The 144,179-nt window shown below is 43.9% G+C and overlaps 1 protein-coding gene across 5 annotated transcripts; it reads left to right on the top strand.

The window, feature by feature from the left end:
• The first annotated feature begins 38,583 nt into the window (after positions 1 to 38,583).
• On the top strand, positions 38,584 to 133,699 carry LOC138755029 (oocyte zinc finger protein XlCOF6-like). Of its 5 annotated transcripts, none has more exons than XM_069920194.1 (4): positions 38,584 to 38,844; positions 44,525 to 44,593; positions 50,214 to 50,366; positions 130,447 to 133,699. In XM_069920194.1, the coding sequence occupies exon 4, from the start codon at positions 130,925 to 130,927 to the stop codon at positions 132,101 to 132,103; it is 1,179 nt and encodes a 392-aa protein (XP_069776295.1). In that variant the 5' UTR covers positions 38,584 to 38,844; positions 44,525 to 44,593; positions 50,214 to 50,366; positions 130,447 to 130,924; the 3' UTR covers positions 132,104 to 133,699. The 5 variants fall into 5 exon arrangements, 1 of the variants encoding a protein (XP_069776295.1); XR_011351998.1 differs by lacking the exon at positions 130,447 to 133,699 and adding an exon at positions 120,439 to 121,182 and having other exon boundaries at positions 38,599 to 38,844; XR_011351999.1 differs by lacking the exon at positions 130,447 to 133,699 and adding an exon at positions 88,057 to 88,150 and having other exon boundaries at positions 38,599 to 38,844.
• Positions 133,700 to 144,179: the final 10,480 nt, after the last annotated feature.

Below are 144,179 nucleotides of genomic sequence, written 5' to 3'. Positions count from 1 at the left end.
TGAGCAACAATGCTGAACAGGTGGTGAACAGGTGGGGAACAGGTGTGGAACAGTGGGGTACAGGGAGGAACCATTGGAAACTGTGGGTAGAGGTTGATGAACAGTTGTGGATCAGTGGGGAGCAAATGGGGAAGAGCAGTGAACAGTGGGAAACAGGGTTGAAGAGGTTTAAAACAGGTGGGGAACAGGTGGGAAATAGTGGAGCACATTGTGGAACAAGTGTGGAACATGCGGTGAACAAGTCGTGAATAGTGTGGAAATTGTAGAACAAGAGTGGAACAGTGGGGAATAGTTGGGGAACAGTGGTAACCAAATAAGGAAGAGCAAAGAACAGTGGGGAACAGGTAAAGTTGGAACAGTGTGGAACTCTGGAGAAATGGTGTAGATCAGGTGGGGAACAGCTGGGGAACAATAGGAAACTGTGTGGAACCGTGGGCAACAGTGCTGAACAGGTGGTGAATAGGTAGGGAACAGGTGTGGAACAGTGGGGTACAGCGGGAACCGTGGGAAACAGTGGGTACAAGTTGGGGAATAGCTGGGGAATATTAGGGAGCAAATGGGGAAGAGCAGGGATTAGGAACATTTGGGAATAGTGTGGAACTGTGGGGAAATGGTGTGGATCAGGTGTTGCACATGTATGGAACAGAGCGGTTCGGTGAGAAACCGTATGAAACAGTGGGTAAAAGTTGGTGTACAGCTCGGGAATAGTGGGGAGCAAAAGGTGATGGGCAGGTAACAGTGGGAAATAGTTTTGAACTGTGTGGAACTGTGGCGAAATTGTGTGGATCAGGTGGTGAACAGGTGTAGAACAGTGGGGTACAGGGAGGAACCGTGGGAAACTGTGGGTAGAAGTTGATGAACAGCTGGGGATCAGTGGGGAACAGGGTTGAGCATGTTTTGAACAGGTGGGGAACTGGTGGGGAACAGTGGAGAACATTGTGGAACAAGTGTGGAACATGTGGTGAACAAGTCGAGAATAGTGTGGAACATTATGGAACAGGAGTGGAACAGTGGGGAAAAGCTGTGGAACAGAGGTAACCAAATGAGGAAGAGCAAGCAAATGGCTAAGGGTAGTGGACAGTGGGGAACAGTATGGAACTCTGGGGAATAAAGGGGATCAGTGCGGAGCATCTGATAAATAATAAGGAAAAGTGGGGAACATTGGGGAAATTATGGGTAATAGTGGGGAAAATTGGGGAACAGTGAGGAACTGTGGGGAACTGCTGGAGAACATTGTGGAGCAGTGGGGAACTGCTGGAGAACAGTGTGGAGCAGTGAGGAACTGAGGGGAAATAGTGTTGAACCGTGGGTAAAATGGGGACAGTGGGAACAGATGGGGAATTGTGGGGAACAGTGCAGAACAGTGGGGAAGAGATTAAGAATAGTGGGGAAAATGGGGAACTGTGGGGAAAAGATGAGGAAAAGTGGGGAACAATGAGGAACTGTGGGAAACAGTGGAGAACAATGATGAAATGTAGAAAACACTGGTGAACAATAGAGAAAGGTAAAGAACGGTAGGAAACAGTGGGGAACAAAGTGGATATGATAAGGTATAGTGGAGAACAGTAGGGAACATTGAGGAACTGTGGGGATCCCTTGACAACAGTGGGGAACATTGGGGAACAGTGTGGAACAGGTGGGGAACAGTGGGGAAAAGTTGGGGAACAGGTGGGAAACAGATGGTAAACGTGGGGCACAGTGGGGAATACAGGGAAACTGTGGGGAAATGATGGGGATTAGTGGAGAACAGTGGGAAATGTTTGTAAAGAGATGAGTAACAGTGGGGAACAATGGGGAACGGTTGAGAAGAGATGAGAAAGAATGGGGAACAATGGGGAACCGTGGGGAAAAGATGAGGAAGATTGTGTAATGGAAGTTTCTAACCTATTTTTTAACCTGTTTCTTTCTTAATTTCCAGCTCTTCGTTCTGCAGAGCTGAGAACCTTTTTTTTTTAAACTTGCAGCTTTGGGTTCTGCAAGGCTAAGAACTTAATTGTTTTTAGACTCAGCAGACATAAGCAAAATTCCACCGAGGGGCCAGAGATGCTGTTATTGAAGAAAGGATATCTGTGTACCGAGAACATTTAATCTTCCAGCTTGTTTTGGTCACAGACTGTCAGAGCCTAGCCTTGATGTAGAATAAACCATTGTATTAAAAATCATAAGCTGAAAATTATGTTATTCATTAATTAACCTAGCATGCTAGCTTGCTTGCTTATCTTTCTTGCTGTGCTGGGAATAGATGCTTGGGTAAGCAGTTTTTGTGTAATATAAGGCAACGTCCCGCTGCTGAAGGGAGAGACTCTCCGAGAGGAGGCAACATCACTCAGCAAAAAGAAGAAGAACTTCTGGATTCCAGCCAATGTCCCGGTCAGGGGAGGTGGAGAAGCTGCTACCGGCGCTCTGTCAACCTACTACAAGTGTGCAGTCATTTCCTCGCTTTGGCAGTTGGGACCAGTCCAAGCATTGATAAGTATTGTTGGGAAGGGCTTGCATATTGTAGTGTGAAATCAGCTTTTGAATTTGGAATAAACATTTGGATAATCTGAACTGCTCTCGGTGTGTGTGTCTATTTTCTTTCGGTAGTTCAAACACTGTGACCAATCTAAAATGAACAAAGTGAGAGGTAGAAGTTTACCCAAGACAGATTGGGAAACAGTGGGGAACAATGGGAAACAATGGGGAACAGTGAGCGAACAGTGGGGAACAGTGGGGAATAGTGTTGATTAGTGGAGACAGTAGGGAACAGGAAATGTGGGAAACAGTGTGAAACTGATGAAATGGTGTGGATCAGGTGGCGAACACGTTTGGAACAGAGGGGTACAGGGAGGAAACGTGGGAAACAGTCGGTAAAGTTGGATAACAGCTGGGGAACGGTGGGGAGCAAATGGTGAAGAACAGTAACAGTGGGGAACAGTGTGGAACAGTTCGGATCTCTGGGGAAATTGTGTGGAGGAACCGTGGGAAATAGTGGGTAAAGGTTGGTGAACAGCTAGGGAACAATGGGGAGCAAAAGGTAAAGAGCAGGGAAGAGTGGGGAACAGTGTGGAACTGTGTCACACTGTGGGGAAATGGTGTGGATCTGGTGGTGAACAGGTGGGGAACAGGTGATGGAACAGTGGGGTACAGGGAGGAACCATGGGAAACTGTGGGTAGAGGTTGATGAACAGCTGGGGATCAGTGGGGAGCAAATGGGGAAGAGCAGTGAACAGTGGGGAACAGGGTTGAACAGGTTTTGAACAGGTGGGGAACAGGTGGGGAAGAGTGGAGAACATTGTGGAACAACTGTGGAACATGTGGTGAACAAGTCGAGAATAGTGTGGAAATTGTAGAACAGTAGTGGAACAGTGGGGAATAGTTGGGGAACAGTGGTAACCAAGTAAGGAAGAGCAAGGAACAGAGGGGAACAGGTAAAGTGGTAACAGTGTGGAACTCTGGGGAAATGGTGTAGATCAGGTGGGGAACAGCTGGGGAACAATGGGGAACAGTGTGGAATAGTGGGGAACAGTGGTGAACAGGTGTTTAACAGGTGGGGAACAGGTGGGCAACAGTGGAGAAAATTTGGGAACAGTGCAGAACAGTGTGGAACAGGTGCTGAAGAGGTGGGGAACTGTATAGGACAGTGTGGAACATTGTGGAACAAATCAGGAACAAGTGAGGAACAGAGTGGAACATCGTGGAGTAGGTGGGGAACAGGAGGTGCACAGTAGGGAACAGAAAATGTGGGGAAATGTGTGAAACTGTGAAGAAATGGTGTGGATCAGGTGGTGAACAGGTGGGGAACAGTGGGGTTCAGGGTGGAACCGTGGGAAAAAGTTGGTAAAAGTTGGTTAACAGCTAGAGAACAGTGGGGAGCAAATGGCGAAGATCAGGTAACAGTGGGGAACAGTGTGGAACAGTGTGGACCTGTGGGGAAATGGTGTCGATCAGGAGATGAACAGGTGGGGAACAGATGTGGAACAGTGGGGTACAGGGGGAACCATGGGAAACAGTGGTTAGAAGTTGGTAAACAGCTGGTTAACAGTGGAGAGCAAATGGGGAAGAGCTCGCAACAGTGGAAAACAGGAAAAGTGGGGAACAGTATGGAACTTTGGAGAATAGTGTGGATCAGGTGGACAACACGTGGAGAACAGTCGGGTACAGGGAGGACCCGTGGGAAACTGTGGGTGAAAGTTGGGGAATAGCTGGTGAACAGTTGGTAGCAAATGGGGAAGGGCAGGGAACAGTTGGGAACAGGAACATTTGGGAATAGTGTGGAATTGTGGAGAAATTGTGTGGATCAGGTGGCGAACACGTTTGGAACAGAGGGGTACAGGGAGGAAACGTGGGAAACAGTGGGTAAAGTTGGATAACAGCTGGGGAACACTGCAGAGCAAATGGTGAAGAACAGTAACAGTGGGAAACAGTGTGGAACAGTGCGGATCTCTGGGAAAATGGTGTGGAGGAACAGTGGGAAACAGTGGGAAAAGTTGGTGAACAGCAAGGGAACAATGTGGAGCAAAATGTAAAGAGCAGGGAACAGAGGGGAACAGTGTGGAACTGTGTCATACTGTGGGGAATGGTGTGGATCTGGTGGTGAACAGATGGGGAACAGGTGTGGAACAGTGGGGTATAGGGAGGAACCGTGGGAAACTGTGGGTAGAGTTTGACGAACAGCTGGGGATCAGTGGGGAGCAAATGGGGAAGAGCAGTGAATAATGGGGAACAGGGTTGAACAAGTTTTGAACAGGTGGGGAACAGTGGAGAACATTGTGGAACAAGTGTGGAACATGTAGTGAACAATTCGAGAAAAGTGTGGAAATTGTAGAGCAGGAGTGGAACAGTGGGGAATAGTTGGGGAACAGTGGTAACCAAGTAAGGAAGAGCAAAAAACAGTGGGGAACAGGTAAAGTGGGAAATGTGTGGAACTCTGGAGAAATAGTGTAGATCAGGTGGGGAACAATAGGAAACTGTGTGGAACCATGGGCAACAGTGCTGAACAGGTGGTGAACAGGTGGGAAACAGGTGTAGAAGAGTGAGGTACAGCAGGGAACTGTGGGAAACAGTGGGTAAAAGTTGAGGAATAGCGGGGGAACATTAGGGAGCAAATGGGGAAGAGCAGGGATCAGTGGGGATCATGTAAATTTGGGAATAGTGTGGAGCTGAGGGGATCTGGTGTGAATCAGGTGTTGCATACATATGGAACAGAGCGGTTCAGGGTGGAACCGTGGGAAACAGTGGGTAAAAGTTTGTGAACAGCTCGGGAGCACTGGCGAGCAAAAGATGAAGAGCAGGTAAGAGTGCGAAACAGTGTGGAACTGTGGGGAAATTGTGCGGATCAGATTGGGAACAGGTTGGGAAAAGGTGTTGAACAGTGGGGTACAGGGAGGAACCGTGTGAAACTGTGGTAAGAAGTTGATGAACAGCTGGGGATCAGTTGGGAGCAAATGGGGAAGAGCAGTGAACAATGGGGAACAGGGTTGAACAGGTTTTGAACAGGTGGGGAACAGTGGAGAACATTGTGGAACAAGTGTGTAACATGTGGTGAACAAGTCGAGCATAGTGTGGAACATTGCGGAACAGGACTGGAACGGTGGGGAAAAGTGGGGGAACAGAGGGAACCAAATGAGGAAGAGCAATGAACTGTGGGGAACAGGTAAAGTGGGGAATAGTGTGGAACTGTGGGGAAATAATGTGGATCACGTGGGGAACAGCTGGGGAAGAATGGGGAAATGTGTGGAACAGTGGGAAACAGTGTTGAACAGGTGTTGAACTGGGGTGGAACAGTTTAGGAACAGTGGGGAACATTGTGGAACATTGTGGAACATGTGTGGAACATGTTGTGAATAAATTGAGAATAGTGTGGAACATTGTGGATCAGGAGTGGAACAGTGGGGAAAAGTTTGGGAACAGTGGGGACCAAATGAGGAAGAGCTCGGAACAGTTGTGAACTGTGTGGAACTGTGGGGAAATAGTGTGGATCAGGTGGGGAACTGCTGGGGAACAATGGGGAACTGTGTGGAACAGTGGGAAACATAGAAATATAGAAGATAAGGAGCAGGTGTAGGTCATTCGACCCTTCAAGCCTGCTCCGCCATTCAAAGAGATCATGGCTGATCTTAAAGTTCAGTACTCCATCCCCGCCTTCTCTCCGTAACCTTTAATACCCTTCTACTTTTACACAGTGGGGAACAGTGTGGAACATTGTGGGACAAGTGATGAACGAGTGGGGAACAGAGCGGAAAATTGTGGAGCAGGTGGTGAACAGGGGTACACAGTAGGGAACAGGAAATGTGGGGAACAATGTGAATCACTGACGAAATTGTGTGGATCAGGTGGAGAACAGGTGGGCAACAGTGGGGTACAGTTAGGAACCGGGGGTACAGTGGGGATTAGTTGGGGAACAGCTAGGGAACAATGGGGAACAGTGGGGAATATTGGGGAACAGTGTAGAATAGTGTGGAACAGATGTTGAACAGGTGGGGTAATGGCGTGGAACGGTGGAGAACAGTGTCGAACATTGTGGAACAAGTGTAGAACGTGGTGAACAAGTGGGGAACAGTGTGAAACATTGTGGGACAGGTGGGGAACAGGTGGGGAACAGTAGAGAAAAGTTGGGGAAGAGTGGGGAACTTTCGGGAAATGGTGTGGATCAGGTGGATAACAGGTGGGGAACAGGTGTGGAACAGTGGGATATAGGGAGGACCCGTGGGAAACTGTGGGTAGAGTTTGACGAACAGCTGGGGATCAGTGGGGAGCAAATGGGGAAGAGCAGTGAACACTGGGGAACAGGGTAGAACAGGTTTTGAACAGGTGGGGAACAAATGGGGAACAGTGGAGAACATTGTTGAACAAGTGTGGAACATGTGGTGAACAATTCGAGAAAAGTGTGGAAATTGTAGAACAGGAGTGGAACAGTGGGGAATAGTTGGGGAACAGTGGTAACCAAGTAAGGAAGAGCAAGGAACAGTGGGGAACAGGTAAAGTGGTAACAGTGTGGAACTCTGAGGAAATGGTGTAGATCCGGTGGGGAACAATAGGAAACTGTGTGGAACCGTGGGCAACAGTGCTGAACAGGTGGTGAACAGGTGGGGAACATGTGTGGAAGAGTGGGGTACAGCGGGGAACTGTGGGAAACTGTAGGTAAAAGTTGGGGAACAGCTGGGGAACATTAGGGAGCAAATGGGGAAGAGCAGGGAACAGTGTGGATCAGGAACATTTGGGAATAGTGCGGATCTGTGGGGAAATGGTGTGGATCAGGTGTTGCACACGTATGGAACAGAGCGGTTCGGGGAGGAACTGTGGGAAACAGTGGGTAAAAGTTTCTGAACAGCTCGGGAACAGTGGGGAGCAAAAGGTGAAGAGCAGGTAACAGAGAGAAACAGTGTGTAACTGTGGGGAAATTGTGTGGATCAGGTGTAGAACAGCTGGGGAACAGGTGTGGAACAGTGGGCAACAGTGCTGAACAGGTGATGAACAAGTGGGGAACAGGTGTGGATCAGTGGGGTACAGCGGGGAACTGTGGGAAACAGTGGGTAAAAGTTGGGGAATAGATGGGGAACATTAGGGAGCAAATGGGGAAGAGCAGGGAACAGTGTGGATCAGGAACATTTGGGAATAGTGTGGATCTGTGGGGAAATGGTGTAAATCAGGTGTTGCACACATATGGAACAGAGCGGTTCGGGGAGGAACCGTGGGAAACTGTGGGTAGAAGTTGATGAACAGCTGGGGAACAGTGGGATGCAAATGGGGAAGAGCAGTGAACAGTGGGGAACAGGGTTGAACAGGTTTTGAACAGGAGGAGAACAGTGGAGAACATTGTGGATCAAGTGTGGAACATGTGGTGAACAAGTCGAGAATAGTGTGGAAAACTGTGGAACAGGCTTGTAAGAGTCGGGAAAAGTTGGGGAACAGTGGGAACCAAATGAGGAAGAACAAGGAACAGTGGGGAACTGTGTGGAACATTGTGGGACAAGTGGTGAACAAGTGGGGAACAGAGTGGAACATTGTGGAGCAGGTGTTTAATAGGGGTGCATAGTAGGGAACAGGAAAAGTGGGGCACAGTGGGGAACAGTGTTAAACAGTAAAGACATTATTTGGATCAGGTGGAGAACAGGTGGGGAATAGTGGGATTGAGGGAGGAACCGTGGGAACAGTGGGGAATAGTTGGGGAACAGCTAGGGAACAATGGGGAACAGTAGGGAATATTGGGGAACAGTGCAGAATAGTGTGTAACAGGTGTTGAACAGATGGGGTAATGGTGTGGAACGGTGGAGAACAGTGTCAAACATTGTGGAACAAGTGTATAAAATGGTGAACAAGTGGGGAACAGTGTGAAACATTGTGGGACAGGTGGTGAACAGGTGGGGAACAGTAGAGAAAAGTTGGGTAAATGTGGGGAACTTTTGGGAAATGGTGTGGATCAGGTGGATAACAGGTTGGGAACATGTGTGGAACAGTGGGGTATAGGGAGGAACCGTGGGAAACTGTGGGTAAAATTTAGGGAATAGCTGGGGAAAATTAGGGAGCAAATGGGGAAGAGCAGGGAACAGTGTGGATCAGGAGCATTTGGGAATAGTGTGGATCTGTGGGGAAATGGTGTGGATCAGGTGTTGCACACGTATGGAACAGAGCGGTTCGGGGAGGAATCGTGGGAAACAATGGGTAAAAGTGTGTGAACAGCTCGAGAACAGTGGGGAGCAAAAGGTGATGAGCAGGTAAGAGTGCGAATCAGTGTGGTACTGTGGGGAAATTGTGTGGATCAGGTGGGGAACAGGGTGGAACAGTGGGGTAAAGGGAAGAACCGTGGAAAACTGTGGGTAGAAGTTGATGAAAAGCTGGGGATCAGTGGGGAGCAAATGGGGAAGAGCAGTGAACAGTGGGGAACAGTGTTGTACAGGTTTTGAACAGGTGGAGAACAGTGGAGAACATTGTGGAACAAGTGTGGAACATGTGGTGAAGAAGTCGAGAATAGTGTGGAAAATTGTGGAACAAGTGTGGAACATCTGGTGAACAAATCGAGAACAGTGTGGAACATTGTGGAACACGAGTGGAATAGCGTGGAAAGGTTGGGGAACAGTGGGAACCAAATGAGGAAAAGGAACAGTGGGGAACAGTGTGGAACATTGTGGGACAAGTGATGAATGAGTGGGGAACAGAGAGGAACAGTGGGGAAAAATTGGAGAACAGTGGGAACCAAATGAGGAAGAGCAAGGAACAGTGGGGAAGAGGTAAAGTGGGAAACAGTGTGGAACCGTCAGGAAATGGTGTGGATCAGGTGGGGAACAGCTGGTGAACAATGGGGAACTATGTTGAACCGTGGGGAACAGTGTTGAACAGGTGGGGAACAGCTAGGGAACAATGAGGAACAGTGGGGAATATTGGGGAACAGTGGTGAACAGTGTGTAAAATCGTGGAAGAGTGTAGAACGTGGTGAACAAGTGGGGAACAGTGTGGAACATTGTGGAACAGGTGGTGAACAGATGGGGAACAGTAGATAAAAGATGGGGAAGAGTGGCGAACTTTCAGGAAATGGTGTGGATCAGGTGGATAACAGGTGGAGAACAGTCGAATACGGGGAGGAACCGTGGAAATCAGTGGGTAAAAGATGTGGAATAGCTGGGGAACATTAGGGAGCAAATGGGGAAGACCGGGGATCAGTGGGAATCAGGTAAATTTGGGAATAGTGTGGAACTGTGGGGAAATGTTGTGGATCAGGTGTTGAACTCGTATGGGAAAGAGCGGTACAGGGAGGAACCGTGGGAAACAGTGGGTAAAAGTTTGTGACCAGCTCGGGAACAGTGGGGAGCAAAAAGTAAAGAGCAGGTAACAGTGTGGAACTGTGTGGAACTGTGGGGAAATTGTATGGATCAGGTGGGGAACAGGTGTGGAACAGTGGGGTACAGGGAGGAACCGTGGGAAACTGTGGGTAGAGGTTGATGAACAGCTGGAGATCAGTGGGGAGCAAATGGGGAAGAGCAAGGATCAGTGGGGAACAGGTAAAGTGTGAACAGTGTGGAACTCTGGGGAAATGGTGTAGATCAGGTGTGGAACAGCTGGGGAACAATAGGAAACTGTGTGGAACCGTGGGCAACAGTGCTGAACAGGTGGTGAACAGGTGCGGAACAGCTGTGGAACAGTGGAGTACAGCGGGGAACCATGGGAAACAGTGGGTAAAAGTTGGGACAAGCTGGGGAAAAATAGGGAGCAAATGGGGAAGAGCAGGGAACAGTGTGGATCAGGAACATTTGGGAAGAGTGTGGAACTGTGGGGAAATGGTGTGGATCAGGTGTTGCACATGTCTGGAACAGAGCGGTTCGCGGAGGAACCGTGGGAAACAGTGGGTAAATGTTTGTGAACAGCACGTGAACAGTGGGGAGAAAAAGATGAAGAGCAGGTAACAGTGCGAAACAGTGTGGCGCTGGGGGGAAATTGTGTGGATCACGTGGGGAACAGGTAGGGAACAGGTATGGAACAGTGGGGTAAAGGGATGAACCGTGGGAAAATTTGGGTAGAAGTTGATGAACAGCTGGGGATCAGTGGGGAACAAATGGGGAAAAGCAGTGAAAAGTGTGGAACAGGGTTGAGCAGGTTTTGAACAGGTGGGGAACAGTGGAGAACATTGTGGAACAAGTGTGGAACATGTGGTGAACAAGTCGAGAAGGGTGTGGAACATTGTGGAACAGGAGTGGAACAGTGGGGAAAAGTTGGGGAACAGTGGGAACCAAATGAGGAAGACCAAGGAACAGTGGGGAAGAGGTAAAGTGGGGAACAGTGTGGAACTGTGGGGAAATGGTGTGGATCAGGTGGGGAACAGCTGGTGAACAATGGGGAACTATGTTGAAATGTGGGGAACAGTGTTGAAAAGGTCTTGAACAGGTGTGGAACAGGTTGGGAACAGTGGAGAACATTGTGGAACAGAGCATAACAGTGTGGAACAGGTGTTGAACAGATGGGGAACAGTAGGGTTCAGGGAGGAACCGTGTGAAAGAATGGGGAATAGTTGGGGAACAGCTAGGGAACAATGGGGAACAGTGGAGAACATTGTGGAACAAGTGTGGAACATGTGGTGAATAAATTAAGAATAGTGTGGAACATTGTGGAACAGGAGTGGAACAGTCGGGAAAAGTTGGGGAACAGTGGGAACTCAAAGAGGATGAGCAAGGAACAGTAGGGAACGGTGTGGAACATGGTGGGAAAAGTGATGAACAAGTGGGGAACAGAGTGGAACATTGTGGAGCAGGTATTTAACAGGGGTGCATAGTAGGGAAGAGGTAAAGAGGGGCACAGTGGGCAACAGTGCCAAACAGTAAAGACATTATGTGGATCAGGTGGAGAAAAGGTGGGGAACAGTGGGATTCAGGGAGGAACCATGGGAACAGTGGGAATAGTTGTTGAACAGCTGGGGAACAATGGGGAACAGTGGGAATATTGTGGAAGAGTGGAGAACAGTGCGGAACAGGTGTTGAATAGGTGGGGTAATGGTGGGTAACAGTGGAGAACAGTGTGGAACATTGTGGAACAAGTGTAGCACGTGGTGAATAAGTGGGGAACAGTGTGGAACGTTGAGGTACAGTTGGTGAAGAGGTTGAGAACAGTGGAGAAAAGTTGGAGAACATCTGGTGAACAGTGGGGAACTTTCGGGAAATGGTGTGGATCAGGTGGAAAACAGGTGGAGGACAGTCGAATACAGGGAGGAAACGTGGAAATCAGTGGGTAAAAGATGTGGAATAGCTGGGGAACATTAAGGAGAAAATGGGGAAGAGCAGGGATCAGTGGGGATCAGATAAATTTGGGAATAGTGTGGAACTGAGGGAAAATGGTGTGGATCAGGTGTTGAACATGTATGGAACAGAGCGGTACAGGGAGGAACCGTGGAAACAGGGAGTGAAAGTTGGTGAACAGCTCGGGAACAATGGGGAGCAAAAGATGAAGAGCAGGTAACAGTTGGGAACAGCGTGGAACTACGTGAACTGTGAGGAAATTGTGTGGATCAGGTGGTGAACAGGTGGGAAACAGGTGTGGAACACTGGGGTACAGGGAGAAACCGTGGCAAGCTGTGGGTTAGGTTGATAAACAGCTGGGGATCAGTGGGGAGCAAATGGAGAAGAGCTGTGAACAGTGGGGAACAGGGTTGAACAGGTTTTGAACAGGTGGGGAACAGGTGGAGAACAGTGGAGAAGATTCTGAAACAAATGTGGAACATGTCGTGAACAAGTCGAGAATACTGTGGAACATTGTGAAATAGGAGTGGAACAATGGGGAAAAGTTGGGGAACAGTGGGAACCAAATGAGGAAGAGCAGGGAACAGTGTGGGACTGTGGGGAACTGGTGTGGATCAAGTGGGGAACATCAGGGGAACAATGGAGAACTGTGTGGAACCGTGCGGTACAGTATTGAACAGGTGTTGAACAGGTGGGGAATAGGTGGGGAACAGTGAGAACATTGGGGAATAGAGAAGAACAGCGTGGAACAGGTTTTGGACAGATGGCGAACAGTGGGGAATAGTTGGGGAACAGCTAGGGAACAATGGGGAACAGTGGGGAATATTGGGGAACAGTGACGAACAGAGTGGAACAGGTGTTGAACAGGTGGGGTAATGATGGGGAACGGTAGAGAAAAGTGTGGAACACTGTGGAACAAGTGTAGAACATGGTGAACAGGTCGCGAATAGTGTCTAACTTTGTGGAACAGGAGTGGAACAGTGGGGAAAAGTTGGGGAACAATGGGAACTAAATGAGGAAGAATAAGGAACAGGGGGGAACAGGTAAAGTGGGGGAAAGTATGGAACTGTGGGGAACTGGTGTGGATCAGGGGGGAAACAGCTCGAGAAGAATGGGGAACTGTGTGGAACAGTGGGGATCAGTGTAGAACAGGTGTTGAACCGGTGTGGAAGAGGTTAGGAACAGTGGGGAAATGTTGGGGTACATTGTGGAACTTGTGTGGAACATGTGGTGAATAAATCGAGTATAGTGTGGAACATTGTGGAACAGGAGTGGAACAGTGGGGAAAAGTTGGGGAACAGTGAGGACCAAACGAGTAAGACCTCGGAACAGTGGCGAACTGTGTGGAACTGTGGGGAAATGGTGTGAATCAGGTGGGGAACAGCTGGGGAACAATGGGGAACTGTATGGAACAGAGGGGAACATATAAATATAGAAGATAGGAGCAGGAGTAGGTCATTCAACCATTTTAGCCAGCTCCGCCATTCAACGAGATCATGGCTGATCTTAAAGTTCAGTACCCCGTCCCCGCCTTCTCTCCGTAACCTTTAATACCCTTCTACTGTACCACAGCAGGGAACATTGTGGAACATTGTGGAACAAGTGTGGAACATCTGGTGAACAAATCGAGAACAGTGTGGAGCATTGTGGAACAGGAGGGGAACAGGGGGGAAAACTTGGGAAACAGTGGGAACCAAATGAGGAAGAGCAAGGAACAATCATAAACAGTGTGGAACATTGTGGGACAAGTGAAGAACGAGTAGAAAAGAGAGTGAAACATTGTGGAGCAGGTGGTGAACAGAGGTGCACTGTAGGGAACAGGAAAAGTAGGGAACAGTGTGAAACATTGATGAACTTCTGTGGATCAGGTGGAGAACAGGTGGGCAACAGTGGGGTTCAGGTGGGAACCAGGGGAACAGTGTGGATTAGTTGGGGAACAGCTAGGGAACAATGAGGAACAGTGGGGAATATTGGGGACAGTGGAGAATAGGGTGGAACAAGTGTTGAACAGGTGGGGTAATGGTGGGAAACAGTGGAGAACAGTGTGGAACACTGTGGAACAAGTGTAGAATTGGTGAACAAGTGGGGAACAGTGTGAAACATTGTGGAACAGGTGGTGAACAGGTGGGGAACAGTAGAGAAAAGTTGGGGAACAGTGGCGAACTTTCAGGAAATGGTGTGGATCAGGTGGATAACAGGTGGAGAACAGTCGGGTACAGGGAGAAACCGTGGGACACAGTGGGTAAAAGATGTGGAATAGCTGGGGAACATTAAGGAGCAAATGGGGAAGAGCAGGGATCAGTGGGGATCAGATAAATTTGGGAATAGTGTGGAACTGAGGGAAAATGGAGTGGATCAGGTGTTGAACATGTATGGAACAGAGCGGTACAGGGAGGAACCGTGGGAAACAGTGGGTAAAAGTTTGTGAACAGCTCGTGAGCACTGGGGAGAAAAAGGTGAAGAGCAGGTAAGAGTGGGAAACAGTGTGGACCTGTGTGGAACTGTGGGGAAATTGTGCGGATCAGGTGGGGAACAGGTTGGGAACAGGTGTTGAACAGTGGGGTACAGGGAGGAACCGTGGGAAACTGTGGGTAGAAGTTGATGAACAGCTGGGGATCAGATGGGAGTAAATGGGGAAGAGTAGTGAACAGTGGGGAACAGGGTTGAACAGGTTTTGAACAGGTGGGGAACAGTGGAGAACATTGTGGAACAAGTGTGGAACATGTGGTGAACAAGTCGAGAATAGTGTGGAACATTGTGGAACAGTAGTAGAACAATAGGGAAAAGTTGGAGAACAGTGTGAACCAAATGAGGAAGAGCAAGGAACAGTGGTTAACAGTGTGGAACTGTGTGGATCTGTGGGGAAATTGTGTGGATCAGGTGTTCAACACGTATGGAACAGAGCGGAACAGGGAGAAACCATGGAAAACAGTGGGTAAAAGTTGGTGAACAGCTCGGGAACACTGGGGAGCAAAAGGTGAAGAGCAGGTAACAGTGGGAAACAGTGTGGAACTGTGTGGAACTGTGGGGAAATTGTGTGTATCAGGTCGTGAACAGGTGGGGAACAGATGTGGAACAGTGGGGTACAGGAAGGAACTGTGGGAAACTGTGGGTAGAAGTTGATGAACAGCTGAGTATCAGTGGGGAGCAAATGGGGAAGAGCAGTGAACAGTTGGGAACAGGATTGAACAGGATTTGAACAGGTTAGGAACAGTTCAGGAACAGTGGAGAACATTGTGGAAATAGTGTGGAACATGTGGTGAACAAGTCGAGAATACTGTGGAACATTGTGGAACAGTAGGAGAACAGTAGGGAAAACTTGGAGAACAGTGTGAAACAAATGAGCAAGGAACAATGGGGAACCTGTATAGTGGGGAACATTGTGGAACTCTGGGGAGATGGTGTGGATAAGGTGGTGAACAGCTGGGGAACAATGGGAAACTTTGTGGAACAGTGGAGAACAGTGGGGAACAGTGTTTAACAGGTGGGGAACAAGTGGGGAACAGTGTCGAACATTGTGGAACAGGTGGTGAACAGGTGGGCAACAGTAGAGAAAAGTTGGGGTACAGCTGTGGAACAGTAGTGAACTTTTGGGAAATGGCGTGTATTAGGAGAATAGATGGAGAACAGTTAGGTACAGGGAGGAACAGTGGGAAACACTGGGTAAAAGTTGGGGAATAGCTGGGGAACATTAGGGAGCAAATGGGGAAGAGAAGGGATCAGTGGGAATCAGGTAAATTTGGGAATAGTGTGGAACTGTGGGGAAATTGTGCAGATCAGGTGGGGAACAAGTGGGGAACAGGTGTTGAACAGTGGGGGACAGGGAGGAACCGTGGGAAACTGTGGGTAGAAGTTGATGAACAGCTGGGGATCAGTTGGGAGCAAATGGGGAAGAGCAGTGAACAGTGGGGATCAGGGTTCAACAGGTTTTGATCAGGTGAGAAACAGGTGGGGAGCATGGAGCACATTGTTGAACAAGTGTGGAACGTGTGGTGAACAAGACGAGAATAGTGTGGAACATTGTGGAACAGGAGTGGAACAGTGGGGAAAAGTTGGGGAGAGTGGGGACCAAATGAGGAAGAGCTCGAAACAGTGGCGAACTGTGTGGAACTGTGGGGAAATAGTGTGGATCAGGAGGGGAACAGCTGGGGAACAATGGGGAACTGTGTGGAACAGTGGGGAACATAGGAATATAGAAGATAGGAGCAGGAGTAGGTCATTTGACCCTTAGAGCCTGCTCCGCCATTCAACGAGATCATGGCTGATCTTAAAGTTCAGTACCCCGTCCCCGCCTTCTCTCCGTAACCTTTAATACCCTTCTACTGATCCACAGTGGGGAACATTGTGGAACATTGTGGAACAAGTGTGGAACATCTGGTGAAAAAATCGACAACAGTGTGGAACATTGTGGAACACAAGTGGAACAGGGGGGGAAAGTTGGGGAACAGTGGGAACCAAATGAAGAAGAGCAAGGAACAGTGGGGAACAGTGTGGAACATTGTGGGACAAGATATGAATGAGTGGGGAACAGAGTGGAACATTGTGAAGCAGGTGGTGAACATGGGTACACAGTAGGGAACAGGAAAACTGTGGAACAGTGTGAAACACAGACAAAATTGTATGGATCAGGTGGAGATTAGGTGGGCAACAGTGGGGTTAAGGTAGGAACCGGGGGAACAGTGGGGATTAGTTGGGGAACAGATAGGGAACAATGGAGAATATTGGGGAACAGTGGAGAACAGTGTGTAACATTGTGGAACAAGTGTAGAATGTAGTGAAAAAGTGGGGAAAAATGTAGATCATTGTGGAACAGGTGGTGAACAGTAGAGAAAAGTTGGGAACAGCTGGGGAGCAGTGCCGAACGTTCGGGAAATGGTGTGGATCAGGTGGATAACAGGTGGAGAACAGTTGGGTACAGGGAGGAACCGTGGGTAAAAGTGGGTAAAAGTTGGAGAATGGGGGGACATTAGGGATCAAATGGGGAAAAGCAGGGAACAGTGTGGATCAGGAACATTTAGGAATAGTGTGGAAGTGAGGGGAAATGGTGTGAATCAGGTGTTGCACACGTATGGAACAGAGCGGTACAGGGAGGAACCGTGGGAAACACTGGGTAAAATTTGGTGAACAGCTCGGGAGCACTGGGGAGGAAAAGGTGAAGAGCAGGTAACAGTGTGGAACTGTGTGGAACTGTGGGGAAATTGTGCAGATCAGGTGGGGAACAGGTGGGGAACAGGTGTTGAACAGTGGGGGACAGGGAGGAATCGTGGGAAACTGTGGGTAGAAGTTGATGAACACCTGGGGATCAGTGGGAAGCAAATGGGGAAGTGCAGTGAACAGTGGGGAACAGGGTTGAACAGGTTTTGAACAGGTGGGGAACAGTGGAGAACATTGTGGAATAAGTGTGGAACATGTGGTGAACAAGTCGAGAATAGTGTGGAACATTGTGAAACAGGAGTGGAACGGTGGGGAAAAGTTGAGGAACAATGGGAACCAAATGAGAAAGAGCAAGGAACAGTGGGGAACTGGTAAAGTGGGGAACAGTGTGGAACTGTGGGGGTATAGTGTGGATCACGGGGGGAACAGCTGGGGAAGAATGGGGAACTGTGTGGAACAGTGGGGAACAGTGTTGAACAGGTGTTGAAATGGTGTGGAACAGGGTTGGAACAGTGGGGAACATTGTGGAACATTGTTTTACATGTGTGGAACATGTGGTGAATAATTCGAGAATAGTGTGGAACATTGAGGAACAGGAGTGGAACAGTGGGTAAAAGTTGGGGAACAGTGGGGACCAAATGAGGAAGAGCTCGGAAAGGTGGCGAACTGTGTCGAACTGTGGGGAAATAGTGTGGATCAGGTGGTGAACAGGTGGAGAACAGGTGGGGAACAGTGGGATTCAGGGAGGAACCGTGGGAACAGTTGGGAATAGTTGGGGAACTGCTGGGGAACAATGGGGAACAGTGGGGAATATTGTGGAAGAGTGGAGAACAGTGCAGAACAGGTGTTGAATAGCTGGGGTAAAGGTGGGTAACAGTGGAGAACAGTGTGGAACATTGTGGAACAAGTGTAGCACGTGGTGAACAAGTGGGGAACTGTGGAGAACATGTGGTGACCAAGTCGAGAAGAGTGTGGAACATTGTGGAACAGGAGTGGAACAGTGGGGAAAAGTTGGGGAACAATGGGAACCAAATGAGGAAGAGCAAGGAACAGTGGGGAAGAGGTAAAGTGGGGAACAGTGTGGAACTGTGGGGAAATGGTGTGGTGAACAGCTGGTGAACAATGGGGAACTACATTGAACCGTGGGGAACAGTGTTGAAAAGGTGTTGAACAGATGCGGAACAGGTTGGGAACAGTGGAGAACATTGAGGAACAGCTGGTGAAGAGGCTGGGAACATTAGAGAAAAGTTGGAGAACAGCTGGTGAACAGTGGGGAACTTTCGGGAAATGTTGTGGAACCGTAGGGAAGAGTGTTGAAAAAGTGTTGAACAGGTGCAGAACAGGTTGGGAACAGTGGAGAACATTGTGGAACAGAGCACAACAGTGTGGAACAGGTGTTAAACAGATGGGGAGCAGTGGGGTTCAGGGAGGAACCGTGGGGAACAGTGGGGAATAGTTGGGGAACAGCTAAGGAACAATGGGGAACAGTGGGGAATATTGGGGAACAGTGGAGAACATTGTGGAACAAGTGTGGAACAAGTGGTGAATAAATTGAGAATAGTGTGGAAGATTGTAGACCAGGAGTGGAACAGTCAGGAAAAGTTGGGGAACAGTGGGAACCAAATGAGGAAGAGCAAGGAAACAGTGGGTAAAATTTGGTGAACAGCTCAGGAGCACTGTGGAGGAAAAGGTGAAGAGCAAGTAACAGTGGGAAACTGTGTGGAACTGTGTGGAACTGTGGGGAAATTGCGTCGATCAGGTGGGGAACAGATGGGGAACAGGTATTGAACAGTGGGGGACAGGGAGGAACCATGGGAAACTGTGGGTAGGATTTGATGAACAGCTGGGGATCAGTGGGGAGCAAATAGGGAAGAGCAGTGAACAGTGGGGAACAGGGTTGAACAGGTTTTGAACAGGTTTGGAACTGGTGGGGAACAGTGGAGAACATTGTGGAACAAGTGTGGAACATGTGGTGAACAAGTCGAGAATAGTGTGGAACATTGTGGAACAGGAGTGGAGCAGTGGGGAAAAGTTGGGGAATAGTGGGAACCAAATGAGGAAGAGAATGGAACAGTGGGGAACAGTGTGGATCTGTGGGGAATTGATGTGGCACTGGTGGGGAACAGCTGGGGAACAATGGGGAACTATGTGGAACAGTGGGGAACAGTTTTGAACAGGTGTTGAACAGGTTGGGAACAGGTGGGGTACAGTGGAGAACAGTGTCAAACAGTGAAGAAATTGTGTGGATCAGGTGGTGAACAGATGGGGAGCAGTGGGGTACAGGGAGGAACCGTGGGAAGCAGTGGGTCAAAGTTGGGGAATAGCTGGGGAACAGTAGGGAGCAAATGGCGAAGAGAAGGGATCAGTGGGGATCCGGTAAATTTGGGAATAGTGTGGAACTGTGGCGAAATGGTGTGGATCAGGTGTTCAACACATATGGAACAGAGCGGACCAGGGAGGAACCGTGAGAAACAGTTGGTAAAAGTTGGTGAACAGCTTGGGAACAGTGGGGAACAAAAGGTGAAGTGCAGGTAACAGTGGAAAACAATGTTTAACTGTGTGGAACTGTGGGGAAATTGTATGTATCAGGTCGTGAACAGGTGGGGAACAGATGTGGAACAGTGGGGTACAGGAAGGAATTGTGGGAAACTGTGGGTAGAAGTTGATGAACAGCTGGGTATCAGTGGGGAGCAAATGGGGAAGAGCAGTGAACAGTGGGGAACAGAGTTGAACAGGATTTGAACAGGTTAGGAACAGGTGGGGAACAATGGAGAACCTTGTGGAACATGTGGTGAACAAGTCGAGAATACTGTGGAACATTGTGGAACAGTAGTAGAACAGTAGGGAAAAGTTGGAGAACAATGTGAACCAAATGAGGAAGAGCAAGGAACAATGGGGAACCTGTATAGTGGGGAACAGTGTGGAACTGTGGGAAGATGGTGTGGATCAGGTGGTGAATAGCTGGGGAACAATGGGAAACTTTGTGGAACAGTGGAGAACAGTGGAGAACAGTGTTTAACAGGTGGGGAACAAGTGGGGAACAGAGTCGAACATTGTGGAACAGATGGTGAACAGGTGGGCAACAGTAGAGAAAAGTTGGGGAACAGCTGGGAAACAGTAGTGAACTTTTGGGAAATGGCGTTGATCAGGAGGATAGGTGGAGAACAGTCGGGTAGAGGGAGGAACCGTGGGAAACAGTGGGTAAAACTTTGGGAATGGCTGGGGAACATTAGGGAGCAAATGGGGAAGAGAAGGGATCAGTGGGGATCGGGGTTAAAAAGGTTTTGATCAGGTGAGAAACAGCTGGGGAGCAGTGGAGCACATTGTTCAACAAGTGTGGAACGTGTGGTGAACAGGACGAGAGTAGTGTGGAACATTGTGGAACAGGCGTGGAACAGTGGGGAAAAGTTGGGGGTCAGTGGGAACTAAACGAGGAAGAGCAAGGAAAGGTTGGGAACAGGTAAAGTAGGGAACAGTGTGGAACTGAGGGGAAATGGTGTGCATCTGGTGGGGAACAGCTGGAGAAGAATGGGGAACTGTGTGGAACAGTGGGGAAGAGTGGGGAACAGTGTTGAACAGGTGGGGAACAGGTGAGGAACAGTGGAGTACATTGTGGAACATTGTGGAACAAGTGTGGAACATGTGGTGAATAAACGAGACTAGTGTGGATCGCTATGGAACAGGAATGGAGCAGTGGGGAAAAGTTGGGGAACAGTGGGGACCAAATGAGGAAGAGCTAGGAACAGTGGGGAACAGTGTGGAACTGTGGGGAAATAGTTTAGATCAGGTGGGGAACAGCTAGGGAACAATGGGAGACTGTGTGGAAAGTGGGAAACAATGGGGAACCGTGTTGAACAGGTGTTGAACAGGTGGGGAACAGGTGGGGACCAGTGAAGCATATTGTGGAACATTGTGGAACAAGTGTGGAACATCTGCTGAACAAATTGAGAATAGTGTGCAACATTGTGGAACACGACGGGAACAGTGTGTAAAAGTTGGGGAACAGTGGAACCAAATAAGGAAGATCAAAGAATAGTAGGGAAGAGTGAGGAACATTGTGCGACAAGTGATGACCAAGTGGGGAACAGGTGGAGCAGGTGTTGAACAGGGGTGCACAGTATTGAACAGAAAAAGTGGCTAACAGTGTGGAACAGTGTCAAACAGTGAAGAAATTGTGTGGATCAGGTGCTGAACAGGTGGGGAACAGTGGGGTTCAGGGAGGAACCATGGGAACAGTGTGGAATAGTTGGGGAACAGTGAGGGAACAATGGGGATCAGTGGGGAATATTGGGGAACAGTGGAGAACAGTGTGGAACAGGTGTTGAACAGGTGGGGTAATGATGGGGATAGTGGAGAACAGTGTGGAACATTATGGAACAAGTGTAGAACGTGGTGAACAAGTGTGGAACAGTGTGGAGCATTGTGGAACAGGTGGGGAACAGTAGATAAAAGTTGGGGAACAGCTGGGGAACAGTGGGGTACCTTTGGGAAATGGTGTGGATCAGGTGGACAACAGGTGGAGAACAGTTGGGTACAGGGAGGAACCGTGAGAAACAGTGGGTAAAAGTTGGGGAATAGCTGGGGAACATTAGGGAGCAAATGGCAAAGAGCAGGGATCAGTGGGGATCAGGTAAATTTGGGAATAGTGTGGAACTGTGGGAAAATGGTGTGGATCAGGTGTTGAACATGTATGGAACAGAGCAGTACAGGGAGGAACCGTGGGAAACAGTGAGTAAAAGTTGGTGAACTGCTCGGGAACAGTGGGGAGCAAAAGGTAAATAGCAGGTAACAGTGGGGAACAGTGTGGAACTGTGTGGATCTGTGGGGAAATTGTGTGGATCAGGTGGTGAACAAATGGGGAACAGGTGTGGAACAGTGGGGTATAGACAGGAAACGTTGGAAACTGTGGGTAGAAGTTGATGAACAGCTGGAGATCAGTGGGGAGCAAATGGGGAAGAGCAATGAACAGTGGGGAACAGGGTTGAACAGGTGTTGAACAGGTGTTGAACAGGTGGGGAACAGTGCAGAACATTGTGGATCAAGTGTGGAACATGTGGTGAACAAGTCGAGAATATTGTGGAACATTCTGGAACAGGAGTGGAACAGTGGGAAAAAGTTGGAGAACAGTGGGAACCAAATGAGGAACAGCATGGAACAGTGGGGAAGAGTTAAAGTGGGGAACAGTGTGGAACTGTGGGGAAATGGTGTGGATCAGGTGGGGAACAGTCGAGAACATTGGGAAACAGAGCAGAACAGTGTGGAACAGGGGTTGAACAGATGCGGAACAGTGGAGAACAGTGTGGAACATTGTGGAACAAGTGATGCACAAGTGGGGAACAGAGTGGAACTTTGTGAAGCAGGTGGTGAACAGGGGTGCACAGTAGGGAACAGGAAAAGTGGGGAACAGTGTCAAACTGTGAAGAAATTCTGCGGATGAGGTGGTGAACAGGTGGGGAACAATGGGAAGCAGTGGGGAACAGTGGGAAAGAGTTGGGGAACAGTGGGGAATACTGGGGAACAGTGGGAAAATGATGGGGGATAGTGAAGAACAGTGGTGAATGGTGGGGAGCATTTAGGAACTGTGGGGAACCTTGCAGAACAGTAAAGAACAGTTCAGAAGAGATGAGGAACACTGGGGAACAGTGGGGAAGAGATGAAGAATAGTGGGGAATAGTGGGGAATAGTAGGGAACAGAGAGCAGCAGTGGGATACAGTGGCAAACAGTGCAGAAAAGTGGGAAACAGAGGGAAACTGTGTGGAACAGTGAAGAACATTGGAAACAGTGAGGAATAGTGGAAATACTGGGGAACAGGTGTGAGACATGGGGAACAGTGGGAATCAGAGGGGAACAGTGAGGAACATTGAGGAACAGTGGGAACAGTGTCAACAGTGGGGAACAGTGGGAAACAGAGGGGGAACAGTGAGGAAATGTGGGGAACAGGTGGGCAACAATGGGGAACAGTGGAAAACAGTGGTGAACAGTGTGCAACATTGCGGAACAGTGGTGAACACTGGGGAAGAGTGGAGAACAGTGGGAAACAGTGGGGATTAGTGAGGAAAAGTGGGGAGTAGTGGGGAAATGTGGGAAACTGTGGGGAACAGAGAGGAATGGTGGGATACAGTGGGGGTACAGTCCATAAATGATGGGGAATAGTGGAGAAAAGTGGAAAACAGAGTGAATCTGTGCAGATTAGTGGGAAACAGTGGGGAACATAGGGGGGCAGTGGGGACATGATGGTGAATTGTGGAGAACAGTGGGAAACAGTGGAAAACAGTGGGGAATATTGGGAACAGTGAGGAACTGTGGGGAACATGGGAACAATGGTGAACAGTGGGGAATAGCTGGAAACAGAGGGGAACAGTGGGGAACAGAGGGGGCAGTGGGGAACTGTGTGGACATGATGGTGAATTGTGGAGAACAGTGAGAAACAGTGGGGAATCGTGGGAATAGTGAGGAATGTGGGGAACACGGGAAAAATGTCAAACAGTGGGGAACAGTTGGAAATGGAGGGGAATGGTAGGGAACTGATGGTGAAATGTGGGGAATAGTAGGAAACAGTGGGGACTAATTTTATTTATTTTTATTGCCTGGTAATCCCATTAACATCAAAACTGATAATCTTACCTGCTTTATTCATTTTAGTTATCTGTAAATTTTAAATATTTCCTTTTCATTACTCCTATCCAGTAAGAACTCACACAAATCAATTTGGTCCTGAATGCCAACATCTGCAATCCAAAAACATAAGAATAATTCAAAGTAAACACATCATAAGTAATATATATATAAAGAAAAATAAGCAAAAATCCTCTCCGAAATACTAGAGATATGGTAGAAATACTTTCAGAGTAGTTGGATAGTGCAGAACAAATCTATAACCTTTATCATATAGAACCTTCTTGACCAGATTAAAATATCTTCTTTTCTTCAGCAAAGGTTGACTCATATTCCTCTCTCTATTCTGGTAGATTAAAAATCTAATCAGGATAGAATGAGGTCTTTGGCTTGGACCTAGCTTTGATCTCAAGCCTCTACAAGCTCTCTCAATTAAAATCTTATCTTCAAAATGTTCTTATCCAAATATTTACTAAACTCGAAATTCTGTGGATACAGAGATGCTGGAGGAACTCAGTCGGTATCACAACGTCCATAGAAGGTGAAGCTTTATTGACACATTTTGCGCCTGAGCCCTTCCAGATAACTTTCTTTCTTTTTCTTTGGCTTGGCTTCATGGACAAAGATTTATGGAGGGGTATGTCCATGCCTGCTGCAGGCTCGTTGGTGACTGACAAGTTCGATGCGGGTCAGGCAGGCACGGTTGCAGCGGTTGCAAGGGAAAATTGGTTGGTTGGGGTTGGGTTTTGGGCTTTTCCTACTTTGTCTTTTGTCAGTGAGGTGGACACTGCAGTCTTTTTCAAAGGAGGTTGCTGCCCACCGAACTGTGAGGCGCCAAGATGCATGGTTGGAAGCGATATCAGCCCACTGGTGGTGGTCAATCTGGCAGGGACCAAGAGATTTCTTTAAGCAGTCCTTGTTCCTCTTCTTTGGAGCACCTCTGTCTCTGTGGCCAATGGAGAGCTCACCATAGAACATGATCTTGGGAAGGCGATGGTCCTCCATTCTGGAGATGTGACCAAGCCAGCGCAGTTGGGTCTTCAGCAGCATGGATTCGATGCTTGCGGACTCTGCCAGCTCGAGTACTTCGATGTTGGTGAAGTAATTCCAATGAATGTTGAGGATGGAGCAAAGACAGCACTGATGGAAGCATTCTAGGAGCCGTAGGTGATGCCGGTAGAGGACCCATGATTCGGAGCCGAACAGGAGTGTGGGTATGACAACGGCTCTGTACACGCTGATCTTTGTGTGTTTCTTCAGGTGATTGTTTTTCCCGACTCTTTTGTGTAGCCTTCCAAAGGTGCTATTTGCCTTGGCGAGTCTGTTGTCTATCTCTTTGTCGATCCTTGCATCAGATGAAATGGTCCAGCCGAGGTAGGTAAACTGGTTGACCGTTTTGAATTCAGTGTGCCCGATGGAGATGTGGAGGGGGCTGGTGGTCATGGTGGGGAGCTGGCTGATGGAGGACCTCAGTTTTCTTCAGGCTGACTTCCAGGCCAAACATTTTGGCAGTTTCCGCAAAACAGGCAACTAAAGTGGCATCATCTGCAAAGAGTAGTTCACGGACAAGATAACTTTAAGTTAAAGATAACTTTAACGTCTAGTTAAGTCATCTAGTTGTTTATTTATTTATAATAGAGCATAATATTATCGGTGCCAGTCCGTATAGACCTTCACTGTGATGTTATCTCGTAACGAATAAACACCATCACTGGGTCCACATTAAACATGAACGTGTGAAATATCTGCCGCCCAGAATGCCCAGTGGCAGAAGGACCCTTTAAACGCCAATGCAAAATTTGTCCTTTTGGCGAGAATGTGAATTGAATAAAGTAAGTACAGGTCGAATCACCATAATTTTTTTTATTTGTTGCTCGGGGGTGTGCACTCGGTGGTCTGGAAGTTCTGGTGCTATGCCATATCGCTCCATAACTTTATATAAATTGTTGGATATATTGGGTGTGTGTTGGACGATAAACAATTTAGAGATTAGTGAAATGTTGTATAGCATATGCAGAAAGCAATCTTGAATATTGACCGTAATTTTTCAATGGAGTCAAATACAAACCTGAAGTTGCTAAAATTTCACAGAATTTGGAGGAAGCATTACTGGCCAAGACACGAGCATATTTTTCTTGCAATCATAAATGGTATTGGATGAAACTATTATTCATGGTTTATGTTTCCTTGGCCTGTATTTCCCTATATTCGAACACATCCTGTGGGTGGTTTAGCTGTCAAACTACGTTGAATCTTAAATGTTTTTTCTTTAGTTCTTCTGATGCCCAATACATGATATGAACAGCCCGACTAGAGGGTTAGCCATTCTGGATTTAGTACTGGGCAAAGAATTTGGTCAGCTTACGGAATACTTGGTGGGGGGAGCATTTCAGAGAAAATCACAATGCCCTGACCTTCACAGAAGAACAAGAATGGGAGTAGACATAATCGGCAAGAATTCAATTGTGGTATAATTTGCAAGAATTCAATATGAGATGCGCCTGGGACCAGTGAGAATAAATTCAGAACAGATGTCAGGAAGAAGCACAACAGGTATGTGAAGGAGTTTTAGGGACCACATATGTGGGATAGGTTTGTCCCAACGAGACAGGAAAAAAAATGGAGCAGTTTGGAAAAGAAAGGAGCAAGAATCATGGATATTATAGACCAGTAAGACTCACATCAGAGACAGACAAAATTTTGGAGGATATGCTTAAGAGCAGGATTTACCAGCATTCAGAGAAGCAGTCTTCTTTGGAATAGTCATTGGAGCGGTGACAGGCAGATCGTACATTATGAGGATAATTACATTTTTGAGGAGGTGTCTAACGCAGTTAATGGAAGTGATTGTTGGATGTCGTGGACATGGATTTTGAGTAAGACATTTGACAAAGTTCATGCTGGATTCATTCTGATCGTCATGGGGCATGGAGACCAATAAACCAGTTGCGTGGATTCAGAATTAGTGTTCCTGCAGAAAACAGAAATAGAACCTGTGCTGCATTCCACAGTGATCTGGTTTGGAGCAACTGCTCTTTGTGATTTTTATACATAACTTTGATTAAAAATTGATTGCCGATGATAGAAAGGTGACAGTTTTATGAACAGTTAAGAAAGTTGCAATAGGTTCCAACACGACATAAACAAGATGTAGACGAGATGTAGATTGGGAGGAGAGATAAGAAATGAATTCACTAGAGACAAATGTGAGGAGATCTATTTCGATAGGTGGAGTAGAAATTTAGTAGACTCTTTTCAGGATTCTTTCCTTAAGAAGGAGTAGAGATATCCTGGAGATCCTGCCCTTCATCATACGGGGGACTGAATTCAAAGATTTTGTTAATATTGGAGCTCCATAGAAATCTGGTGGACAACACTTGGAGTATTGCATTCAATTCTGCTTGCCTCTTTGCAGAGTGGATTTCAATGATTTGGAGAGAGTAGAAAATTATTTCCCAGGAGGTTTACTAGATTAAACAATATGTCCCAGGAAGCAAGATTGACAGATCTCAGGTTTTTACGTTTGGAGCGATGAATTATCAGGTTTTGACTAGATTGTGATGGGATTTGATGGGGTACAATAGTAAAAACCAGAGGACATCAATATAAGGTGATTAGAGGAAAGGTTAGCGTAAAGGATAGTGCTACGGAGATATTAGAATGGTTATAGTTAAATATGTCTTTAAAAGAGATAGATTGTGGAGGTTTACAACCAACCAAAGACATCTCATTTAAAATGCAAGAGCTTTGCTGAAGCTAGACGTTGGTACTCTGTTTGGCTTTGCAGAAGATATTAGAATGCTGATATATTGTGGATGTGCAGTAAAGCTCAGGCTCAGAAGTACTGATAAGATTTTTCAAAGAATGGACTTGGAGTCTTGGGAGAGGATTTTAGTTTTTACATTCAGAGAGAGGAACAAAAGCAAGCAGGATTATTCTTTGTGTGTGTGTGTGTGTGTGTGTGTGTGTGTGTGTGTGTGTGTGTGTGTGTGTGTGTGTGTGTGTGTGTGTGTGTGTGTGTGTGTGTGTGTGTGTGTGTGTGTGTGTGTGTGTGTGGAATATTGCATGCACTTCTGATTATCATATTATAGGTAGGATGTAATGAAAATATGGTTCAGATTAGATTCACAAGGATGGTTCGGGAACTGTACATACCGAAATACAAGGAGAGAGAGAGAGAGAGAGACAATGGCTGGTGAAGTTTCCTTGGTGAGGAATGGTGATCACATAATTGTCGTTGGTGACATTCTGAGGGGCCTATCTAAGGTGAATGCTCAAAGTTTGTTCACAAGGTAGAGGAATCTAACAATTGATGGCATCAAGAATACCACCAATGTGGTTTATTTCAGTCTTATGAATCAATCGTCTATGGTTTTATCCAAAACAATGATATAAATGACACAAAATTATGGACCTTCCTGGAATACTCCATGTGTCAAAGGCATCTAATAAAATAATGCTGTCCACTGTCATCTTATGACTATGGTCACTAAACCAATGTTGTGTTAAATTGATCATATGTCCCTGGATCATCTTTCAGACAAGCATGCAGTGATAAACCCTGTCAGAATGCTTTCTTAACCCAATGTGGAAAACATTAATTGTGGCATTCTTCAGAACATAGTTTCTAAAGGGAAACAGGGTGGGAGGGTTTGTACTCAAGATATATAATGGAGTCAAATATTTGGAGTAAAATCAGTAGATAGATTGTCTCTTCAGGTGGAACAAAAGGAGAGACGTGTCAGAAATTCCAATTATTTTTGAGGACAGGGTAGACATGAATAGTAATGTAGATAAAATTTACGACATCTGAACGGTTGCAGTATGCAGGCCCAAAGCAATTATCGATGTAACGAAGGAATATTTTGAAGTTGCTCTGGAACCAAGACTGTTTCATGTCGTCAGGGAAGTTATTATTCTTAGTCGCATATTGAGAAAACCATTTGAAATTACGAATATTTCTAGCTCAATCCTTCTATTCCCCCTCTAATGATACTTGCAGGATCAGATCTGGAATCATCACCAAGGCGACGCCAGGAGCTTCCCGATTTGGAGTACATTTTGATTAATCTAAATATTATTATTTGTTGACAGGTGATTATCTCAGACTTGAGTTGACTTTACATGGCGTTTAACTGTGATATTTGCAATGCAACAAGGAGGATGTCAGTGACAATTGGTGTTTGTTTTATCAATGTGTTAAATTACAACTCGTGGCTTCAGTGCAGTGCCAAAGCTAATGAAGTGTCAATGAGTAACACCAATCTTTATGTGGTATCCTGTCAAAAAAGATGCCGAATTATAGAGTCCATGTTTGTACTCCTACTTTCCAATTCTTATTGTTCCGACATCACAGTTAATGGGGTGTCGATTGTTATCACATCCAGGGGAAAGTGCAGTCCTCTCTAATCTCGTGAGCAGAGCATTGGCTGATCGGTTGATCATTGTCATTGAACTGATATTGAATGCTGTTAATTACTTCTATTTCCCAACATTAGTCAAATCTGTTTTTTTTTTCATACAGCTCAAATTCCTGTAGTCACAGATATTGGCGTGTGATGGACTATCATGTTAATTTTGGATCAATATGTAATGAATGTCTTTACTGCTGGGTGAGCGAGTCGTGGATCAGACTGAAGACCTTCGCCCTCCAGTGCGGCAGGACCACTGGGCGTGGTGTGCCTATTGAGATGTCACAGAGCAATGTGTCCGGGCTGCTGGACACCCAGACATCCTTAAATTTTAAGCCCAAGATGGCGGTCCGCAAGGCCTGTGTCTCTGCACAATTCCTCTGTGTCTGAGCCTGTTGCTCATAATCCAGGCCGGGCATGAGTGTGTTGATGGCTGGATGGGAGAGCGCATCCGCCACTACATTGCCAGCCCTCTGTTGGATGTCGGTCGTGAAGTCAAACACGTACAAGAGGTGGCACTGCTGTCTAGCGGACCACGGATCCTTGGACATCGCCAGTGCATGAGTGAGGGGCTTGTGATCCATGAAGGCCTGCCCTTAAGGAAGAAGTAGTGGAAATGGCAGATAGTCAAATACAGCGCCAGGAGCTCCCAGTCGAAGGCACTGTAGTTGAGCTCAGGAGGGCGCAGCTGCTTGCTGAAAAAGGCCAGCAAGTGCCATTATCCATCAAGCCACTCTTCCAGAACCCCCCCCCCCCCAACTGCCGTAGCTGAGGCATCCACAGAGAGCGATGTGTGTGCCTATGGCCACGGGTGCACCAGCAGTGTGGCATTGGCTAGAGCCTCCTTTGTCGTGATGAAAGCCGTGTTCGCCTCCTCTGACCACGATAAAGTTTGATGGTAAAAGTTCACCATCCCCACGAACTCTTGGAGGCCTTTCAGTGTGGAGGGTTTGGGGTATTGTTGAACAGCCACTACCTTCTCCGGCACCGGCGTGACCCCAGCCGCTGAAATGGTGTGCCCCAGGAACTGGAGGGAACTCCTTGCCGAACTGGCATTTGGCCACAGTTCGCCAGCAGGGCAAAGAGTGTGCGGAGGTGGGATTTGTGTTCATCGCAGTTGCAACTGGCAATGAGAATATTGTCCAGGTAAATGAACACAATCTCCAAGTCTTTTCCGACTGCATTCATGAAGTGCTGGAATGTTTGGGCCACGTTGTTTAAATCGAAGGGCATTCACAGGAACTTGAAGAGGCCGAAAGGGGTGATAATGGCCATCTTACCCATGTCGTCTGGATGCACCGGGATCTGATGGTATCCCTGCACGAGGTCCACTTTGGAGAAGACCCGTGCACCGTGGAGGTTGGTGGAGAAGTCCTGTATGTGGTACCTGTCAGGGGTGGTTGTGTCATTCAACTGACAGTAGTCCCCACACAGTTTCCAGCCCCCAGATGATTTCTGGATCATATAGAGCGGCGATGCCCAGGTGCTGTACGAGTGCCAGACGATCCCCAGTTCCTGAAGCCTGGAGAATTCCTCCTTTGCCTGCTGGAGCTTCTCAGGCGGCAGCCATCTGGTACTAGCATGCAGTGGGGAGCCCTGTGTGACAGTGTGGTGGAAGTCTCCATGCTCGGCATGGCGGCATTGAACCGTGTCTCTAAGATGGCAGAGAATTCATGGAGGATCTCATCAAACTCGTCACTGGTGGTGGCTACAGTGGTGATTTCGGGCCTTTGGGCTTCTGCTGTTTCCAGTCAGGCGGAGTGGAATGTTCGAGCATTGACCAGCCTTTTGACCTTCATGGCAATCTGTAGGCCATGAGCTCTGAGGAATTCGGCCCCTAAAAGCGCAATGCCCACGGAGGCTAGGATTAACCTCCAGTGGAACTTCTCCTTCCCGATCTGGATCTGTGCCCTGCGGTCTTGATGGTGGAGCCATTGGCCGCCCACAGGGTTGGACCTCGAGATCGGGTGCGTCTTTAATGCTGTGGGGGGAAGGACTCTGAGCTCAGCCCCTGTGTCCACCAGGAATCGGCGGCCAGTAGATCTGTCCATCAGATGAATGAGGCTGTTTGTGTGGTCAGCCATTGTAGCCATCAATGGCGGCTACCCTGGTCATTTCCCTGAAACCCACAGTGCTGGCGGCACTTATGGGCTTGTGCTCCAAGGCACTGGTGGAAGAAACACCAGGTCAACTGGTCCTCCACTGTCTTGGTCTTGGAAGCGGCTTGCGGTCAGCTGGCACCTGATCGTGTCACCTGGTTGAGGGCTGCCTTGTTCTCCCTCTTCATGTGCCAGAGTGCATCCGCACAGGCTGCTGCTCTCCTCAGGTTCGAGAGGTCTTCATCTGTGAGGAGCAGCTGGATGTCCTCCGGCATCTGTTCCAGGAATATCTGGTAGAAGAGAAAATAAGGCTTGTGGTCTTCTGCCAGGGCCAGCATTTCATCTATCAGTGCCGACGGACTACGGTCCCCAAGCCCATCTAGGTAAAGGAACCTGGAAGCCCATTGCTGTGGAGTTAGCCCAAAAGTTCCAATCAGCATGTCCGTGGTCAGGGGGTAGTGAATGATGTCATCCACCCTTGCTGCCATATCTTGGTCCAGAGCGCTCACAACATGATAGAATATCATGGCATCTGAGGAGATATTGCAGAGTTGAAACTGTGCTTCCACCTGCCCAAACCACATTCTTGGTTGGTGGGTCCAAAGGAGGGAAGCTTGATGGAGTCAGCATTAACCTCTGCTGAATCCATGGTGTTTTGAGTCCAGACAAACATCTGGGCTTATCGGGGTCACAACAGTGGCAATGTGAGCAGTGGAACAAACACAGCCCCCATGTTGAGGGTCATTAATGACCCTGGAAAGGATACTGGAGTCAGAGAGGAACCTCTGACGACGCCATTTCCCCATGGCTGCCCGCATTGTGGCGATACAAGCGGGGCCGGTTCGCCATGAAGATGTGCGCTGCCACAACTTAAAAGTTGCTGTTAATTATCTTTAAACATGAAAACAGAATCACACTTTAACTTATCACTATTCACTTAACTAACCTAACTTAACCCCCTTCTAATTCTAAGCGCACGTGTATGTAATGCATGTGTAAGTTCAGAAAAGTTTTTTGATTCACAGTCCAATTTCACTTCTCATTTCTCCAAGTTCAGTGAATTCCTCGCAGAGGAATAAGAATTCTTGGCAATTCTTATACTGTGCACAGAATGTAACATTTCTAAAGTTCACCAGACTTTGGTGCTTGAAAAGTAAATGGTTACCACTCAGGAAGGTTCTTCTCTGTTTTCAGAGAGAGATTTGTTGTTCGCTGCACACCCACAACTGATTCCTTTTTAATCAGCCACTTGTAATGAAGGATTTGGACCAGCTTATGCAAGAAGGGATGCAGTTGCATCAGAAGACATATTCTAAATTCCACCATGGGGCCCAGGGAGGCAGTTGGATTTTGTTGATTGCAGACTGTCAGGAGACCTTGAAGATAATTAAATCATTTATTCAAAGAGATAAGCTATGAGTAAACAATTTTTTGGGTAATGTAAGCCATGGTCCAACTGCTGAAGTGGAAACTCTCTGAGGGGTGGAAACGTCTCTCAGCAAGAAGTAGAACTTCTAGAGTCCAACCAACGTCCCAGTTGGGGGAGGTGGAGAAGCTGCTACTGCAATGCTGTTCCATGATGAGCGTGATTGTTCGCACCAGTCAGGACCAATCCAAAGAATGGGAGGCTAAGCATGTCCAAATGATCTGCCAAAATATTAAACTCCGGCAGCAGCTGTGCAGATAAAGAAAGGCATGGAGTAGAACCCGAAACACATCGTATTCGTGCCATGATAAGGAATGGCCGATCCTGATGTAATTGATGAATGGGACGAGAATATCTGGAATGATGACCACGGTAATAATGCAGATACTCCTCAACATGTGCCTAAAATACTACACTCTCCACCCACTGTTCACACCTGCCCTGTAAGGCAGCAGATTTTCCAAACAGATGGAGAGGGAGAGGGGTGGAATGTAACTGACGAGACTGAAGAGGAAGATGATCCCCTGATCTCACTAGAGGACCTACGGGAAGGTACCCGAACCCCTGCTTATGCTCAATGGCCCACCCCCTCTACAGGAAGGCCTAGGCCTCGTCCCATTCACTGGGAAAAGGACCCTATGGGCCAAAGTGGGTACAGGGGTCAAGAGCAGTCAATGATACGTGACTTCTCTATAAAAGAGCTGGCTGCCATTGGAGATCGATTTAGGCAAAAGGCAGGAGAAACTCTGGCGGCCTAGCTCCTGCGTGTTTGGGAGCAAGTGGGGGGTAATGTATATTTAACCCTTGAGGAATTATTGGGATTAGGAACATTGACTACTGATATCCGGGTCACTGCTGAGCTGCGGGGTAGAGGAAGAGAGGTAGATTACTTACTTGCCACTCTATGGGATGCCCTGCTATGGGTATACCCATCATCAGTAGATTGGGATTTACATTTACAGAACAATTGGGGTACCCCAGAGGAGCGTATAGCAGTAATTCATCAGCAGGCCCTGTCCTCTGCCTTGTATGCAGGGCGATTGAGGCTGTGGGTACATGGGGAGAGCCCTGATGAAGAGATATTTACAGCCGGAATGCATACCCGATTGGTTCGTTCCACACAACTCACTGTATGGAGATTGGTTCTCTCCATAACCAGTCCGCTAATTGAGCACCCTGTGTGTGAGACGGTGCACGCCTTATCTGGGCTTCAAGAATTAGAGTTAGGAAGTAAAATCCACTCACCTACAAGCCAGGTTACATCAGACAAGCAGGATAAAAAGAGTGGGGCTGCTGCTAATAACGGACCAACAAGAAAGGACCTTTTTTTTTAACCTTGTTAAAGTTAGGCGTACCTAAAAGTGATATTGATGGGAAACCTACCATGGTTCTTTATGCCCTTTATAAGAGGCAGGGGAACATCATCCCCAACTGTTGAGTCTTCCTGGCCCAGCTGTGCCTTCTGCTCCCACTGCTGCTCCTATCGAGTCAGCTTCTCTTGCTCCATTTACCCGTGATGAGATACAACAATTAGTTAAAAAGGCTCATGGATAATAGTAGCATGTGGTCCTGGAAGCTCCCGAACCCAACTAAGGCATGGGGGTGCGGGCGGGGTTTCTTTGTCTACTCCATTGATACACGGGGACCCACGGCCCTACATACTGTTAACAATCCATTGGGGTGGGGGTAATGACTGCCAATATTTGGCCTTGGTCGATACCAGTGCGGAGCACTCAGTGATTTCGGGTAACCCCGGCCTCTGGACTGGACCGACATTTCGAATAGAGGGGATGAAAGGAGCAATCACCCTGGCAAAGGAAGTAAAAGTCCATGCCATGATGGGTGATGGCCCTTCCCCTATATGGTTACATCCCCTTGTGGCTGCCACTGACGAGTGTATCCTGGGTATCAATATGTTGGCCGGTAAGGCCCTTAATACTAGTCAAGGGGGATTTGCATTTGGAATTCGTACTATTACAAAAAGACTAGTGGTAGGTCAGGCTAAGTGGGATCCTGTAATGGTGCCTCCCACGCCCCCCCCACCCCGAAACCAGTATGCATTCCACAGTATCGCCTCCCTGGAGGGCAAGAAGAGATTACTGCCACCATCGATGCTTTCCAAGAGGAAGGCATAGTGAGGTCTGCAATGTCACCCTTTAATAGCCCTATTTGGCCAGTCCAGAAACCGGATGGCTCCTGGAGAATGACAGTTGATTATCGTTTCTTGAACAAACATGCCCCACCACTTGCTTCAGCAGTTCCGGACATTGTCACCCTCATTGAAAACATCGCTACTGGGAACTCAGGAACATGGTATGCTGTCATTGACCTCGCTAATGCCTTCTTCAGTATTCTTATAGCTGAGGTCTCAGAGAATCAGTTCGCCTTTACCTGGAAGGGCATCAGTATACCTTCACCCGCCTCTCTCAGGGCTATGTACACTCTCCCACTATTTGCCACAACCTAATTGCCCGTGATTTGGAGGCGGTGCCAGTATTGCCTTCTCTCTCGATTCACCATTATGTGAATATCCAAGGGGCCATGGAAGAGATGGTACAGGAAGGTATGGAGTTTGTCCAAGATACCATGATGCAAAGAGGGTGGGCCATTAACCCCGCCAAGCTATAGGGCCCGTCCCAGAAGGTTATCTTCCTGGAATTCAGTGGCATGCTGGAGAACAGGTGGTTCCCAATAAAGTTTGCAATAAGATCGCAGTCTTGGCCACTCCAACTAGTAAAAAAGAGACCCAAAGTTTCATAGGGTTATTGGGATACTGGTGACGCCATATTCTACACTGGGCATTTCTTTTACGTCCTCTATACAAGATTACCCGAAAGAAAGCAGACTTTTTATAGGGTGACGATCAGGAAAGGGCATTCCAGTCCACCAAGTAGGCTATTCTTCAGGCACTGCCCATTTCTCCCCGCATCCCAAATACCCACTACGAACTACAGGTCTCCATTACTGATGATGTGGCCTCCTGGAGTCTCTGGCAGAAACAAGAGGGCGGCCGAGTCCTGCTGGGATTTTGGTCACAAACCATGCCTGAGGCTGCCACTCGTTATTCTGCTTTTGAACAACAATTACTGGCCTGTTACTGGGCCCTGCTGGAGATGGAAAGAATGACAGGCGATGCTGATGTCCAGTTGTGACCTGCACTTCCAATAATGAACTGGGACCTGACTAATGACGCTGATCTAAAGATCGGGTGGGCTCAGTAGTCTTCTATTGTCAAATGGAAGTGGTATATTCAGAGTCGTGCGACCAGAGGGCCTGAAGGGGTGGGCCGCATACACAAACATGTGGCTGATCTTCCGTCTCGTCATGAGGACATTGAACCCGCCTTGCCCCCTCCCCTACCCCCTTCTCCATGTCAGTGGGGTAAATCATATGATTTGCTCATTCCAGCAGAACAAGAGGATGGCTGGTTTACTGATGGTAGCAGCCGGTTGGTGCAAGGAAAGCAGAAGTGGAAGGTGGTGGCTTACCATCACAGGTCAGGAACTCACTTATTGGAGGAGGGGAATGGTGGCTCCAGTCAGTATGCTGAGTTGAAGGCGATCACTTTACCACTAGACCCCCAAGATCACCCTCTTCACTTGTTTACTAATTCCTGGGCTGTGGCTAATGGACTAGTGGTATGGATGCCTGATTGGCAAAAGGATGAGTGGCTGTTACATGACCACCCAGTATGGGGCAAACAGTTGTGGCAGCTGTTGTGGGATGCTTCCCATCATTGTAAGATGACTGTACATCACGTTGACTTCCATACCAATCCGACGACGAACATGGCACAACATAATGCAGTAGCAGATCAACTTGCCACTATCAGCCACACCGATACATTAAAATTTTAGCCTTTGCTTTCTGCTTATCCTCAGATGTCTGGACAAATGCTTTTTGTGCGATCTGTAGAAGCTGGGTTATTCCCTGCTCATGCCAATTTTCTGTCTTTTGTAATTTTCTTCTAATGTCTGGGGCTGAGTTGGTAACAAAACCAGTTAGTACCAATTGTTCCCCTGCTGGGGATTCTATGTCGAGACCCCCATATTGTATATATATTTGGTCCCAAAAATTGGTCTAACTGTTCAGCACATCCCTGGGGATCTTCTATCAGGGAGGTCAGTTCTTTCTTAAAGTTACGCACTTCAGTACTGGTCAGGGGCACATTTACAAAACCGAGACCCTCTCCCACGGGAACTTCCCGCAGTGGTCTCATCCAGTTGGTTTCTGGCTTATTAGGTCTGGGTTCCTGCTCCCTGGGAAATGAATCAAAGGGTTCTGCCCTTTCTTCCTGAAGAGTCTCACACTGTTCTGAATTAAAGTTACCTCTCTCTCCTGTCAACAGAGGTGGTAATCGAGTGCTTTGTGAGCGAGTCATCATACCACTCCTACTCTCTTCTCTTTTCTCTAGCTGTGGGGGAGGAGGGGAAGGTGCAGAAGGGTAGGGCATAGGAGGGGGAGGAAAGATAGGAGCCAGCATAGGAGGAACATAAGGTGGAGGGAGGGAATGTAAGCACATCCCACCCTTGTGGTTCAGGGACAAAAGGTTCCTCCTCTCTCTTGTCCTTGTACTCTTTTTCTTTCAAAACCAATTGATCACATGATCCCCTAAGCCAGCAGGCTGCATATTCCCTGCTCTCTAGGTTATCTCTCTGGTTTTGATAGAGCCAGATGTTCAAAGCTTGACACATCCAGTCATCCTTGGATCCGAGCTTTGGCCAGTACACGGAGCTCCCTTTAATCGGGTATTTAACCCAGTCCCTACAACAATACCTGACCATGGTCAGTTTGTCCTTTCCACGGGTCCTTCCCGTGCCCCACTCAGATAACATCAACCCGGGCGGGCTGTACGTAATTATCTGATTCTCACATCCTTTACCAGGACTCTCTTCCTTGCTACCCATACTTCCCATACTGATAGGCAAGTAAAATTCCTCTTACCGGGTTCCAGTAGCAAGGCTCTAGCGCGCTTCCTTCCGTCGTTTGTTCTCAATGCCTCTTCTCGGATATCACTCGCTTCTTCCACTGACCAGCCACCCGTAATCTGTGAGTCCAGCTGAATCAGCTGGGGTGCACCTACTCTCGTCGTCGGGCACTCTGTCAGTGGAGGGAGTGTGATCCCGGACGAGCCCCCATTTGTTAGAAACAGAATTACCTTTAAAGAAATTGCTCGAGACAAAAATTGAGAACAAAGAACATTTATTATACAACAATGCAAAGTTGGGTGCTTCCCCTTACCCTGGGAATACACACATACACTGGGGCTCACCCAACTTTTATACAGTAAATTTCAGTATCAGAATACCCTCCCCCTTACATTCTTCTGCCCCCTGGATGGGTTTGGCAGAGGCAATCCTTCCTGCCTACGTGCAGTTTCAGTATACTTGGAGGACCAGGGGGTATCCTGTCGGTGTCCCTTCATGTTATTGTCCTTATTCACACCTTCCTGATTCTCGGAGCTACAGTCTCTTGGTATGTAGAGTTGGCTCATCCTGTCTAGGGTTGGCTAATTTAATATGTATAACTTTGTAAATCTGTGTAAGGTTAACTAATTAGATATGTAGAACTTGGCACTTCTGTCTATCCAGACTACCTCAACTTCCTACATTCTATTGTTCCTTACCGCTCCTTGTCTTATTCTTATGGTGGCTCATTGATCTTGTCACAAAGACTAGAAGATTCTTATGTTAATCGTGCTGACTCTGCTTTCCTGCATCCGAATTCCCAAGCTCATCCTGTTTGTACTGGTTACAGCCATTAACTGATGTATGAATTTTAGTTTCCTTCATGTTCATAATTTTAGATCAGTTTTCCCATCTCTCACAATGTGGATTTTACCAGGGGGCTCCACTTTTCTCCCACCCTTCCAAAGCTTCTTCCTCAATTCACATAAGGTTTTGATTAAACTAAATGTTCTTTCTCCTCGCTTCGCTTTTGATGAATAGGTCAGTGCCAGGAAATGTACCGAATTGACATAGATCATGTGACCCGTGTCCACCCTGAGCGGGGATCGAAACTGCAACTCTGGACTCGTTCCCCCTCCCTCACACCTGCGCCCCCTAATGGAGATTCATGGCGGGCCCGTGACGTCACTCCCCCGCTGCCTGCCAATCACCGAGCAGACCACGATGAAGGATCTCTCGCGATTTTGACGTCACACACGCGGTGAGGCGTTTCAAAGGCCGAGCGCGCTCCTGCCCCTCCAACTGAGGAGAGAGAGCATCATTGTTTCCATTGGCGGCAGTGACTGTCCATCAAACTGTTCTACTCATGAGCAATGTCGGATCCGGCAGAGTAAACGTCACTTCCGTTAGACTCCGGACAATTCAAGAGTGAATGTCCGGCTGCTCTTCTTCCGTTCTCCTCCCCCCGACCCACCGCGAGGGAAACCTGCAGTGTCCGTGACCGGTTCGCTTTTCGGCGGCCACACTCGGTGAGTTCACGCGTTTAAGTCAAGGCCCAGGAGAACGTCGGATCGGTGCCGGCCCCACCCCAGCTCGGGGGAGAGACGGGGAGGGGGTAACGAGTCGAAGGGGTTGACGGGGAGGAGGGGTTGGCGGGGAGGAGGGGTTGGCGGGGAGGAGGGGTTGGCGGGGAGGAGGGGTTGGCGGGGGTGATTGGGTTCATCGAGGGAGTTCACAAGTGGCAGAGATGGAGGCGGGCTGAGGAGTAGATGAGGTGATGGGAGGTTGACAGGGAGTGGGTGAGGATTAGATGGGGTGATGGGGATTCACAGGGGGATTTGATGGGGAGGGGGTGACAAGTAGATGGGGTGATGGGGGTTCACTGAGGGGTTGACAGGGAGGCAGAGAGATGGGGATTGGAGGTTTGATGGAGAGTGGGGGACATGGAGGAGGAGAGATGGGTTTGAGGGGGAGTGGGTGACAGGGAGGGAATGTTGGGGATGGGGTATTGAGTAGATGGAGTGATGGGGGTTCATGGGGAGGGGGAGACATTGGGGAGGTGGTGTGATGGGGATGGGTGATGAGTAGATGGAGTGATGGAGGTTTGATGGGGAGTGGCGTGAGATGGAGAGGATGTTGAAGGGTTTGATAGTTGGGGGATGATGGGGACTGGGAGTTGGGGAGGGGGTGAGGAGTAGATGGGTTGATGGAGGAGGGATTGACGAGTAGATGGGGTGGGGGAGAAACTGAGTTGGTGATGAGCAAGTGGGGTGATGGGGAGTGGAAGTTGGCGAGGGGAGAGACGTGATTTGACAGGAAGTGGGTGATGGGAAATGAGAATGGGAGGAGGTGACAAGTAGATGGCGTGATGGGGGTTCACGGTGTGTGGTTGTTGGGGAGGAGGTAGAAGGGGAGCGGGTGATGAGGTGATGGGGGTTTCATGGGGGGTTTTGATGAGTAGTGGGGGAGTTGGCGAGTCAAGAGAAGGGAGAGTTTGATGGGGTAATGGGGAGGGGATGATAGCGACAGGGGAGTTGGTGAGGGGGAGAGATAGGGAGGGGGTGAAGAGTAGATGGGATGAAGTGGGGTTCATGGGGTGGGGTTGCCAGGGTGGTGGAGACTGGGAGGGAGAGGGAGGTTGGGGATGATGATGTAGAGGTGGGAGGTGCTTGTTTGATACAGTGGAGAGGGTGGAGACAGAGTGGGAAGTGGGTGACAGGGAGGGTGTAAACAGAGTGGGAGGTGGGAGATGTGGAGGCTGGAGATTGGGTGGGATAAGGGGAGGCTGGAAATGGAGGACGGTGAGCCAATGAGGGAGAGATAGGATATGCAAAGGGAGGGAATTTGGAGATGGGGAGGGTGGTGGAAGAGATTGAAGACGCGGAGTGGAGGAGATGGGGAAGGTGAGACTGATGTGGAAGTGGGAGAGTAAGGGGCTGGTGGAGACAGTGGAACGAAGCAAAGGAACTTCCCAGAGAGCGAGAGAGAAAGACTTTGGAACAAGCTGCCAGCTAAAGTGATGAATGTGGGCTCGATTTGTAATTCTGATTAAATATTGGATAGGTACGTTTCTGAGAAAAATCGTGGGTTTTAACTGTGAGACATGTTACAAGATCAAACCAGCAACCACAAAGAAGGCATATCACACAGGGGTAAAGATGAACAATTACTTTATTAACAAAAAATTCACCTTCAAACTTTAATTCAAAACCCCCCTTTTTATAACAATGCCCACTAGTTACTATGCAAATTTCTATAACAGTGTAAAACTAATAAATTCCCCAGCTTAAATATAACCTATGTAATTAAAGTCTAAGTTATAGTTCTAACCAGCCCACAGAAAAACTTAGACACAAAACACACAGACTCCCAAAACTTCGATCTCAACTGAAGCAAAGATCATAAACAAAATTCAGTTTGTTTGGTAAACTGAAGCCAAAAGATCTTTGAGAGAGAGAGAGCACAAAATTCGAAGATGTCTTGTGTTGGTTGCAGAGAGAGGAACCACTGGCTTGGTCCGGATCCTTCTGGCTACCTTCGGAATGTTCACCCTTTTTGAAATGCCCAACATTCTAAACTGTTCTCCAGACCATGACTCATGCTCTGGGCCTCCTTCCACTCCACTTGGTTTATTGTCCAAGTCCAGAAATTTTTAGATCATTTTTCTGCACATGCTCAGTCCGTCTCCCACTCTCTCAGCAGTCCATCTTCACCTTGGCTCTCTAAGGCAAACTGTCACTTTTTAACATAAAACCACAACACATAGGCCAATACACAACACAGAAATCTGTAACAGACACCTTAAAAAATAGTTTGGTGTGAATTGGTTTACATGGGTTGGCACATTTTGTGGGCTAAAGGTGTGCAGTGTGCTGTAATCTTGTGTCCACATTGATAGCTGTTGCTGTGCTGCAGTTCTATGCTTTCCATGGGTGATCAATCCTTGTGACCCAAATCCTCCAACAGAATACATAAATGTGTGTTCAGTTCAGAGTGAACCTGCAGCTCCGGTTCCAAATAAAACCGCTTAAATGTTACACTGAACTTCACATTTGCCATATGATTCTGTTAACCTGGTCTTGGATAGATTACATTTCACATTCACATAGGGCTGCCCAATGCGGCGAGCAGAAGTGGTTCGAGGGAAATTTTGTTGGGTTGGGAAGGGCTTTCTTCCAAGAGTTTGAAATGAGATGAGTATTGTGTAGATCAGTGTATCAGCATTGAGTGGTTCACTGTGGACAGAAGGGCATTTTACAATTATACAATTCTGTGAAATAGAATGAACTTAGATCTTCACCGGACTTTGCTCTGTAAAGTTAAGTCTGTTCTTTATTTCACGGGATCACTGAGCAGTCGGGCAGCATTTCCCATTTTTAAATCAAAACCAGCATCTGCTGTTTCTACCCTGCTCCAAAACGATAATGTTCAGATGCCATCTAATGTGGTGAATGTAGGCTCGATCAAGTGACTTAAGAATAAATTGGATAGGTACATAGATCAGAGAGGCCTGGAGGGTTATAGAATGGGAGCAGATCAGTGGGACTAAGGAGATGATGGTTGGCACAGACTAGAGGGGCCAAATGGCTTGTTTTCTGTGCTGTAGTGGATATTTGTGATGCATGTGCTGCTCAGGCAGTGATTCTTCTTCAGTTGTGATGTGGTTACACTGAGGAAAGTTCAGTTCTGAAGGTGATAGAATGTATTGAAAATGATGCACTACTGGGGTAAATGTTCATTATTCACATCATGGAGCTGATAAAAGCAATGGTGTTGAGCTTTAGGGTGAGAAGATGGAGAGTTGAGATATTGTGTTTTTATACACTGAGCCTGGTTTGTAACTATTAGATACAAGCTGTACCCTTTACCGAATATTTAGAAAGACAGGTAAATGTGCAAAGCATTGAAGGATACAGGAAAACGGGATCAATTAAAATAGAACAAAAGGATCAGAGTGAACATGGTGGGTAAAAGAACCTGTTTCTGTACTGTTGGATTCTGCGACTGTACCGTCACGCCAAAACCAGCTGCTCATGTACGGTGTGTGATGCCACATTGGATCGAGCCATCGCAAACTTTGGGGGCAGAGACTACACTGTTTAACGTACAGATTGTCTCTGAGGGGAATTTGAATCTCTTGTCTGGGCTGTCAAGTTTAACGGAACCAGCTCTGAGAATAAGGGATCAGTCATTCAGTCCCGAGATGGCAAATGTTTCTTCAACTAGAGGGAAATCGTCGGGGGCGTGGCAAGATGGCGTAGAGCCTGGATGTGTAATCTCGACCTCTCTGGCCAGACTTTTAAAGAACCCGTTTTTAACTTTTTGTTTTTCAGTTTAAAATTTTTTTAAAACTTAGTTTAAAGTATTAAGGAGTTGTTATGGCCACTAATGGCAAAAAGATTAAACCTCAAGTACAGAAGAAACTACATTTTCGGAGTGTTGAAGATTTAGGGCCTGGAAAAACTGCAGCTGAAAAAAAAATGATTACTGCTCACCAGGAGAAGGATATCTCTGCAATTATTCGTTCTCAGGAGGAAAGTGCACGTTTCCAAGAAGTGGATCCTGATTCTGGCAGTCTCCCAACGGCAGAGGGATCTCGCAGAAAAATGAATCCATTGTTTGAAACCACTCAGGCAGTACTTCAATCTGAAGAGCTTGATCTTATCTGTGAGTTCTTTAAACAACAGCGAGTTGTGAGGGGAGACCAGTATCAACCCCCTGAGGAAGTCGGGGTGTCGTCGTTGGAAGTTGAAATGTGCAGTAAAACTGTTAAAATGCCTGTTGTTGAGCTGCAGCAAGAGTTGCAGTTATCTGGTTCTGACACTATGTTAAAGAAAACAGGGTCGGGTCTTTCTGAACTACAAGTTAACTTGTTGGGTACCGTTACTCAGCCGATACTGCAAGAGTTAGCTCAAATGAAAGATAGTATGAGGTCAGAATTCATTACAGTTAATACACGAATGGAAGTATTTTCTGAAGATTTTAAAAAATTTCAGTCTGCCTTTTTGGAATGTAAACAGCAAGTGGCCTCTAATACAGATAAAGTGATGGAGGTGGAAAAATCCGTTAAAGAATTGCGAGAACATGAAAAGGAGTTGGAGAGAAAAGTAGATTATTTGGAAAAATCAAAGTAGAAGGAACAATGTGAAGATTGTTGGTTTGCCGGAAGGAATGGAAAATCAAGATCCTCTTCGTTTTTTTGGATGGATCCCACAAATATTGGGTGAAGAATTTTTCTCTGGAGGCTTGGTATTGGAAAGAGCTCATAGAGCCCTAAGAAGAAGGCCTCCGCCTGATCAATCACCGAGACCCATGATAATTCGATGCTTGAATTATTTGGACAGAGAAATGATACTTCGTCTAGCAGTGCAAAATGCGAGACAACGGCCAGCTCCGTTAATGATTCAGAATAGTAGTTTTTTTTAATCCCTATTTGAGTCAAGAGGTTATTCAGCATCAGCGTCGATTTAATCCAGTTAAAGAAGTTCTGTGGCGTAAAGACTATAACTTTACTTTTCGTTATCCGGCAGTGTTGAAGGTGTTTTGTGGAGACTTTCAATCTCGGTTTTTTGAGAATGAGCGTGAAGCAATGATATTTGCTGATTCGTTGCCAGATGTACACGGACCAAGACATAGTCCACCATTGTCTCCTAAAGAAAAATCTGGTTGTTCCGGAAATGGGATAAATGGGAATGGAAAGAGTCTAATTTCTCCTGAAATGGGGTCGTCGAGTTTGGAATCTCATGGATGAATAGAAGAACTTACTTATTCTTACTTTATTTTTATGTCATTATGATATCTTGTTGTTATTTTTTGTTTGGCTGGGAAGGGAGAGATTTGCTCTATGTTCTATTAGTCATCAGCCACTGGTGGGTGATGCACACCCAAGTTTGGTTTTGGTAGTTTTTTTTTGGGGCGGGGGGTTTTACTTTATCTTTTTTTTTAATTTTTATTTTATTTAGACTTTAATTTGTGGTTTCTTTTTCTCCTAATGGAGGGCCGATTTACGTTACTTTTAGTTTTTATAAGGTATGCATAGGATTTAAATCCAGGAGCTCACTCTTTTTATCTGCTCCGAATAGATTTTTTTAAAATATTTTCTCTCTAAAAATATTTAATTTGCTCTCAATGATTTATTTGTGTGCAATGTAAAAGGCTGGATTTTCTAATGAAATTATTTTTTTTATTTCTTGCTGAATTCTTCCTCAGTCTGGCTGAGAAAAACATGACTTTTGATACTTTTAAAGGAGGACAACAAAAGAAGGAGCTGAGTTTATGGTAAGGTCCAGACAGCATGATTCTAGTCTGTTCCTTACTGCCTGAAGGCAGTATGATCATCAAAATAATCTGACAGAAAATGTTTTTTTGGGGTGAGATTGACCTGAGTATTCCCATCATGAGCCTTTTTTTGGATGCAGACATTTTTTTGTTTTTTTTTTAAATTGTATTTTATTTTTGAAGTTTTCATACATCCATAATTTTAATACAAATTAATATTCACTGCAAAACAAATATAACCTACTCCGCTTAAAAAACTAAAACCCAACCCCCAGAAAGACAATCAATCATTACATATACATGTTAACACCATATAGTAACATATTTAAGAAAAGAAAAAAGAGAAAGAGAATAATAAGATTACTGGATTATACTAAGGCAGGCCAAAAAACGCAGAGGTCTTAACTATCAAATGTTATCTGTGCTATCTGGTGAGGTCATAGGGAATAGCGATTAGAAGAGAATAAAACTAACCCACAATACTTGTGTATATATGGGCTTCATATTTGTAAGTATGTATTTATTTCTCAAATTATATGTAATTGTTTTCAGTGGAATGAACTTTTGTATTTCCGCATGCAATCTGTCTATGCCCAGATAAGAATCCAATTTCCAAGTGACTGCAGTACATTTTCTTGCCACTGCTAATGCTATTTTCACAAACTTTTATTGAGTTGGTGATGGGACCAGTTTAGGATTCATTCCCTCAACATTCCCTTAAAGTGAGGATTTTGTGGATATGAAATATTAAACATTTGTTCCAACAGTTCTCCTATTTTTAACTAAAACAGTCTTAATTTTGGACACATTCATGTGGAATGCAGAAAGGTATCATCTTCTTTACCACATCTAAAACACTTGTTTGATAAGTCTGATTTTATTTTATGCAACTTATACGGTGTGATATATGACATTAAAAACATTATAGTGTACTAATCTGATTTGCACATTAATTGTGTTCAACATGCAGTCTCTACACAAATCCATCTATAATTGCTCATCAATTGTAATATTCAGATCCTGTTCCCATTTCTGTTTAGATTTCTAGAGTCCCAGTTTACATGTTGCTCTCTAATAAAAGGTCCATTGCAGAAGTAAGTTTCTGTACTGGCCTTTGTTGAACAAGGGTTTCCACTTCACTACATGGCGGCAATACACTTTCTGGTCCCAATTTCTCTCTTAAGAATTGCTTTATTTGAAAATAACAAAAAAAGCATGTTTCTAGTTATTCCATATTTGTCCCTCAATTGAAAAAAGAACATTAACAGAACTTGTTCACAATAATCTTTATCAGTCCGCAGTTTCAAACATTTATTGTCTTGGTAAAAATATATCTGAAACAGAGGGGTATACAGTGATACACTCTTTGTCCCAATTTCCCCATCTATCTTAACCCAAATGTTTCAGTAAAGGTGTATCTTTAGTTCCTGATATCAACCTTGAATTCCATTATAAAGAAATTCCTTAGCTGACTTTTCTCCAATTCTATATTAATCAATGTTGGACTGGTTTAATCTTCAAAAAAGGATGCAATAAAATGCATTTGAGCTGCTCTATAATAATTATAGCAATGTGGGAGTTGCAGTTTTCCCCCCTCCATTCAGATTTCCATGTTAATTTCTGCAAAGTTACTCAAGACATTTTACCCTTCCATAAAAATTTCCGAATCCACTTATTTAGATCTTTAAAAAAAATTGTTGAGGTACTAAAATAGGTACTGTTTGAAAGAGAGATTGAATTTTTTGAAAAATACTCATCTTTATAAAATTAACTATTCCTATTAAAGTAATAGGTAATGTCATCCATTTCTTTAAATCATCTTCAACTTTATGAAGTAAAGGTAGATAATTCAAATTATATAAATTTTTTATTATCTGTTCTAATCCCTAAATATTTAACCCCATTTTTTGGCCATCTAAATTGGATATTTTGCTGACATTGTGCAATGAACAATGCATTTGCACAAATGGTGCAACTTCACTTTTATTCCAGTTTATCTTGTATCCTGAGACTTGTCTGTACTCTTCTAGTCGGAGATGCAGTTGTCTCAAGGAAGACTCCGGTTCGGTCAAATATTTCAATACATCGTCTGCAAATAGACTAATTTTATGTACCTCATGACTGACCCTGAATACCTTAATAAATGTATCCCATCTAATCATCTTTGCAAGTGGTTCAATAGCCAGTACAAATAATGTTGGTGGAAAGGCACATCCTTGTCTACTAGATTTCAACAAATTAAAAGATGTTGAGATTTTTCCATTAGTTACCACTTTTACCTTTGGATTAATATATAATGTTTTAATCCAATTATTAAAAGATTGTCCCAAACCAAACTTGTCCAGTACCTTCAAAAGAAAATCCTATTCTAATCTATCAAAGGCCTTTTCTGATTTAAGGCTATAGCAACACTTAAATCTCCTTTTGATTGTGCTAAATGAGTGATACTTAATAATCTCACTATATTATCAGCAGCTAGTCACTTTTTAACAAAACCTGTCTGATCAACATTAATTAACTTCGATAGTAATCTGTTTATCCTATTAGCCAAAACCTTTGCAACAATTTTATAATTTGCATTTAGAAAAGATATTGGTCCATACGAAGCAGGTTTTAAGGCAGTGGTTCTCAACCTTTTTCTTTCCACTCATATACCACTTTCAGTATTCCCAATGCCGTAGGTGCTCTGTAATTAGTAAGGGATTGCTTATGGTAGTATTTCTTTCCACAACATACTACTGTTTTCATCGTAGCCTATTGACTCATTATGTGCACGGTTTCATAACTCCAAAGGAAATAGCCAATGACAATTTTTCACAAGGAAATTAGTTCAGTAACATTTGAGTGGAGCAGTGATTCTCAACCTTCCATTCCCACTCACATCCCACGTTAAGCAATCTCTTACTGAGCACAGATGGAATAGGGATTACTTAAAGTGGTATTTGAGTGGAAAGAAAAAGGTTGAGAACCACTGCTTTAAGGGATCTTTGTCTTTTTTTGGTATTACCGTAACTATCGTAGTGGAAAAAGATTCAGTGTGTATGGGTTAATGAAGCAATAATAAATAAAGGAAGCAATTAATCCTTAAAGTCCATAGAGAATTCGGCCAGAAAACTGGCCTGTAATGTTCTGATTGCTTCTTTAATTTATAACTGATCAATGGGAGACTTTAGTTCTGACTGTTCCTCCAAAGATAACAGAGGCAAATGTATTTAAGATAAATACTTATTAATGTTGTCATTATCTTTTTGAGATTCTGAACTATATAGTTTTGAATAAAAACCCAGAAAAGAATCATTTATCTATTGAGGTTTATAGGATTAGATACTTTCCAGATAGCATTTATAGTTTTGGAGATTTGTTCTGTTTTCAATTGCCACACTAGCACTGTGATCTTTCTCCTAATTCATAGTAACTTTGTTTAGTTCTCATTATTGCTTTTTCTATTCTATAAGTTTGCATAGTATTATTGAAGTTTTAAAAAATTAATTATTAACCTCCTTCTGTTCTCTGACCTTTGAACATGCAGGTCTTTTTCCATATCGGTTATCTTCCTTTGTAATTTATCCAATTCCCTCATGTAATCTTCCTTGATTTCAGTACATCCCAAATCACAAATATCAGTTATTGAATGTAAGTTCAGATCACAAAACAATCGAATGTGCTCTCTTACAAAATCACGAAAGCAAGCTATTTAATCTCCATCTATATACTGATTTCTCTTTGTCATGCATTTCAATCTGTAACAATAAGGGTGAATGATCACGCAAAGTCGTGCTTAATAATCTACCTGAAATACTCTACCTTGAAGTTGTACTGAAAGTAATTAAAAAATCTATTCTGGAATATGAATCATGTTGATTTGAGTAAAAAGAATAATCCCCATAAGTCGGATGTAACCTCTGCCTTATATCTATTAAGTTCAAATCTTCCATTAAAGTCAGTTGTTTTTTGCTGCTCTGCTTATATTAGTTCCTCTTGAAGATCTATCTAATAACAAATCTAAACAAAAATTAAAATCTCCTCCTAGTATTATATTCTGGTGGGCATTTGCTAAATTTAGGAAAATTTCCTGTATAAACCTCATCATCTCTATTGGGCACATAAATATTCAAAAGACTCCATAGCTCAGAATAAATTTGGCAATGAACCATTGCAAACCTACCTGCTGGATCTGTCTCAACATGTTGAATGTCGATTGCAAGATTCTTATTAAATAAGAATTAATTAATTGATTTTGAATTAAATGAAGAAGATACAACATAGCCAACCCAGTCTCTTTTCAGTTTTGAATGTTCTTTTTCTGTCAAATGCATTTCATGCATTAAGGCTACATCTCCACCCATTTTCAAATGTGTGCAAGTATTTTCTTCCATTTGATGATCCCATTAATATTACAATGTAAGAGTTTTACCGATTTACTCATTATTTATTTATTTATTTCCAACACCTTGTCCCACAAACCTCCACCAATTAGTTATGTAATTCAGCATCCTCTGTGTTTGTCCTTGGCCCACCTGACAATCCACAAAAGATAAAGAGAAAAATGTAAAAATAAAATAAAAAAAGATGCACTGCTAAATATAATAGCAACTCTATCACCCTTCCTTGTGTGGGCCCTGACCGAAGTCACAGATACACGCATGAATCAGCAGTGGTCTGCACCCTCCTCCACCTCTCCCCACCCCCCTGAGATTCTTCATACATTTCTCTTTTTAGATATAAAAAGCACTTCATAATCATAGTTTAACTTCAACTCAATTATACAGAGTTAACAGAAAGAGGAAAAAACACATTGCTCTTCGTCCTCAAGGTCTTCAGCCTGATTGTTGACTTTGAAAGTTTTCAACAAATTCTTTTGCCTGGTGATGGTTTAGAAAGAACCTACTTTGTCTATTTGTGAGAAAAATTTTCAAGGTCACTTGATGTCATAGAAAAAAATGGTATCCTTTCTCCCATAAAGTCTTTTTCACAGGATTGAATACTTTTCTTCACTTTAAAAGGTCTTCACTGATATGAGTAAAATAAAATTTTGCTCTCTTAATATTCAAGTGGCCCTTGTCTTTGACGAGCTTTCTGTGCAGCTATTCTAAGTACTTTTTCTATATCCTGATACCGCAGGAATTCTATCAGTACTGAATGGATTTTGTTGGTGGGGGGGAGGGTTACGTCAGAGGGCTCTATGAACCCTTTCAATTTCAATTTCTCCCACTAAGTTCTCTTTGCCCAGTACTTCTGGAATCCATTTTTGAAAAAATTGTGGCATATCTTGTTGTACCATCTCTTCTTTCAAACCCACAATCTTAATATTATTCCTTCTACTATAATTTTCCAGAACATCAATTTTTTGGCAAATCTCCAAATCTACATTCAATTTATTAATCTCATGTTTGTTTTTATCAATATGTTGCTTCATATTTGACTGCTTTATTATGTATTTTCATACTTCTAAGCTCCTTAAATATATCCACATTATTCCCTTCACTGGGCATGGTCGATTCTGTATCTTCTGTGTCTTTATCTCCTTGATTACTGTCAAAAGAGGAACTATCCGATTCCAATGCTGATTTGGACAGACCTGCTCGACTTCCAGTTTGACTTCCAGTTTCTTCATCTTCAGTGCCATCATTCCATTTCATTGGGTGCGGCGCACTTCGATTTAGCAGCGGAGGCTGTTCGCCCATCACCGGGGCTGCTGGAGCACTAGTCCCCAGCTTCAGCGTCGGCACAGGCCTCGTCATCTGTTTCTTCTTGTCTTCTTTATGTTGCACAGGTAAGTCAGCAGCAGTTTTTTTTTCTTCTTTTTCCCCATGGTTGTGAGCAAGTGGATATATTCAAAGTCTGTTTAAAGGAAATTTTATATAAATTGCATTAATTTTTAACCAAATTTTCAGGAGGGTCAGGATTTAACATCCTGACCCCATGTCTTCACGTGGTGTCACCTGATGCAGACGTTATTGAAACTGAATGTTTTGCAAGAGGTTAAACAGCATTGATATTTCAAAATTCTTTGACTTTATAAGTGAGATGAAAGGTATCATTTCCGCTTTCTAGCATTTTCCCTACTCTAGAATTTCCATTTATACTGTATGTGGCACATCAGATCTGAAGGTGTTCAGAAATGTGTGTTAAACTTAAAAACATAAACTTTTGAAATTGTTGAGAGAAATAAATTCAAGATTCAAGGTATCTTTATTGTTATGCACATGTAATATTACATGTGACAGAGTATATAGATGTGTTTTTGGGAGATAAATTGGGAAAAGGTTTGTTAGAGTAGGTTACATACAAACACTTTAAAACAGATCTTGTTTAAAATACTGGGGCTCTGCCCCATGCGAGACATATCGGGGCCTCAGAGCTTTTGCAAGAGCTCAGGAGACTTCACTAATGGATTGTTATTTACAAAAGGCAACAGATGAAAGATCTCGCTGGAGCCACAGATTATCTGGAAAATAACTTGTTGTTATAGGAGGATCATGCGGTTTTGCAAGCAGAGAGAGTCAAACATTTTCTCTTTGTGTCATTTTATGGGGGCTCATCCATTCGGATTGAAAATTGGAGTTTCTGGGATTGATGAGTTCATTGGTTTTCTTTTTGAAGCTAATTTGAAGCTTGTGTGTGGAAAAACAGCAGCAATGGATGTTGATACATTTTTGTCACAGCCATCACCTGCAGAGCAAAAGAAAAGAGGAATTGATGGTTATTTCTAAGGCATTAAAACTGACTGGTCAAGCATTGGATGAGGAAAATACAAATACAGAGGATTATAGTGAAATATATAGGTGAGGCAAAATTTGTTGATAAAGACTTAGAAACTTTTCCAGAGGATAAATCTGTTGAGTTGGAATTGGAGAAATTGAGGGTAGAAGAAGAGAGAAACAGAGGGTGTTAGAGGCTGAAAAACAGAGGATACATGAGACGTAACATACACAACATTGCCTTCTGCCTGTCGTAAGGCAGACAAAGAGTTGCCATTAGTGTCGTCCAGTTCCCTTTTGCAAGTACAAGTAAAAGAAGCAAACGAGTATTCCACCCCTTACGCCACCCCCCACCCCCCCCCCCCCCCCGAGGCACTTTCAAGCAGGGAAAACACCCGTCTGCAAAGGCAGAGGTTCTTTGCCCTTACACCTAAGGACATACCTTTTTGAATGCACCGTGGCCAGCTCCAAGGCGCCAATTCCAACCCTTCTCAGGGAAGGATAATCAACTGAGTGCTCTGCTCCGCCGCCTGACCTGAATGTACAGCCACTGCAAGTGGCTGGTTAGGGACAGTTTGATGACACAGTCAGCCCACCACCCATCTCCCCACTGACCTCTCTCCCTCCATGACCCCCTCAAGGCAGGGATGACGGAGGTGGCTGGTGTGGGCTGCGACAGCCTCACTGGGCCGCTTCAGCTTTTGGGACCACTTTCTGCGGCTCAAAATGGGGCAGAACAATGGTCGTCTTCCCTACCCATAATTCCCCTCCCACGCAGCTGAAACTGTTCTGGGAAGCACAGGGTTCTAGTTCTAGCTGCGTGGGGGTGAATTATGGGAAAGGAAGACTGCCATTGCTGTGCTGCATATTTATGACAGGTGGCACTATGGCACCAGTTGTCCCACGTCCATCAGCTCTGGAGGCCACTACGAGGCTCAGCTCAACGTAAATGTGATGCTGGAGCAGCCGTTTGCAAGGTAAGTTTTAAGTTTTCAATTTGCTCTTGTCACTGGCCTCCAGGCAGCTGCACAGACTCTTATTTAATCCATTGGCAAACTGAGCTCCAGATCCAAATCTCCAATACGATCAAGAAGCCTTCAGTGCCCGAGCCATTTCGGACCCCTTCTTGCTCTCAGCACCCCCTCAAATTCTAGCTCTGATACCTGCAGCCCACAGGCTGTGCGGGTCCCCTGACCACAAGTCGCCAGCAACCTGAACCCCTACTTACTGCTTCACTGCCGTGGTCACATTTCCTGTAGGATTATCTTCTCTGTACCTCCTCATTGGGGTTGGGGAGGGGAGGGGGTGTTAGTGGCAGTTGTTCCTGTTTCCAGTGCCTTGCACCAGTCTGCTAATTCCAGAGTCTGCAAGCCCTGGTGGCCACTGCCAAGTACAGGTGCTGCTATCTTAAGCACAGACTTAAGATGCAGGATTTTATTTTAAAAACACCATCAGATTCTTGATCAGGCAGTATAACACCTTTGCAGTGATGCTAGCAAAGGACTGGGCTGTAGCGCCTTTCAGAGCAGTGTTGACTCTGCTCTCCTGGGTCCATGCCAACATTTTAAAATGTAGACAGCACAGTGACTGGTCCTTTCGGTCCACATTTACACCCATTTACACCCAGTTGACCTACAGCCCCTGGTACATTTTTAATGGTGGGAAGAAACCGGTGCTCCTGGGGAAAACCCATGCAGACATATGGAGAATGTAAAGGAGTTTGAGGCATTGATACCAACAAAAAAAGATGATAAAAAGAATAGGAAACGTAGATATTTTTGCAGTTTTTCATTTATAACGTTTTTATAATTTTCCTTTCTTAATTGATTAAAAAAGACACCAGATAATCTAGATGATCTAGCATAAGAACATAAAGAAAAATAGGAACAGGAGGAAGTCATCTGGTGTGTTGAGCCTGCTCCATTATTCAATAGGATTGTGGTTGAATGACGGTGATAAAGAATTCTTACTTCCCTGATCAGTCATTTTCCACTTGTACCTGTGACATACCTAATGCTCACTGACTGGGATGGGTGGGGTTATAGAAATGGAGACAGAGGGGATAACACCAACAGGGAGGCATGTAGGCGACTAGAGTAAATTTCAGAGATGGGTTGATATATAGGGGATGGGATGACTGAGGGTGAGAGTGTATAGGGACTGGAGAAGGTTATAGAGACAGGAAAGGATGGCAGGGATTGGAGAGGGGTGCAGAGGCAGGGAGGGTGGAGGGGAAAGGAGGAAGTTACTGAGAGAGGGATGGGTGTTGGGGATGTGGAGTAGGTTACAAAGATAGGGAGGGGTTTGGAAAAAAAGGGAGTAGTGTAGTGGACCAGAGAGAGTTGTAGAAACAGGGAGGGTGAGACCAGAAGTGGTGTTGGGGACCAGAGAGGGTGACAGAGAAAGGAAAGGCTAAAGGGGTTTGGAGGAGTTGATGGAGACAGGGTGGGGGATTGGAGAAGGATCATGCGACAAGGAGGGGAATTGGGGACTGGAAGGGATTACAAAGAAGAAGTGTAGAGGATTACAGAGACGGGCAGAGGTGTAGGGACTGGAGTTGGGGGGGAGGTACAGAGATGGGAGGTGGGGTGAGAACTAGTAGGGAATTGTAGAGATAAGGGAAATGCATGGATCCAGCAGGGGTTTGCAGAGAGAGGGAGAGGTGTCAGTGACCAGAAAGGGTGACAGACACAAATGATTGTAGAGGACCGGAGAGCAAAATTAAGTCGAGGAAGTGTGAAGTGTGAGGTTGACTGAGACAGCAAGTGGTGTAGGGGACCATTGGCGTTTGCTGAGTCTGGGATCGAGTGACAGGAGAAGGGGATTACAGTGACAGGCAGGAATGCAGGGGCAAGGGGGAGGGGTTTATAGTGACTCGAAAGGATGTAGTGGGTTAAAGAGAATGTGAGTGCTGTCTGCAAGGGTACCGGAGATGGTTATAGAGGCAGAGGCAAGGAGGGGTTACAGAGACAGTAAGTGTCCAGGGGACTGGAAGAGGGTGGTTTACAGAGACGGAGGGTGGAGAGTACCATAAGGAGTTACAGAGACAAGGTGTTGGGGACTGAAGGGGGTACAGAGACAGGGAGTAGTGTCAGATACTGGAGGATATTTCAGAGACAGAGAATGGTGTGGGGCAGAGGCTGGAATCAAATTTATCTGGCCTGGTGTGTGGTTGCTCCCCCCTCCACCTCTGTGTGCGGTTGCCCATCGCCGCGAGGTGACCCCCTCCCCTCTCGCCGCGCGGTGACCCCCTCCCCTCTCGCCGCGCAGTGACCACCTCCCCCCTCGCCGCGCGCTGGCCCCCTCCCCCCTCGCCGCGCGCTGGCCCCCTCCCCCCTCGGCGCGCGCTGGCCCCCTCCCCCCTCGGCGCGCGCTGGCCCCCTCCCCCCTCGGCGCGCGGTGGCCCCCTCCCCCCTCGGCGCGCGGTGGCCCCCTCCCCCCTCGGCGCGCGGTGGCCCCCTCCCCCCTCGGCGCGCGGTGGCCCCCTCGGCGCGCGGTGGCCCCCTCGGCGCGCGGTGGCCCCCTCGGCGCGCGGTGGCCCCCTCGGCGCGCGGTGGCCCCCTCGGCGCGCGGTGGCCCCCTCGGCGCGCGGTGGCCCCCTCGGCGCGCGGTGGCCCCCTCGGCGCGCGGTGGCCCCCTCGGCGCGCGGTGGCCCCCTCGGCGCGCGGTGGCCCCCTCGGCGCGCGGTGGCCCCCTCGGCGCGCGGTGGCCCCCTCGGCGCGCGGTGGCCCCCTCGGCGCGCGGTGGCCCCCTTGGCGCGCGGTGGCCCCCTCGGCGCGCGGTGGCCCCCTCGGCGCGCGGTGGCCCCCTCGGCGCGCGGTGGCCCCCTCGGCGCGCGGTGGCCCCCTCGGCGCGCGGTGGCCCCCTCGGCGCGCGGTGGCCCCCTCGGCGCGCGGTGGCCCCCTCGGCGCGCGGTGGCCCCCTCGGCGCGCGGTGGCCCCCTCGGCGCGCGGTGGCCCCCTCGGCGCGCGGTGGCCCCCTCGGCGCGCGGTGGCCCCCTCGGCGCGCGGTGGCCCCCTCGGCGCGCGGTGGCCCCCTCCCCCTTGCCATCTTCAGTGTGCGACCCCCACATCCCCTTCTGTGTGAGCTCCACCTCTGTGCATGGGCATGGCTCCCCTGCTCTACACTTGCACCTCCCATTATCTGTGTGTTGGAGACCCTCCCGCCCTCTACGTGATATTCTCTTCCCACCCACCTCCCCTCCCCCTGTGCCCAGCCCCGAATCATAGGTTACCTTTTCCTTTCTATAGATCATGGACCCTGATAAAGGTTCCAGCCACTAAACGTAGGTTACCTTTTTACTTTACTTGATTTACTGAATATCTCCAGAAATTTGGTGATTTGACTTCCTCCTTGTTTAATTCCATTCAACTTCTCCACTGCAAAGTCTCTTCTGGGGATGCCTACCATAAAGTTCTCCCATTGTTGAAGTGTGTTCTGCGAGACCATGTCTCACTGTGCCCCCTCTGTTATCCCTGCTCCTATCAGCTCTATGATGTGATCACCCAGATGTGCTTCTACAGACGTATTTTCCCTAGCTAGTTGTCTTTGCTGTCATCTTGTAAATTCCCTGCACATTTTTACTCAGGTGCCTGTCTGTTTTTTTTTGTTGTTGATTACATCTGACAGAGGGTGCAGGCCCGAAATGTTGGCTGCCTTTTACTTCCTATGTACGCTGCGTGACCTGTGTTTCTCCAGCACTTTTGTGTATTGCACTTGACCCCAGCATCTGCAGTCTTTCTTATTTAATTTTATAGTTGCTGATCACACAAAACTAATGCTCAACAAGGATCAAGTTTTGATCTCAAATGCCCCTCAAGTCATGACTGCTCCTGCTTTTTCTGGCACTCCTTTTATATCCCTTTCATCTAAACAATCCATGTTCTGGAAGAGGGAAGTTAACTCAGAATTAATCCATTTTTTCTACAATTAAGAAAATCCTAGGATTGCAGCTTGGATCATATTCAAGAGACATTTGGATATATTGTGGATAGGAAAGGTTCAGGAACATATGGGCTGAATGCTGAAAAATGGGACCAGTCCAGACCGGAAACTTGGTTGGCAAGGATGACTGACTATACCGCAAAGAGCACGTTTTTGTTGGGGAAATGTTGTGTTGAGCAGGAAAGCAGGTGTCACCACTTGCTTTGGATCAGGAAGATAGTTGACTGGAGTGGTCCTTGTGTATGTGGTGTCTCCAATGACCAATCAACACTGAGCGAGTCCCAATTCTTGGAAACTATATGACCATCAGTTTTATTTTTACCAAAGCCATTCCATATCCATAACAACCTCTGAACTCTTCGATGTTCAAGACGCTTAAATGTTTAAAATCAGATGGCTTTCTCAGCAGTTCTTGAATAATTATGATCTACTTGAAATCCATTAGCTCTGTCAGTCCAAGACAGTCGGGGCTAGAAATGAACACTCTTCTGAGTTCTTTAAATGTGATGTGACCAGTGTGTGACCCTGTACCAACTCACAGCTAACTTACTAAGAATACAGATACAATATTTTAACTTTAGCATACAATAATTTACTGACATTTTTATAAATGTCTTAGTTTAACATGAAATTAAAAGTTAACACAAATCGGTTACACCTCCTTCCCACAGAGAAAATTTTGAACTTCAAAGAGGTCAAAATTTTAAACTGCAATTGCCATTTGTTTTTAATAGATTTCACAGCCTTACCAAACAATATAATACAAATAGAGCAGAAACATAAAAATTAAACATCTAGATGGGCAATCAGCAATGACATTGTCTCATAGTGTCATTATAATATACCTAAGTCATATTCTTGCAAAATTGAATTCCAGTTCAATAATCATTATATGTGGCAGCGCACATCCTCATAGCGAACCGGTACCTCTTGTATCACCAAGTGGCGGGGCAGCCATGGGGAAATGGCGTCGTTAGAGGTTTCTCTCTGTCTCCAGCATCCCTTCCAGCGCGCACCCTGGACAGCGATTATGATGCCACAATGCACCAGGTGACTGAGCTCATGCTGCCCTTAAAGGGGCGTGCTGAATTTGAATAAAAATAGTAATTTACAACCCTCAACGTGGTGGCTGTGTTTCTTCCACTGCTCACACCACCACAGTGGTGACCCCGATGAGCCCAGACGTTTTTCTGGACTCAAAACACCATAGATTCAGCAGAGGTTAACACAGTCTCCATCAAGCTTCCCTCCTTTTGGACCCACTGACTGAGAACGTGGTTCGGCCAGGTGGAAGCACACTTTCAACTCCGCAACATCTGTTCTATGATGTTCTATCATGTCGTAAGCGTTCTGAACCAAGACACGGCAGGAAGGGTGGGCAACATCATCCACCACCCACCCCGGTCACGGGCAAGTACACCGCCCTCAAAGGCTTGCTGCTTGGAACTTTCTGCCTAACTCCCCAGCAACGGGCTTCCGGGTGCCTTCACTGAGATGGGCTTGGGGACTATAGTCCTTCGACACTGATGGAAGAAATTCTGGCCCTGGCGGAAGACCACAAGCCTGGTTTCTCTTTCGCCAAATATTCCTGGAGCAAATCCCGGAGGACATTGGCCTGCACCTTATGGATGAGGACTTCTCAGACCTGAGAAAGTCAGCAGCCTGTCTGAACACCCTCTGGCTCATGAAGAGGGAGAATGAGGCAGCCCTCAACCAGGTGGCATGACCAGGAGCCAGCCGACCGCAAGCCACTCCCAAGACCAAGCCAGAGGAGGGCCAGTTGACCTGGTGTTTCTTCCACCAGTGCTGGGGAACATTAGCGCTTAAGTGCCACCAGCCCTGTGGGTTTCTGGGAAACGACCAGGCCAGCCGCCGTTGATGGCTATGACGGCTGACCTCACAAACAGCCTCCTTCATGTGATGGACAGATCCACTGGCCGCCGATTCCTGGTGGAGCTCACCGTCCTTTCCCCCACCCCCCCCCCCCTCCTCCACAGCATTAGAGACTCGCACCCGATCTCAAGTTCCAACCCTGCGGGCAGCCAACGGCTCCATCGTCAGGACCTACGGTACCTGCAGGGCACAGATCCAGATCGGGAAGTAAAGTTCCACTGGAGGTTCATCCTAACCTCTGTGGGCACCATGCCAGGAATGAGTTCAACGAGATCCTCCACGAATTCCATGTTATCTTAAAGCCACAGTTCAACGCCGACTTGTCCCAGCATGGGGTCTTCCACCATATTGCTACACAGGGCCCCCAGCTGCACACGACCCAGATGGCTGCCGCTCGAGAACCTCCAGCAGGCAAAGGAGGAGTTCTCCAGGCTCCATGAACTGGGAATCGTCCGGCACTCAGACAGTGCCAGGGATTCGCTGCTCCATAAGGTCCAGAAATCATCCGGGGGCTGTAGACTGTGCAGGGACTACCATCGGTTGAATGACGCAACCACCCCCAACAGGTACCCAGTGCCCCAAATACAGGACTTCTCCGCCAACCTCCACGGTGCACAGGTCTTCTCCAAAGTGGACCTCATGCAGGGATACCATCAGATTCCAGTGCATCCAGATGACTTAGGTAAGATTGCTATTATCACCCCTTTCGGCCTCTTCGAGTTCCTGCATATGGCCTTCGGTCTAAAGAATGCGCTTCAAACGTTACTGCTCCTCATGGACGCAGTTGGAAAAAACTTGAACTTTGTGTTAATTTACCTGGACAATATTCTCATTGCCAGTTGCAATCGCGACGAACACAGAGCCCAGCTCCGCACACTCTTTGCCTGGGTGGCGGACTTCAGCATAACGGTCAATGCAGCCAAATGCCAGTTCAGCAAGGAGACCCTCCAGTTCCTGGGGCACACCATTTCGGTGGCTGGGGCCGCGCTGGCACCGGAGAGAGTAGCGGCTGTTCTACGATTCCCCAAACCCCCCCACCCTGAAAGGGCTCTAGGAGTTCGAGGGAAGGTGAACTTTTACCATTGTTTCATCCCTAGAGCCGTGCACCCATTGTTCGTGCTCATGGCCACCAAAGAAAAGACTTTATCGTGGTCAGAGGAGGCAGACAGGGCTTTCATCGTGACAAAGGAGGCTCCAGACAGTTGCATGCTGCTGGTGCTCTCTGTGGATGTCTCACCTAAGGCAGTGGGGGGGGGGTTTTCTGGAACAGTTGCTCAATGGACAATGGCGCCCGCTGGCCTTTTTCAGCAAGCAGCTGCACCCGCCGGAGCTCAAATACAGTGCCTTCGTTGGGGAGCTCCTGGTGCTGTATTTGACCATCCACCATTTCCATTAGTTCCTCGAGGGGAGGCCATTCACAGCCTTCACGTATCACAAGCCCCTCACTCAAACACTGGCGATGGGCAAGGATCCATGGTTCGCCAGACAGCAGCGCCACCTCGCATATGTGTCTGAGGTCATGACCGACATCTGACACAGGGCCAGCAAGGACAATGTAGTGGCAGATGCGCTCTCCCATCCAGCCATCAACACTCTTGCGCACGACCTAGATTACGAGCAACTGGCTCAGGCACAGAGAAACGATGCGAAGACGCAGGCCTTGCGGACCGCCATCTCTGCCTCACCCGCCGCTCTGGAGGGTGAAGGTCTTCAGTCTGATCCATGATCTCGCTCACCCAGCAGTAAAGACAACCTTGTGGATGGTTGCGGAGCAGTTTTTGTGGGACGGGCTGAAGAAGGAGGTGACAGAACTGGCCAGGAACTGTATCAAGTGTCAGACCTCCAAGGTCCAGCGACATACGCAAGCTCCCATCCAGAACTTCGGCCTGGCAGTTCGCATATTCCAAAACATCCATGTTGATGTTGTTGGGCCCCTGTCGGTGTCCAAGGAGGCTCATTACCTCCTCACGGTGGTGGATCGGACCACAAGGTGGCCGGAGGCTGTCCCTATTGAGGAGGCCTCTGCAGAGATGTGGGCCAGGACTTTTGTCAGTCAATGGATTGCCTCTTTCGGAGTCCTGGCGCACCTCACTAGCGACAGGGGTGCAGTTTACGCCTGCCCTGTGGACTCAGATGGCAAAACTCCTGGGTTTCAAGCTCCACCATGCCACAGCATAACATCTGCAGTCCAACGGGTTGGTGAAGAGGTTCCACAGGCACCTGAAAGCGTCGCTTATGGCAAGGCTCTCTGAACCAGGCTGGGCGGATGAACTACCCTGGGCCCTTCTCGGGATTAGGACAGCACATGAGGCTTCAGCAGCAGAGATCCTCTATGGCGCACTGCTTTCCCTGCCGGGTGAGTTTTTCGGCCCAGACCCTGACACCACAGCCATCAACAAAAACCTGCTGGCAGACCGACACTGGCCTCTCTAGCTCCCCCACTCCCAGCATGCCATGGCACCCAGCCGTTTAATCTCCCCAAAGAGCTCCACTCGGCCCAGTTAGTTTTCGTGCGGAGGGTCCACAAGGTGCAAGGACCGTACGAGAGGCCATACAAAACGGCGGAATCTTCACCTTGGACGTTGGGGGGAAGAGAGGAACTTTTTGCGGTGGACTGCCTGAAGGCGGCCCAATCTGGTCTTATCATAGCCAATGCAGAGGCCGCGCCAAGCACCGGGACCAGCCGCCCAAGTGACAGGACACGTAGCCAGTTCTGGGGGGCGTTGTGTGGCGGCACACATCCTCATGGCGAACTGGCCCCGCTTGTGTCACCACGTGGCGGGGCAGCCATCGAGAAATGGTGTTGTCAGAGGTTTCTTTCTGACTCCAGCATCCCTTCCAGCGCGCACCCTGGGCAGCGATTATAATGTCACAATGCACCAGGTCCACAGATTTCTAGATCATCTTTTGAACATGCCCAGTCCGTCTCCCATTCTCTCTAACTCCACCTTCACCTTGGCTCTCAAAGGCAAAATGTCACTTTTTAACATAAAATCACACAACACATAGGTCAATACACAACACATTAACTCTGTAACAAATGGAACTGCTCCAAATCTCCCTGAAATTCTAAGTGATTTGCAGACAAGGCAATTTGTTTAGCTCCCAATTTAAAAACTAATAGTTGATATACACCTGACATAAAATTCTTTCCCTGATCTGATTTTATTTCTTCATGCAAACCAAATGAACTGACATTTTTTTTCTAGAGACCCAGACATAATGTTCCTGAGTAGTATAGCTTCAGTTAACCTTGAAACGGCACACATAATGGACAACAGATATTTATTTCCAGCTTTTGTTTTGGGCATTGGACCAACACAGTCCACAATTACTTTAGAAAAAAGTTTTCCAAATATCAGGAATATGTTTTAAAGATGCCACTGTGGAACTTTGATTAGGTTTCCCCACAAATTGACAAGTGTGATATGTTTTACAAAATCTCAACATCTTTTGTCAAATTAGACCATGTAACATGCCACGCTATCATGAAGTGTGGAAAGAAGACATGCATACGAGGAATCTAAATCGAAGACAGTTTTATTGCACTCAGCTCTGCTTCTATTCTCTCCCCGCTGCTGACGACAGGAATGTCATCACAGCAGTGTGAATTTCTGATTGGGCGGCGTCCTCGCCATTGCTCGGTGTTTCCCGCCATGCAGGTGGTCACCTGAGACAACGGTTGTTGGCCCCTGCAGGGTCTGCGTGGTCGCCGTACTCATCGGACATTTTGTGTACAGGGTCACATCCCGGTTAGTGGGTTGCTGCACGACACCCCTCAAGAACTGGCAATCGGAGCCTCTTTCTCTGCTTTTGGTGGCCTACCTCTGCGTCCTGGGGGCTGTGAGGAGGATCGCTTGGCTAATGTCCAGGTGTGCTGGTTTTTGGTGGTTGAAAGTTAAAGTCTCTTCTTACTACCCGTATCCAGCACACATGTAAACCTTTTGTGCCTGATTACTTTATATAGCTCCTTATAATGTACATACAGTGTGCCCCCCTCCCCCGAATGAAAATGTATTCACAGGTCTCTCAGTCTTTCAGGATGTTGGCTTTGGCCTGGTCTTGCGGCAGAGGCTGTGTAGGTGCTAGAGTGCCCATTTTTTTTCCTCAGCATAGTGAATGGGGCCTTGGGGTCCTGTGGGTCCTTGGTGGCAGCCAAGAACTCCCCTGGTATCACCAAAGGTGCGCCGTACACCATCTCGGCTGCTGAGGCATTGAGGTCCTCTTTTGGTGTGGCGCAGATCCCCAGGAGGACCCAGGGTAATCAAAGCCACCTTTAGGTGCCTGTGGAACCGGTCCACCAACCCATAGGCTGAGGGTGGTAAGCAGTGGTATGGTGGAGCTGGGTTCCCAGTAACTTGGCCAGCACCGCCCAGAATCCCAAAGTGAACAGTGTACCTCTATCGGCTGTCATATGCTCCAGGTTTCTGAAACGCAACACCCAAGTGTCAATCAGTGCCCAAGACTGTCTCTGGCCACCTTATGGAGTGGTCAATGATGGTGAGGAGATATCTTTCCCCAATGTAGACCTGCAGAGGCCTACAATGTCAACATGGATGTGGCTGAACCAATGTTGTGTTGGCTCAAAAGTCTGGTGGGGGCGGGGTGTCTTGTCATGCATATGCATTTTGGCCGTCTGGGCAGAGTGTGCAAGTGTGCCCACTGACTAACCTGTTTCCAAAGGCTGTGCCAGATGAACCTACTGGCCACCATTTTAACAGAGATCCTGATGGCTTGGTGCGCCAGGTTGTGCAATGCATCAAAGACCTGCCACCTCCGCACTGCCTGCTCGATGGGGCAGAGTTTGCCGGTGGAGATATCACAGAGGAGCATCTGGTTGCCAAGACTGATGTTAACATCCTCCAGCCTGAGGCTGGAAACTTCTGTTCTCTTTACTGGGATCTCAGGGTCCTCAAGCTGTGCCCTGGCTAGGGAAGAATTGTCTATTCCCTGGAACAGACGGACTCCATCGCGGGGTGGGCCAGTGCATTGACCATCTCGTTAGTGTGATGCATGTCCATGATGAACTCCAAATGTATGAGGGGTATCGCTGCTGCCTGGCCGACCACAAGTCTGACGCTTTGTGGAAGGCAAAAGACAATGAAGATCCTGAATTGCCTGCCTTCCAAAAAATACCTGATATGCCTGACTGCCAGGTACAACGCCAATAGATTCCATTCAAAGGCACTGTATTTGAGTTTGGGCGGCTAAAGGTGCTAAAGAAGGTCAAGGACTGCCACTGCCTTTCGATGAATTATTCCAGTGTGCCCCCTACCTCTGTGCTGGAGGCATCTACTGTGAGGGTGGTTGATGCTTCTGGCCTGGGGTATACCAGCAGGGTGGCATTGGCCTGTGCGTCTTTGGCCTTCTGGAATGCTTTTGAGGCCTCATTATCCTTTACCTTTCACTGCCATGAGTGCAAAAAGGGGGTGCATGATGCGGGCCACTGCTGGGATAAATCATGATAAAAGTTAATCATACCAGTGAATTCTTGCAACCCCAATGCTATGCGGGGCTTGGCAAAATGCGAATAACCTCTACCTTTTCAGGCAGGGGTTTTGCTCTGTACCTGTTGATTTGATGCCCCAGGAAGTTGACCATTTCCAACCTGAACTGGCACTTAGCAGGATTTATAGTTAGTCAGAATTCCTGCAGCCAGGCACACATTTGCCTTAGGAGGGCCACGTGCTCCGTGTTGTTGTGGTGACGAGAATATTGTCCAAATAGGTGAACGAGAATGGGAGATCCTTGCCCACCGCATCAATCAGTCTCTGGAAAGTCGAGCTGTGTTCTCAAGTCCAAAGGGCATTCTTAGGAATTCAGAGTCCAAAGGGGTAATGATGGCAGTTTTAGGGATATCATCGGGATGGACTGGGTTCTGATGATAGCCCCTAATGAGGTCAACTTTTGAAAATACTCGCGCCCCTTGGAAGTTAACAGTAAAGTGTTGGATGTGGGGCACAGGATATCGGTTGGTTGTGATGGCCTCGTTGAGGTGGCGATAGTCACCACATGGCCTCCACCCTCCTGCTGCCTTTGGTGCCATGTGCAGGGGGAGACTCAGGGGCTGTTGGAGCGCCGCACTATCCCAAGCACTTCCAATTTTTTAAACGCCTTTGGCGAATGTGAGCTTCTCGGGGAGAGCGGGAAGGCAGCGCACACTGGTGTGGTACAGGGGCTCCTCAGTGAGGATGTGGTGCCTTACCCCTTGTAATGGAAGATGTAAACTGTCTTTTGCAGTCTTTGATTCTGTAAGGCTGAGAACCTGTAGGGAATCAGCAGACATAATCTAAATTCCACCACGAGCCCAGGATGCAATTGAATAGGAAGACATTATCTAATTTACACTTATGAGGCCCAGAGCAGTTTACATTTGTTGGTCGCAGACTGTCAGGAGACCTTGAAGATAATTAAACCATTTGTTCAAAGAGATAGGATTTGAGGTAAACAACTTTTGGGGTGATATGAGCCATGGTACCACTGCTGAAGAGAGAGACTCTGGAAGAGGTGACAACATCTCTCAGCAAGAGGAAGATAATAAACCATTTGTTCAAAGAGATACGATCTGAAGTAAACAACTTTTGGGTAATATAAGCCCTGGTCTCACTGCTGAAGAGAGAGAGACTCTGGAAGAGGTGGCTACATCTCTCAGCAAGAAGAAGAACTTCAAGAGTCCAGCTAATGTCTCGGTCGAGGGAGGTAGAGAAGCTGCTACCGGCGCCCCGACAACCAACTACAAGTGTGCAGTCATTGCCTTGCTTCGGCAGTTGGGACCAGTCCAGGCGTTGATCAAGTATAATTGGGAAGGGCTTGCATATTGTAGTGTGAATTCAGCTTTAGATTTAGTAATAAAGACTTGTATAAACTGAACTGCTCTCAGTGTGTGTGTCTATTTTCTTTCGGTAGTTCGAACACTGTGACCAATCTAAAACGAACAAAGTGAGAGGTACGTTTACCCAGGATACCACTTCAGTGTCTTGCCAAAGAAACTTGCTCCCTCAGGATTCTCCAGATATAACCTCTTTATTTCCGTGCCACGATGGGTGATGTATGGTTACATGTCCTGGTGGCTGCCACTGATGAGTGTATCCTGGGTATTAATATATTGGCAGGTACGGCCCTTAATACTAGCCAAGGGGGATTTGCATTTCGAATTCGGACTATTACTAAAAGATTTGTGGTGGGTCGGGCTAAGTGGGATCCTGTGATGGTGCCTCCCCCCCAAAACCAGTATGCATTCCACAATATCGCCTCCCTGGGGGGCAAGAAGAGATTACTGCCACCATTGATGCTCTACAAGAAGAAGGGGTAGTGAGGCCCACAATGTCGCCCTTTAATAGCCCTGTTTGGCCAGTCCAGAAGTCGGATGGCTCCTGGAGAATGACAGTTGACTATCGTTTTTTGAACAAACATGCCCCACCACTGGCTTCGGCAGTTCTGGACATTGTTACCCTTTTGAAAACATTGCTACTGGGAACTTAGGAACATGGTATGCTGTCATTGATCTCACAATGCCTTCTTCAGTATTCTTATAGACGAGGTCTCACAGGATCAGTTTGCCTTTACCTGGAAGGGGCGCCAGTATACCCTCACCCGCCTCCCTCAGGGCTATATACACTCTCCCACTATTTGCCACAGCCTAATTGCTCGTGATTTGGAGACGGTGACATTATCGCCTTCCCTCTCAATTCACCATTATATTGATAATGTGATGATCCAAGGGGCCACGGAAGAGATGGTACAGGAAGGTATGGAGAGTGTCTAAGATACCCTGATGCAAAGAGGGTGGGCCATTAACCCCGCCAAGGTACAGGGCCCGTCCCAGACAGTTGTCTTCCTTGGAATTCAGTGGCATGCTGGAGAACAGGTGGTTCCCGATTAAAGTTCACAATAAGATCGCAGTCTTGGCCACTCCTACTAACAAAAAAGAGACCCAGCGTTTCCTGGGGTTATTGGGATACTGGCGATGCCATATTTCACACTTGGCATTGCTTTTACGTCCTCTATATAAGGTTACCCGAAATAAAACAGACTTTGTATGGGGTGACGATCAGGAAAGGGCATTCCAGTCTGCCAAGCAGGCTATGCTTCAGGGCTTGCCTATTGCTCCCCGCATCCCAGATAACCCCTACGAACTACAGGTCTCCCTTACTGATGATGTGGCATCCTGGACCCTCTGGCAGAAACAAGAGGGCTCCCGAGTCCCACTGGGATTCTGGTCACGTACCATGCCCGAGGCTGCCACTCATTATTCTGCTTTTGAACAACAGTAACTAGCCTGTTACTGGGCCCTGCTGGAGACTGAAAGAATGACAGGCGATGCAAATGTTCAATTACGACCTGCACTTCCAATAATGAACTGGGTCCTGGCTAATGACGCTAATCTAAAGATCGGGCAGAGCTCAGCAGTCTTCTATTGTTAAATGGAAGTGGTACATTCAGAATCGTGCAATTAGAGGGCCTGAAGGGGCAGGCCGCATACACGAACAGGTGGCTGATCTTCCGTCTCATCATGAGGACGTTGAACCTGTCTTGCCCCCTCCCCTACCCCCTTCACCAGTTCAGTGGGGTAAACCATATGATTCGCTCACTCCAGCAGAACAAGAGGATGCCTGGTTTACTGATGGTAGCAGCCGGTGGGTGCAAGGAAAGCAGAAGTGGAAGGCAGTGGCTTACCATCCCATGTCAGGAACTCATTTATTGGAGGAGGGGGATGGTGGCTCCAGTCAGTATGCTGAGTTGAAGGCAGTCACTTTACCACTAGATCCCCATGATCATCCTCTTCACCTGTTCACTGATTCCTGAGCTGTGGCTAATGGACTAGTGGTATGGATGCCTGATTGGCAAAAGACTGAGTGGCTGGTACATGACCACCCAGTATGGGACAAACAATTGTGGCAGCTGTTGTGGGATGCTTCCCATCATCATGAGATAACCGTATATCACGTTGACGCCCATACCAATGCGACGACGAACATGGCACAACATAATGCAGTAGCAGATCATCTTGCCATTATCAGCCGCACCGATACCGACCCCTTGGCTCAATGGGCACACAAACAAAGTGGCCATTTTGTGGAGAAGGGATCAGCTATGTGGGCTCGTACACATGCCTTACCCGTCCATCAGGACGATGTCCGCATGGTCGTGCGTACATGCCCAGCATGTCAGCTTGTGAAGTCCCGCACCGTTCCTCTTGGTCTGCATGGCCGAATAAGACGGGGAGCTCGCTCAGCTGCAGTCTGGCAAATTGATTAAATAGGCCCCATGCCAGACTGTTTGGTTAAACGTTACGTCCTAGTAATGGTTGACACCTTTTCTGGCTCTTGTCACAAAGAGTAGAAGATTCTTATGTTAGTCGTGCTGACTCTGCTTTCCTGCATCCTAATCCCCAAGCTCATCCTGTTTGTAGTGGTTACAGCCATTAACTGATGTATGAATTTTAGTTTCCTTCATGTTCATAATTTTAGATCAGTTTTCCCATCTCTCACAATCCTCACTTTTCTTTTAGATCAGTAATACTGATCTTTCACCATGATCAGTGTTACTGATCTTTGGTTACTGGTCTCAGTGTGACTGATCCCCCCCTTCCTCACTTTTCTTTTAGATCAGTATTACTGATGCTGTAAAGTGTAAGGTGTTGTTTTACCCAGCTGGTCAATAACCGAATTGCAGTCTCTGTGTCGTTGGATAGTTAAGGAAACATACTTTCTTTGGGGTATAGTGTTCTGACGAGGGGTTCGATGAATTAAAAACTGCAGCCAAGTCTTTAGGCAGGGGAGCACCATAAAGGTCAGAGTAGCGAGTCCAGCTGCTATAAAGGTTGTGAGTATCAGGCTCCAGTTTTCAGTAAAAAGTCTAGTCCATCCCACATCAGTCCAAGGTTGCCAAGTCTGAACATGGGCATGGGCAGATTCTTGTCGAAGTCCTGAAGCAGTGTCTTTAACCACCCGACTGTTGTAAGCATTGTCCTGTAGAAGTCTCTGAGAAATGCTGCCTTCAGCAGCGAACGAATAGTCGAGAGTCAGGCGGTTCCGTTGAATTGTGGCTCGTATCTGCCGTTCCTCTTCAGCCCTGAATCCCAGGGCCACCGATCTCCGAAGGCTGTCTGGAGTCTGATATTGAAATGCCAAGCAGCTTTAGAGTACTGTAGCAGCTCACGTTGTTTGTAACTGGTGCTCCCCTTCACGGGGTGGTGTTTGTGATGAAAAGAGACCGAGCTGGGGGGATTGTTTCTTGTGATTTAACTGTGTGTTGCAGCTTGTCTGCTAACATTAGCATGGGTATCATTGAACTTGTGAGTTGCAGCCTGTCTGTGTACATTAGCATATGTATTAACTCTCTTTCTCTGCGACATGTACAATCCTGACTAGCATTCTGTCTGTCTTTGTCCCACCATGTCCTTTGTGCTATCACTTTAAAACTCCTGTCTTTAATACCTTCATAGTGTAGGCTAAGATACAAATTAGATGTACTCCACTAAAGCTGTTCAGTTCCCCTGGTCCGTATTGGAATCCTATGTTAACCCATACCCCACTATGACTATACATTAAATCTATGCCCTGTCTACATTCTAAAGGAAAATAATTGTGACCTCTGCTGCCCCTATCCTAGGAGGACTTAATACATTGTGAGTAATTAAGTGATGTCCCAGAAATGGAGAAGCAACAATTAAACAATACAATAAATGGTAAAAACAACATTACGGCACTTTTTCACGGTGTAGTGTCACTTTCAGGTCAGAAGGATGAGGCACTGCACGCCAGGTGGAGGGTTGAGTTTGACTGTCGTGATTCTGTGGTTCAGTAGCTGGTTTAATTCTTTGAATGTGGGTCCAGCCTTTTTCTCTTGTTTGTACTGCGGTGTCTGTAATTAAAAGTACACAGTAGGGACCATCCCAGGCAGGTTTTAGTTGATCCTCTTGCCATGCTTTTACATATAACCAATCACTAGATTTTAATAAAATGAATAACAATCTAACATTCCTTTGTGTTAGTGTAAAAATTGTAAAATGAAACACAAACCATATTTCCATGGGTTTTGAATATGTTAGACCTTATTAAAATGCAGTTGGAGCTGCTTGTCTGTATGGGGCACAACCCTCCAATTTGTTAGAGTGAGTACATTACAGACATTGCAGCACAAGAGCCCCTGCAAGAGAACTTGAAACATATTCAACCTTAGTTCTGCCTTAAGTAAAATGCCTTGTGCCACAGCTCACAGGAGCTGGCCTTATTTAAAACAGTCTGTAAAACAGGCACCAAAAAAAGTTAAAAGATGTTCTTATGAAGATTGCACACACAATCATTTAAGTACAGGCTAGTTTCTATTATATTCCACTTAAAAGTTCTGCTGCATGAATCCTGGAGCTTGTGGAGTCATTATTGAATCAAGAAATATTGGTGCCATGCCAATCTCATTCTAACATGCCAATTTCTCCAGTCCTTAAGTCAAGATGTACTGAATAGCATCTGGTACAAGATCTGTGAGTTCTTAATGATATTATTATTCTTATGCACCCAATTGTTCTGAACTATGCCACCAATTTAAATCATATTCCACCTATTGCAGTACTCACACAGCACCATAGACCAGTTCGCAGGTTTATTTCTCCATTAAGCTGAATCCAGTTGCGCAGGGTTTACCTCCGTGATTATTTACAATGTAACTTCCGCACTACCAGATTTAAATATAAACCTGATGAATGGGGGGGGGGGGGGAAAGTTATCATGAATTAAATTACAGCGGCAATACAGAGAAATTGTGCTGAGGCATTAATTTCACTCCGGAGGTAAATGCACCAGAGAAATGAATGATTACACTTATGGGAAACACCAGAGGTATCTTTATTCTCCAGAGGTGGGTGATCTTTAAACTCACGGACCTTGACTGCTGAATGTGTAGAAGAAATGTACTAAATCTGTTGATAGGGCTCCATACCTCTAACTGCAAGACAAGAGCCTGAAGCCTCAATTTCAAGTGCCACAGTGCACTTAAAGGGACATGCACACTCCCCCTTCAACTGGCTGATCCAGCCACTTTACACATCAGATCCTTTCTTTATCTTACATACACTTAAAATAAGACGTGTAGAACTCACCCTATTTGCGCAAACATTTCTCCCTGCAAATGTTATAACATCACTCAACTCTCAGGTACTCCCTGTGCAAAATCACATTTGAATACAATTTATTTCATAAATTGGAATTAACTGGTAGTTAAATTTGCTCATTCTACAGTATTGATAAACGATCATTTATGACATTTAAATTTTAGCATGAATTTTAATCAATATTTGTCAGTGACTGAAGTGGGAAATCGTGATTTATGAAATTATCTCTGGTCTCTACTCTCCCACTCCCGGCACTTCTCCCAACATTCAGGAGCTGGCACACAGTCCCTGCCTTTTTTCATGTTACTCATCTACTATTCCTTTAACTGCTTGCATCAAAATGTTAGCCTTTGCTTTCTGCTTATCCTCAGATGTCTGGACAAATGCTTTTTGTGCGATCTGTAGAAGCTGGGTTATTCCCTGCTCATGCCAATTTTCTGTCTTTTGTAATTTTCTTCAAATGTCTGGGGCTGAGTTGGTAACAAAACCAGTTAGTACCAATTGTTCCCCTGCTGGGGATTCTATGTCGAGACCCCCATATTGTATATATATTTGGTCCCAAAAATTGGTCTAACTGTTCGGCACATCCCTGGGGATCTTCTATCAGGGAGGTCAGTTCTTTCTTAAAGTTACGCACTTCAGTACTGGTCAGGGGCACATTTACGAAATCGAGACCCTCTCCCATGGGAACTTCCCACAGTGGTCTCATCCAGTTGGTTTCTCGCTTATTAGGTCTGGGTTCCTGCTCCCTGGGAAATGAATCAAAGGGTTCTGCCCTTTCTTCCTGAAGAGTCTCACGCTGTTCTGAATTAAAGTTACCTCTCTCTCCTGTCAACAGGGGTGGTAATCGAGTGCTTTGTGAGCAAGTCATCATACCACTCCTATTCTCTTCTCTCTTCTCTAGCTGTGGGGAAGGAGGGGAAGGTGCAGAAGGGTAGGGCATAGGAGGGGGAGGAAAGATAGGAGCCGGCATAGGAGGAACATAAGGTGGAGGGAGGGAATGTAACACATCCCACCCTTGTGGTTCAGGGACAAAAGGTTCCTCCTCTCTCTTGTCCTTGTACTCTTTTTCTTTCAAAACCAATTGATCAAACGATCCCCTAAGCCAGCAGGCTGCATATTCTCTGCTCTCTAGGTTATCTCTCTGGTTTTGATAGAGCTAGATGTTCAATGCTTGACACATCCGGTCATCTCGGATCCGAGTTTTGGCCAGTACACGGAGCTCCCTTTTATCGGGTATTTAACCCAGTCCCTACAACAATACCTGACCATGGTCAGTTTGTCCTTTCCACGGGTCCTTCCCGTGCCCCACTCAGATAACATCAACCCGGGCGGGCTGTATGTAGTTATCTGATCCTCACATCCTGAACCAGGACTCTCTTTCTTGCTACCCATATTTCCCATACTGAGAGGCAAGTAAAATTCCTCTTACCGGGTTCCAGTAGCAATGCTCTAGCGCGCTTCCTTCCGTCGTTTGTTCTCAATGCCTCTTCTTGGATATCACTCGCTTCTTCCACTGACCAGCCACCCGTCGTCCGTGAGTCCAGCTGAATCAGCCGGGGTGCACCTACTCTCGTCGTCGGGGTACTCTGTCAGTGGAGGGAGTGTGATCCCGGACGAGCCCCCATTTGTTAGAAATAGAAGTACCTTTAAAGAAATTGCTCGAGACAAAAATTGAGAACAAAACATTTATTTTAACAACAATGCAAAGTTGGGTGCTTTCCCTTACCCTGGGAATACACACATACACTGGGGCTCACCCAACTTTTATACAGTTGATTTCAGTATAGGAATACCCTCCCCCTTACATTCTTCTGCCTCCTGCTGGAGAGGTTTGGCATTAGGCAATCCTTCCTGCCTACGTGCAGTTTCAGTATACTTGGAGGACCAGGGGGTATCCTGTCGGTGTCCCTTCATGTTATTGTCCTTATTCACACCTTCCTGATTCTCGGGGCTACAGTCTCTTGATATGCAGAGTTGGCTCATCCTGTCTAGGGTTGGCTAATTTAATATGTATAAATCTGTGTAAGGTTAACTAATTAGATATGTAGGACTTGGTACTTCTGTCCAGGGCTAGGAGACCCTTATCTGATCCAGACTACCTCAACTTCCTACATTCTATTGTTCCTTACCACTCCTTATCTTAGTCTTATGGTGGCTCTTGTCACAAAGAGTAGAAGATTCTTATGTTAATCGTGCTGACTCTGCTTTCCTGCATCCTAATCCCCAAGCTCATCCTGTTTGTACTGGTTACAGCCATTAACTGATGTATGAATTTTAGTTTTCTTCATGTTCATAATTTTAGATCAGTTTTCCCATCTCTCACAAGAAGAAATTCAGTCTGATAATGGCTCGCACTTTTCTGGGAAGGCAATCTGTGATTGAGCAGCTGACAACAGTATTTTAATGGGTCCACTATATTCCTTATTACCCACAGGCTGCCGGGTTAGTTGAACAAATGAATGGCTTACTGAAGGAACAAATTCGTTTGTTAACATCACTGGGGACCCTGAAGGGGTGGTGCCATGTGTTGCAGCAGGCAGTTGACAATTTGAATCATCGCCCTTTTAAGGGAGGTACACCTTTCCACCGACTTCTTCACGCTTCTGAACTACAGCCTATTCCAGAGGAAAAACAGTCATTGCCCCCCCATTCCCGAGCCAGAGAATGCTGGACAAAAGGTATGGGTGGCACCATCAGGTATTTCCTCCTGTAAAAGTGGAAATAGTGACACGTGCCCAGGGTAATACTCAGTGGGTAGCTATTGAGAGACAGAATGATTTAGTTAGTTTAAATACTGAAAGCTTACGGCATCGTGAGTGACATATGTCAGGCTTCTTTGTTCCAGGTCCTCCATCATGTGCTCCTGTTGATCTGGCTTAACCGCTGCTTTGATGCCAACAATTGGATTTGTAATGTCAAGGACGTTCCGAGGGAGTTGCCCGTGAGGAACACAGCCCGATGTATCCACTAATATATCGGATATTGTTAAGCATGTTTCAAAATCTGTTCATGAGCTTCAGTGTCTGGGTATTGTGGCCCACAAGGATAGTTTGAATCCTTTTTCATGGTTAAATGGTACATTTGGGGGATTGGACCACAATATTCTCTGTTCGTTGCTCGCATTATTGTTTATTTTTGTGATTATCATAGTTTTAGTTTCTCTTTTTCGCTCCTTCTGTTCTCATGCTTGTTAAGTCTCATGTCTGACAGCCTGTGACCAAGGGGTGGAATGCAATGGAAGATTTAAACTGTCTTTTGCAGTCTTTGATTCTGTAAGGCTGAGAACCTGTTTGGTATCAGCAGACATAATCTAAATTCCACCATGAGCCCAGGATGCATATTTAGTAAACACCCACCATGGGGCCCAGGATGCAGTTGAATAGGAAGACATTATCTAATTTACACTTATGAGGCCCAGAGCAGTTTACATTTGTTGGTCGCAGACTGTCAGGAGACCTTGAAGATGATTAAACCATTTGTTCAAAGAGATAGGATCTGAAGTAAAGAACTTTTGGGTAATATAAGCCCTGGTCCCACTGCTGAAGAGAGAGACTCTGGAAGAGGTGGCTTCATCTCTCAGCAAGAAAAAGAACTTCAAGAGTCCAGCTAACGTCCCGGTCGAGGGAGGTAGAGAAGCTGCTACCGGCGCCCCGACAACCTACTACAAGTGTGCAGTCGTTGCCTCGCTTCAGCAGTTGGGACCAATCCAGGCGTTGAAAAGTATAATTGGGAAGGGGCTTCCACATTGTAGTGTGAATTCAACTTTAGATATAGTAATAAAGACTTGTATAAACTGAACTGCTCTCAGTGTGTGTGTCTATTTTCTTTTGGTAGTTCGAACACTGTGACCAATCTAAAACGAACAAAGTGAGAGGTACAAGTTTACCCAAGACACCCCGTGCTTTGGCTCAGCGATAGAAAACTGGTGCCACAATCAAAGTGAACTCCGCTAGAATCTGCGTAAATGAATTGTCGGATAGCGTAATGGAGTTGAGGTTGGGGGAATGTAACTTGGCTTCCCCGGGGGCATTGTTTGAAAGGTTCTGGCATGCACCAAACACCACCCTTTAAAGTCCACCAGCAGGCAGTGGGCTCGTAGGACATCTGTTCCCAGCAGCAGTTGCGCCACAGCTGCACTCATGAATGTCCATGTGAACCGGTTGCTGACGAAGCGGAAGGGGACGGTGTGGGTGCCAAATGTTCATTACACTGGTCCTGTTCACTGCCCTCAGTGCCAGATCCGGTTTGTCGTTCCTGGTGTTGTAGGCAGGGGGAGGGGAGGATTCTAATTTAGCGTCTTCCTGACAGTACCACACGTGGAGGAGGCTGTCACATTGGCCAACTGATACATCCATTAACGACGGTTGGCCATAACATTTCCTTGAAACGCACAGGGAGGGAGGCATCGACATGCCCCCCCACCCCATAGTGGGTGATAGTAGCAATATTGTTTGGCTCTCTGCTGTGGCCTTGTTGCCAGCTGTATGTGGGCCCTAGCGATCTGCTCCACCGAGGCGCCATTTTTTTTTCTTAGCTGTCAAGAGCATGTCTGCCAGGGCTGCGACTTGCCTGGGGTTGCTGAAGTCTTCGTCAGCGAGCAAAGATTGGATATCCTCAGGCAGCTTGTGGTGATATGACTGTATGAACTGGCTGGTTCTCCCTCAGGGTGCATCTCATACATACAAACCCACAATACGCATTTGTGAGGTACTTGGACGGCTATAAGGACACTGTGCCCATACGAGACCTGGCAAGGGCTGGAGACCTCGAGACTGCCTTATTGCCTTCTGACCACGCCACGGACCCAATGGTGCCACATCCAAGCACAGCCCTGGAGTCCTGCAGCCGGACTTCCAGGCCTCTACTCATGCAGCTGCGGAGGACCCCCCAACACTCCAGGAGTCCACCTCCAGCACCCCAACCCCCACAGTTCCTGCAGCGGATACTCCCCTGTTGGCCCCCTCTCTGGAGGAGCACCGTACGAACATGCCAGTTCCCCGGCGGTCCGGCAGACAGAGGAGGCCATCTGTGTGGCTCAACCTCTAGCCGGTCGGGGCGTCCGCTTCTCCTGTCACTTTGTATATTGAATGTTGAATTCTGCTGTATTGTTGCTTTGTTAAATTGCTGCTGTTATTGCCTCCAGGTTTTGTTGTTTTTTTTAAAAGGTGGGGTGAATGTGGTGACATGACTCAATGCATTGACTGGCCCGCCCTGGTGTCTCCCTGCCTTAGCTAATCTCTTAGTCCTGCCCATGTGACTCCAGGCCATAAAGATCAAGTCCCCTCTCCTTCCTGCTCATTTTCCTAGCCTGGACCTGGGCCAACAGTCTCTAGCTCAATAAAGCCTTTCATTCCCCTCAGTCTTCTCTCTGTATCATTATTGGGGGTACTGATAGTGCCCAACACAGCTGCTCCAGGGAAATCCGCTCGAAAAGTAGGCAAGGTTTGTCTCTCCCAGCAAGTGCGAGCATTTCTCATGAGGGCGGATGGGGCTCTGTCCCCCCAAACCATCCATATGCAATAATCGTTTGGCGCGTTCACACCGTGAGAGCCCAAAGGTGCAGGTTAATAGCTCCTTGAGGCCATCGTATTTGCCTTGCTCTTGAGGCTGCTGTAGGAAATTAGTGACCCTTGCTGCTGTGTCCTGCTCAAGTGAGCTCACCACTTAGTGGTGACATCTGTCGTTGGTGTTTATCTGTCGAAGGTGGAACTGGGCCTCAGCCCGTTTTAACATGTGGCTGCGATGCCCAGAAAGTTGACAGAATCAACAAAACCCTGTGAAGAACTGCATGGTCTGTCATCTTCGGATCCATCTGCCAGTTGGACTTGCCAGGGTTACCAATGTAGCTTGCACACTACCGTGAAATGTAGAAAGAAGACGAACACATGAGGACATGAAGTTGAAAACTGATTTATTGCACTGGCAGCTCTGCTTATATTCTCTCCTGGCTGCTGATGACAGGAGTGATGTCACGGCAGCACCGACCTCCGGTTGGGTGATGTTTCCCACTGTTGCTCATTTCCCATCGTGCAGGTGGTCAAGTGGGATGAAGGTTGTTTGTCCCTGCAGGGTCTGCGTGGTTGCATTATTTGTCAGCCACTTTGTGTAGTGGGTCGTGTCCCAGTTAGTTTCATAATTTTGTAGGTAGTTTCCTTTACCCCAAGGTGCCCACCAAAAACCATTTTATGACCCATGTTCAAAATCTCATCTCTATAGGCTTTAGGAACTACAACTTGGTGACTACAACCCATTCTTCATTAGCAATAATCTCACTTCACCAAAATTTTCTCATTAATAAACCTTTGAAATAATATCCAACTGGCATTTTCTTAACTTCTTCACCAGAGAGTGTCTTCTCTCTAAATTTAGCAAGACCACTGTTTTCATTTTGTTTTTCTATTAATTTTGAATCTGCTCTGCACTAACACAAACTTTTTAATCATTTTGGACATCACTATTTTCACTGTCACTACTTTCAAGTTTAAAATCAGAATCAGAATTCTGACTTAACCAAATAAATATTTTTAAGTGACTGTTGATTCACAGTTTCTCTTTGATCTCACAATCAATTTGCTTCTGCATCTGTCAGCTTGTTTGTTTTGAATCACTGCCTCTTTCTTTCAGGACCTGACATACTCATTCTTTATGTTCCTGTATCTTGCAAATTTCTTGAAATCAATTTGTACAGTATTTTCTTCACTGGCCAAGGACTTAGATAACTTTTAGCTTGGGTTGCACAGCTTTTTCCCCACTATTTATTTGGAGAGACAACCTTATCTCCTGTTAAAAATGAATTCCTTTTTAACTTCTCTGTATTTCACCTCTATTAACACAAGTTTCTGGTGCTAATAGTTCATGCTCTTTCTCTTCAAGAAAAAAAACATTTAGCTACCACACGTCCAGCTTTCTTACAATAATTACAAAATGAATCAAAAGGTTTACCCCATTTATTTCCTACCTTATTTTGGTGCTTCATTGAAAGGGTATTATGGGTACAAATTTCACATTGTGATAATTGTCTGCAAATGTATCAGAATTTTGTTCCTTTTGAAAAGTTTCACTTGGCTTTAACATAACCATCTGTAACTTTAACTGAATTTTTCAGAAACGCAGTTTCTCTCAAATTCCCTTTGTTTCGTGGCTTCCTCTACCTCAAATTTCCTTTGCCTTTGTCTCCTCCAATCTTAATTTTTCCATCTCTCTTTCCCTCAAATCGTTTTTTCTATCTCCTTCTCTCCCTCTAATCTCTATTTATCTTTCTTCCCCCTGTTTTTCTCTCTTCTTCCAACTTCCATTTCTCTCTCAAGTTCATGCCCCATCAGCTGTAATTGATGTTCAAGAGATCATTTCTCAAAAAAGTTTAACTCTTTCTCATCAAAAATACCCTCTTTACACTGTAGTCAGCCATAATTTTCTGAATCACTTTTTTTCCATCAACACTTTTACCTCCATAAGTTTCAACTCCTTAGCCATAAGCAACAACTCCTCCTTTCACACCTTTTTCATATCTGAAAAGTTTGGTGATTCCTTTTTAATATCCATTTGGACAATTTCAGTTTGCCCACACATAAGTTTTGTTTTCAAAACATACTCATCTATACTTTTTACTGAATCTGACAAAGTTTTGAAAGCTTCACTTGGCCCATTCTTAGTTTTGGGGTATAAAATATTCTCGTCTACAAATTCTGCAGCATCTGACCAAGTCTCTACTTTTAAATCTACACAGATTGGCATTACCAGACATTTACCAAAACCCATTGCTGTTGTTTATCCACCCACACAATAAACCTTTTAATTAGCTTCAAAAAGATTTTTAACCAAACAAATTGAATTTATAAATCAAGTAAGTGCTCATTAAGCTCAAATCTTTGGTTTTTATCCCAGGAGCTCTCACACGAGCGAAACTAGACGAGCCCCCAAATATGTTACGAATTAACATCGTTTTAATTATTTTTGGAATTAAAGAGACTTTGGTAGCACTAACACAGGAATAGCAATGGGAAATTCACCAGACAATAGTAAATTCAAAATAATAGTTTTTGATTAAAGAAGTGAGAAGTTATGTGATTAATCTCTAAACTTACTTAAACCTACTATGCGCAAATGTAAATCTGTGTGTGTATAATTAAAGTCCCACTCTGAAAAGTTATCTTTAAGAGCTCAGCATCATTTTAGTCTTGCTTGAAGGTCTTAAATTCTCAATTCAGAAATAATCATAAAGCGCTTTTAAACATTGTATCTTCAGGCCTTTTTACTCACAATGTGGTTATTTTCTTTCACGATGAATTCTCAGACCCAGACAAGGGTAAAACCAGTGGTTCTCAATGTTTTTCTTTCCATTCACATACTTTAAGTAATCCCTATGCCATCAGTGCTCTGTGATTGGTTAGGGATTGCTTAAAGTGGCATGTGAGTGGGAAGGAAGGTTGAGAATTGCTGCTCTAGACCTTATTATGAGCCCAGAGGACCCTAAAAGCCAGCAGCAATTGAAATTCACCAAGACAAATGGTTAAAGTTGCTTTTAATTATCTTTAAATATGAAAACAGGATCAAACTTTAACTTATTACTCTTAACGTAACTCTTCTAATTCTAAGTGCTCATGTATGTAATGAGTGTGTACGTTCAGAAAAGTTATTTGATTCGTAGTCCAATCTCACTTCTCACTCCTCCAAGTTCACTGGTTGCAGGCAATTCTTATACTGTGCACATAATTTAACATTTATGAATTTCACCAGGCTTTGGTTACTGCTCAGAAAGATTCTTGTTGTTGTTCAGAGAGAGATTTGTTTCTCATTGGACACCCACAACTGATTCCTTCAGATCAGCTTGCTGAAGAAACTTGCCCCATCAAGATTTTTCCAGATGATAACCTCTTTCTTTCAGGTCACCAGAATTCCTTTTTTTCCCCTTTATTTCGTGAAATATTATGCAGACAGTCTTCTCCTCTTGTATAGACGACAAGGACTTTGACCAGGGAGAACTAAACTCACAGCCAAAATGGGGTTTGTCCACAAGCTTGCCAGCTTGTCATGTTCCAGTCCCCGCTGCTGCTGAACTGTAGAATTGAATTCTTTCTCTCCCTCTCTCTGAGAAAACCACATGACCCTCTTAGAACAGCAAACTGCACTCAGACTGTGGCACCAGACCTAATCTTCAGAGTTCCTTCATCTGTTGCTTTCCAAAATAATAATATTTTACTCCACAGCATGTCCAATTCTTTCTTTGGCTTGGCTTCGCGGACGAAGATTTATGGAGGGGGTAAAAAGTCCACGTCAGCTGCAGGCTCGTTTGTGGCTGACAAGTCCGATGCGTGACAGGCAGACACGATTGCAGCGGTTGCAGGGGAAAATTGGTTGGTTGGGGTTGGGTGTTGGGTTTTTCCTCCTTTGCCTTTTGTCAGTGAGGTGGACTCTGCGGTCTTCTTCAAAGGAGGTTGCTGCCCGCCAAACTGTGAGGCGCCAAGATGCACGGTTTGAGGCGTTATCAGCCCACTGGCGGTGGTCAATGTGGCAGGCACCAAGAGATGCTGGCCCGATCTCCACAATTGCAGGCCGCCACATGACCCCTCCCAGAACCGGTGTTACAGTCTATAGTGTCCGTAGGTATAGTCCCCAAAGATTTTTCTGGTCTGCCTCTATGTTGGGGTGTTGGTGTCTCCAGGGCTTCAGCTGGGTCTGTGTGGGCAGGCTTGATTGAGTCTATCTGTAGTGAAGACCTCTGGTTTACCATCGGATGTTCCAGATGACTTGAAAGGGACCTTTGTATGGCTTCTGCAGTGGTGAACAGTGGGGTACTCTGTGTTCAAACACGTACTCATAGTCCTTGAGTTCTTTGGGGATGTTAGACTTGGCTTGTCTGTGTCTGGAGGGTGGGTTCAGAGCCAGGTTACCGACCTTTTCGCGCAGCCTGTCCAGGAAGGTGGTTGTCTCCCCCTGCTGTACTCTGGCCTGTGGAACAAAATCCCCAGGAACTGTGAGTGTGGGTCCATAGATGAGTTCAGCGGAGGATGCGTGGAGGTCTTCTTTCTGCGCTGTTTTGATGCCCAGTAGTGCCCATGGTAGCTCATCCACCCAGTTGGGGCCCTTGAGTCTGATCATGAGGGCAGTCTTGAGGTGCCTGTGGAAATGCGCTACCATGTCGTTGGGTTGTGGGTGGTATGCCGTCGTATGGTGTAGCTGAGCGCCCCACAGGTTGGCAATGTTGTTCCACAAACTGGAGGTGAACTGTGTGCCTCAATCAGACGTGATGTGCTGTGGCAGTCCGAATCTTGCAATCCAGGACAAGAGGAGTGCTTGGAACAGGACCTGATGGATGTATCAGCCAGGGGAATTGCTTCTGGCCACCAGGTGAAGCCGTCGACCACTGTGAACAGGTATGTGGTCAAACCTGCATTCTGTTGGCTCGAAAGGCTGTGGTGGGACCTTGGTGTGTCACTGCACTTTGGCTGTTTGACACTGCATACAGGCCTCGGCCCACCCCCGGACTTGTTTCTGCAATCCATGCCACACATACTTGCTGGCCACCAGCCAGACCGTAGTCCTCATGGATGGGTGTACCAGCCAGTGAATGGAGTCAAAAACTTGTCCATGCCGTTGGGACAATAGGTCGAACCTGCGCGGTGGCCACGTCACAAAGGAGGGTAGTAGTACCTGTGCCAATTGGAATGTCCTGAAGCCGAAGGCCTGTACTGCAGGATCTCGCTGCTGCTGTGCCTCTGCCAGTGCTGCGAAGTCCAGACCGTTGACCAGGGTGTGGATGCTGTGTCTTGACAAGGCATCCGCAACCACGTTGTATTTGCCCGAGATATGCCTGACATCGGTAGTATACTCCGAGATGTAAGACAAGTGTCTCTGTTGCAGGCTGACCAGTGATCGAAGATTTTAGCCAGGGCAAAAGTCAGTGGTTTGTGGTCTGTGAAAGCCCTTCCCTCAAGGAAGTACCGGAAGTGGCAGATGGCTAAGTACAGCGCCAGCAGCTCTCTATCGAAAGCATTGCACTTTAGTTCAGGGGGGGCACAGATGTTTGCTGAAGAAAGCTAGTGGGTACCAACTTTCTTCTATCTGCTGCCCCAGAACTCCACCAATCGCTGTTCCTGAAGCATCGACTGTGAGGGCTGTGGGTGCATCTGGTCTGGGGTGGGTCAGGAGTGCAGCTTTGGCCAGGGCTTCCTTGGTTTCCACAAACGCACATGCGGATTCGTCGTCCCAGGTCAGGTCCTTTTCCAGGAACGCCTGCTCGAACATGATGCCAGGCTGCTCATCTCCCAGGAGGGCCAGCATCTCAGTGATGAGTGCCGACAGGGATCTGTCTCCCAGCCTATTCAGGTGGAGCAAACATGCGAATGTCTTGGTTAATAGCTCTTTGAAGGCTATATAAGTGCCTTCCGATGGTGGCCTGTGGATAAAGTTGGCCACTCTATCTGCAGTCTGCAGATCCAGGGCGCTGACCACATGGTAGTACCAGGTGGTCTCTGCTGCGATGCCCCGGATCTGGAACCTCCGCCTGGTCGAACCACATGCCGGGTCGAACTGTCCAGAAGGTCGGGAGTTTCAGGCTGACTGTGCTGATTGCTGCTTCATTCTCCATCGCTAGGTTTAGATTCCTTCTAAACCGTCAGGGTCACCAATTGTAGCCGACTGCTACAAAAGAAACACACACATTCGCAGTGTGGGAGGTTAAGCTCTGAGATTTATTGAGGCTGGAAAGGCTTCTTTTATACTGCTGTTTGTTTGATTGGCTGACATCAGCTGCATGATTAACAATACCGGGTGGGAACGTTCTTGTATTTGAATACCCTTCTTCCCCAGCCTGTATTGATGTTAGCTGGGCAGCTTGGTCAGATCCATTTTAGGGCTGCTGGTCTTGTACTGCTCCAGCTTTTACCCTGTGTTGTCCTGGGAGTCGCTTTTGTGATCTCCGTCCTTGTCCGCGCGATGTGCCGGCCCGATCTCCGCAATTGTGGGCCGCCATAAGTGTTCTTAGAGATGGAATATATAATTATTTGTATAGACAGGGGCTGATTAGGAGTAGTAAACGTAATCTTGTGCATGGTAGATCACATTTAACAAATCTTTTAGAATTTTTTGAGGAGGTTACTAAGAAGGTTGATGAAGGGAAGGGTGAGGATGTTTTCTATGTGAACTTTACTAAGGTCTTTGACAAGGTTCTGCATAAGTGGTTACTTAATCATTAGGTGTTAATGTTGAACTAGTGAAATTCATTCAACAGTGGTTGGATGGGAGATGCCAGAGAGTAGTGGTGGAAAATTGTTTTTTAGGCCAGAAGAGTGGGCTGAAAGATGGCAGATGGAGTTTAATACTGAGAAATGTGAGGTGCTACATTTTGGTAGGAATAACCAGCAAAGGTCATACACGTTAAATGGTAAATAATTGAGGAGTGCAGTGGAACAAAGGGATTTAGGAATTCTGGTATATAATGCCCTGAAAGTGGAGTCACATATAGATAGGGTTGTGAGGACAGCTTTTGATCTGTTGGCCTTCATAAATCAGAGTATTGAGTACTGGAGTTGAGATGTAATGTTGAAATTGGTAAGTCCAAATTTGGAATATTGTGTGCAGTTTTGTTCGCCAAATTATTATAGGAAGGATATCAACAAAATAGATAGTGTGCAGAGAAGATTTACAAGAATGTTGCCTGGTTTTCAATGTTTGAGTTACAGGGAAAGGTTAAACAGGCAACAGACCGACAGATCAGTTCTGCAGCAGCAGCTGGGACTGGAACAGGAATCCTATAATAGGATTTTATTTTCTGGAGTGTAGAAGATTAAGGGGTGATTTGATAGGGGAATTCAAAATGATGAGGGGGACAGATAGAGTAAATGTGAATAGGGTTTTTCCATTGAGAGTGGGGGCGATTCATACAAGAGGATATGGATTGAGATTGAATGGGGAGAAGTATTGGGGAAACATGAGGGGGATTTTCTTCACTCAGAGGGTGGTGGGCATGTGGAATGAGCTTCTGGCCAAAGTGGTAGATGCAGGCTCAATTTTAATATTTAAGGAAAAGTTTGAAATATATGTGGACGAGAGAGATGTGGAAGGTTATGGGATGGGTGCGGGTTAATGGAACAAGGTGGGAGAAGGTGTTTGGCTTGGACTGGCCTGTTTCTGTGCTGTAGTTGTTACATGGATAGCAATTGGCCACATACATCTCAGATGGGTGGACATTTCCTTTCCAAATTGATTGTTAATCCCCAGAGGAGTTGGTTAATCACCCATTGAATCAGAAGATATGGTAATAAGGTGGAAGACTCTGAGCTGCGAGATCAACCAGGAGCTTTGTGAAAGGCTGAATGGACTGTGCTGACTATGATTGTTTCTATTTTGCATGTCTTTTGTGATCACATGGGTTGATTCCTCTCCTCCCCTACCCCCTGTAATTGCCCCTTCTTTCCATAATTTCCCCCAGCTCTTGACCCTTTATGTTTTGCAGAGTTTTGTTTCTGACCCTTTTCCATCATTAGAATCAGGTTTATTGTCATGAATGTGTCACAAAATTTGTTTCACAGCAGCTGTATTGTGCATCACAGGTGCAAAATTGCTATAAATTACAATTCCAAAATACAAGATTTAAAAATAATAATTAGTGCAAAAACAACAATAGTTAGGAAGTGTTCATAGTTTCATTGTCCACACAGAAATCTGATGGCGGAGCTGAGGAGCTGTTTTTGTTACCTTGAGGGTGTGTCTTTAGGCACCTGTACCTACTTTCCAATGGTAGCAGTGAGAAAAGGGCAGGGCCTTGGTGGTGAGAGTCCTTTTGGATAGAGGCTGCTTTCTCGAAATTCTGCCTCTTGCAGAGGCCCTTAATGGAGTGGAGACTGAAAGCCATGGTGGCACTGGCTAATTTTACAGATTCCCATAGCCTTTTCTGTACATTGGCACATCTGTAAAAATCCGCTGTTTTGACAGACACAAGCTACAAATTAGTTACAAAAGGGTTTTGCAACTTAGATGTAATCAACTTACATCTAGATGGAAGTGGCAGAACAGATTGCATAGTGTTCTGCTTACACTATGTCCATCCTGAACACCCACTCAATTCACAATTGGAATTTCACATCTTTTATACTGTTTTTGTCACTACAAGCCCAGAGGACCCCATAACCCAGCAGCAACGGTTATTCACCAAGACAAATGGTTACTTAAACAAAAGTTGCTTTTAATTATCTTTAAACATGAAAACAGAATCATACTTTAATTTATCACTATTGACTTAAGTAACCTAATTTAACCCCCTTCTAATTCTAAGGGTACATGTATGTAATGAACTTTCAGAAAAGTTCTTTGATTCACAGTCCAATCTTACTTCTCATTCCTCCAAGTTCACTGGTTGCGGGCATTTCTTATGCTGTGCGCAGAATTTAACATTTATAAAGTTCACCAAGCTTTGGTGTTTGAAAGGGAAATGGTTACCGCTCAGGAAAGTTCTTTTCAGTTTTCAGAGAGAGATTTGTTGCTGATTCCTTTTTAATCAGCATCTTCATTGTCTTGCCGAAGAAACTTGCCCCCTCAGGGTTCTCCAGATGATAACCTCTTTCTTTCAGGTCATCCCAGAGTTCCTTTTTGTTTTCCTTATTTCAAGCGAAACATTAGACAGCCAGTCCTCTCCTCTTGCACGAACTACAAGGGCTTTGACCAGGCTGAACTAAGAACTCACAACCCGTCTTCCAAATGGGCTTTTCTACAAGCTTGCCAGCTTGTCCTGTTCCAGTCCCACCTGGTGCTGCAGAACTGATCTGTTTGTCTGTCTCTCTCATACTCTATCTGCTTGTAAAACCAAATGATCCCCTTAGAACAGCAAGTTCCACTCCAGACAGTCTGCAACTCCGACAACTTCTTTCATTTGTTACCTTTTTGTAAACAACAGTCTATTAGTGAAGTCTCTTGGGCACTCTCCAAAGCTTTTGCAAAGACTTACCTTGAGCAGAGCTCCAGTATTTTAAATAAAATCTGTTTTAAAGTGTTTGTATGTTACTTACACAAAAAACCTGCCACAATTTATCTCCCAAAAACATGTATATATAAAACAAACACAACATAATCTGTCACAGTCACACACCATGCATGGATTTCTTTTTCACATTTTAAGAGAAATTCAGTGTTCAGCAGAAGGATGTAAGAATGTAGGTACAATTACAGCATGCAGATACTGGCCACATCTCATTCCTTATCTATATGGCTTCAGGCTACTGGCACAATTGTTTGTAGTCTTTTCATTTCCCTTCATCCCTTGACATCAGCATCATCAGCAATGTCTACTGCAACACATTTTTAAAGACTCTTTCATTCCCTCCTTTTTATCATGTGAAAGATAATTATAAGGCACAATTGGATCAGAAGTCCCTACATATGGGCAGCAAACAATGTAGCAAGAGCAAAACTACAATAATAATCAGGAGTATGTTGCCATAGTGAACAATGCTTCCCCAGATACCACCATCCTGACAAATTTTCATTGAGACCATTAACATATTATTTATGTGCTCTATGATGTTCTGGGAATGGTCCTGTATCCCAGTAATGCACTTGTCACCTACAATGGTGCAGACTCTCCCTTCTCCCTGAAGGGCTAGAAGGTAATCAAGGGTATATCTATTCTGTTGGGCAAATCCTTTCTGTTAGGCATAAAGGTGGTGCTTGAAGAGTTCCTGATTTATTTCGTCCATTGCTTTGGATGTTTCAGAAACGTTAAGCCACACATAAGATTAATTATGGTTGTTCATTACTATCACACCAGCAGTACCACCAAAGGTCAGGGACCCAAGATTCTGTATCCAACTGGCAATCTCAGCATCACTGGGTTCTTCCAATCCTCCAAAGCTCAGCACATAGAGCAGGCAACTATTTGAATTTTAACATGGGCATTAACAGGGCATGGTACGGAAACAGGACCAATCATTCCAACAGCACATACATTGGCAGTTGCTTTAGGGCGAAAGAAGAAACACATAACCTTTGTCATCTCTTGGGAATTTGTGGACAAACTGGATAATTGGGTCCTTATGCTGATGTACAAGTAGCTTTTCCCCTAGTCAGATGTTTTCCATTACTAAACAAGCTGATGCTTTTGAGTCATGGATAGGCAGCTTTCCTTTCAACACTTACAGTGTAACCTGCCTTATTGGACCTTACACTCTCTAGCCTGGCAAGTCTTTTCTATGTAAGGATAAGTGTGAGTTACATTTATCCTCAAGTAGGCACAGCCCATACCATCATGGCGAGCAGGGTAACTCATGCCCTGATCTTGTTTTCTTTTAACTGGTTTCCCAAAATTACATTCCCATACCATGCTTTACTGCTCAATACCCAATAACCTTTTTCACATGTTCCTGGCAAGCAATTAGAGTAGGGCTGACCAAAAGCCCAACAATGCTCCCTGCCTCCCACCAAGAGGAACCCCTCATGTTCCTTGCAGCTTCCTTCGGTTCCTTCTTTGACTACATCTAGAAAATGCTTGTCTGTGTGGGTAACCGCAAACAGAGATCTTACTGATATTGAAACTGGATAATTGTTACCATGCAACAAATTATGCATTTGAATAAACAAATTGAGATCCAAGAAAATATCAAGCAAGCCAGTCCACGTTGGATAAGCATCTTCATCCTTGAAGGGATCGAGGGGGCACTGTGGCGTTGACTCTTTTAGAGTTTGTCATGTGTATCCAGCGGGGGTGCCCTTCTACTTTCACTGGTGTAGGTGTAGTAAGCAGTACTTGGAATGGTCTTTTCCATCGATTGCCCAACCTTTTCCTTCTGGGGCCTTTGGGTCTCCTTTACTTGTGAATGCAAAACTGACTGCAGCAGTAAGTCTTTGAACCTAGGTTACAATTTCATCATTTAGAGCATGTAGGTTCAAGGTTACTTGGCTCTCCTTACTTGGTTCTTATTGACTTGCCATGTTACCCTAATTTTAAATAGCGCTAAGGGCAGCACCTTGATTCAACTTTGACCCATTTCTCCCATTAACTTTGTTATTTTATTTTTCAATACTCACCATTCACTTTTTCCATTTTACCTGATGCTTGGGGGTGGTGAACACAGTTAAATTGTTGTATCTTAAAATAATCACAATGTTAATAGCAGCAATAAAATGTGGACCATTGTCTGAACTAATAGTTGTGGTGAGGCCAGACCTTCGAATTACCTCCCATAATAGTAATGTAACCATTGTTTTAGCGGCATAATTCATGGTCGGCAAGACCAATTCACCTACTAAACAAATCTAACATTACCAAGCAATATATACAGCAATGGACCTTGCAGCATTTCAAATCTACCTGAATGTATTCAAACGTTTCTGATGGCATAGTTCCAACTGGTGCTTGGATGGGTTTACCAGGGATTATCTCTCTGACAACTTCTACACTCAGAAGCCTGTCGTCATGCTTCCTGGTGAATTTTAGGGTGGCCCCATGTCTCTTTTATCATTCTCACCATTCCCTCCTTTCAAGCATGGGTGAGGGAATGCAGTTATGTCAAAAGTCTAGGTAAGAATGCATCAGGTACACAAACTTGACCCAGAGGGTCAAGACTCATTGATGAGTCCTGACGACTGCCCTCTTGGTCCCATTGTTGTATTTCAGCAGCAGAGGCGTCCCTCTGCAATTGTTTTCCCTTTTCCATGTCTGGCATGACCAGTTGGGAATTGGTATCCCCAAGGGAAACTCTTATTTAATTTCACATGTGCATTAAAACTTGTACATAAATTTCTTGTTCAAAAATATTAAAAATTAATACATAGTGATTTTTGAAAGTTTTTCCCTCTCATCCTCCCCCTCACCCCAACAGCCTGATAGAAAAGAAGGAAAAAAAGGAAGAAAAAGAGAACATCTGGATATTATTTAACTTATTAAAACTATCATATAAAATCTAACATATCTTAATTTTTAGGAGTTGGAGATTCAGGTTGGGTGATTACAACCCAATTCCTACAATATGAAAATATGATTTCCAAATCTTTTGAAAAATTTCAAATTTATTACATAAATTCTATGTAATCTTTTCAAGTGGTATACAACTACCTATTTCAGTATGCCATCTATTCACTCCCAAATATGCATCTGACTTCTAAGTGTTACGAGCCCAGAGGACCACAAAACCCAGCAGCAATAGATATTCACCAAGACAAATGGTTACTTAAACAAAAGTTGATTTTAATTATCTTTAAACATGAAAACAGAATTACACTTTAAATGATCACTATTAACTTATTTTACCTAACTTAACCCCTTCTAATTTAAAGTGCACATGTGTGTAATGTGTGTGTAAGTTCAGAAAAGTTCTTTGGTTCACATTCCAAACTCCCTTTTCATTCCTCCAAGTTCACTGGTTGCAGGCAATTCTTATACTGTTCACCAGGCTTTGGTGCTCAAAGGTTCTTGTTGGTTTTCAGAAAGAGATGTGTTGTACCAGGACATCACAACTGATGTCCTTCCATCAGTCATCTCAATGTTTTGCTGATGAAACTTGCCCCATCTGAGTTCTCCAGATGATAACCTCTTTCTTTCAGGTCATCACAGAGTTCACACACAGTCAAAGACTCCCTTCTCTCTCTCTCTCTCTCTCTCTCTCTCTCTCTCTCTCTGAGACTCTGAGACTCAAACTGGCAGGAAGCCTGTGTGACTCTCTCCCTCTCTCTCTTGTAAAAAACACCTGAACTTCTCCAGCAAACAATAGAAGTCAGTCTTTTGGTTAATCTGTTGTTTTTTGGTAAACAAGAACCCAGTAGTGAACTTCCTGCAAATAGGTATCAAGAGACAGCCTGTCTCTTGCTGTGGTTTTAAAGACAATAGTCCATTCATTCATTTCAATTAACAGCCACTTGTGAAATCATAGCCATTGTGCGCAAAGTACTGTGGATATGAAATCTCCAGTATTTCAAATAAGACCTGTTTTAAAGTATGTGCATACTCTAATTTTCCCAGTTTATCTCCCAAGAACATTCCCAAATATTCCATCACATTGATATTTATTTAATTTCAATTCTGTGTCTAAAATATTTCCGTTAAAAAATATTTGGATCTTGAGGAAACTTAACTTTTATAATTCTTTCCAAAAATAAATAAACCCAATTTTATCCAAAATGGTCTTGAACATTCCCACATAAAATGTAAAGAAAAAGTACCTATTACATTTTAAAATTTATCTGAAAAATTGGAATTTAATCCATTTGATTTCTGTGGAGTAAGATATAGGTGATGGAAGAAAAAAATGTACCATTCTATTACCAGACATTAATTGTATTAGAGTATCCTGACAAAGTTTTAACTGTTTCCTCTTGAATATCTATTTTTAAATCTTGCTCACATCTTTGTCTTGACTTATGAACTCCTAGCTTATACATTTATTTTTGCAAAATTGTATACATAATTGAAATAAACATTTTAATATTTATATCTGCGATTAATTGTTCCAAATAACTTTGTTCAGGTAATATCAAATCTGGACTAAATTATCTCTTAAATATGCCTTTCACTGATAATAAGAAAATATTGTATTGTTTTATATTCTATACTTACTTTTCAATTGTTCAAATACCAATAAAGTTGAACCTGTAAACAATCTTTTAATGTCTTTATTCCTTTGTTAAACCAAATATCCAAAAATTTATTATTTATTGCAAAAGGAATAAATTCATTCTGATTCAAAATCATTCCTGGTATCTGAAAATTACTTATTCCCATTTCCAAATGTATTTTTAAAAATATGTTTAAACCAAGGAATATCTCTATCTCCAATAAACAACTTATCATTCCATTAATATATAAAATTCTCTTATTAATCTTCTCCTATTTTATTCATTTCTATACGAATCCATGCTGGCTTCTCTCGAAAAAAAAAGAAACCTCAATTGTGCTGCTCCGTCATTTGTAAAATTTGGTAATTGTAATCCTCCTAATTCAGTTTCAAATTAATTTTTCTAATGCAACTCTTTCCATTTTTCCTTTCCATATAAATTTCCTTACATTCTTATTTAGTTCTTGAAATAATTTTGATGGTATAAATAACATTTGAAATAAGTTCTATACTAATGGATATATATTCATTTTTATACAATTAACCATTCCTATTCCATTTCCGTAAATCTTAAATGATGTATAATTCAATTTAAATAAGTTATGTAAATTACTGTCGATTTTAATAGCTAAATATTTAATTGGATCTCTCTACCATTTAAACTGACTTTCCCTTTTACATTGCTCAAAATCTGCCATTACTTTTAGCATTATTTCACTTTTATCACAATTTCTTTTGTAAACGGATACTACACCATATTCTTTTAATCTTAAATACAATTTAAATAATGACCTTTCTTGTTCAGTCAAATATTTTATAACATCATCTGCAAATAAACTGATCTTATGTTCTTTCCTGTCTACTTTAAAATCTTTAATATCATTAATGTTTAATTAACTCTGCCAAAATATTGCTAAAATAAACAATGAAGATGACAATGGACAACATTGTCTAATTGATGTAATCATTAAAAGAAATTTTGATATTTGCCCATTTGTTACCACTTTCGCTTTAGGTTTATTCTATAGAGATCTGACCCAATATATAAATGTGTGTGCTATTCTAAATTTTCCTAAGACTTTAAATAAAAAATCCTATTCCTGTCTATCAAATGCCTTTTCAGCCTCTAAAGTAACTACTACCCAGGTTCTTCTCTTAACCGTGTTAAATGTATTATACTCATTAACTTTGTTACATTATCTGCCAATTTCCTTTTTTTTAACAATCCAGTTTGATCTATATTTTATAATCTGAATTTAACAATAAAATAGATCTATATGATTATGGTTTCAAAGGATCTTTTTTTGAAATCACTATTTTAAATGATTCTGGGAACTCATTCATCTCTACCACCTGTTCTTTGGCTTGGCTTCGCGGACGAAGATTTATGGAGATTTATGTCCACGTCAGCTGCAGGCTCGTTTGTGGCTGACAAGTCCGATGCGGGACAGGCAGACACGGTTGCAGCGGTTGCAGGGGAAAATTGGTTGGTTGGGGTTGGGTGTTGGGTTTTTCCTCCTTTGCCTTTTGTCAGTGAGGTGGGCTCTGCGGTCTTCTTCAAAGGAGGTTGATGCCCACCGAACTGTAAGGCGCCAAGATGCACGGTTTGAGGCGATATCAGCCCACTGGCAGTGGTCAATGTGGCAGGCACCAAGAGATTTCTTTAGGCAGTCCTTGTACCTTTTCTTTGGTGCACCTCTGTCATGGTGGCCAGTGGAGAGCTCGCCATATAACACGATCTTGGGAAGGCGATGGTCCTCCATTCTGGAGACGTGACCCACCCAGCGCAGCTGGATCTTCAGCAGCGTGGACTCGATGCTGTCGACCTCTGCCATCTCGAGTACTTCGACGTTAGGGATGAAAGCGCTCCAATGAATTTTGAGGATGGAATGGAGACAACGCTGGTGTAAGCGTTCTAGGAGCCGTAGGTGATGCCGGTAGAGGAACCATGATTCGGAGCCGAACAGGAGTGTGGGTATGACAACGGCTCTGTATACGCTTATCTTTGTGAGGTTTTTCAGTTGGTTGTTTTTCCAGACTCTTTTGTGTAGTCTTCCAAAGGCGCTATTTGCCTTGGCGAGTCTGTTGTCTATCTCGTTGTCGATCCTTGCATCTGATGAAATGGTGCAGCCGAGATAGGTAAACTGGTTGACTGTTTTGAGTTTTGTGTGCCCAATGTAGATGTGGGGGGGTGGTAGTCATGGTGGGGAGCTGGCTGATGGAGGACCTCTGTTTTCTTCAGGCTGACTTCCAGGCCAAACATTTTGGCAGTTTCCGCAAAACAGGACGTCAAGCGCTGAAGAGCTGGCTCTGAATGGGCAACTAAAGCGGCATCGTCTGCAAAGAGTAGTTCACGGACAAGTTTCTCTTGTGCCTTGGTGTGAGCTTGCAGGCGCCTCAGATTGAAGAGACTGCCATCCGTGCGGTACCGGATGTAAACAGCGTCTTCATTGTTGAGGTCTTTCATGGCTTGGTTCAGCATCATGCTGAAAAAGATTGAAAAGAGGGTTTGTGCGAGAACACAGCCTTGCTTCATGCCATTGTTAATGGAGAAGGGTACAGAGAGCTCATTGCTGTATCTGACCCGACCTTGTTGGTTTTTGTGCAGTTGGATAACCATGTTGAGGAACTTTGGGGGGCATCCGAGGCGCTCTAGTATTTGCTAAACCCCTTTCCTGCTCATGGTGTTGAAGGCTTTGGTGAGGTCAACAAAGGTGATGTAGAGTCCTTTGTTTTGTTCTCTGCACTTTTCTTGGAGCTGTCTGAGGGCAAAGACCATGTCAGTAGTTCCTCTGTTTGCGCGAAAGCCGCACTGTGATTCTGGGAGAATATTCTCGGCGACACTAGGTATTATTCTATTTAGTAGAATCGTAGCGAAGATTTTGCCTGCAATGGAGAGCAACGTGATTCCCCTGTAGTTTGAGCAGTCTGATTTCTCGCCTAGTTTTTGTACAGGGTGATGATGGTGGCATCACGAAGATCCTGAGGCAGTTTACCTTGGTCCCAACAAAGCTTGAAAAACTCATGCAGTTTGGCATGCAGAGTTTTGCCGCCAGCCTTCCAGACTTCTGGGGGGATTCCATCCATACCTGCTGCTTTGCCACTTTTCAGTTGTTCGATTGCCTTATATGTCTCATCCTGGGTGAGGACTTCATCCAGCTCTAGCCTTAGGGGCTGTTGAGGGAGCTGGAGCAGGGCGGATTCTTGGACTGAGCGGTTGGCATTGAAAAGAAATTGGAAGTGTTCTGACCATCGGTTGAGGATGGAGATCTTGTCGCTGAGGAGGACTTTGCTGTCTGAGCTGCGCAGCAGGCTTTGGACTTGGGGTGAGGGGCCGTACACAGCCTTTAGAGCCTCGTAGAAACCCCTGAAGTCGCCAATGTCCGCACTGAGCTGGGTTCGCTTGGCGAGGCTAGTCCACCACTCATTTTGGAGCTCCCGGAGTTTGCGCTGAAGATGGCTGCATGCGCGACGGAAGGCTTGTTTCTTCTCTGGACAGGACAACTTTGTAAGGTGAGCCTGGTGGGCAACTCGCTTCTTTGCCAGCAGCTCCTGGATTTCCTGGCTGTTTTCGTCGAACCAGTCCTTGTTTTTCCTGGAGGAGAAGCCCAGTACCTCTTCAGTGGATTGCAGTATGGTAGTCTTCAACTGATCCCAGAGGGTTTCAGGGGACGAATCCGTGAGGCGGATTGCATCGTCGAGCTTTGCTGTGAGGTTTGCCTGGAAGTTTCCTCTCACTTTGTCTGACTGCAGGTTTACAACATTGAACCTCTTTCTGGGGGCTTTACTGTTCCTGGGCTTTGGCTTGAAGTGAAGGTTGAGCTTGCAGCGAACCAGCCGGTGGTCAGTGTGACATTCCGCACTGGGCATGACCCTGGTGTGGAGCACATCTCGTTTGTCTCTTTCTTGCATCAGGACGTAGTCCAGGAGGTGCCAGTGTTTGGATCGGGGATGCATCCAGGTAGTCTTCAGGCTGTCCCTCTGCTGAAAAAGGGTGTTGTAATGACAAGCCGTTGTTCTGCGCAGAGCTCCAACAGGAGGCACCCATTGTCGTTGCACTTGCCGACGCCATGCTTGCCCAGAATTCCTGGCCAGGTTTCTGAGTCTTTGCCGACGCGAGCGTTGAAGTCGCCAAGGATAACAACCTTGTCAGCTGTAGGGGTGCGTTGGATGAGGTTGCGCAGGTCAGTGTAGAACTTGTCCTTTTCTGCTGGTTCTGCCTGGAGGGTTGGAGCATAGACACTGATGAGGGTGATGCGACGCTTGTTTTGAAGGGGGAGTCGCATGGAGATGATTCGGTCCGAGTGGCCTGTCGGAAGATTTTCGAGTTTGGAGGCAATGGAGTTCTTGACCATGAACCTACACCAGATAGGCATCGTTCATCCAAAGGCTTGCCAGACCAGTAGAGTGTGTAGCCCGCGCCGCGTTCTTGGAGGCTGCCTACATCTGCCAGGCGGACTTCACTGAGAGCGGCTTTGTCGATGTCAAGTCTGAGGATTTCATGTGCAATCAGGGCAGACCGGCGTTCAGGTCGGTGGCTGTCAGCCTTGTCTAGCATGGTTTTGATGTTCCAGCATGCTAGCTTGAGTTTGTGAGCATCTTTTGAGTGGGAGGACGTGGAGGGGGAGGACGTGGACCTGTCCACTGGCCTGCGCAAAGGAGCATTTAGGTGGAGTGCAGTGTGCGCAGTACTGGCCCCACCCTTTACACCCATGGTTCGTGTGCCGTGGCCAAGCAAGCTGGGACGTGGCAGCGAGGTCCTTGGGTCGTAGGTTTTATATCGGAGTGGCCTTCTCCTATGCAGGTTTCTTGCCCGTGCTGGAGGGGTCTGCCTCCCCTCCTAGGCCGGGGCTGAGGCCGCCGCTGCTCTCCCTGTGCCCTGACTTGGGCCACCGCCTCCAACTCTCTGCCCAGACCGGGGCCTCCGCCTGCCTCACTCGACCGAGGCCGGGGCCGCCGCCTCCCCCTTGCTCCTGCCCGGATCGGGGCCGCCGCCTGTTCTAATACTTCCATAAATGGAGGAATTAATAAATCTTTAAATGCTTTATAAAATTCATGGGGAGAGCAATCTTCTCCTAGAGACTTATTATTTTGTAATGAACCCAATGTTTCTTTAACCTCCTTTTGAGAAAATAGAGTGGCCAATACTTTGATCTTCCATTATTTAATTTTGGTAAATCTATTTTATTGTCATCTGTCTTGGGTAAACTTGTACCTCTCACTTTGTTCGTTTTAGATTGGTCACAGTGTTTGAGCTACCGAAAGAAAATAGACACACACACACCAAGAGCAGTTCAGTTTATACAAATGTTTATTACTAATTCAAAAGCTGATTTCACAATGCAAGCCCTTCCCAACTATACTTATCAAGGCTTGGACTGGTCCCAACTGCCGAAGCGAGGCAACGACTCCACACTTGTAGTATGTTGTCAGGGCGCCGGTAGCAGCTTCTCCACCTCCCCTGACCGGGACGTTGGCTGGACTCGAGAAGTTCTTCTTCTTGCTGAGAGATGTTGCCACCTCTCGGAGAGTCTCTTTAACTTCAGCAGCAGGACCTTGACTTATATTACCCAAAAACTGCTTACCCAAGCATCTATTCCCAGCACAGCAAGAAAGATAAGCAAGCTAGTATACTAGGTTTCTAACTAGTAACATAATTTTCAGCTTATCACTTTTGCATCAAGGCTAGGCATCTGACAGTCTGTGACCAAAACAAGCAGGAAGATTAAATGTTTTTGGTGTACCAATGTCCTTTCTTCAGATAACAGCATCTCTGGCCCCTCGATGGAATTTAGCTTATGTCTGCTGATTCTAAAAACAAGCAAGCTCTCAGCCCTGCAAGAGCAAGAGCTGAAAAAAACACAGAATCTTCTATTACATCATCTTTTAACAATTCTGACTGAAATAATTTTTTATAAAACTCTTCAAAATTTTCATTTATTTCTTGTAATTTATAAGTAATCTAATTTGGACCGAGAGCAGCAGCGAGGGAGAGCAGCAGCGGCCCCGGCCCCGGTCCGGGCGAAGGGTAGACGGCGGCGGCCCCGATACGGGCAGGAGCAAGGGGGAGACGGCGGCCCCGGCCTCGGTCGAGTGAGGCAGGCGGAGGCCCCGGTCCGGGCAGGGAGTGGGAGGCGGCAGCCCCAGTCCGGGCACAGGGAGAGCAGCAGCGGCCCCGGCCCCGGTCCGGGCGAAGGGTAGACGGCGGCGGCCCCGATACGGGCAGGAGCAAGGGGGAGACGGCGGCCCCGGCCTCGGTCGTGTGAGGCAGGCGGAGGCCCCGATCCGGGCAGAGAGTGGGAGGCGGCGGCCCCAGTCCAGGCACAGGGTGAGCTGCGGCGGCCTCGGCCCCGGTCCGGGCAGTATGGACCGACCTAGGAGGGGAGGCAGGCCCCTCCAGCCTGGGTAAGAAACCTGCATAGGAGAAGGCCACTCCGATATAAAACCTACGACCCAAGGACCTCGCTGCCACGTCCCAGCTTGCTTGGCCACGGCACACAAACCATGGGTGTAAAGGGTGGGGCCAATACTGCGCGCACTGCACTCCACCTAAAAGCTCCTTTGCGCAGGCCCGAGGACAGGTCCACGTCCTCCCCCTCCACGTCCTCCCCCTCCACGTCCTCCCCCTCCACATCCTCCCCCTCAAAAGATGCTCACAAACTCAAGCTAGCATGCTGGAACATCAGAACCATGCTAGACAAGACTGACAGCCACCGACCTGAACGTCGGTCTGCCCTCATTGCACATGAACTCCTCAGACTTGACATCGACATAGCCGCTCTCAGTGAAGTCCACCTGGCAGATGTAGGCAGCCTCCAAGAACGCGGCGCGGGCTACACACTCTACTGGTCTGGCAAGCCTTCGGATGAACGACGCCTACCTGGTGTAGGCTTCATGGTCAAGAGCTTCGTTGCCTCCAAACTCGAAAACCTTCCGACAGGCCTCTCGTACCGAATCATGTCCATGCGACTCCCCCTTCAAAACAAGCGTCACATCACCCTCATCAGTGTCTATGCTCCAACCCTCCAGGCGGAACCAGCAGAAAAGGACAAGTTCTACACTGACCTGCGCAACCTCATCCAACGCACCCCTACAGCCGACAAGGTTGTCATCCTGGGCGACTTCAACGCTCGTGTCGGCAAAGACTCAGAAACCTGGCCAGGAATCCTGGGCAAGCATGGCGTCGGCAAGTGCAACGACAATGGGCGCCTCCTGTTGGAGCTCTGCGCAGAACAGCGGCTTGTCATTACAAACACCCTTTTTCAGCAGAGGGACAGCCTTAAGACCACCTGGATGCATCCCCGATCCAAACACTGGCACCTCCTGGACTACATCCTGGTGCGAGAAAGTGACAAACGAGATGTGCTCCACACCAGGGTCATGCCTAGTGTGGAATGCCACACTGACCACCGGCTGGTTCGCTGCAAGCTCAACCTTCACTTCAAGCCAAAGCCCAGGAACAATAAAGCCCCCAGAAAGAGGTTCAATGTTGGAAACCTGCAGTCAGACGAAGCGAGAGGAAACTTCCAGGCAATCCTCACAGCAAAGCTCGACGATGCAAACCGCCTCACGGACCCGTCCCCTGAAACCCTCTGGGATCAGTTGAAGACTACCATACTGCAATCCACTGAAGAGGTACTGGGCTTCTCCTCCAGGAAAAACAAGGACTGGTTTGACGAAAACAGCCAGGAAATCCAGGAGCTGCTGGCAAAGAAGCGAGCTGCCCACCAGGCTCACCTTACAAAGCCGTCCTGTCCAGAGAAGAAACAAGCCGTCCTGTCCAGAGAAGAAACAAGCCTTCCGTCGCGCATGCAGCCATCTTCAGCGCAAACTCCGGGAGATCCAAAATGAGTGGTGGACTAGCCTCAACAAACGAACCCAGCTCAGCGCGGACATTGGCGACTTCAGGGGTTTCTACGAGGCTCTAAAGGCTGTGTACGGCCCCTCACCCCAAGTCCAAAGCCCGCTGCGCAGCTCAGACGGCAAAGTCCTCCTCAGCGACAAGATCTCCATCCTCAACCGATGGTCAGAACACTTCCAATCTCTTTTCAGTACCAACCGCTCAGTCCAAGATTCCGCCCTGCTCCAGCTCCCTCAACAGCCCCTAAGGCTAGAGCTGGATGAGGTTCCCACCCTGGATGAGACATATAAGGCAATCGAACAACTGAAAAGTGGCAAAGCAGCAGGTATGGATGGAATCCCCCCAGAAGTCTGGAAGGCTGGCGGCAAAACTCTGCATGCCAAACTGCATGAGTTTTTCAATCTTTGTTGGGACCAAGGTAAACTGCCTCAGGATCTTCGTGATGCCACCATCATCACCCTGTACAAAAACAAAGGCGAGAAATCAGACTGCTCAAACTACAGGGGAATCACGTTGCTCTCCATTGCAGGCAAAATCTTCGCTAGGATTCTACTAAATAGAATAATACCTAGTGTCGCTGAGAATATTCTCCCAGAATCACAGTGCGGCTTTCGCGCAAACAGAGGAACCACTGACATGGTCTTTGCCCTCAGACAGCTCCAAGAAAAGTGCAGAGAACAAAACAAAGGACTCTACATCACCTTTGTTGACCTCACCAAAGCCTTCGACACCGTGAGCAGGAAAGGGCTTTGGCAAATACTAGAGCGCATCGGATGTCCCCCAAAGTTCCTCAACATGATTATCCAACTGCACGAAAACCAACAAGGTCGGGTCAGATACAGCAATGAGCTCTCAGAACCCTTCTCCATTAACAATGGCGTGAAGCAAGGCTGTGTTCTCGCACCAACCCTCTTTTCAATCTTCTTCAGCATGATGCTGAACCAAGCCATGAAAGACCCCAACAATGAAGACGCTGTTTACATCCGGTACCGCACGGATGGCAGTCTCTTCAATCTGAGGCGCCTGCAAGCTCACACCAAGACACAAGAGAAACTTGTCCGTGAACTACTCTTTGCAGACGATGCCGCTTTAGTTGCCCATTCAGAGCCAGCTCTTCAGCGCTTGACGTCCTGTTTTGCGGAAACTGCCAAAATGTTTGGCCTGGAAGTCAGCCTGAAGAAAACTGAGGTCCTCCATCAGCCAGCTCCCCACCATGACTACCAGCCCCCCCACATCTCCATCGGGCACACAAAACTCAAAACGGTCAACCAGTTTACCTATCTCGGCTGCACTATTTCATCAGATGCAAGGATCGACAATGAGATAGACAACAGACTCGCCAAGGCAAATAGCGCCTTTGGAAGACTACACAAAAGAGTCTGGAAAAACAACCAACTGAAAAACCTCACAAAGATAAGCGTATACAGAGCCATTGTCATACCCACACTCCTGTTCGGCTCCGAATCATGGGTCCTCTACCGGCACCACCTACGGCTCCTAGAACGCTTCCACCAGCGTTGTCTCCGCTCCATCCTCAACATCCATTGGAGCGCTTACATCCCTAACGTCGAAGTACTCGAGATGGCAGAGGTCGACAGCATCGAGTCCACGCTGCTGAAGATCCAGCTGCGCTGGATGGGTCACGTCTCCAGAATGGAGGAGCATCGCCTTCCCAAGATCGTGTTATATGGCGAGCTCTCCACTGGCCACTGTGACAGAGGTGCACCAAAGAAAAGGTACAAGGACTGCCTAAAGAAATCTCTTGGTGCCTGCCACATTGACCACCGCCAGTGGGCTGATAGCGCCTCAAACCGTGCATCTTGGCACCTCACAGTTTGGCGGGCATCAACCTCCTTTGAAGAAGACCGCAGAGCCCACCTCACTGACAAAAGGCAAAGGAGGAAAAACCCAACACCCAACCCCAACCAACCAATTTTCCCCTGCAACCGCTGCAATCGTGTCTGCCTGTCCCGCATCGGACTTGTTAGCCACAAACGAGCCTGCAGCTGACGTGGACTTTTTACCCCCTTCATAAATCTTCGTCCGCGAAGCCAAGCCAAAGAAGAATTTGGACCGTGTTAGGGAACTAGAGCTGCAGCTCGATGACCTCAGGCTGGTTAGGGAAACAGAAAAAGTCATAGACAGGAGTTACAGCCAGGTGGTCACGCCAGGGCCACGGGAGGAGGAAAGGTGGGTAACAGTTAGGAGAGGGACAGAAAAACGTAAGGTGCCAGAGAGGAGCCCTATTTCTGTAACCCTCAGCAATAAGTATGCCTCTTTGAGTACTGTTGAGGAGGACATCAAAGTTGGGGGGAGCAGCAGTAGCTGTGCCTCTGGCACGGGGTCAGCCCCTGTAGCTCAGAAAGGTAGGGAAAGGAAGAGGTAGGGGACTCCATAATTGGGTAAATGTGGAGAATATAGTGATTACGAAAGATGTAGTATTAGGGCTTTTGAGGAATATAAAGGTGGATAAGTCTCCGGGACCAGACGGGATCTTCCCCAGGACATTGAGAGAAAGGTAGGGAAAGGAAGTGGTAGGGGACTCCATAGTTAAGAGGACAGATAGGAGATTCTGTGGACGCAGCAAGGAGAACCGGATGGTGGTTTGCCACCCTGGTGCCAGGGTCCGGGATGTTGCTGCTCGTGTCCCGGATATCCTAAAGTGGGAGGGACAGGAGCCAGAGGTCGTGGTACATGTAGGTACCAATGACATAGGGGGGAATAGAGAAGAAGTCCTAAAAAGTGAGTACAGGCAGTTAGGTAGGGAGTTAAAAAGAAGGACCGCAAAGGGGGTAATCTCTGGATTACTCCCTGTGCCACGTGACAATGAGAGTAGAAATAGAATGAGGTGGAGGATTAACACATGGCTGAAGGGGTGGAGTAAAGGGCAGGGTTTCAAGTTTCTGGATCACTGGGACCTTTTTTGGGGAAGATGTGACCTGTACAGTAAGGACGGGTTACACTTAAATCCCAGGGGGACCAGAATCCTGGCAGGGGTATTTGCTAGGGCTACTCAGGATCCTTTAAACTAGAATGTTTGGGGGGAGGGAGCAAAATAGTACAGAGCAGTAAGGAGAAGGTTAGAATGCAAACAAAGAAAGTTTGTAGTAAGTATTTGAATTTGGATGGGCAGGTGATAGAGAAAGGAAATGCTCTGGAAGAAGATGAAGGGCAATTGGCAGGAAAAGGAAATAATGTTGTTATTAAAGATGAGGGAAAACAGGGATTAAGAATTGGGAAATCTCTGAAATTCATATATTTTAATGCCAGGAGTATTGTAAAAAAGGTGGATGAGCTGAAGGTGTGGATTGATACTTGGAAGTATGATGTGGTAGCGATTAGTGAGACTTGGTTGCAGGAGGGATGTGATTGGCAGCTGAATATCCCTGGGTTTCGTTGCTTTAGGTGTGATAGTCGGAGGGGCAAGAGGAGGTGGTGTTGCATTGCTTGTCCTGCGGTGCTTAGGCAGGATAGATTAGAGAGCTCCTCCACAGAGGTTATTTGGGTGGAACTGAGGAGTGGGAAAGGAGAGGTTACACTTGTAGGGGTGTATTGTAGTCCACCCAGAGGGGACCGAGACCTAGAGGAGCAAATCTGTTGGGAGATAGTGGATATTTGTGATAAGCACAGGGTTGTAATTATGGGAGATTTTAATTTTCCACATATAGATTAGGAAACACATTCTGTGAAAGGGCTGGATGGGTTAGAGTTTGTGAAATGTGTGCAAGATAGTTTTTTACAACAATATGTAGAGGTGCAGACCAGAGAAGGAGCAGTGTTAGATCTACTGTTGGCAAATGGGATGGGTCAAGTGACGGAGGTTAGTGTTGGCGAGCACTTCGGGTCCAGTGATCATAATGCCATCAGCTTCAATGTCATTATGGAAAGAGATAAGTCAGGGCCAAGGGTTGAGGTTTTTGATTGGGGAAAAGCTAGATTTGAGGAGATGCGAAAGGACTTACAGGGTGTGCATTGGGACAATTTGTTTTATAGGCAGGATGTAGTAGAGAGATGGAAGTCTTTTAAAGATCAGATTTTGAGAGTGCAAAAGCTTTATGTTCCTGTTAGGTTAAAAGGAGGGGCAAAAGGTTTGAGAGAGCCGTGGTTTTCAAAGAATATTGGAAACTTGGTTCGAAGAAAAAGGGAGGCGTACATTAGGTATAAGAAGCATGGAATTAAGGAGATGTTTGAAAAATACATTGAATGTAAGAGGAATCTTAAGAGAGAAATTAGGAAAGCTAAAAGAAGGTACGAGGAGACTATAGCAAGCAGGGTGAAAATGAATCCAAAAGGGTTCTACAAATATGTTAATGGTAAAAGGAAAGCGAGAGACAAAATTGGTCCCTTAGAGAATCAGAGCGGAAAACTGTGTGTGGAGCCTAGAGAAATGGGGGAGATATTGAACAGTTTCTTTTCTTAGGTATTCACCAAGGAGAAGGGTATTGGGATATGTGAGATAAAAAAAGCAAATTGGGTAAATATGGAGAATATAGTGATTACGAAAGATGTAGTGTTAGGGCTTTTGAGGAATATAAAGGTGGATAAGTCTCCGGGACAAGACGGGATCTTCCCCAGGACATTGAGAGAAGTGAAGGAGGAAATAGCAGAGGCTCTGGCGGTAATTTTCCAAATGTCATTAGATATGGAGATAGTGCCGGAGGATTGGCGCATTGCGCATGTGGTTCCGTTATTTAAAAAGGGTTCAAGGAGGAAGCCTGGCAACTATCGGCCTGTAAGTTTGACGTCTGTGGTAGGTAAATTAATGGAGAAAATTCTTAGAGATAGTACTTATAAATATCTGGATAGACAGGGTCTGATCAGGAGCACTCAACACGGATTTGTGGGCGGAAGGTCCTGTTTGACCAATCTGATTGAATTTTTTGAAGAGGTGACTAGGAATGTGGATGAGGGTAGCGCGGTGGATGTTGTCTATATGGACTTCAGTATGGCCTTCGATAAGGTACCACATGGAAGGTTAGTTAGGAAGGTGCAGTCTTTAGGTATAAATTTTGAGATAGTCATTGGCTGAAGGAGAGAGGCCAGAGAGTGGTAGTGGATAATTGTCTGTCAGGTTGGAAGCCAGTGACCAGTGGTGTGCCTCAGGGATCTGTATTGGGCCCATTGTTGTTCGTTATATACATTAATGATCTAGATGATGGGGTGGTGAATTGGATTAGTAAATATGCAGACGATACTAAGATAGGTGGAATAGTGGATAATGAAGAAGGTTTTCAAGGATTGCAGCGGGATTTGGGCTGCTTAGAAAAGTGAGCTGAAAAATGATAGATGGAATTTAATGCTGATAAGTGTGAGGTGCTTCATTTTGGTAAGAAGAATCAGAACAGGACATACGTAGTAAATGGGAGAGCATTGATGAATACAGAAGAGCAGAAAGATTTAGGAGTAACGGTACATCATTCCCTGAAGGTAGAAACTCATGTGAATAGGGTGGTGAAGAAGGCTTTTAGTATGCTGGCCTTTATCATGGAATATAGGAGTTGGGAAGTGATGTTGAGATTGTATAAGGTGTTGGTGCGGCCTAATTTAGAGTTCTGTGTGCAGTTCTGGTCGCCTAATTATAGGAAGGATATAAACAGAGTGGAGAGAGTGCAGAGAAGATTTACCAGAATGTTACCTGGGTTTAAGCATCTAGAGTACAGGGAGAGATTGGGCAGATTTGGTCTTTATTCTTTGGGGCGTAGAAGGTTGAGAGGGGATTTGATAGAGGTATTTAAGATTATGAAAGGGATAGACAGAGTGGCTGTGGATAGACTATTTCCGTTAAGAGTAGGAGAAATTGAAACAAGAGGACATGAGTTAAGAGTTAAGGGGCGGAGGTTTAGAGGTAACATGAGGGGGAACTTCTTTACTCAGAGAGTGGTAGCGGTGTGGAATGAGCTTCCAGGAGAAATAGTGGCGGCAGAGTCAATTTTATTATTTAAGAAAAAGTTGGACAGGTATATGGATGAGAAGAAGGTGGCGGGTTATGGTCATTGTGCAGGTAGGTGGGACTAGAGAGGAGTGTTTGGTTCGGTGCGAACTAGAAGGGCCTAATGGCCTGTTTCTGTGCTGTAATTGTTATATATGTTATTCTTTCTTGGTTGCTATAACTGTTCTAGATACTTGTTCTGTTTTTAATTGCCATGCAAGAACCTTATGTGCCCTCTTTCTTAATTCATAGTTCTCATTATATCTCTTTCTATTTTATGTTTGCAAAATTTATACTTTAATTTTTTATTTATCAACATTCTTTTTTTCTTCATTTGATTTTATATGTAATTTTTTTATTATTTCTTTCTCAAGTTGTTCTGATGTTTGCATATAATTTTTTTAAATCTTAGATGTATAACTTATTAACTGACCTCTTAATTATGCTTTCATTGCATCCCATAAAACAAACTCATTTATTACTGAATTAGAATTGTTATGAGCCCAGAGAACCCCAAAACCCAGCAGCAATTTAAATTCACCAAGACAAATAGTTACTTAAACAAATGTTGCTTTTAATTATCTTTAAATATGAAAACAGGATTAAACTTTAACTTATTACTATTAACTTAACAATCTAACTTAACCCCCTTCTCATTCTAAGCGCATGTGTATGCAATGTATGTTTAAGTTCAGAAAGGTTATTTGATTCACAGTCACTTCCCACTCCTCCAAGTTTACTGGTTGCAGGCAATTCTTATACTGTGCACAGAATTTAACATTTATGAATCTTCACCAGGTGCTTCAAAGGTAAATGGTTACCTCTCAGAAAGGTTCTTGTTTTCAGAGAGATTTGTTGCTCGTTCACTGAACAGCCAGTTCAGTGTCTGGTCAAAGAAACTTGCCCCATCAGGGTTTTCCAGTTTTAACCTCTTTCTTTCAGATCACCACTTTTTGTTTCACTTATTTCAAGTGAAACATTATGCAGTCAGTCCTCTCCTCTTGTATGGACCACAAGGACTATGACCAAACTGAAATAAGAACTCACAACCAGTCTTCAAAATGGGGTTTCTTTTTTTTTTAAACTTTATTTAAGATTTTATAACATGAATAAAATAGAAAGTTACAGTAAAAAGATTAAACGTAAGATAATAAAAATTACAGTACTACATCGGCAGACTAAATAAACTAAACCCCCCCCCAATAATTAGTACATAACATTAATGACCTAGCTTAAATTTAGTCTAACCCCCCCCCAGATAAAGAGTGAAGAGTTAATAAAATGAACAATATTATATAAAAAAAGGCCCACTTACACAAAAAAAGATAAAACATAACAAATAAAGATACTAACAACAAAAAAAGTTATCAATACTAAAATATCAGACTTAAAAACATACTTAAATCAAACTTAAATGCATATATTTAGCAAACAGAGTCCACTTCAACCTATAAAAAGACATCCTATCCTGAATTGAAAAAGATATCCTTTCCATAGTCAAACAGGACTTCATCTCCAAATACCACCTATCTAAAGTTAATATATTTCTATCTTTCCAAGTAAGAGCTATACATTTCTTGGCCACAGCTAAAGCTAAATAGATAAAGGAAATCTGATAATCCTGTAAGCCTAAATCAATTAATGATTGCATATTCCCTAATAAAAATAGTTTATTATATAAACTATTAAACTATTAAATATAGATTGAATACCCTTCCAAAACTGTTGCAATCAATCACAAAGCCAGACAGTGTGCAAAAAAGTATTAGCCGTCTGGTCACAGCGAAAACAGCAATCCGACTTACTAAGGCCAAACTTTTTTAGTTTCTCCGGTGTTAAATATAACTGATGTATAAAATTATAATTAATCATCGCTAATCTAGCATTAACCAATTTCCGAATACTATTCTGGCAAATTTCCAACCAGGCTTCTTCAGCTATTGTAAAACCTAAATCTTTTTCCCATTTCAACTTACCTTTATCCCAATCTTTTTTACTATCAGTTTCTTGTAAAATACAATACAAAAAAAAGGGGGTTTCCACAAGCTTGCCAGCTTGTCCTGTTCCAGTCCCAGCTGCTGCTACTGAACTGAAGAACTGAATTCTCTCTCTCTCACTCAGATAAAACCACATGACCCTCTTAGAACAGCGAACTGCACTCAGACAGGCTGCAGCTCCGGACCTAATCTTCAGAGTTCGTTCATCTGTTGCTTTCCAAAACAATAATCCATTACTCCACAGCATGTCCAATTGATCCCTACTTGTGAAGTCCTTATAGCCATTCTTCAAAGTATTTGCAAAGGCACCCGGAGCCTGGACTGTCTGACTTGAGCAGAGCTCTGGCATTTTAAATGAGATCTGTTTTGAAGTGTTTGCATGTGACCTACACTATAAATAACCTGCCACAATTTATCTCCTATAAAATATATCTATATACAATATAAAATATAACATAATCTGTCACACTTTCCCCTACAAATAAATTTTAACTCTTGAGTAAATATTCAGTTATAATTAAACTGACTTTAAAATCACTAAAATAAAAACAATACACAATAATATAACATGTTATAACAATGTAACCCAATATTGTTAGTATATATTTCTATACATGATTCATTTGAACATCTTGACAAACAATCTGCTATCACATTATTTGTCTCTGATATGACTGTTCTCCACTACCCTTATCCTCATAATAAGGTTTCAACATATTTATGTGACAAACCTGAGTTTTATTCCTACGATCTGGAGTGTTAACAACATAGTTAACATAATTCAGTTTTGATTTAACTATATATGGTCCAGAAAATATTGTTCTCAAAGGATTGTCATGTGTTGGGAACAATATTAACACTTTACTTCCTGTCCTAAACTTCCTCACTTGCACTTTCCTGTTAAATAAACGGTTTAATTTACCCTGAGCCATTTCTAAATTTCTTGAGCCGAAGTCCACACTTTTTGTAACCTATCTTTAAATTTAGAAACATAATCCAGCAAGTCCAACTGTACATCATTATTAACCCGCTGTTCTTTAACCTGATGTACAAACACAATTTCAAAAGGGCTGAAACCTAATGACTCCTGCACAGCCTCCCTTGCTGCAAATAACAATAAATTAATACCTTCGTCCCAATCTTTCCCATTCTCCAGACAATAAATCATCATATTTTTAAGAGTAGAATGAAATCTTTTCAAAACTCCCTGAGTTTCAGGATGGTACGCAGATGAAGTGATCTGTTTTATTCCCAACTCATAAACCAACTGCGGAAACAACCCAGACATAAAGTTAGATCCTTGATCACTCTGGAGATCTTTAGGTAATCCAAAAACTGTGAAAAATTTTTCCAAAGCCTGTTTTTGCTTTAATATTCCTTAATGGTATAGCTTCTGGAAATCTCAGCGCTGTACATATAATTGTTATCAAATACTGATTCCCAGACTTAGTTTTAGGCAGGGGACCCACACAATCCACAATAACCCTAGTGAAAGATTCCCCAACAACAGAAATATGTTGCAATGGAGCTACTGGAGGACCCTGGTTAGGTTTCCCCACAACCTGACAAAAGTGACATGTCTGGCACCAATTAACTTTTTTTTTAACTTTATTTATTTGTTCAAAATACAGATAATAAGTAACATATATAACAATAAACAAAGCATGAACATTATATTTTATATATATAAAAAAAAGGAAAGAAACCCCCCCCCCCCACCTCTTTCAGCCAACTCTCCTAAGGAGAGCCATAAGGAAAAGAGAAAAAAAATAAAGAAAAGTAAAGCATACAGATTAAAATCTAGTCAATATAAATCAAAATGTAAACATTCTGAATATAACAACCACCTATTAATAAAAAAAATTATAGTTATCTGCAAAACATATGTAATTTTTTCCATTATTAAACAATATTTCATCTCATTATGCCAAAAGTCTCAAATGTAATCATTTCAGGTAAAATCATATCTCTACCGAACATGTTTTACCAAAGATCGAACTTGATAAAAATACGCTTATGCTTAATCGGACTGTTTAAACCCCGAACATTAAAAGTAGCAAACTTCAACTTTGACATATCCACTAATATTACTAAAAACTAATAATATCAATATATAAAAACTCAGATCAACGTAAATAGGCCCTCCAATAGGAGAAAAAGAAACCACAAATTAAAGTCTAAATAAAATGAAAATAAAAAAAGATAAAAAGAAGAAAAAAAACCTCAAAAAAACTACCAAAAGGTAGTAATCCCTAAACAAAAGTTGGGTGTGGATCACCCAGCAGTGGCTGATGACTAGTAGAACATAGAGCAAATTTCTCCCTCCCCAGCCAAACAAAGAATAACAAGATAACATAATGACATAAAAAGAAAGTAAAAATGAAAAAGCTCTTCTATTCATCCAAGAAATTCCAGACTCGGCAACCCCATTTCAAGGAAACAGACTCTTTCCATTTCCATTTCTCCCATTTCTGCCGTTTCTTCCATTTCCAGAATAACCAGATTTTTCTTTAGGAGACTATGGTGGGCTACATCTTTGTCCTCTTACAATCTGGCAACAAGTCAGCAAAACTCATTGCTTCACGCTCATTCTCAAACAACCGAGATTGAAAGTCTCCACAAAACACCTTCAACACTGCCGGATAGCAAAAATTAGACTTATAACCTTTACGCCACAAAACTTCTTTAACTGGATTAAATCAACGCTAATGCTGAATAACCTCTTGACTCAAATCAGGATAGAAAAAAACTCTACTATTCTGAATCATTAACGGGGCTTGTCGTTGTCTCGCGTTTTGCACTGCTAAACAAAGTATCGTTTCTCTCTCCAAATAATTCAAACATCGAATTATCACGGGTCTCCGTGATTGACCAGGCAGAGGTCTTCTTAAAGCTCTATGAACTTTTTCCAATACCAGACCTCCAGAGAAAAATTCCTGCCCCAGTATTTGTGGAATCCATTCGGTAAAAACACGAAGAGGATCTTGTTCTTCCATACCTTCTGGAAAACCAACAATCTTCACATTATTCCTTCTACTTTGATTCTCCAAATAATCTACTTTCCTCTCTAACTCCCTCTCACGTTCTCGCAATTCTTTAACAGATTTTTCCACCTCCAACACTTTTTCTGTATTAGAAGCCACTTGTTGTTGACATTTTAAAAAAGCAGCCTGAAATTGTTTAAAATCCTCACAAGATGCTTCCACACGAATTTTAACTGTATCCAGTTCAAAACTGAGCCTCTGAGATATTTCATTCAGCATAGGCTGAATGATAAGGCTTAGCTGTTTACATTGTAATTCAGAAAAGCTCAACCCTGCTTTCTCTTGCGTAGTGGCAGAACCAGGTAACTGCAGCTCCTGCTGCATCTCAACAACAGGCAGTTTAACAGTTTTGCTGCGGGTCTGGACTCCCAGCGACGGCACCCCGACTTCCTCAGGGGGCCGACGCTATTCTCTCCCCGCAACCCGTTGTTGCTTCAGAAACTCACAAAATAGACCAAAATATTCAGATTGGAGTATATCCTGGGGTATTTCAAGCAATGGAGTCGTCTTCTTGCGTGCCCCCTCCGTTAAAGTTGGCAGGCTGCCAAGATCAGGATCCACATTGGGGGCACACGCACCTTCCTCCTGAGAACGGGTAATTCCAGCGATGTCCTTCTCCTGGTGAGTAGTAGTCATTTTTTCAGCTCGCACAGGCAATCTCTGTGGTTGAGGCTTAAAAGAAAGCAAACCTGAAGTTGTAGCAGACTGTTTAGGCCCTAAATCTTCAACACTCCGAAAATGTAATTTCTTTTGTACTTGAGGTTTAATCTCTTTACCATTAATAGCCATAACAATTCCTTGATACTTTAAACTAATTTTTTAAAAATTTAAACCTGAAAACAAAGAGTTAAAAACGGGTTCTTAAAAGTCTGGCCAGAGAAGTCGAGATTACACATCTAGACTCTACGCCATCTTGCCACGCCCCCCTGGCACCAATTTACAATATCCTTTCTCAAACCAGGCCAGAAAAATTGTTTCAAAATCTTATTCATGGTTTTCTTTACACCAAGATGACCACCTAAAGCAGGGGTGTCAAACTCAAATTCACAGAGGGCCAAAATTAAAAACTTGGACTAAGTCGCGGGCCAAACTAAATATATATTGAAAATTTTCAACAACATCTGCATGTTTTCTTTTAACATATGTAATGTTAAACTTTTTCTTATTAAAATAAATGTTTAATAATAGTTTTGGTTAAACTCTTTCCAGAAGAAGCATTAACAAATGAGAAACAAAATATTCAATAAATAATATTTCTCTATAGCCTTTAAGCTCCTTTTAAATGTATTTTTTTTCACAAGCCAACAAGTCAAAAAAATAACAACTTGCTTCAATGACAAACAGGTTTGTCTTTTAAAATAATGAACATATAGTCTGCCTCCCACCTGTCTTGAAAGGTCCTGTTTGGCTACTTTTTGTAAGGGGTTTATTACATGTGAGTTAGGCGACAGGTCGCAGATGCTAATGAAAGTAAACAGAGGAGGTGAGGGCGATTAGCGGGCTGACGCCAACACATTTGCAAAGCATTCTGGGATTTGTAATATTAGCTGTGCATGGGCTATACTGGCGCAGCGGCCAGCGGGCCAGCTCTAATACATATTTGATATGATCTTGCGGGCCAAATATAATTATATCACGGGCCAAATTTGGCCCGCGGGCCTGAGTTTGACATGTGTGACCTAAAGTGTACTGTGGGTTAGATTTAAAATGTCATTGCGGTAAATTCCAGGAATGACCACCTGATTAATCAACCCCCCCCTCCCCCACCCCCCACTCTTCATTGGCAGGAATATCAAGAGGTCTCCATTTTCTTATCAACAATTCATCCAGATTTAATAATAAAATTTTCAAACAAAAATTCACTCCAAATAATATCCACAAGCCATTTCTTTAATCTCCAGTTCACTTACTGCTTTGTCCCTTAAATCAATAAGATCTGTATCTGTCCTGTTTCTGAATTAACTCTTTCCTTGACAAAGAGAAATCCATTTCTCCACAGCATTTCTAATTAACACCTACTTGTGAAATCCTTATGGCATTCTTCAAAGTTTTTGCAAAGGGACCCAGAGCCTGGTCTGTCTGGTTTGAGCAGAGTTCTGGCATTTTGAAGTGTTTGTATGTGTTCTACACTAAAAAAAGTCACAATTTATTTCCTATAAAACATCCATATACAATATAAAATATAACATATACGTCACAGAAATAATTTCAAAAAATATTTGTATTTGCTTTTCCATGAACTCACAAAAATACTTCATTTTAACAACATAGAATTAAATCTCCATCTAGAAGCTGGTTTCTCTCTATCTTCTATTGATAATGCTAAAAATAAAGGTGAGTGGTCTGATAAAATTCTTGCTTTATACTCAACTCTTTTATTCGTCCCTGCAATTGTACCGATATTAAGAAAAATCAATGATGCCTTTTCGAATAAAAAGGATAATCCCTTTCTATTGATTGAATTCTCATATCTTTTAATCTCATATCTTTCATTAACAACTGTGTAATTTTGGCAGCTTTACTTTTAATGAAGTTTCTCCCAGATCTATCAACAATGGGTCAAGACAAAAATTAAAGTCTCCTCCCATTAATACATTTTCAAGGGCATTTTCTAAATTCAAAAATATTTATTGGTACCATTATTTTTTTCCTTTCAATACTTACAAAATTTGCCATTTCACCCATTTGGTATTATGTTAATAATACCATCTCTCACCCATACCTGATCCAACTCCTAATTCTACTACATTATCATATTTAACCCTTGTTATTAACTATTCCACATGCAAAGAATATAAGAAAGGCAACCCTGTAAAGATAGAAAAAAAGAATAGAGAGACCCCCCCTACTAATGTGGCTATACTGATAAACAACATTACTCCCCTCCATGTTATGGGCAGTGGCTTGTACCACAAATGCACACATGAATGGGCAGCTGTCAACCCCTCCCTCCCAGCTCTCCTAAAGATATTGCTATATTTTATTTACTTAAACATAAACAGATCATCCTTATCAGTTACAAATATTTCTGTTCAAAATGTCCTTCAAATTGCACTCTGCTGCTCAGCACTCATCTTCTCTTTGTGACGAATGTCTGGCAGAGAGTCAGCATATTGTTTAGCCTACCTTTGTTCTACAAAGAACTTGTTTTGGCCTCCTGGAACAAAATCCTACAGGGTTGCTGGATATCTTAAAACAAAGGAATAAACTTTTTTCTCCACAGTACATTTTTAATTGGATTAAATGTATTTTCTTTAACAGCACAAAACTTGTATCTGGATAGAAAAAAATCTTATTTCCATTATATTCTAAAGGTTCTTGTTTTCCCTTTGCTTTTTTTGCTGCAAGTTCCAAAATCTTCTCTCTTACTTGTGTACGGAGTCCAGAGGACCCCAAAACCAGCAGGAATCGATATGCACCACAACACAGGGTTTTTAAACAAAAGTAGTTTTTAATTATATTTGAACAAGAAAATAGAATTAAACTTTAACTTATTTACTTAACCTACCTAACCCACTTAATCCCCCCTCTAATACTAAGGGCAGGTGTGTGTAATGTATATTTAAGATTAGAAAAGTTCTTTGGATCACAGTCCAATCTCACTGGTTGCAGGCAATTCTTGTACTGTGCACAGAAGTGAGCATTAACAGAGTTCACCAGTCTTTGGTGATTAACAGGCAAATGCTTACCACTCAGGATGGTTCTTGCTGGTTTTCAGAGAGATTTCATTTCCAGGACATCCGCAACTGATTCCTTCTCAATCAGTCTTGCTGACGAAACTTGCCCTCTTCAGGGTTCTTTCTTTCAGGTCACCTTTCAGACTGCCTGTCTTCACCAGGCAGCCTTCCAAAGTTTGCCAGCTTGTCCCTCGAGAACTGATTTCTGTGATTCCTTCTCTCTCACTCCCTCCCTCTCTGAGAACAAAGATGTTCTGACTCTTCCTGCAAAAATCCCATGCTCTCCAAGGCAAACTCTATGTTGATACTTTGTCGCTCCTCTGCAAAAATTCTGTGTTTTAAAATGTGTGTGTGTGTGTGTGTGTGTGTGTGTGTGTGTGTGTGTGTGTGTGCAAGCTACACTAGCAATTCCTCCCAAGCTACCTCTAAATACTCTGTCACACTTGATAACGAAGGAATTTAACCACGGCTTTTGATCTGGTTGTGAGTGAGGTCCTAAAGCTCGATGTACTCTTTTTATCTCAATATCTCCCTGAAATTCTTTGATTCCAAGACTTTGTGGGATCCAACGTTGCAAAAATTGTTTAATATCATCTCCTTCTCACAACATCCTTGTAGAGGAGTCATGTGATGGAGTAGTGGCCGGACGGTGAACTCCAGCCCTCTCCAGAAAAGTCGGAAAAAATAAAGGAAAACACAAAGGCACAGAAATAAAAGTTAAAGAAAAGTGAGTATAAAGGTGGAAAGAAGATGGCGACAAAAAAAGAAAAATCGAAATCAACGGTAAGAAGAGAGGAAGAGAAGACAACGGAGGAAGAAGGAGAAGGCCTTACCTGTTCGAAGAGGCCCGCGGTGGAGAGAGAAACCCGCTCCCTCAGGTCAGTAGAAATTGGACTACAAAAATGGCTCGCTGAGCCGAGTAAAAGTGCGTAACCGCGCATGAAAAAAAACACACCGACGGGAGGGGTGACCAGCTGGGGAGTCGATCTCCACAGCCGGCAACGACAGCTGCAGAACACCTGCAGCAAGAAGAGAACACAGAAGACAATGAAAACAAGAAAGAAGAGAAGAAAAGGGCAACAAAGAAACAACAGATGGCCAACCCAGAGGAAGAAGAAGAGGAAGAGTACAGTGAAATAGAAGAAGAAGGGAAAGGCAAGATAAAGGTTTTACTTTCTCTTATTAAAGGATACATGGAGTCATTTAAAGAATGGCAAACACAGGAATTTAATGATTTAAGAAGAAGAATAAACAACACAGAAGAGAAAATGAATAAAATAGATATGACCTTAACAGAAATGGGAAAGAAAATGGACAAGATGGAAGAGCGGGCAGTAGCAGCAGAAATGGAAGTAGAGGACTTAAAAAAGAAATTAGAGGAATCTAATAAAAAAGCTATAGAGACACAAGAACTGTTAGCTCAAAAAATAGATATAATGGAAAATTATAACAGAAGAAATAACATAAAGATAGTGGGCCTTAAGGAAGATGAGGAAGGCAAGAATATGAGGGAGTTTAAAAAAGATTGGATCCCTAGGATCCTAGGATGTCCAGAACTACAGCAAGAAATGGAAATAGAAAGGGCACATAGAACATTGGCCTTTAAACCACAACCACAACAAAAACCAAGATCTATTTTAGTAAAATTCCTAAGATATACTACAAGAGAAAAGGTACTGGAGAAGACAATGGAAAAAGTAAGAGAGGGCAACAAGCCATTGGAGTATTAAGGGCAAAAAATCTTCATTTATCCAGATATAAGTTTTGAACTCCTAAAGAAGAGAAAGGAGTTCAATACAGCAAAGGCGATTTTATGGAAGAAAGGGTATAAATTTATACTAAAGCATCCAGCGGTATTGAAAATATTTATTCCAGGACAACAAAACAGACTATTCTCGGATCCAGAAGAAGCACGAAAATTTGCAGAACAATTACAAAATAGACTGAGGGATGAAGACGTGTAATGAGAGTAAAAATGATCACGATTGATATGTATGTGGGTAAAGAGGTATAAGAGTGTATAGGTATAATGTGCATACGTGAATGTATCTGTACTTAGACGAAAATATAGATAGTATAGACAAGAATTAATAAGGGAAGGTAATGGAATAGAGAGAATAAGGAGGGAATTAAAAGAGTGACCTTTGTTACATATGAAAAGTGAAATCTCTTCTGGGGGGGCTGGGTGGTGGGGGAATAGCGGTCACTGCAAAATCAGTTGACGCTTGCGAGTGAATTCGCAAACCCAAATGGAGAGGGGAGATGTGGTTGTCCAACAAGGGATAAAGGACAACTCAGGAGGGGAAGGGGAGATTGGGGCTAAAGAAGGTATAAATAGGAGAATAAGGAAAATGTTTGATGTTTTAGGAATGTTGTCTTATAAAGGGTTTAAAATAAGAAAACAGAAATGGAAAAGGAGGAAAGGTAATGATGGAAAAATGGAAATGGAAGATAAACAAAGTATAAAATGGCTACGTTGAACTATATGACTTTAAATATTAATGGAATACATAACCAAATTAAAAGGAAGAAACTACTAAATTGACTGAAAAAAGGAAAAATTGATATAGCATTTGTCCAAGAAACACTTAACTGAATTGGAGCACAAGAAATTAAAGAGAGATTGGGTAGGACATGTAACAGCAGCATCGTATAATTCAAAAGCAAGAGGAGTGGCTATATTAATTAGTAAAAATGTGCCATTTAAAATAGAAGAGGAAATAATAGATCCAGCAGGGAGATATGTAATGATAAAATGTCAGATATATTCGGAGTTTTGGAATCTACTTAATGTATATTCACCTAACGAAGAAGATCAAAAGTTTATGCAAGATATCTTTTTGAAGTTAGCTAATACGCAAGGGAACATACTAATAGGAGGGGATTTCAACCTGAATTTGGATTCAAATATGGATAAAACTGGGAAAAAAATTAACAGAAAGAACAAAGTAACCAAATTTATAATTAAATCAATGCAAGAAATGCAACTTTTGGATATATGGAGGAAACAAAACCGAAAAGAAAAGGAATATTCATATTACTCAGCTAGACATAAAACATACTCAAGAATAGACCCATTTTTGTTATCAGCTAGTATGCAAGATAGAGTAAGAAAAACAGAATATAAAGCTAGAATACTATCGGACCATTCACCCTTAATATTGACAGTAAAGCTAGAGGACATCCCTCCAAGAATGTATAGATGGAGATTAAACCCCATGCTACTTAAAAGGCAGGATTTTAGAGAATTTATTGAAAAACAATTAAAAATGTATTTTGAAATAAATACGGAATCAGTGGAAGATAAGTTTATACTATGGGATGCAATGAAAGCATTCATTAGAGGGCAAATAATAAGTTATGTAACCAAGATGAAGAAGGACTATAATCAGGAAACAGAGCAGTTGGAAAGGGAAATAGTAAATATAGAAAAGAAATTAGCAATGAAGGAAGATACAACTAAAAGAAGAGATTTGGCGGATAAAAAAATAAAATATGAAACATTACAAACATATAAGGTAGAGAAGAATATAATGAAGACAAAACAGAAATATTATGAACTGGGTGAAAAAACGCACAAAATCCTAGCATGGCAGCTTAAGACAGAACAAGCTAAGAAAATGGTATTGGCATCAAGGAAAAAAGACAAACAAATCACATATAATCCAAAAGAAATTAAGGAAAACTTTAGAGAATTCTATGAACAATTATACCGAACTGAAAACGAAGGGAAAGAAGGAAAAATAGATGAATTTTTGACTAAAATTGAACTACCAAAACTACAAATAGAGGAACAAAATAAATTAACAGAACCATTTGAAACAGTAGAAATACAAGAGATAATAAAAAAAAATTACCAAATAATAAGACACCAGGAGAGGATGGATTTCCAATAGAATTCTACAAAACATTTAAAGACTTATTAATTCCGCCCCTCCTGGATGTAATCAACCAGATTGATGAAACACAAAGCTTACCAGATTCATGTAAAACAGCAATAATTACAGTAATACTAAAACAAGGGAAAGATCCACTCTCATCAGCGTCATATAGACCAATATCTTTGCTAAACACAGATTATAAGATAATAGCTAAACTATTAGCAAACAGATTAGCAGAGCAGGTACCGAAAATGGTAAATTTAGACCAAACTGGATTTATCAAAAAAAGACGCACAACAGATAATATTTGTAAATTTATTAACTTAATTCATGCAGTAGAAGGAAATAAAGCACCTGCAGTAGCAGTTGCTTTAGACGCAGAGAAGGCCTTCGACAGAGTAGAATGGAATTATTTGTTCAAAGTATTGCAAAAATTCAGTTTACCGGAGAAGTATATTAATTGGATTAAAGCATTATATAAGGGACCGTTAGCGAAAGTGACAGTAAATGGACATGTATCAAAGCAATTTAACTTAAGCAGGTCAACGCGGAAGGGATGCCCACTATCACCTTTATTGTTTGCATTAGCTATAGAACCACGAGCAGAATTGATAAGAATAGATAATAATATAAAAGGAATAAAAATAAAAGACAAGGAATATAAAATCAGTCTATTTGCGGATGATGTTATAGTGTACTTAACAGAACCAGAACTATCAATAAAAGAATTATATAAGAAATTGAAGGAATATGGAGAAGTGTCGGGTTACAAGATAAACGTGAATAAAAGTGAAGCAATGCCTATGAATAATGCAGATTTCTCAAAATTTAAGAAGGAATCTCCATTTAGATGGCAAATGCAGGCAATAAGATACCTAGGTGTACAAATAAACAAAAATCTCGGCCAATTATATAAACTCAATTATTATCCACTAATGAAAAAATTACAGGACGATTTAGAGCATTGGAAAGATTTACCACTAACACTAATAGGAAGGATAAACTGTATTAAAATGAACATTTTTCCAAGGATATTATACTTATTTCAGGCATTGCCAATACAACTGACAGAAAAATTCTTCAAAGAGTAAAGAAAATAATAAGGAAATTTTTATTGAGAGGGGGGGAAACCGAGGATAGCACTAGATAAATTAACAGAATGGTATAAACAAGGAGGCTTACAATTGCCAAACTTTAAAAATTATTATAGAGCCGCACAATTAAGATACCTATCAGATTTTTATCAAACAAGGGAAAAACCAGACTGGACGAGATTAGAATTAGATAAAATAGGGGAAAAGATACCTGAACACATATTATATAAATGGGGTGAAAAATTGGTACAACATAGAACTTCTCCAGTATTACATCATCTCCTCAATATTTGGAAGAAGATTCATGTAGAAAGAAATAAAACAAATTATCAATTACCAAAACTAATATTGACGCAAAATAAATTACTCCCTTTTACAATAGATAACCTTTCCTTTAGAGAATGGGAAAAAAAAAGGGATTAAAAGAATAGAAAATTGTTTTTCAGGAAGTAGATTCTTATCCTTTGAACAAATGAGAGATACAGCGCTGGCATATTACCAACTGAGATCCTACTTGAAGGATAAATTAGGAAGCAATTTGAGTTTGCCAGAGGGAAGTAACCTTGAATATGTGATTACAGATACAATGTTAATCAAAAGATTTATAACAAATATGTATATTAAACTGCAAGAAAAGGAGAATGAGGAAACAAATGGTAAAACTAAACAAAAATGGGAACAAGATTTAAATATAAAGATAAAAAAGGAAACATGGGAGAAATTATGTTCTGGAACGATGAGAAATACAATAAATACGAGGCTACGTATGATACAATATAACTGGTTACACAGACTATACATTACACCTCAAAAGTTAAATAAATGGGACCCAACAGTATCTGATAGATGTTTTCGATGTAAAAAAGAAATGGGAACAACAATTCATGCAATCTGGACATGTGAGAGAGTAGAAAAATTTTGGGAAGATCTCAATCAGATATTAAATAAAATAACAGAAAACAATATACCAAAGAATCCAGAGATCTTTCTCCTAAGTAACATAAAAAACAAAGAATTTGGAATTGATTTGGCGGATGCACAAAAAAGATTTGTTAAGATAGCTCTAGCCGTAGCAAAAAAATGTATTATGTCAACCTGGAAATTGGAAGATAATTTGAAAATACAACAATGGTATATAGAAATGAATAAATGTATTCCATTAGAAAAAATAACATATAGTTTAAGAAATAATATTGAAATATTCGAACAAATATGGGAGCCTTACATTAAATACAATAGCGAAAACCTACCGGGGACAAGCATTACCTAAGTTAATGGAAGGAGAAGGAAAGAAAAGAATGGACTCAGTAGAATTTCTGGTGTATTTTTGTTGAATGACAACATTGTCTGACTGGCTTAATGTAACCTAGATTGTATACCTAAAATGGATAGGGGAGGGTGGGGGGGTGGCTTGGGAGGAGGGAGGGGGGGTGGAGAAAAAGTCACTGTATATGTGTGAAAAAGAAAAAGTGTGTATCATGGCTAATGTGATTTATGGTGTGAAAAATAAAAAATTTTAAAAAAAAAACAACATCCTTGTGAAAGCGATGTTGGTAAATTCTGAAGCATGTTATTTGATACAATGTGTGCAGTAGCTGGGTGCTGTTTTATATAAGTCCAACATTTCTTTATATTATTTCTTCTGTGACAGTATATAGAGATGTTTGGGAGATAAATTGGGAAAGATTAGTTCGAGCAGGTCACACACAAATAATTTAAAACAATTTTTGCAGGAATTTTGCAGAGTGCTCAGAGACTTCAATGCTGGACTGCTATTTTGTAAAAGGCAACAAAGTAGTAATTTACAATGGCAGTTTGTCTGTAAAACAGTTTGCTGTCTGGAAGAGCACGCGATCTTTGCAGGCAGAGGCAGAACAGTTTTGCTCGGAGTGGGAGGGAGTGAGAGAGAGGAGAGACAGAGACTTTAGGCACTTTCAGGTGTTCTACGAAAGATAACATGCCGGCAGTCGCGGCTGGGGGAGTGCAGCTGGAACGTTCAGGTGGCCGCGGAGAGGATGCCTTTCTGTCACTTGAAAGTACCAGCTGATGGATAGCCATCTATCAGCGAACGCTGCCTCCATGGGACTGGAGCTTAGTCCCGCCCACGTTGGCTTGATGTCATTTGCAGTTCGTCAAGGCATGACTGACAAACAATATCAAGACACAATCAAAGTCTCAGAGCTCAGCCAAAAAAAATTAATGGTATATTTTGAGTTTGCATCTAGCACATTTTTTATTTGCAGCTGTACAAATGAATTCCATCCTGCATCCCTCAGGTTCCCAATAAATTTTCATTTGAATAATTGGACTTTTGATTGTACTGCTGATATAGTGTGTGTAAACACAGTGCAATAAAAAAAGAACAACCCTGACAGTAAAATAAACATTTTCTAATGTATGTTGCACACTTATCAACCTATTGCGCAAGATGTACATTATGGCATCACTGCTGCAATAAGATTGGACGGTGGATATCGCAAATGGATTCAGGAGATATAAATTCTTTTTCTTATTAATCAGTTGAACGGATACCGAGAGAGAGAAAAGAATGACCAGAGAAACATATCATCCAAAGTAGTCCGAGTCCTTGTGAGAGCGATGTTGGTAAATTCTGAAGCATGTTATTTGATAAAAATACAATGTGTGCAGTAGCTGGGTGCTCTTTTATATTTTACCCAGCGATGTGATATGCGTACTTGCAGTGCTTTGAAAATAAGTACAGAAGCCGCAGATATGAATTATTAATGAAAATAATGTAACGTCTCCCTTGCTTTGGTTTTAAAGCAGGGAAAATCTCAGGATTATAGCTTTGTCAACCAGTATCTTTCTATTTCGCGATGGTTCCTGAATGATTTATGTTTGGAACACCCACTAAGAGAGAATGATAAAATAAAATTTAAATTATTCTGAAGTATGGAAATGCAAGAGAGTCTTAATACAAACTACCGTTTTATAAAACCAATACTGTACTTTACCCTTTGGGCGCAGAATGTATTATTGTGGTCAGATTTTTGTTTTAAAAACACCGCACTTCCATTCAGCACCTCCATTAAATTAAAATTAAAGCTTTAAAGTAATATTGCATCTGCAGACTTTCTTGTTTGATTTACAATGTGCTGTGCATAAAAATAACCCCCAAGGAACCCTTGATTATCTTTGATTTTTTAACAGTTCCACTGATATTGTTAACCTGCAGGCCAGAGTCGATGGCTGACGACATCACTGCGATGTCCCCTGGCAGCTCCTGCTGTTTTCAGCTGCAACAGGGGATACTCTGAGCAGGATATTACACCTACTGGAGAATCGTTAGATAAGTAGACCTCCTGGACAGGTACTCCAGTTTCAGGTGGCAACCAAACAGCTGCACAGGAGGACAGTGTGTGGCTTTACAGTTGGGTATTGTGGCCACCTGAAAGTGGCTTCTGTTTCCAGAGGGACAAGCTGGCAAGCTTTGGAACACTGCCAAAGAAGATTATCAAAGGAGAGGACTGGCTGTCTGGAATAGGAGAAACAAACAGAACTCTGTGGTGACCTGAAAGAAAGAGGTTATCATCTGGTCAACCTGAAAGGGGGCATTTCGTCAGCAAGATACTGGAGTGGCTGTTCAGGAACAAGAAAACTCTCTCTGAAAACCAACAAGAACCCTCCTTAGTGGTAACCATTTATCTGTTAAGCACCAAAGCCTGTGAACTTTATTAATGCTAACTTCTGAGCATAGTACAAGAATTGCCTGCAACCAGTGAGATTGGACTGTGAACCAAAGAACTTTTCTAAGCCTATATACACATTACATACACGTGCGCTTAGAATTAGAGGGGGGCATTAAGTAGGTTAAGTAAGTCAGTAGAGATTAGTTAAAGTTTGATTCTGTTTTCATGTTCAAAGATAATTAAAAGCAACTTTTGTTTAAGTAAACCTTTGTGGTGGTGTTTATCTATTGCTGCTGGGTTTTGGGGTCCTTTGGACATAACACTTCTACTAAAATTTTCAAAAGCATCCAGTTTTTGGTCATGTGATCTTGAAAATAAGTAAAATTAATTTGCATATTCCTCATCTGATCTTTAATTGAATCACGCGACATGGCCCCCGTGGGTACCAGTTTTAATGAGCCACAAGCTGCCTGTTTAGCCAATGCCTCTGCCAATAACTTTTAGTTATGTGGTAGAGGCAGCACATTTAATAATACCCAGATTTTTTTTTGCCAATAGGAGGGCTTTTAAAAAATTCTGGACATGAGGCATATTGTTTTTTAATTTTTTAAAAAAATTTTCCTAAGACAAACATAGTATCACATCTGAAAAAAAACAATTCTTTTTAATTAATTTACACTTTCTTTTAATATAATTCACTTCTCAGATACAAACATTATGTCACCTTGGTCTGGGCTGAGGGGAGAGGTACATCAGACAGCCCCTTTCTTGCCATGGTTAGGAGGTTGTTGGCCACCACACAATCGTGAGGGGGCTCCATACATTCCTTTGGTGGTCTGTTAAGAAAGTCAGTGGGGTTAATGGTGGAGCAGTGAAACTTCATATCATCCAAAACAAGCGGGAGTAAGATATTTTGTTTGTTCTGTATTCATAAGGGCTCCAATGCAGTGTGTTGTGTAGACTGTCACAGGCTGGTACAGGGTAATATTGGATGCTGCAGATACCGCGGTTCATCTCAGAATCATTCCGTCTTCCTTCACCATATCAGGCTGGGGAGCAAGTCCTCTGTCCCTTGGCGAATGCAATGCCAGAACTTACTCCCTTTCTCCTTTGTCCTCGTGAGTGTAATATTCTTTTTTAACTCATTCTCCTACATCTTTAATTTCTGCTCCACTCCAAAATGTTGCCACTGCCCTTCTCATCATTCTGTAGACCAGAGTAAATTGGTCTTGATCGTATTCTGGAGTCCCGCAGGGACACAGCTCACTAGAATTGAATTAAAGGCAGGCAAAATACGCCCATTGTTAAATGATTGATCTCCCGCATATGTATAGTAGGTAGTAGGTCTGAATGAACCTATCCAGTCAAATGTTTGCCTCTTCTTTGGTAGGGGTTTACAATCTAGGATCTTTTTCATGTTAATAGGTTGCTTCAGACATTCTCCCAAGAGCACTATCATAAAATCTAGACAGGCCTTTCCCTGCTGGCCCTGGTGAACTGCCATTTATAAGTGTCGCAAGTTTGATGATTCATTGCTGTCCTCCTCTTAATTGTTTCCACTGCGATCAATAGGGAGATGGTCAAGTTCCAGAAATCTGTCATTAATATTCTTTGGTGGAGTGTAGAGAGTCTACAAATTCGGGAGGGGTCTTCAGTTTTACTTGGTGCTCCATCGTGAATCATACATAATTACTGCAGCTTCCATACTGAATGCACTTCTTTAGTCTGGGTTGGTTATGTACTCCTGCTTAGGGTTTGGAACTGTTCTCATTGGCAAGAGTCTTTATTTTCTTTCCCATAGGGCTACCTTAACACACTCAAAAATATTCATGCGAGGGGGTTCTTCTAACGGGGACACTGGTCATGGCTCAAACAAACCATGTATATCTTCCAATGGTGAGTCTAATTGTGGATATATTGGGACATAAGGAAGGGGTCATCCCACCAACCCATCCAAATCATCCTCCTCGCTAAATAGACCATAATAGATGTGGATTCACCGGTTCTTTTTACTTTAGATCTCTCATCCTTTAACACCAAGGCAGCTGTATATTTCCTTTTTTCTGACAGTTCGTAACGTTTCTCTCAACTCCTCCCATCTTTTCTCTGTTTCCATTTTCCACTCATGAATCTTTCTTTTCCAATTTTTCCCTGCATCCTTTTCCGAAATCAGCATCTCTGCTTTTTAATTGTCACTACATTCCAGGTTCCTCCAATTGGCTACACCTCATCTTCTAGGCACTTGGAGAACTTATGACTCATATTCGACACTCCCCAATTTTATCCAGATTTAAATTCTTTTCTTCTTTGGCTTGGCTTCGCGGACGAAGATTTATGGAGGGGGTAAAAAGTCCACGTCAGCTGCAGGCTCGTTTGTGGCTGACAAGTCCGAAGCGGGACAGGCAGACACGGTTGCAGCGGTTGCAGGGGAAAATTGGTTGGTTGGGGTTGGGTGTTGGGTTTTTCCTCCTTTGCCTTTTGTCAGTGAGGTGGGCTCTGCGGTCTTCTTCAAAGGAGGTTGCTGCCCGCCAAACTGTGAGGCGCCAAGATGCACAGTTTGAGGCGTTATAAGCCCACTGGCGGTGGTCAATGTGGCAGGCACCAAGAGATTTCTTTAGGCAGTCCTTGTACATTTTCTTTGGTGCACCTCTGTCATGGTGGCCAGTGGAGAGCTCGCCATATAACACGATCTTGGGAAGGCGATGGTCCTCCATTCTGGAGACGTGACCCATCCAGCGCAGCTGGATCTTCAGCAGCGTGGACTCGATGCTGTCGACCTCTGCCATCTCGAGTACTTCGACATTAGGGATGAAAGCGCTCCAATGGATGTTGAGGATGGAGCAGAGACAACGCTGGTGGAAGCGTTCTAGGAGCCGTAGGTGGTGCCGGTAGTGGACCCATGATTCGGAGCCGAACAGGAGTGTGGGTATGACAACGGCTCTGTATACGCTTATCTTTGTGAGGTTTTTCAGTTGGTTGTTTTTCCAAACTCTTTTGTGTAGTCTTCCAAAGGCACTATTTGCCTTGGCGAGTCTGTTGTCTATCTCATTGTCGATCCTTGCATCTGATGAAATGGTCCAGCCGAGATAGGTAAACTGGTTGACCGTTTTGAGTTTTGTGTGCCCGATGGAGATGTGGGGGGGCTGGTAGTCATGGTGGGGAGCTGGCTGATGGAGGACCTCAATTTTCTTCAGGCTGACTTCCAGGCCAAACATTTTGGCAGTTTCCGCAAAGCAGGACGTCAAGCGCTGAAGAGCTGGCTCTGAATGGGCAACTAAAGCGGCATCGTCTGCAAAGAGTAGTTCACGGACAAGTTTCTCTTGTGTCTTGGTGTGAGCTTGCAGGCGCCTCAGATTGAAGAGACTGCCATCCGTGCGGTACCGGATGTAAACAGCGTCTTCATTGTTGGGATCTTTCATGGCTTGGTTCAGCATCATGCTGAAGAAGATTGAAAAGAGGGTTGGTGCGAGAACACAGCCTTGCTTCACGCCATTGTTAATGGAGAAGGGTTCAGAGAGCTCATTGCTGTATCTGACCCGACCTTGTTGGTTTTCGTGCAGTTGGATAATCATGTTGAGGAACTTTGGGGGACGCATCTCAGACGGCAAAGTCCTCCTCAGCGACAAGATCTCCATCCTCAACCGATGGTCAGAACACTTCCAATCTCTTTTCAGTGCCAACCGCTCAGTCCAAGATTCCGCCCTGCTCCAGCTGGATGAGACATATAAGGCAATCGAACAACTGAAAAGTGGCAAAGCAGCAGGTGTGGATGGAATCCCCCCAGAGGTCTGGAAGGCTGGCGGCAAAACTCTGCATGCCAAACTGCATGAGTTTTTCAAGCTTTGTTGGGACCAAGGAAAACTGCCTCAGGATCTTCGTGATGCCATCATCACCCTGTACAAAAACAAAGGCGAGAAATCAGACTGCTCAAACTACAGGGGAATCACGTTGCTCTCCATTGCAGGCAAAATCATCGCTAGGATTCTACTAAATAGAATAATACCTAGTGTCGCCGAGAATATTCTCCCAGAATCACAGTGCGGCTTTCGCGCAAACAGAGGAACTACTGACATGGTCTTTGCCCTCAGACAGCTCCAAGAAAAGTGCAGAGAACAAAACAAAGGACTCTACATCACCTTTGTTGACCTCACCAAAGCCAGATTTAAATAACACCCATTTAAATAATTGAACGGCCCTTCCTCCATCACCTTTGTCCATTGTTTCCCATCTCCTTATTTATAAATCAGTAACTTACGAACAACCAAAATAATTAATTACTCGCCCTTTCTCCATGTCTGTTCAAGGATTTCAGCTGGGAATTTAGATCGACCTCAGATGAGGGACCACAATATTTCCAGGAGTTTCTGAGGAGGTCAGACACAAGGGGCTGACTAGAGTTCAATTTTCTCTCTTCTGATCCCGGAGACACTGAAGCTGCGACTTAATTGTTCATCGTCCATCCCAGTGAAGTCCTGCTGACTATACGCCAATGTTAAAGTCTGCTGCTTAAACAGACACAAAGTAAAAATTAATTACAAAAGGGTTTTTAATCAATTTACATCTAAATGGGAGTGGCAGAACAGATCACACAGTGTCCGTACAGAGCACCCATTTAACTCGCAGTTGAAATTTCACATCTTTTATACCATTTTTGTCACACACCATACCCATACATGGAGTTGTTTTTCACATTTTAAGAGAAGGATGTAGGTACAGTTGCAGCATGCGGATTCTGGCCACATCTCATTCCTTATCTATATGGCTTCAGGCAACTTGCATTTTAGGTATTTCATTTCCCTTCATCCCTTGATGTTTTGCAATGTCAGCGATCTCTAACTGCAACATACTTTTTAAAACTCTTTCACTTCCATACCAGGAATTAATGCAACCACTCAGAATGCTCTCCACGGTACACCTGCAGTAATTTGCAAGAGTCTTTGGTGACAAACTAAATTTCCTCAGACTCCTGACAAAATATAGCTGCTGGTGAGCCTTTTTCATCATTGCATCGACATTATGGCCCCAGAATAGGTCTTCAGAGATGTTGGCATCCAGGAATTTGAAGTTCCTTACCCTCTCCACTGCTGACCCCTCGATGAGAACTTGTTTGTGTTCTCTTGGTTCCCCCTTCCTGAAGTCCACAATCAGTTCCTTAGTTTTGCTGATATTGAGGGCAAGGTTGTTTTTGAAACACAATTCCACCAGCTGATCTATCTCACTCCTATTCATTTCCTCATTATCATCTATGATTTGACCAACAAATGTGGTGCCATTGGCATTTGGATTGTGCCCAGCCACACAATCGTGGGTGTAGAGCGAGTGGAACAGTGGGTTAAGTATGCATTAGTCAGTAAGGAGATGTTGTTACTGATCTGCACTGTGGTTTTCTGATGAGGAAGTCAAAGATCCAGTTGCAGAGTGAGGTGCAGAGCCCCAGGTTTTAGAGCTTGCTGACCAGTATACAGAGGGGATGATAAAGTTGAAAACTGAGCTTTAGTTGATAAAAAGCAGGCTGATTTAGCTATTGGTGTAACCAATTAGAGTGGAGCTCTGTCTATTCACCCGCATCCGTGTCCCTCAGCCCTTTATCAATATGTCTTCCCTCAGTGACAAGCAAAAGGACATGGTATTAATGAAAAAAAGTAGCGCAGGGAGAAAGGGTCAGCCTTGATCTAGCTGAATGGCAGAATCTCTGTGAAGAAAAAAGCAAAAGATGTTCAAGCAAGATGAGATGTGGAGCAGAAACACAGGAGGGAACAATGGTCCTGTCTGTCCAATGGGCATTGTCTGTATCACAGAAAATTCAACCTATATTTTTTAAAAATGTTTCAAAAAGATTTAACGCAGACTTTCGAGTTTCCTCAAAAAGATTTGTCATTGCTTTAGAATTATGAACTTCAGGTCAGGGTTCAAAATGGTTTTAAATTAAATGTTAACCATATTTTTTTTATAAATTTAGACATACAGCACAGTAACTGGTCCTTTCAGTCTCCGAGCCCCTGCCGGAAATTACACCCAATTGGCCTACAACCTCTGGAAGGTTTTGAAGGGTGGGAGGACACCAGAGCACTCAGAGGAAACCCATACAGATACGGGGAGATCATACAAATACCTTACTGACTATGCGAGATTCAAACCCGTGTCACTAGCATGACACTAACCACTAGGTTGTCCATAGAACTACAGAATATAATAACAGAGAAACTGGCCTTTGTCCCATCTAGTCTGTGCCAAATCATTATTCTGCCTGGTCTCAATGATTTGTATCTGAAGCCTAGCCCTCCACACCCCTCCCATCCATGTACCTATCCAAATTTCCCCCTTTAAACTTCCCCTTTCACCCTTAGTCCATGTCCTTGCGTTCTTGTCTCACCTAACCTTAGTAGAAAAATGCCTGCTGATATATACTCTATCTATACTCATAACTTTGTACACCTCTATTAAATCTCCCCTCATTCTTCTACACTCCAGGGAAATAAAGTCCAAACATGTTTAACCTTTCCATGTAACTCAGTTCTTGAAGTCTGGGCAACATCCAAGTAAATCAATTTTATTGATACCTTTTCTGTAATTAGGTGACTAAAACTGCTCACAATACTCTAGATTTGGCCTCACCAATGACTTGTACAACTTCACCATAACATCCTCACTCCTATTCAGCAACATGAAACAGCATGTTAATGATTAGATTTCATAATTGGGAAGGGAACTGGATGTTGTCATTTTTTTTAATACATACAGTATGGTAACAGGCCATTTCGGCCCATGCTGCCCAATTTTCTCCTAATTACCCTACACCCCTGTTACATTTCGAATGGTGGGAGGAAACTGGATCACCAAGAATAAATCCATGCAGACATGGAGAGAATGTGCAAACTCCTGACAAACAACGTGGAATTCAAAACCTGGTCCTGACTGTTGGTGCTGTAAAGGCATTGCACTAACCGCTACTCTATCCATGCTGCCTGGCCAGATGGTTTGACCAAAGCAACAGAGACCTCTTTCTTTTAAAATATTTTTAATGAGTTTAACATATAAATCCTATATGCAAGGTCTTCTAATAAAACAAATAACAGGACATATCATATGCATATCACAAATTAAATATAAATGTAAGTCAAAAACCTATCCATATTTGTTTATTTAACAATTTTTCTTTAAGCCACAGAAACTTCTTGCTCCAATTAAGCAGAGCCCAGTGGAGACCATTGGTTGGAGGTTTCATAATTTCAGGCTGTACTTGGAATTACACTCATGTCAGGAACATTCAAATTCATTCCTTGGCTGGAAATTTTGTAAACCAAATTGTACAGATTAGGTTCTGTTGCTTATGAGAGTAATAAACAGGTGCAGTATCCTCATGGAGTTTGTGAAGTGTATGCAATGTAGGTTTTTCTGTGAACTGGAGAGTAACCAAGGTTTTCTACAAAACAAACGGCAGAGATGAGAAGAAATTCCTTAACCAGAGGGTGGTGAATCTTCAGGATTTAACCAAGGGTGTGTGTGTGTGTGTGTGTTGCACAGAAAAAATGCAGAAATACTGGAGGAACTCAGCTGGTTTTCCAGTGTCCAAAAGACGTATTACCAATGTTTCAGGCCTGAGCCCTTAGAAACATAGGAAACGTACACACCACAATATATGTGCTTCTGCCTACAAAGTTCTGCCAGACATAGCCCAGCATAGAAATTACTAGGCATACTCATAGCCCTCTATTTTTTCTCAGCTCCATGTACCTATCCAAAAGTATCTTAAAAGACCCTATCATACCATCTCCACGAACATTGCCAGAAGCACATTCCACAGACCCACCACTCTCTGTGTAATCAAACATAACATCTCCTCTGTACCTACTTCCCAGCACCTTAAACCTGTATCCTTTTGTGGCAACCTTTTCAGCCCTAGGAAAAAACCTCCAGCTATCCACATGATCAATGTCTCTCATCATCTTATTCCTTCTTCAAGGAATAAGTAAAGAACAGGAATGCAGCAGAATAAAGGCTGAAGAATGGCGGGGAGGAGTCCGTCAAAAAAAGGCCTTAACTGGATATGATAAGAGGAAAGGTAATCATTGGTTTTGGCTCTGTGGAAGGAGACAGAGCTGGGGGGAAACGATTGGGGGAAGAAAAATGCGGGGGGGGGGTAACAAAAACTGGAGAAGTCGTCGTTAATACCATCTCATTGAAGAATACTCAGACAGAAAATGAGGTGTTGTTCCTCCAATTTGTGGCTTGTCTCAGTCTGGCAGTGCATGAGTCCATTGATGGGCATGTCAGCAAGGATATGGGACTGGGAGTTGAAATGGGTGGCCACCAAGCTGAGGTGCTCAACAAAGTTCAGTCTCTCCAATGTAAAGGAGACCACAGTGGGAGCACCAGATACAGTAGATGACCCCTGCAGATTCACAAGTAAAATGTTGCTTCACTTGGACCGACTGTTTGTGCCCGAATGGTGGTAAGGGAGGAGGTGTGGGCACAAGTGGAGCATCTCCTGCAGTCGCAGGCTAGTTGCCAAGGGGGCAATTGGTGGGGAGGAAGGACTGATCCTTGCAGAAGGCAGATAGGGGAATACAGTTTGTGTCTAGCCATGGGATCATGTAGTAGGTGGCACAAATGGTGGAGGAGGATGCAAGTGGACACAGGTGGAAGGGAAAAAGACAAAAACTGCTGAGGTGATTGAGGGAAAGCATAACTCTATGATAGGAGTGGGAATGTTGTCTGATTGGAGAGGGTCCAGACAGAATACAAGGTGTTGTTCCTCCAATTTGCAGGTGGCCTCAGTTTCGCACCTTCCCTCACCCCTCCTTTTTATTCTGATGTCTGCCTGTTTTTGCTTATACCTGATGAAGGGTCCAGGCTGGAAATTTTGGTAATAAAAACATACAGAAATGCCAGAGGAAATCAGCCAGTCTTGCAGTGTCCATCGGAGGTAAAGATTATTATTGTCGTTTCGGGACAGAGCCCTTCAAAAAATAAGTTCCCCTTTATTTCCCATGGATGCTGTGTAACCTGTTGAGTTTCTCCAGCAGGTTTGTGTGTAGCACTCAACTTCAGCATCTGCAGACTTCCTCGTTTAACTCCACTGGTTCCACTCACCAGTCACACTCTCCCTGTCAGTCAGCCGAGCGAATTGAGAAAAACACGCGAATGGATTTGGTGCTGATTGGTTTTCCAAACCATGCCAACATCCACATTGTTGAGAAAACAACTTCAGAAAAGACTGAGATTAAAAACAGACAATGAACTAAATTTAATTTCCAGAAAATAAAAACTGCAGATGCTGGAATTTTGTGTGAACAATGGGAACAATGGGTCAGGTCGCATTCAAGGTCAACATTTCAGGTTGGTACCCTTTACAAAACTCTCATTACCTTTCTGATTCAATGAATGTCTTGACTCAATTAACGCCTATAAAATCACAGCTTTTTGACTGAGGTGGGAATACAGCCAATAGCTGACCACAGAGACCAAATGACCTCTTCTATCTTGCCACCTTTCTCTGAATAATAATGCGGGTACACTTGTTTTACAGGGTGATAAAGCAGAAGAGTTGTGGATGGGATCATTAGCACCAGTCATGTCAGCGAAGAGGAGGTACTTGCGTATTTTATTCCTGCGAAGAGATTACAAGCCACAAGGCAGTGAGATTCACACACCCCGAATAAGAGTTTTTAGGAATCTTGGCAGAGAGAGCTGAGGGAAAGAAGCACATCCTCTGAGATGCTTTGATAAACTAAACATGAGTGAAACCAAATAATTTATTTTGCACATCGCTGAAGGAGTGAGCAAATATTTGATTGTTAAACGTGATTGATGCTTGAAAAACTATTTTCTGTCCCAGACTAAAATTTGTGCTTCAGAATTAGCTGGTCTTTACCTGGAGGTAGTTGGTGAACCTGGAGCAAAAACCGTGTCCTTTCCACTGATGATTTGGTGCTTCGAGAGCACATCCTAACTGAAGCCTGGTCACTCAATTGCTGTGAGTGAAGGGGTTCATTCTCCCTTCTGAAATGAGTGCCCACCAGCAAGCCCACACCAGGAAGCAGCCGTTCACCTGCTCAGAGTGCGGCAAGGGCTTCACTCAGTCCTCTCACCTGAAGACTCACCGACGGATTCACACAAAGAAGAGGCCCTTCACCTGCCCTGAGTGCAGCAAGGGGTTCAGTCGATCGTCAGACTTGTTGACCCACCAGCTTGTTCACACTGGTGAGAAGCCCTTCCCCTGCCCCGAATGTGGCAAGGGCTTTACCCAATCCTCTTACCTGAAGATCCACCAGCGGATCCACACCGGGGAGAAGCCCTTCACTTGCCCTGAGTGCGGCAAGTGCTTCACTCATTCCTCTAACCTGAAGATCCATCGGCGAATGCACACCGGGGAGAGACCCTTCATCTGCCCTGAGTGTGGCAAGGGCTTCACCCAGTCTTCAAAACTGAAGTCCCATCAGCGGATCCACACTGGGGAGAAGCCCTTCACTTGCCCTGAGTGCGGCAAGTGCTTCACTCATTCCTCTAACCTGAAGATCCATCAGTGGATGCACACCGGGGAGAGGCCCTTCATCTGCCCTGAGTGTGGCAAGGGCTTCACCCAGTCTTCAAAATTGAAGTCCCATCGGCGGATCCACACTGGGGAGAAGCCCTTCACCTGCCCTGAGTGTGACAAGGGATTCACACTGTCCTCTGGCCTGAAGACCCACCAGTGGATCCACACTAGGGAGAAGCCTTTCACCTGCCCTGAATGTGGCAAGGGGTTCACTCAATCATGGGACATGCTGACCCACCGGCAGGTTCACACTGGCGAGTGGCCCTTCTCCTGCCCAGAGTGCGCCAAGGGCTTCACCCAGTCCTCTAACCTGAAGTCCCACCTACGGATCCACACCGGGGAGAGGCCCTTCACTTGCCTTGATTGTGGCAGGGGCTTCACCCTGTTTTCTCACCTGAAGTCCCATCGATGGATCCACACCGGGGAGAAGCCCTTCACCTGTCCTGAGTGCGGCAAAGGCTTCACCCACTCATCCAGCCTGAAGACCCACCAGCGGATCCACACCGGGGAGAGGCCCTACAGCTGCCCTGAGTGCGGTAAAGGCTTCATCCATTCCTCTAGCTTGAAAACTCACTGGCGGATCCACATTGGGTGTGTTCCTTCACCTTCACCGAGTGCTACAAGAGTTTCACCCACTCCTCTAGCCTGAAGACTCACTGACAGATCCACACCAGGGAGAGGCCTTACACCTGCTGCAAGGGGTTCAATCTATCAGCAGACTTGCTGACACTGACAAGAGAGTCTTCATCTGTCCCAAGTATGGCAAGGACTTCACCCACTCTTCTCACCTGAAGTCCCACTGTCAGATCAACACCAATGGGAAGCCCTTCATCTACCCCACATGTGATTGGGGGTTTGGAAAGTCATGCCACCTGAAACCTGCCCCAAATGCAACTGGGGTTCAATTAACACTTGTGCATTCACACTGGCGAGAGGCCCTTCAGCTTTGCAGTGTGGTTCCCAAGCCAACCTCAGAACATTGTTCACATTCGGTAATTCTTCATTTTCATTACTATCCAGAGATGGATCAAGTTATTCATGAAGTTCATTGGAATAGAAATTTGAACTATCAGGATCAACAAATTAGAATCATTGAAGATTCATGCTTACAATAGAGATGTGGAAAGAATATAGAGATGTTATGATTGAGTTCTATGCAGCCTGTCTGCGGATCTCCTTGGAAGATGGCCATAAGCAATTTTTGAATATGATGGTTGAAACTCACAAAGTTATGGCTGATTCCGACTTGGACTCAAATGTGATATGATCTAATAGTCTTTGTCTGAAGTTGTTCTCATCTTGAAAGGGTTTTTTTTTTGTTTGGGGAAGTCTAACTGCTCTTTTTTTCTGTTAATGGAAGGGTTAATTAACTTAATAATTATATGGTTTTTTATTTTAATTTTGTGTATTTAGTTTATTTTGGTTTTCTTTGATGTTAAGGATTTAAATAGATTCTATTAATCTAACTTTATTAATATTGACAGTATTTGCCTATTTTGATTATTCTTTTATTAATACCATAAGTGATATACTGCAAGTAGTTTATTATTTGACGCGGGTAAAGTAGATTTGTGTGGTTAGTTTATTATATGACTGTGGGAAAATGTGATCAGCATTGAAATAAGGTATATGTGTTTAATCTATTTTAGATTTGGAAAATTTTATAATAATCAAATATAAGTTTTAATGTTACTGAGCTTTGGAAAATTAAATGTGGATTTTTATAATTTAAGCAGCCTTTTTTTAATTCCTAATATTTTGACGTAATTTTGAAAGTTTCAGGTTTAAAAGTTTTGATGATGTTACAGCATCTACGTATGCTTTTTTTTCATGGGAACTGGGCATGTTTCTATTGTGCATGTGCATATATAGTTTATCTTTACAGCTAACTTTGTAGTTTTCACTTTGGTTAAAGTTCCTTTCTATAGAATTCTTTCTTTCTTTGGGGAAAAAAATTATTAATTATTATTTTTTAATATTTACACTAGGAGTGTGAGGGTTAAAATTTATTTTTTTGAGCTTGTTGCAAATGTCTTGCAACTTTCAGTGTTGGGAAGCTTTGGTGAGAGTGTTTTTTGTTTGTTTTTGATATGCAAGATTTTTGTTTCATGGTTTACATATTTTGTGTTGCGACATGGTTTCAAGGTCACAGCTCTTGGGAATGGTGACAAAGTTGGATCATTGTTATAACATTAATTAAGACTCATGATTAACCCAATTAAACTTATATTGTTGTCCAACTAAATGTTGTAGGGTATTTGCTTATGTTAGGCATTTAAAGGCTGATATTATTTTTCGTAAAGAAACCCAAATCAGGAATTCTGATGAAGTAGGCTCTTTCCTAAATGGAGAGGACAAAGTTTTCATTCGTCCTCTGATGCTAAAATCAGGGGAATTTCAATTTTAATTAATCAAAACATTCCATTTGTACCTCATCACACTTTATCAAATAAGAAATGTCATTATATTATTCTTGCAGGTAAATTACATAATAAAATGGTTGTTTTTGCTAATGTATACGGCCCTAACATAGATGAGCCAGAATATTTTCTATTTTATTTTCAGCCCTACCTGATTTTTTTTGGGGGGGAGGGTATAGACAACACTTACCTGATTCTAATATATCCTAATTAAAAATCTTCCAAAAGCATGAGCTACGATATTCCAAATTTCGATCTCTTTAATCCATTAAATCAAACTCTGTGGCTGTTACTTTATGTAGCTTTAATTTGTTGATAAAATGGATAAACATTTTGCATAAATTTGCATTAAGACTTTAATAATGGTGAATAACAAAGCATTTACTGTATGATAGAGATATAAAATGTATATAAAGCTCAAACTTTAAAGAGATACAGAAAAAAATTCAAAGAAAATTTTCTCGTGTGCACACTCTCACATCTTGTGAATAATGAGCAAGTCATTAGTCTAGGCGGTTATTATGACATATCACATCATAGTCACTATGGTAATGCTACAAACCTCTTAAAGTCTCTTCAATTGGCACAAAATTAACTAAGGGTTAAAAAACCTTTACAGGGGAGTGGCCTTTAATTAATAGTTAAAAACTGTTCTAGATCATTTGCAGCTGTAATTCGCCCTTTTTTAAAATAAAATTTTTAATTTCAGATGTTTAGAGTTTTTACATCCTAATAGCAGATAATATTTTTTTTCCAAATGTGAATCATAACTATACTCTGATTAATTATTTTTAATAGATAATCAATTGATTTCACTGACCAAATCATGTGAATATCAAGGAATGGTGATATCTGACCATGCTCCTGATATATTTCAACTTTCCTGGCATTCGTGTTACAAAGAAACAATGGCATTTTAATTCTTCCTTCCTCTCAGATAAAGATTCTTTGAATTTTAAGAAAGAGCAACTTCACTTTTTCTTCACTAAAAATCATCTCCAACGAGTTCTAACCTGATTGTTTGAGAGACTATGAAAGCTTATCTGAGAGGGCAAATTGTTTCTTATATAGCTCATATGAAGGAGAAGACTAATAAGGAAAGATTAGATTGAACCAATCAGATTAAACAAATTGATTTACAGTATGCACAAGTTAAAAATCCTGATTTATATAAAAGGAGAGTTGAACTGAAAACTAAATTTGATGTTCTTTCTATTTATTCCCATTGAAAAGCAACTTTTGAGAATTAAGAGTCAGTTCTGTATTCATGGTGAAAAATCTGGTAAGTCTTTGGCTAGTCAATTGAAATTAATCAAATTCGAATGGAAGATGGTATGCATACTAAAATAAATGATACATTTTGAAAATTCTATTCCAGATTGTATACTTCTGAATCTAATAATGATAGTACTTCAATGTTAAATTTTCTGGGCCTCCTTAATTTACCTACACTTTCTCAACTAAGTTCTGTGCTTAATGACTCATTTAAACAAGAGAATCTTCCATCTCCTTTTAATGAAGCTTGTTTGGTAAAAAGGGAAAGATCCATTTGAGTGTACTTCTTATAGAACTATTTCTTTTCTTAATGTACTATTATTTTGTCTAAAATATTGGCCCAAAGATTGGAGAATATTTTACCATTAATCACTTCTGAAGATCAAACCAGTTTTATTAAAAATTATCATTCATATTTTAATATACACCATTTATTGAACATTTATATCTACCTCCCACCCCTGCCCCTGAATATGTTCTCTTTTTGGATGCAGAGAAGGTTTTTGATTGGGTGGAATGGAATTATCTATTTGGCAGAGTTTCAGTAAAATGGGATTATACATAGAAGACTGAATGTTCACAGCCCAGCAATAAATTGTTACATTGAGGGGTTTGTCACAGTCTGTTCCCGAATTTGATACATTGTGATTTTGGAAAGGGTTCTGCAGAAAAGAACACAGCCCTTTGAAGAATCTCTTGTGCCCAGCCATTTTTGAGGAATTCAGAGCAAAGCTTGCTTTGTGAATGACTGGGCCTTTTTGGTGGATTGACCTGTGCCATGAGGGTCTTTTTGGTAAACAAAGTGCTTCATTTTAATTGTGACGAACAGCGGAGGTCACTTGAGAGAGACTGCTTCATTTTAAGTGTATTAACAGTGAAATTACTTGGAGAGACTGGTGCCAGAGTCTTGGAAGTTTTGTGGAGGCCACCCAGTTCAAGTCCATAGCTCATGTGGATGGACTCAAAGACAACACAAGAAGAATTTGTGAGTCTGTAACAGCCACAACTTCCTATCAGTTCCACATTAGCAGCAAATTTCAAAGGCCTACACTTCAACACTGAATTTGAAAGACAACTTTAAAGTAATTTTCTAGATTGTGGCCTGGACAGTAATGGTTTGGGTGCATCGCGCACGCGCAACCACACACACACACACACACACACACACACACACACACACACACACACACACACACACACACACACACACACACACACACACACACACACACACACCTGAACATAGCAAGGGATAGATTTAGTGTTAAGGATACTTTAAAATGTAAGACTGTCATTTAAAAGTTTGAAATAAAATTAGTGTTTTAACATTAAACACTGTCTAGGTCATTGTCTATTAATGCTCATTACATGCAGTTCATAACAAAATTTGGAGCTCGTCTAGGATTTTTTCACCACATTTGGAGCTAATTGAAGCTTAACCAAATTGGGTTAAGAAGACAGCACAGAAACTGGAGCTTTGTCATCGATAAAATTTCCATTGAGTAATTAAATTCCTTTTTTCAGGCTAATCCAGAAGCTTGGGTGTGTGTATAAAATTCTTTCTTTGGCTTGGCTTCGCGGATGAAGATTTATGGAGGGGTAATGTCCACGTCAGCTGCAGGCTCGTTTGTGGCTGACAAGTCTGATGCGGGACAGGCAGACACAGTTGCAGCGGTTGCAAGGGAAAATTGGTTGGTTGGGGTTGGGTGTTGGGTTTTTCCTCCTTTGTCTTTTGTCAGTGAGGTGGACTCTACGGTCTTCTTCAATAGTGGTAAATAACACTCGAAATTTTTTCCTTCACCCATTTCTCTTCCTCCCTTCCTTTAACCTCACTTCTTGATTTTCTTTCTACTCTACTTGGATCATCCGCAGTATTGATTTGAAACATTTTCCCTGATGCCCACTTAGGTTTGTGGGTTAAGGCATATTCCTCTGCGAATTTAGCCAAATTTTGATATTTTTCTCTGCCAAGTACACTTGAACATCATCAGGAACACAAGCTTTAATCTCCTCAATCAGAATGCTTTCCCACAATAAATCAATGTTTTTTTTCTACTTTCATTGCAGCACACCACCGATCAAAACACTCAACCTTCCTATAAGTAAAATCCATGTAAGATGGGGTTAATGATTTTTTAAACCTCTGAACTTTTGTCTACAAGCCTCTGGGACTAGTTCATAAGATCAGAGTATAGCCTGCTTTACGAAGTCGTAATCCGCTGCTTGTCGTACATTGAGACATGAATACACATGTTGGGCTGTCCCTTTAGGAACACTTTGTAGCAGTAGTAACCACTGGTCTGGTGGCCATTCTAGATTTACAGCTACTTTCTCAAAATGCTGAAAATGCTGATCTATTTCAGTTTCCTCAAATAGAGGAACTAACCTCACTTTTCCACTGACCAGAAACCTCCCCTCCTGACCAGCACGTGGGTTTTGGGCTTCTTCCTCTCCTTGGGTTATGGTCTGTCTCAATTTAGCTAGTTCTAGCTCATGTTTCCATTCTTTCTCTCCTCCCTTGCGGCTACCCTTTCATCCATTTCTGCCTGCCTTACTGCTTCCTGTTTGGCTTTTCTTTCTGCCTCTTTTTTCTCTACTTTTCTCAAAGCCAACCTTATTTCGTCTAAAGTTTTCTCCTTGGGAAATTGTTCTAATGCAGCTACTTCAAATACCCCATTTCCTATATAGTGCTTAACAATCTTTCAGGCAATTTCCTTTCTTTCATCCTAGTTTTTACTGTAAGAATTTTAACTTCCCAACTATAACCATCAGTTCAGAATTTTTAGCCATTTTTAAATTAAACACTGAAGGGTTAGCTATGAACTGGTCAGTATTCATAGTTGCTGGTTTTTCTGCTGATGATTTATACAATCACCATTTATTTTTAACTTCAAGCTGGAGCTTGAGTCAAACTCAGACGACTGATAACTAAGCACAAGTCAATTGCCCTAAAGTTTCCAAACTGGTTTGATCCCGGATGCTCCCCAAATTATGTTACAAGATCAAACCAGCAACCACAAAGAAGGCATAACACACAGGGGTAAAGATGAACAATTACTTTATTAACAAAATTTCACCATCAAACTTTAATTCAAAATCCCCCTTTTTATAACAATACCCACTAGTTTTTTATAACAGTATACAAATTTTTATAACAGTGTAAAAATGATAAATTTCGCAGCCTACATAAAACATATATAATCAAAGTCTAAGTTATATTCCCAATCAGCCCACTGAAAAAAACGTAGACACAAAACACATAAGACTGACAAAACTTCGATTGCAATCAAGTAAAGATCGTAAACAAAATTCTGTTTGTTTGGTAAAATGAAGCCAAAAGATCTTTGAAGAAGAGAGAGAACACACAAAATTCGAAGTGGTCTTCTTGTGTCTGGATCCTTCTGGCTGTGTTCAGAATCTTCTTTTTTTTTAAATTCCCAATATTCTAAACTGCCTCTTAGACAATGACTCATGCTTGGGTTTCCTTTCATTCTACCGCCACACATTAAGGTTAGGTTTAGTCCAGAAATTTCAAGATCATCTTTTGCACATGCTTAGTCTGTCTCTCACTCTCAGTAGTCCATCTTCACCTTGGCTCTCAAAGGAAAACTGTCATTTTTTAAAGTAAAACCACACAACACAACTCTGTAATGGTATAAGCACCCTCTTGAAAGGCAATCATGATGCTACCTTGTGTTTTATGCTCCTGGTTATGTGGGGAGGATCTGACCCACTCAGTTAAATCCTCTATGCTTGTGAATAGCCCTTTTTTTTTTAAACTTTATTTAAGATTTTATAACATGAATAACATATAGGATTACATTTTAAAAAAAATTAAGAATAAAATAATAAAATTACAATACAGTATCAGTAATCTAAATAAACTATACCCTCCCCAATAATTATTACACATTAATAACCCAACTCAAATTAGTCCAACCCCCCCCTTTCCCCCCCAAAATAAAGAGTGAAGAATTAATAAAGTTAATAATATATGTGAAAAAAACCACTTACAAAAAAAACAAAAACATAACCGATTAAAATACTAACAAAGTAATTAATACTAAGATATCAGACTTAAAAAACATATTTAAATCAAACTTAAATGCATATATTTAACAGAGTTAAGATGAAACATATATTTAACTCAAACTTAATATAAAAAATTAGTAAAGTTAGTAACATTGTCTATCAAAAATTCTTAAACAATAATCAATTATTTTTAAAAAATTGTAGCATGAGAAAAAAAAGATGAAAAAAAAACTTTCTCTATAGAAATAAACCTTCACCAAATATCAACTAACTTCACATCTATCATCATATTAGTCACATAAACCACCATCTTAAAACAAAATTCAAACCTCATTAAGCATTGTACAATTCAATTTTAGTACTCTTCCACCATTTTTCCCTTTTACTCTTGAATCATTATCCAATAAAAGCTCCAATACCACATTTAAATATCCCCAATCATTACGTTAAAATTCAGATATCCAAATAATAAAACACATCTACAACGAAATCTATATCTTCAACAAATGGAGCATAAACCACAAACAAAATTAAAGCCTCATTAAGAATTGTACAATTCAATTTATAACTTTCACCATTATTCCCTTCGTTCTATAACTAAAATAGCAAAATAATATACACCAGAATTACCACTCCTTTCACCTTAAAGTTAAAGAAAAAATATTTAAATAAAACTTATCCATCCCATTCACATTTAAATTTCAAATATTCCTTATCTACTGAATAAACTTTACAAAAAAAACCACATCAATTTTTAGTTTTTTAAACAATCAAATACTTTCTTATGCTTTTTTTTATAAACACAAAAAAAAACCCTTCACTCTTTAATCTAATAATATAAAAAAAAGGAAAAAAAACGGGTAGGAGGTTAAAAATACCCCCTCCCGTCTAAACCGCGCAATGCGGTAACTTCCAAAAAAAAATGGGTGTGAGATAACTCACACGTAGCAGATGACTTTCAGGAAATAGTGCCTATCCAGTTCTCTCCCCCAACTCTCACTTCATCTTAAACTAACATCATCATTATTTAATATTCCTTTTTTTTAACAAAAACATTAGAAAAAAAAAGAACAACTCTTCTTTTAATCAACTCCAACTGCCGAGTCACCATTACAACCATTCCTTATTGGAGCACGGCTCTTTTCTTCCATCTCTTGTTTCCTTAGAGATCACGGCGGACTACATCTCTGTTGAAACTGAGTAATTGGCGGCTCTTGAGCAAATGCTATAGCTTCCTTTGGAGAATCAAAGAACTTTGGTTGGTAACCATCTTGAAAAACCTTCAAAACAGCTGGATATCTAAAGGTTGCCTTATAACCTTTCTTCCACAACAACTCTAGCAGAGTTGAATTCCCGTCGTTGACTCAAATCCACATAGAAGAAAACTCGATTATTTTGAATCATCAAGGGTGATTTTCTCTGTTGTGCATTTCTAATAGCCACTCGTAAAATTATTTCTCTGTCATAATAATTCAAGCAACGAACCAAAACAGGTCTTGGACTTTGACCTGAAATAGGTCTTCTACGCAAGGCTCTGTGAGCACGTTCCAGTATTATATCTTCCGGGAAATGTTCTTGACCCAGCACCTGTGGAATCCATTCAGTAAAAAATTTTCTTGGGTCTGGTCCCTCCATTCCTTCCGGCAAACCAATAATCTTTATATTGTTCCGTCTGGATTGGTTTTCCAAATAATCAATCTTTTTCACCAAATTTTTATTTTGAGTTTGTAAATCTTCGACCATTTTGGTCATATCTGAAACTTGATCTCGTATTTCGTCTATATCTTCTTCACACAAATTAAATTTATCTCTCACTTCAAGCTTAAAAGCTCCAAACTCAGCCATCTGTTGAGAATTTATCTCCATCAGAGTATTGAACCTAGTACCAAGTTCAGTCATAATCTTAGATAATCCCTGCATTGTATAAGATAATTTAGATTCAAGATTCACAAGAATCTTTTCAATTGGAAGAGATTCTGGCTCAACAGATTCCTGCTTCTTCTGCATAACCAAAGAGTCTTCTGTTGCTTCCTTCATTCTGGTTGCCTTCCTTGTAGTATAGCTGCGTGTGGAAACCCCAGCCACAGCCTTTCCAGCAGTGACTGGAGGACGCTGGCCAGGATTTTCCCCAGTCCATAATGTATTAATTTCTCCCAGTACATCAAGTTGTATAGGTTCTTTTATCTCAAGAGGTGCAGTTTGCAGTGCCACCGCTACAGTTGACAAATGCCTTTCCCCAGCCGGTACTTCAACTGATGTTACTGCACATGTGCGAACCTGAGTAACTCTTTGTTCTAAAGGCTGTTTGGCGCCCTCTTTAGAGGGCTCTACCGATGTAACATTGATCTCTACATCCGAAAGCTGTACCTCTCTCCTGGGATCCATTTCAGGCTGAGTCCCGGTGTCTTTCCTGTAGGTAGGCTCCAAAACTTGAACTTTTGGAAAATGTAGTTTTTTGATGATCTGTTGTCGTTTTTTTTTGCTCTTTTCCACCAATTGTACCATCATAAGTTAAATTAACAGCACTGAAGTTATCTAAACTTTTAAAGAATTTTAATGGGCATTTCTAGACAAAACAATAAGATAGAGTCAGGAGAGGACTGGAAGGCACGTCTGATCCTTACGCCATCTTGCCACGCCCCCCATGAATAGCCCTTTTAACATTTAATGGTATGCATATAAATGGAGATCACAGATTCAGGGAGACAAATATGACCCATCAGAAACTGCTCTGAGCTGGGAACAAGGTTTTAATGCTCTTTTCAACAACTTTGAATGAATATTTTACGCAGAAGATTCGACCGATTTGATGACATAATTGGAATCCGAATTTCATGAACCAGAAGAGATGCCAAGCAAAACACAGTGTCAACATAAAACATAAACATGCATGTTCTGTCTATTTCCACCACACAATCAATCTAGGGAATATGTAGAATCGGAACAAGCATAGGGCACACTAATGTTGATTCCATAGATCTTGAGATCTAGCAGAAGGTGTCTGGATGTCCCCAAGATTTGAATCAGAGATAACTCACGTGCAGCTTGTTCCTGTCTCACCACTCCAGTGCAATCTCAGCCTATGGATCTATTCTGGATGCTTCAATTTCTCCATGCTTTAACATAAATTCCGCTGGGTGCATTTATCACTTCTTGTTTCTCAGGTATTCACAGGTTAAATATGAATTAGTTACTGTAAATCGCTTCAAGTATTTATAATGTGGAAAATAGTCCTTGCAATGTAAGGAAATAAAACAATATAAGGTATGATAAGATTGGATGGTCAATTCATTCTGGATACCGAAGGACATAATTCTATGCTGGATCCTTCCATGGTTTTCTCTATTATTTCCACTGAGACAGAGTAATATGCCTGCAGGATGGCATCTTCATGTTGCCACAGTAATATGCAAAAATTATTTTGCTTCATTGCTCATGCATCATATTTTCTCTCCCTTTTTTTCTCTCCACTTAGCCTGATCATTCTTCTGGTCCTTTATCACAAGAAGTGTTGACTCAGCAAGTGTTACCTGGTGCCCATGGCAATGGCGGATCTGCTGTTCATTATCCTTGATCTGATCCTGAAACAGATTCCTATAGTTTACCATAAAAATTTTAGATGTATTTGTGATATCAGGCTGTGCAACATCCACGCAGTCCCCCTCTACATGGCCACCGACTGCTCTGTCTGGTTCACTGTCGCTTTCACATTTGACCTATATGTGGTCATTTGTTGCCAGAAACTAAAAGCTAAACACTGCACGAGAGAACTGCAGCAATGGTGATAGGGACAATGACCGCATTGTTTAGTGCGTTTTAGTATTTTCTGTCTACAGTTCAGTATACATTTCTGAGGGTGCCCTGGTTCTGTGTAATGACCCTTACCGTTATATTTTCACCAGTTTAGGCTGACATTGAATTCTTCCACTACGGCATCACCCCATGTGTTCTGTTCATTCTCATTCTTGTGTTCAAAGCAATCACTTTCTGGTCATGATCAGAACTCGCAAAAGGCTTTGGGAACAGGTCACGAGGGAGAGTCAGAATTACCCAGAAGCGAAGAGTAGGAAACAGTCCATCACTTTACTCTTTCTGATCTCAGGGAACTTCATCCCGCTGTGGTCTCTGTTCGTGGTACTTGAATTATTCTTCTAGAGACAACAGGCAACAAAGAAATGTCACTGATCGTGACGGAACTTAGCAGCTGTTGAGCTACTACACAAATACTTGTATTTTTGCCGTGCCACAGTGGAAGTTCAGAGAAGAGATCAAAAATAGGGTGAAATATGTATCTAACATGGTCAAAATAAAATTGGAGTTCATTACTGAACAAGTACACATCTCACATTACAACCGCTATGTTAGTCTCCGACCTGCTGGGAAACTGGGCCAGAGGATGAGATTGATTTGCATTACAACTTATAAATCCAGGTAAACCCATTTAAAATATAAAGATTTAATTATATTTTTTGGTACCACGTTGTGAATAATCGCACCTTCTGCAAGAACTTTGTGATTACGATGTCAGATTTAATTGACAAGAGTGATCCTGAGAATCATAGGAGATCACAGATCAATCAGGAGCTGTTGCTGATTAGAGCAGTGCGGACACAATCTAACCATAACAACTTTGCATTACTTTGCACCGTCACCGGGCCAAGTTCAATCCGATCCTCTGACGTTCTCGCGACTGCAAGCATTTTTCCGGGTGTTCCACATTCCTGCCTCATCTCAACATTGTATGGGTTGGAAGAGTAAATTGCTTCCCTTAAATTACCTCACTCGTGAAGAATCCGGCGGGTGTATCCCGTGTCTGTCTGGGTTTCATCCAGTTTCTCCGATTTTGACCCACCGTTCAAAGCGTGCAGAGGGTGTAGGTTAATTGCGTGCATTTGAGCGGCAAGGGCTTTTGTAGACAAGACGGCAAGCACAGACTGCTATCATGATGCATCTAAGAAATAAATAGAATTAATGGTGGGATCGCTTGAGACTGTTGAG

The sequence above is a fragment of the Narcine bancroftii genome, chromosome 2 (genome assembly GCF_036971445.1).
Source record: "Narcine bancroftii isolate sNarBan1 chromosome 2, sNarBan1.hap1, whole genome shotgun sequence".
Classification (NCBI taxonomy): Eukaryota; Metazoa; Chordata; class Chondrichthyes; order Torpediniformes; family Narcinidae; genus Narcine; species Narcine bancroftii.
The sequence above is the reverse complement of the archived record's forward strand: the minus strand, read 5'-3'. Positions and strand labels throughout refer to the sequence as shown.

What these genes read in the sequence shown, in the direction of transcription:
- LOC138755029 (XM_069920194.1), top strand. Translation starts at nt 130,925, where the DNA reads ATGAGTGCCCACCAGCAAGCCCACACCAGGAAGCAGCCGTTCACCTGC.